General features: G+C 44.8%; 1 protein-coding gene across 1 annotated transcript; it reads left to right on the top strand.

Annotated features, from left to right (window-relative positions):
- The first annotated feature begins 43,069 nt into the window (after positions 1 to 43,069).
- Positions 43,070 to 105,897, top strand: LOC124775663 (transcription factor Sox-3-like). The gene is made up of 5 exons (XM_047250490.1): positions 43,070 to 43,282; positions 75,385 to 75,535; positions 75,760 to 75,955; positions 91,773 to 92,070; positions 105,646 to 105,897. Exons 1-5 carry the CDS (start codon positions 43,070 to 43,072, stop codon positions 105,895 to 105,897), a joined length of 1,110 nt encoding a protein of 369 aa, XP_047106446.1.
- The last annotated feature ends 38,282 nt before the right edge of the window (positions 105,898 to 144,179 follow it).

Raw genomic sequence — 144,179 nt, 5'->3', positions numbered from 1 at the left:
TGTGCTGATAAACCTCTTACATTATTTGATTTTCAAACAGCTGAGCGGAACTGAACGTACTCAGACATTTCTCTCTTTACTTATTCTGATCATCACTAAACTGGCACATAATATTTTTTTAGCGCAACGCAATCTGACTTTCAATAATCCCTACAAAAGAATGGCCCTGACTAACATTAACCCATACAGCGAGCGCCAATACTGCCAGCTAAATAATACTGAAGGCACTAATTACTGATGGGCATAGTTAGCAAATGAAAGATTTTGATGAAGAACAAACAATGTGTTTACCTTAATAGCGTTCAAAAGTCATTATATATATATATATATATATATATATATATATATATATATATATAATTTTGTAACGTCCAGTTAAACAAATTTCCTTTTCTGACGGACACACGTCCAGGTCATCCGCTCAAAATTCTGCCATCTCTCTCCACACATCCACCACTGCTGGCGGCTCACCTCCAACTGCCCAACGCTACTCGCTGTTCACATCCAACTGCCCAACACTACACAAGCGAATATCCCAACAATGAGTCCAACCAGTCACTGGTTGCATACAGCACAGTCAGTGATTTTCATACAGAACACTGCGTGGCGTTACCAACATAAAAACCTAAACAGCCTACTTACCAAGTTTATCACGCGAATAGCAAAATATTTTTAAAGTGTTACTCCGGGCGCTGCCATGCAATAGTAGCCGGCTTCACCTGATGTGCTACCCAAGTAGGCCTCTGCGCACTCTCGCTAACATTACATTGAGCACTACAGCCATATGGGTTTACGACATTCACGGGCAAAGTGGATAGAACAGCTAACGCCGCAACACTGTGTGACCGGGAATGAAGTAACACTTCGAAACTCTGAGCAGTTGCAAGCTTCCGAAAACTCACACGCTGCAAATAAGACCGCGCCTAACAACCCCTGCCATGTGCGGAGCCCGGAAGAGACGCAGGAAAAGCTAACGGGACAGGTAATGTGGAACACATCCAGTGGCCATCCTTCCCCCACCCCTCCCCGCTCCCCGCCCCCAAATGGGACTACATCAGGAGTGTAGCAACAACTGCATAAATAATCGAGCCTACGGATTCGCGGAATTCTGTCGTGCCACCATTCTGTCGGCATCTAGAACCGGAGAGAATGACAGTCTGCTGAGTTGCAGAGAAACGGCAACTAATTGTTTGGTGATGACAGTCTGCTGGCTGCCTTCCCGGTAATCAGCTTCTCTAGTTCCGGCATGAGACGCGCCACAGCCTCGACGTAGCAGCTGCCGGACTTGAAAACTTCACCTGTGCGAGAAGCTGGGGACATCGCCCAATGTACTGCAAGTGGTCTACAATCTGGTTGGGGAAGGCGCGCCCTCACGGCCTTCTAGACACCTAGATGTCATCGGTCTTCATCCTGGTCGACCCCCAGTACGTTCTGCATCGAACATCTCGTGTCGACTATCGCTCCCAAGCGCGTATTGTAGGGACCATGACTAAATGCACAGGTGCACACCCGGCCAAACTGCGGAGGGAGCCACGCCCGTTTCTTCACCTGCTCCCGGACCGTGTGGCGCCACGGTAGCAGCCGCCCACGACCCAGGCCAACGGACGCCATCGGGGCTACGGCGCTTTCTGCAACCGGCTACGCTTGCACCCGCGCTATGCGGGCTTGAGGACGGTCGTTAACCATTTGTTAACGCTGTTAAACGCCCCGCTCAAATCAGCCCTCTTCCCCGCCATTTCTCCCACGCATCCTGAAGCGAGAGGTCCTGAACAGCCTGGGTCGCTATAGTACTCTGTCGTCAGATCTTCCATAAATCGTCGCCTATCGCACCTTACATTGTGGGCAGACCTCCGACATTGACATTCTGTGAGGAGGCATCGACGTGCAACACCTACTAGTGGTTTAGTGGTCCTTGAACAACATTCCATGTACATTCACGACATTCCAGTATCGTGACTCCCTTTTCGTGTTCCATCCGCGAATGGCGTGTGTATAGAACGAGTGCCAGTAAGCCTCCGAATGGTCTCTGATTTTACCACAGGTGACCTTTTCTAAGATTTATGTAAGAGGAAGTATAAGTTGCCCCGCTCTCACAACCGTAAACTTCAGGATACCTATACTTGAGTATTGCTCATCAGTGTGGGAACCGTACCAGGTCGGGTGGACAGAGGAGATATAGAAGATCCAAAGAAGAGCGGCACGTTTCGTCACAGGGTTATATGGTAAGCGTGATAGCGTTACGGAGATGTTTAGCAAACTCAAGTGGCAGACTGTGCAAGAGAGGCGCTCTGCATCGAGTTGTAGCTTGCTGTCCAGGTTTCGAAAGGGTGCTTTTCTGGATGAGGTATCGAATATATTGCTTCCCCCTACTTATACATCCCGAGGAGATCGCGAATGTAAAATTAGATTCGAGCGCGCACGGAGGCTTTCCGGCAGAAGTTCTTCCCGAAAACCATACGCGACTGGAACTGGAAAGGGAGGTAATGACAGTGGCACGTAAGGTGCCCTCCGCCACACACCGTTGGGTGGCTTACGGAGAATAAATGTAGATGTAGACGTAGATGTCTCCCTCGTAGCTTCTGTCACTGAGGTTAATTTAATATATGTGTAATGCTGTCTAAGCGAACCAGTGACGAAATGTGCAGCCCTTCTTCGTATGTTCTCCACAGTTAGTTGCGTGTGACTATTCAACTTCAAATCGCTCTGTATCGCTACTCATAATTATTTTACGCCTGTTACTGATTCTAGTGATTTATCGTCAATAATATGATCATGGTAGAACATTAATGGATTTCTCCGCTTATTTATGCGCAATACGTTGCATTGATTAATGCTAAGGCTGAAGTACCAGTCCCGGGACAAATCGTCGTTCCTCTGCAGGTCTTATTGCACTTTGCTACAGTATTTTAGCACTTCCGGCGACAGGACGTCTCTATATACGAGGGTTATTCCAAAAGTAAGGTCCGATTGATTGCCAAATTGAAACCACAGTGAACATCAGAAATGTTTTACTTGTAACAATTAGCTACACCTTTCAGCTACTTCTCTACGTAGTCGCCGTTCTGACTTAGACTTTTGTCATAGCGTTGTACCAACTTTTCAATAGCCTCATCATAGAAGGCAGCCGCCAGTGCTTTCCGCCAATTCTCCACGCTGGCCTACACCACGTTGTCTGTGTCAAAATGTTGTCTTCAAAGACAGCGGTTCATGTGACCAGAGATGAAACTCAGGGGGAGACAATTGCGGACTGTATTGTGGGTAATCTAACATTTCCATTTGAAAACGATGCAGGAGCATCTTCATTGCCCCTGCAGAATGCGGCTGAGAATTGTCGTGAAGACGAAACAGCACGACAGTTATGTAATGTTGGCTGCATAGCTTCAGGCGAAATTTCTCACCAGGCCCTCGTACTTGGCGGCAGACACTATTTTCTAGACATCTTTACGCACTCACTGCGAGCTCAGAAATGAGAAGAGCGACGTGATGCTAACTGGGGTTATACTAGAGACACTACCCAACACATCTGTGCAAAGCTTTATCGGATTTTCATAGTTGTTTCCATTTCGCGACCGATCGGACCTTACTTTTGGAATAACCTTGTACAATGTCATGAGGCGCGAATAGCCTGACGTAACCTGCGACTCTTCCCTCTAGACCAGTGACAAACGTCTCGAGTCCTAGTTGCGGAAAATAAATTTAGCCAGGCTGGTGGAAAAAGCATCTAATGCACCTGATCGACAGAATGAGAAAAAAACGATATCTAAGCAGTGTGTCGTGGAAATTGATCATGTGACAGACTTGATGATAATTTGCTGTAACTTCCTGCACCTTCACTTCTTCTTTTAATCAATTCTTTCCTTATTGATACAGAGGACATTCAGTAAGTAACGCAAAACCTTTTTCTCGGCCAAATTCGGTTGACAAAATGCAGTATTTTTTTGGGACATTGTGGAATATTCCCTCTTCGTTCATATACTTTGACGAAGTTCCGACAGGTGGCAGCACTGTATGTAACTTTCTTCGGAACTGCGTCTGTAGCGAAGGCGCATTCCGAGCAGAGAGCTGTCATTGGGTTTCTTGGGGCGGAAACTCAGAGTTTCGCAGATATTCATAGGCGCTTGCAGGCTGTTTACGGAGATCTGGCAGTGAACAAAAGCACGGTGAATCGGTGGTCGAGGCGTCTGTCGTCATCGCACCAGATCGCGCAAACCTGCTCGATCTCCCGCGTTCTGACCGGCCCCAAACAGCAGTGGCTCCTGCATTGTTGGAAAGTGTTGGCACTCTCATTGGAGGTAATCGACAGATTACAATCAAACACCTCGCTGCTCAACTGGACGTCTCTGTTGGTAATGGTAATACACTCGTCCCACATTTGGGGTACTCAAAGGTGTGTGCCCCTTGGATTCCTCGCCGCCTAACAGAAGACCATAAAGAGAAACGAAGGACCATCTGCGCGCAATTGCTTGCGCGTTACGAGCCTGATCGTGACAAGCTTTTTGCCGAACATAGTCACAGGCGTTGATGAAGTATGGACTCGTCACTTTGAACCGGAAACACAACGGCTTCCGAAGAAAAATTTATAAACCGTATACTCAGACGGTGGAGTCATGGCGGCGGTCTTCTTGCACTCTGTATGATGTCCTTCCTCATGGTGCAACAATCAATCTTATGTTTATAGTGCTACCCTCAGGAAATTCAAGAAACGGTTCAAATGGTTCAAGTGGTTCTGAGTACTATGGGACTTAACATCTGCGATCATCAGTCCCCTAGAACTTAGAACTACTTAAACCTAACTAACCTAAGGACATCACACACATCCATGCCCCAGGCAGGATTCGAACCTGCGACCGTAGTGGTCGCACGGTTCCAGACTGAAGCGCCTAGAACCGCTCGGTTACACCGGCCGGCTTAAGAAACGGCTTCAGCACGTTCGTCACCATGAAAATGTAAACGAACTTCTCCTTCTCCATGACAAGGCAAAGCCCCGCACAAGTCTGCGCACCCGAGGGGGCTCACAAAACTTCATTGGACTGTTCTTCCTCATCCATCCTATAAGCCCAAATCTCGCATCTTCCGACATCCATCTGTTTGGCCCAACGAAGGATGCACTCCGGAGGAAGCAGTACATGGATGATGTGTAGGTTACTGATACAGCAAGACGTTGCCTCCGACGTCGCCCAGTATAGTGGTACCATGCGGGGATACAAGCCTTCCTAGTAAGGTTCCGTCCGGCCGTCGCATTGAACGGAGATTTCATTGAAAACTAGGAGCTCGTAGCCAAAAGAATGGGGAATAGTATGGTGTATTGGAATCCTGAATAAAACCAACCTTCTTTCAAAAACATAATGTGTTGCATTACTTATTGAACCCCCACCTACTTCTGATTGTGATGCCGAAGTCAAGCCTTGGTCTCCCTCTACGAGTTTTACTCCCTCTCCCTCATACTTCCCTCCGTTAACCACTCCTTGATACCTTAGGATGTAACAAATCGACCTATCTCTTATTTTTACCGAGCGAGGTGGCGCAGTGGCTAGCACTCTGGACTCGCATTCAGAATGACGACGGTTCAATCCCGCGCCCGGCCATCCTGATTTAGGTTTTCCGTGATTTCTCTAAATCGCTCCAGGCAAATGCCGGGACGGTTTCTTTGAAAGGGTACGACCGACTTTCTTCCCCATCCTTCCTTAGTCTGATGAGACCGATGACCTCGCTGTTTGGTCTCGTCCCCCAATCAACCTAAACCCCTCTCCCCACTCCCCCCCTTTATTTTAGCCAATTGTCTCATAAAGCTCATTTCTCTCCAATTAAGCTCAGTACTTTTCCTTTAATTGTTCAATCCAGCCATCTAATCTCCAGAGTTTTGTCTGTAATAGAGAATTATAGGGTATTGCGTCTAATAACTGTACAAAAATATGTATGTTTCTGCAATGTGGTTCAGCTGTCTCCTACCTATGGGCTTCTTACAACCCTCAACGCCTTCAAAAACCACGTACAAGATTTTCATAGTCACTCGCTCGCCATGTGCAAACTGTTAGTCCTACAGAAACAATGTACAGAACCTTTTTGTAGGAAATTTATTGTAGTTAAATTTTGTACAGAGGTACGATTTCGCTAGAAGCCGTTTTCGAGTTATTAAAAAAACTATTTTGAAGGTCACTTTCGTACGTTTTAAGAATAATATCGAAAACAGTTACCTCTAGTGGGAACGGATCCAGTACAAAATTCAATTACATTGGATGCCCTGAAAAAAAGATCCTGCCCATTTTTTTCTGAAGAACTAATAATTTGCGCGAAGCGAGCTAGAAAATATGAGAACCTTGCATGTGGCATTTGAAGAATTTGTGAGTTGCATAAAACCCATAGGTTGGGGCAGCAACATTGTTCTGTATAGTAAAACATGAAGTGTGTTGGCCAGGATAAGAGAGCGTCCGAAGACAGTAATCTGGAAAACGTTAATGACATAGATGCAATGTTGTAAGTGTTGGATCTTGTCCACTCGTCGCTTATAGGGTGCCTCAGGGATGCTGCGTTCTCGGAATGCTATATAAAAATTCAAGCAAATAACATTAGTCGTTATATTTCTATAAAACAGATTTGACAATACTTAACTTTGGAGTTACATCGGGGTCGCGAGTAACATGCAAACATTAATGTTCGTCGCTATAGACAAAGTTCCTGCAAGTAGACACATATCACTGATAACTGATCTGCGATACTGGGTCCGGTCTGAGCGGCCGAGGCTGGCACGAGGGGCGCTTTTTCTCACTTCTTTCAGGGGGCGCTCCTGGCGAAGTGCAATCCAACTCCGCGCGCCATTGGCCGATGTTTCCTCACCACCTTCTCTGGTCTTGCGTGCGCATCTTCGTTCCAGTGCTTGTGGTTACGCCAGAACAGGAAGAACTGATCACAGTCACTCATTCGATGCAGATACAATAGACTCATCATTCTGAAGGTGGTTACAGGTAGTCTGCTTCCTTGTTTTTGTGGCCGAGCGGTTTTAGGCGCTTCAGTCCGGAACCGCGCTGCTGCTACGGCCGCAGGTTCGAATCCTGCCTCGGGCATGGATGTGTGTGATGTCCTTAGGTTAGTTAGATTTAAGTAGTTCTACGTTCTAGGGGACTTTCGACCTCAGAAGTTAAGTCCCATAGTTCCCAGAGAAATTTGAACCAACCTTCCTTATTTTGGCCGTCTCCTCACCTACGAGAATCAGTCACACGCGCTTCTTGTTATATACGACGTTAAAATTTACCGCTAACGTAGAACTCAATCGGTGTTAGGTAATTTAATATTCATAAAAAAAATCGCATACTGTTGCTGATGAAGAGGTCAGATGCCACGGGTTCGCATTTCTGAAGATCTCAGTTTTCGGTGACACATCTTGAGTTCAAAGTTTTTGCAGTACTGACGCTATGTCCATATATGTCATTCGTTCAAAATTTGGTCCAGATACAGAATTCTGACTGTGACGAAATTAACTGTGTTCCGGTTAAAAGAATGCGTAAGTTGAAAATCTCTTTGTTTCACCTAACCATTATCTGTCGCTACCAACATCATATCCACATCTACTTCCATACTGTGGAAACCACTGTGAAGTGCACGGCAGAGGGAAGTTCTCATTATATCTGATGGTTTTTCCCTTTCCATTTCTGTATGAAGAGTGGGCTTCAAAATGGCTCTGAGCATTATGGGACTTAACATCTGAGGTCATCAGTCCCCTAGAACTTAGAACTACTTAAACCTAACTAACCTAAGGACATCACACACATCCATGCCCGAGGCAGGATTCGAATCTGCGACCGTAGCAGTCGCGCGTTTCCGGCCTGAAGCACCTAGAACCGCTCGGCCACCGCGGCCGGCTTGAAAGTTGGGAAAATGACTGATTTGAAAGGAGGCTGTCTTTTTTCTTTTTATTATTATTTACGTGTTCTCGTTCCTCTGTGATCGTCTGGAATCGAATATACGTTCATTTATGTCACGTTCATAGCTTTACATGCACATCACATAAAATAAGATCCTGTTACTGAACTGTCCCAGTAGTTGAAGGGCTCCTTGCTATTTTTCTTCGCAGCGGATAAACTAAGATGACACTTACTTTATTCTTTGATAGGAGTGTAGAGGAAACAAAAGGTAAAGCCGTGGACGATGCATCACATGTTAGGTACGTTAAACTGCTTCCTGAGATATTTTCTCTAGCTCAAGGCTCACACATAAGCATCATACATATCAACACTTCGGGGCGTCATATGAGGTGGATTAGCAAATGAAGCTGTGCAATATTGGGTGTTTTGTGGCGGAGGGTGGGGGTTGCACAGATGTGTATGGGGAAACTCGTCGTCGAAGAGGTTCAGATGTAACTGTCGAAACTGGGTAACGTCTTAACGAAATTTTATGCGAGAGATCAAGTGTGTGCGTGTGTGTGTGTGGTTTGAGGTTTTCGGGCGCTAAACAGCGTGGTCATCAGCGCCCAAACGCATAGAAACAGGAACACATGCGGTGAAGGGACGAAGACGGACAGCGAACAAGGAGAACGGCTAAAAGACACAGACCTGACGCACTTACAAATCCTCACATACAGAGGCAAAACAAGAGGAAAAGAAACGCACTAAAAAGGAAAGGAAACACAAGGAAAAGAGAACAGAAATCGAAGTGAAACAAGTAGGTAATTGTGACTGGCGGACCTCTTACCTAAAACCTGGGTGAGCCAGTCACCCAGCAGCACATTAAAATCCTCTCCCTAAAATCCGAGGCAACAAATTGGACAGGACACAAAACCGTAAGACCTTAACCACAGTCGTTGCATCGTCTTGCAAAATAGAGGGCAAATCCGGTAGCAAGGAAACCACCGCCCTCTGGTCAGAGAATAAAGGACAGTCAATCAGAATGTGGCGGACAGTAATCTGGACGCCACAAGCACTGCAGATTGGGGGGGGGGGGGGGGTCCTCCCGCCGGAGTAAAAAACCATGCGTTAAGGGACTGTGCCCGATGCGGAGGCGAGTGAGGAGAACCTCATCCCGCCTGCATGACCGGTAGGACGTACGCCATGGCCGCGTGATGGCCTTGACCAGTCGCAGCTTATTTTCACCAACTGCCAGCCACTCCTCTTCCCATTGACGCATAACACGAAAACGCAAAAGGGAGGTAACAGCATGGAGGGGGACGGCACATTCAACAACTTGAGCGAGGGAACATGCATCTTCGGCAGCCACATCCGCCAGTTCGTTTCCCCTAATACCCATGTGCCCCGGTACCCAGCAGAAAGAAACCTCCTTCCCCTGCCGTTGCAGGTGGAGTACGGCATCATGGATGTTCTGGACGACCGTATCCGCTGGGTACAAAATTTGCATGGTCTGAAGGGCACTCAGGGAGTGAGAACAGATGAGAAACTTAAGACTGGGAACACATCTCATCTGCTCCAATGTCCGCAAGATCGCAAACAATTCGGCATCAAAGATTGTAAACGCCGCAGGAAGCCGTAACTTGATGACTCGATCAGGGAAAACAACAGCACAACCAACAGATTCCCCCTGTTTAGAGCCATCCATAAATACTGGTACATGGTCGGGATGCTGGTTTAAAATATCGTAAAATAAGGAGGTAAAAACAAACGCAGGAGTGCAGCTCCTCCGTTACTCTGACGAGTCTAAAAGGACGGTGGGCCTTTGGAGCAACCAGGGAGGCAGGCGGGTAAAACCCTGGAGTTGGGGTGCCACACGCTCCACACCAAGGGACTCAAGCAAATGTTTGGCACGAATCCCAAATGGTCTCGTTGCCCTGGGACGACTGGAAAAGAGACGTTCCATAGGCGGTCGGGCAACAGTAGGGTACGCAGGGGAGGTAGGACAGTCAAGCAATTGACACACCCGTCGCACCATGAGGAGTTTCCGCCGGATGGCGAGCGGCGGTTCCCCTGCCTCAGCACACAGGCTGGGGATGGTAGTGGTACGGAAGGCACCAGTGGCGAGCCTGATACCCTCATGGTGTATTGCGTCAACAATCTTTAGATACGAAGGCCTCGCTGACCCATACACGGTGCATCTATAGTCAAGACGCGACTGGACGAAAGCCCTATAAAACTGCAGCAGACGCGCCCGATCTGCTCCCCAGGACCGATGGCTCAGACACTTCAAAATATTCAGCGCCTTCAGGGCCCGTACCTTGAGGTCTTTAAGGTGCGGCAACCACGACAACTTGGAATCAAAAGTGAGGCCCAGGAACCTCACAGTGTCTCTAAAAGGAAGAATGGTGTCCCTCAGACGCAATTCAGGGGAGGAAAAGCACGTCGAGAACGATTAAAATGAACACACACACAGTTGTCTGCAGAAAAGGTAAAACCCGTCTTCGCAGTCCATGCCTCTAATCGCTTTATCGTAAGCTGCAGCTGCCGACTAGCAGTGACAAGAATGGAGGAAGAACAGAACACAGCAAAATCGTCCACAAACAAGGAGCACTGGGCAGGACTCCGGATAGTGGACGTGATACTGTTAATGGCGATGACAAAGAAGGTGACACTTAAAACGCTTCCCTGAGGAACACCATTCTCCTGCACGTACAAATCAGATAGCACATTACCAACCCGATATCGAAAGAGGCGGTGGGAAAGAAAGGACCGAATGAAGATGGGGAGATGGCCACGAAAGCCCCACTGATGGAGTTGATTGAGGATAAGGCGGCGCCAAGTAGTGTCATACGCCTTATTAATGTCAAAGAATACACCTAGACAATGCTGGTTACGTAGGAAGGCCTGCTGGATGGCCGCCTCAAGCAGGGTCAAGTTGTCTATAGTTGAACGACATCTCCGAAAGCCACACCGAGAGTGGCTAAGGAACTGCCTGGTCTCGAGCAGCCAAACCAGGCGACGGTTGACCATGCGTTCCAATGTCTTCCCGACACAGCTCGTCAAAGCAATACTCCGATAACTACTGGGATGCATTCGGTCCTTCCCCGGTTTGAGGAGGGGAATCAAAATCGCCTCCCTCCACGAGTCAGGGAATGTGCCTGATGACCATATCATATTAAAACAATTCAGGAGAACTTCCTTGGAGGGCGGCAACAAGTGCTGCAGCATGCTGTACAGGATTTTATCATCACCTGGCGCAGTATCATAAGCCACAGACAGCGCTGAATCCAGTTCCCACATTGTGAAGGGGCAGTTGTAGGGTTCAGAATTTGGAAACCGGAAGTCCAAGTGACCCCTCTCGATGGCAGTGCGGTTGCGGCAGAAATCTGGATCACAGTTAATAGTGGCAGTAGATTCCGCAAAATGCATGGCCAGAGTCTGGGCAATGTCTCTCTCGGTGCCGTGAGGAGACATCCCTGATGCAGCAATGCCGTGACAGGTAGTTGGCTGCTTTTCCCGGAAATCCTCCTGATGGCTTCCCATACTTTCGTAGAACTATTGGAGCGGGAGATGGAGTTCAATAACGATTGCCATGACCGTCGTTTGCTCTCTTTAATCACTCGCCGCGCCTTGGCCCTTGCCACCCGAAAGGCTGCAAGATTGTCAGCTGAGGGACGGCACTTGAAGCGGCGCAGAGTTGCACGGCGGGCTCGGATGGCTGAGCGGCACTCAGTGGTCCACCAAGGGACAGGATGCCTCTTGGGATGACTTGAGGACCGTGGGATCGACAATTCAGCAGCATGGGAGATCACGGCTGTAACATGGTCGACCCATTCGTGGACGCTGGCACGGTGTTCCAAAACAGCTAAATGGCTGACAAATGTCCAGTCAGCTCTGCAGCGGTGCCACCTGGGCAGCACTGGTAATGCCACAGCCTCACCCAGGAGGCGAATCCAAAGGGGGAAGTGGTCACTAGAATGGAGGTCAGCGGCAACCTCCCACAGAGCAGAATCCGCGAGTGCTGGAGAGCAAAAGGAAAGGTCAATAGCTGACGACGACCCAGAAGCAGTACAGAAATGAGTGGGAGCACCAGAGTTGAGGATGCACAGTTCTTCGGACGCCATGAGGCTTTGCAGAACGCGACCCCTGGGGCAGGTAGTCGTAGAGCCCCATAAGACATTATGAGCATTGAAGTCCCCCAGAAGGAGAAATGGGCGGGGGAGTTGGCTAATAAGGTCTGTGAGAGCCTCAGAGTCTATTGCATCCCGACGCCTCAGGATGCAATAGACTCTGAGGCTCTCACAGACCTTATTAGCCAACTCCCCCGCCCATTTCTCCTTCTGGGGGACTTCAATGCTCATAATGTCTTATGGGGCTCTACGACTGCTTGCCCCAGGGGTCGCGTTCTGCAAAGCCTCATGGCGTCCGAAGAACTGTGCATCCTCAACTCTGGTGCTCCCACTCATTTCTGTACTGCTTCTGGGTCGTCGTCAGCTAAACGGAACAGATTTTGAGCCTCCGCCCCACAAGAAGGTCAACTGCAACTGCTTGCAAGTCCGTAACGAGAGGGAGCTCAGATGAGTGGTGCATGTCACGGACAAAAACCGCAACACCACCCTTTGCCCTTTCCCCCATCAGCTCATCTTTTCGATACACGGTATAGCCCCGTAAAGAAGGAGCATCAGTGGCCCGAAAATATGTCTCTTGGGGACATAAGCACAAGGGGCGCTCTCGTACAAGGAGTTGTAATTCGGTCACATGCTTCCTGTACCCATTCAGGTTCCACTGTAATATGGGAGCCAGTGATCAGGGTGGCTGAATTTTCACCCTGCCTCTGTGCTTTGGAGGAGAGCCCGTACTGGCCGAAGATTTATTCCTGGGGCGAGAATATCGCCCCCGGTCGACATCAATGTCCATCAGCTCCGATGGCGACCCAAGGGAGATGTCAGACAGTACGATGGCATCGTCATAGGACTGACCCTGACTAGTCTCCTCAGGTGGCAAAACCTTCACTTTCGGCGTCTTCGTCTTGGTGGGCTTAGAATGCAGAACCTTGTCAACAGTTGGAGCTTTACTCGCCTGGGCAGAAGGTGCCATATGGGGAGGGGCAGGAAGTACCCCAATGTCAGCAACCACGACGTTGTGGGGAGAGCTGCAGGTTGCAAAACAACCGCAGCAGCACAAGTGCACTGGCAAACGCAGGTATTAGTGCTGACACTAGCAACATCCGTTTGTGTAGCAACAGTGGCCAACTGTACCGGTTTCTGCAGAGTGGAAGCGAAAGATGTTGTAAACACAGGAGGCTGCATGGCCTTAAAGAGCTTCTTGGCCTTACCATAGGGGATGTGCTTAGATGTTTTGATCTCCTGTATCTTCCGTTCCTCGAGATAGATGGGGGCAGACCCGGCTCCAGACAGGGTGACTCCCAGAGCAATTCACGCACTTCACAGGCGATGAACAATCGGCTCCTTCATGGGCAGGCTGACCACATTTACCACAAGTGGCTATCCCATTGCACCCCAACGTAGTATGCCCAAAGCGTTGACATTTAAAACAGCGCATTGGGTTAGGGAAATATGGCCGTACCGGCAAACGTAAGAAACCCGCTTTAACATGCTCTGGGAGTCTCTGGCAATTGAACGTGAGAATAAACGAGTCGGATTTGACTAGGTCCCCATCGACTCGTTTCATAATATGCTGCACGTCGACAATACCTTCGTCAGCCCACTCAGATTTCAACTCGTCCTTGGGGATATCCACCAAGTCCCTACATGTCACAACACCCTTACTATAGTTCAAAGTGGAGTGGAGCTCGGTCTCGATAGCGTACTCTCCGAGACAGGTTGCTTTCCGAAGAGAAGTGACTTGACGGGAACTAGAAGTTTCAACTAACAGAGTCCCATTGCGCAGTCGCTTCACAGATTTCAGTGTTCCTGCAATTCCCTCAAGACCCTTGTGGATGTAAAAGGGAGAAACTCTCTCGAAGCTACCTTCCTTCCGTTTGACAATCAAAAACACATTCTGGTTATCAGCATGTGCTCTGTTACGACAGTCTGATAAATCTCTAGTAACACCAGGCGCTGGAGGACTCGCAGCACGAAGTCGCTTTTTCGATGGGGTGTGTTTTCCTACCAGTGGCCCACCCAATCCACTGGTAGGGGGAAACGTAGAGGTCGAAGGGTCCATTTGGTCCCACGAGCAGCTAGGGAACTAAAGGTCCGCTCAGACAGAGCCCCGCGTGCCTGAGTAAGCCTTATACAACTGGGGTGCGGCAGGTGCCCCAGAGGTTGCCCGCTTTCGACTGCTCCACCCCAACAGCCATGCATCTTATAGGCGCGCAGCACACCGTAAGATTGAGGGTTTTTTTATAGAGGTTTACCTTCCTCGCAATCCAGGCGGTCAAGCCAAGATTACCATTCCCCGCAGCACACAACATTCCACCGCCGCGCCATGCGGTGGTCGCTGAAGCATGTCCGGGGTTTACGGTGACAGGAGACTGGCGGCGCTGACCAGTCCCCAGCTCAGAACCCCGGGGTCGCCAAGCCCGTACTCAGCAAATGAATGCTGAGCCCCTGAGGGGAGGGATCAATTGTCAATTTCCGAACTCTCTGAATCCATGCTTCAGATTTCAAGGACAACCATCTTCAATACTGTCACAACGTAATTAGTTATCAAAAATTTTGAGCACGATGGACACCAAAATGTCTGACCGATGTTCACAAAATTGAATGAATGGGTTAGACCTCGACGTTCCCTAAGTGTTACTATGAAGAAAGGGATAAATTTCTGAACAGAATCCTATCTGAAGACGAGATATGGTTACAGTATGTGAACTCTGAAACTAAGGAACACTGCAGTCAGTGGATGCTCACTCATTCGCCCAAAAAATGCAAGCAGACGCTGTCAAAATGCAGAATGGCGGTTAGAGTATTTTGGAATCTCAAAGAAGTTTCGGCAACAGATTTCATGAGAATAACGCGTGACATCACAACTTTATTGTGATATTCTTATGAAACTCCGGAGGTCAACCCAAATAAAACGGCACGATATGATAACCGAAGGTATCATTCTTCTTCAAGACAATGGGTGACCCCGTAATGCGAGTTGAACGAAGGAAAAACTTGTATTTTTTGGATGGGAAATTTTCCACATCCTCCCTAGGGTCGGGACATGACACCAAGCGACTTTCATACTTTCTCTAAGATGAAGGCCTGGCCACCTACCCAGTACTTCACGACCGAAGATGAACTGAGGAGTGCTATCAACAACCGGCTGGAGCACCAGGCAAATACATTCTTTGATGAAGTAATAAACAAGCTGGTGTAACGGTACGACAAATGTGTGATTTTGGGTGGCGCTAGTGGAGAGTTTCAGTAATCATACAGCATATTATTGACTGGCACACTTCGGCTGCAGTTGTTCGTCCACCTGGAGGAACTCTTTCAATTTGACGCCATTTCATCGACTTGTGCGTTGATGTAGGTGAGATGAAATGTTTAGAACCACACAGACACCCAGTTCCCGAGCGAGGAAAATGTGTGACCCGACCAGGAATCGCACCTGAGACTACGCGATCTAGAAGCTGTGACAACTACTAGCTACTGCTGAATCTTTGATTATGGTTGACCTCCATGAAAATATTCCGTTCCTGACGGTTCTTTCAGAGCTGCGCGAGGCATATACGGAAGTTCTACCACTGAGTAACAATAAATGAGAAGTGCAAGTCTCTTGTTAAGAAAATACGGACCACAGCAGCTCCCCAAGTGATATGGAGATGAACTAAAAAATAAAGATTGCGAATTACAGCCCCACTAGCATCTACAGGGTGCTCAGAAGCAGTCTGAGAAGCTTGTAAGGGTGTTGCAGGGTAGGTTGTGCTGAAAAATTGTTGTAAAAAAAATGTTCGGTAAGTTACGCCGTTTCCGAGTTAATTAACAATGCAATTAGCCAAGCAGATCGTTACGCGTGCAAATTCAAGCAGCCAGACAAAGACGGTGTCGGCGAACGGATCTTCGTTTGGTTTCCTAAAGCAGAACAAGAGTACGATACAAAAATTGTACATGAGACGGTAGTAAGGATAGAACCCGAGCCAAATGTTGAGCAGTTTCGTTCACTGTCATCTACGCCATGAGAACAACAGATACTAACTGTACCTTCCGGGCAGCTTAAATATGCGCGCCTAATTGGCTACCTTCATTGCCAATCAAATCGGAAACGATGCAACGTATCGAATGTTTTTCTTAACAACTATTTCTCAGCACAGCCTACCTTGCGACACCCTTATAAATTTTTCAGACTGTTTCTGACCAAACTGTATGGTACGTTTCCTTATGCTTTTAATTTTCCTAACACCAGTATTCTCAACTTCCAAAGTAATGTTATGGCTAGCATCAGAATACAACAGTTTGAACGTAGCTATAACATACTTCAATACGACGTTGACTTTAGCTCACCTTCCCTACAATGCTAAAGGTATTTTTATGTATATTTCAGGAAACTTGAATAATTAACCAATGACGGCTTTTAAAATGTTGCTACATCTTAAAAGGTGTGTAAACGTTTCAAGCTAAAGCAGACATAATATCGATTAAGGGAAAACTATCACAAACAGAAAATTGGGACAAAGCCAATAAAATGAAAACAAAAAAATTACTACTTTTCTATTTACTAAGCGCACAGTGAAATCAATCTCAGAAGTGTCAAAGAACTTTAAACCTTTTACTCGGTTTCTCAAAAAAATGTGTGTGAAATCCTATGGGACTTAACTGCTAGGGTCATCAATCCCTAAGCGTACACACTACTTAAGCTAAATTATCCTAAGGATAAACACACACACCCATGCCCGAGGGAGGACTCGAACTTCCGCCGGGACCAGCCGCACAGTCTATGACTGCAGCCCCCTAAACCGCCCGGCTAATCCCGCGTGGCTCTCGGTTTCTCCTTAATCACATTAATTAATTTATTACTCATGGTACGTCTTCTAGTAACCAAAATCAGACTTTTCCTCATTGCACGATGTCTCACATAGACTGCGCACACACAATCTGCACGGAATTTATTGCAGAGTTTCAACGTCGAATTCTCTAGTGAATATTTTGAACAGTCACAAAATTCTTGACCGCATTCACTAAAACAACTTTTATTGACTCAGCAATCTTATTTGAATAAAGAAATGGGAATAGCCTAGCTTAATTTGCGATGGGTGATAATACATTTCATTTACACGTAATTAAAATACTGTAAGTTAAATATCTTACCCTAGTACTGACTTGAAATTTTTTCTGTAGTAATTCTCTCTATTTCGAAGGTGAAGATAATAAAATTTAAAGTAAAAAGTCTTATTATAACTAAGATGTGACCAAACATACTCGTACTTAGTATTGTGCAAATATGAAATGTGGAAGACCAAATCGCAGACTGCAGTACACAATTGACACGATAGAATCAGCCACCATAGAAAGATCTCGTCATCCAGTTAGATTGCTTCGTTAACCCTCCCAGCGCCCCAAGTGGCATGAAGATGAACTATACCGTATACTCATATAGCCTTCACCCCGGTGGGTGTTCCGTCTTCCGCTGAGTCTTGCCGACTGGCGGTCGGACGTCGGAGAGCTACATACACTCAAGAGACATACACTCAAGAGACATACACTCAAGAGAAATACACTCAAGAGACCTGAATGGGACGGAAATCGGTAGATGTGATGTACATGTGCAGACAAACAAGTAATCACAATTTCAGAAAAGCTGACTGATTTATTCATGAAAAAGACCTTCAAAAATTGAAGAGGTCAATAATGCACTGGTACACTTCTGGTCCTTACGCAAGCAGCTGCTTGGCACTGACTGAGAGAGTTGTTGGATGTCCTCCTAATGGACATTGTTGTGACTTGGCAAGACAGCCAAGCCACTACGAGGTGAAGCCGAAAGGCACGCGTTTAAACTCACGCAGGCTGGCGTGAGGTCTGGAACAGGTAAAGTAATTGAGACTAGCAAGTAAAGTACGTAGCTTCTTGAATACTTAACTTTAATCCATAATTGGTGAACATCGGTCGGACGGTACATGCATCACAAGATAAATAGCAATTGATAATGGCGCCTTGCTAGGTCGTAGCAAATGACGTAGCTGAAGGGTCTGCTAACTATCGTCTCGGCAAATGGAAGCGTAATTTGTCAGTGAACCATCGCTAGCAAAGTCGACTGTACCACTGGGGCGAGTGCTAGGACGTCTCTCTAGACCTGCCGTGTGGCGGCGCTCGGTCTGCAATCACTGATAGTGGCGACACGCGGGTCCGACGTATACTACCGGACCGCGGCCGATTTAAAGGCTACCACCTAGCAAGTGTGGTGTCTGGCGGTGACACCACAGACATCGCGCTAAATTCTGTCCAATTGGTGCGTTAGATCGACAGAGTCAATTTTGTTGCCCTTCAAGGCATGCCATCCTGGGCTTACATTTCAGCAAGATAATCCCCGCCCACACACGGAAAGTGTTTCCAGTACTTGTCTTCGTGTTTGCCGAACCCCATCTTGGCCAACAAGGTAGCCGTATCTCTCCCCATTTGAAAGACTTTGAATATTACGAGCTGACACCTCCCACCAGCTCGGAATTTTGACGCTCTAACGCGCCAATTGGACAGAATTTGGCTTGAAATCCCTCAGTAGAGCATCCAACAACTTTATCAATAAATGCTAAGCCGAATAACTGTCTGCATAAGGGCCGGAGTTGGACTAATGCATTACTGACTTGCTCTATTTGTGAAGCTCTTTCTCTTGAATAACTCATCCAGCTTTTCTGAAATTATAATGATTTGTTTGTCTGTGCATGTACGTCACATCTACCGATTACCGTCCTATTCATGTCATTCCTTCGTCTTGCACTGTTCTTCTTGTTTTAGAGTGTAAATACTGTAGAAATTGCTGTTTGATCGAAGTTTGCACTTGATCGGCAGAGATAATCTTTGTCAGAGATGAAAGTTAACTATCGATTGTCGTTTGTCAAACAACCTGAAAGATGCACCAGCGGCCAAAACATCCGGTCAACCACTAGACCGCGAGCTATCAAATGTGGTGCAATAAATAATTTCATGTAAGCACAGATTGCATCTTTTTTTTCCTCTTTTTGCTTTTTTTTAGTAGCCGATCGGAGGTTAATTTATGAATAGCTCGTATGTCCGTCGCTGAAAGCGAAACCCGCGTAACGCCAGCCGAACAGCGGTCCGAGCTGTTCACATAACACAGATAGCGGCTGTGGCATTCCGCCCTGCGGAAGCTGCGTAAGTGACCTGACGTAAGCAGGTAGGCAGCGGCAGGCCTGTAACAGAGGCCGGCGGGAGAGAATGACGGGCGCGTCCACCCATCCTGCTGCCCACTGTCCGCCGGAGAGCAGAAAGGGACACCTGGCTGCCTGAAAATGGCGGCCCAATAAAACCGCGTCCGCGTGCTTTGTGGTCGCGGCTGCCACACCGCGGGGGCAGCGGCAGCGCTGCCGGGGTTTACACAGCGGCCAGAAAGAATCGCGGCCGTCCGTGGCCAGGCCGCGCTGTCAATGGACAATTACTTGTCTGTGTGAGGGCGTTCGACGACAAAAGCGCCGGCGCCCCTACACAATGGCGCCCCGACGTCCCCATTGCCAGCGCGTAATTAGAATGCGCGCATAATGAGCAGCGTGGCTCACTCTGCGGTGTTGTGGCAGCATTGGCGGCGGGGAGTCCCTCTCAATAAGGGAATGCGGGGAGAGATCTGCTGCTGAAGCAGATCTACCGACAAATGCAGGAACATGCATCCGCTATACTTCCCGACTGATGCTAATCCACTCTTCTCGTATCGATATTAATAACCATTGTTGTCACTAAGTGATGTGAACTGTGATCTATGATCACAGCATTGAAATAAGCAGATTTTAACATGTATGTTGAAACGTTCATTTTTCCCGAGTTTCAGAGTTTGCATTACGTCACTCGATCATTTCGGTTTCGCGAGCTCCTAGCCGCTGCGCCAAGTTATTTAACATTCAAACCTTTCGGCCAGTCAGACTCAGTATACGCATTTCTCGCTGACGCTAATCACTCCACTGTAAAATACTGCTACTTGCCAGAGCTATCTAAACTCCAGTTTTGACACCACTGGTTTGTGATACAGTAAAACTGCGTATGTTAAACGACCTACAATAAACACTCAATGGGTTAGGTTTTCATGAAATAGCAATAAATAATTAAGTCCGAGAAGTTTTGACTTTTGCCGCTGCATTCCACTGACCTCCTTCCGCTTCTTCGTCTGGCCATCCTTATGCTTCGTCTCTAATTACTTCGTCGTCGATGGGATATTAAACCCTATCCTTTAGTCTCTTCTCTATTGCACTGAACTCGCGACACTACCGTGGACGTTATCGTGTTTCAACAAGATTCATGAATACGGGTACATAGATTTGCTTCCTGTGAGCGACCGTTTGTTATTCGTGGATACACACGTGACAGCATGGTGGTTTTCAGTTGGCTGACAATCATCGTCCTATTCATCAGCGCAACCAAAGTGATCAGTTTGTTCAGAAACACATCAGAGCGTTGAGAATATCGACGGAACACATTTGCTATGATATCCCTCTGACTCCAAAGATCTCTATCACCAATTGATCAGCGATGCGACCCGGAATTCTGAGGAGCAGTCATCTGGGTTCTAAAAAACCCACACTGTGTCCGCATTCGAAGTCAACAATCGAGCTTGGCACCTGTTCGCTATGCTATGGTATCATGTCGACGAGACGTTAAACCCAACCTTGCTTCCTTTTATAATTAGTTTTGCATATTCTAATTTTGTCTGCCTGTACTATTTTCTCGCCTACTTCTTCTTCCAGTGCCAAGTGCCATAGACCTCTTTTCTCAACTCTCCTTGTAACGCTTCTTCATTTCGTACTTAAGCTGTCCATTTTTAACGTTCTTCGACAACACCACATTTCGAATAACTCCTACTTCTCCAGATTTACAATATGACACGTTTTACTTTCAGGCACATATTTTTCATTTCCATATCGGAATATGGTACCAGTTTAGCTCTTTATTTGAATAAAGCTTTCTTCGCCTGTTTCATTCTACTTCTAGTACCATCCTTGCTTCGACTGTTCTGTGCAATCTTACTTCCCAGATAGAATTCTTTCACTTTTTCCATACCTGTGTCGTTCGCATTTGTGAAGTCACTTAACTGCACGTGTTTTTTTTTTTCAGTGAGATTAGAAGCATCTGCCGGATTGATACTTGAATCTGGACACACTCCGTTATTGGAATGAAGCTTCGGGAACGGTAGTGAGTCGCATCTAAATACTGTGGTTGGTGTACATTGCCCACAGGCGTTCGAATACCAGGGACACAATTAGTTCTAATCTGTCACGAATGTTCCCAACCGGGTGTAGTATGCTGCATAATGAAAAGTCTATTGTGCAAACGCAGTTTTGTCGTCAACTGACATTTTCGGACAGTGACTGTGTAAAAAAAAATATAGGCCGATTCTTGCAGAGAAGAAAACAGCAATCAGCCACTTTTAATAATTCTCTTTATTCTCATAAATAGCGACAGATTCATCATGTGAAGATACACTTATTTTTGTGTACATTAGTTTTCACTTTTTATTCCGCTAGTTGTGGTAATTCTTCGTGGTGTCCTACAACCAAAATACAATCTGAGAAAGTGCCTATTGAACTGTAATTTTAGCTAATAGCGATTGGAAACTATATAAACAAATTAGCAAAGAGAAACTGTTTTAGTTTTAGGTTGGTTATTTCACTTTTGCTCATGATTTGCTTACATTGTTTTTAATAGTTGTTATTTGTAATTACAGATAAATAAGCCGTTTTTCACATATTTATTTGGTTCTAGGACTCCATCACCCCAAGGAATTTTCACTACAGGGAGGAATAAAAAGTGATACAAATGTTTGTATTATCGTGAACAGCCGTCAGGTGAACCTGTCAATTCGAAATCGGTAACGTCCCTATTTATGTGATTAAACAGCGTTATTAAAAATAGCTAATTGCTGTTTCTTCTCTGCAAGAATCAATTTGTACCATCACGTACAATTTTGGTTACTAGTGTCTTTACATTTCAGACACTGGTTGTTATCGATGCACAGTGGAAGTCAAGACTAACTATCGTCTTCGTGTAAACAGACAACTGTAATATTATCGTCAATATATAGTCACAGTGTTCAATATGGTAGCAGATTCTGTGTCAAGTAGTTGAGATCCGACTACTCGATGCGCACTCCCATTGTTCAGTGTATTTCCACCGGTGTCTGGACTATCGCTATACCGCTGGGAACCGACGAAGAGCCCAAAGCTGACAGAAGCTATTGTAGGCAAGGTGGCCTGCAGTGAACGCTGCGTCGGTCAAGGGCGTGTGCCGCGCCGCGCCGCGCCGCGCCGCACACACAGCCGCCGTAGTCCTCTTTATTCTCCATCCTGTCGCAGCGCCGCTTCCGGTCGTCGCCAGTAATGCCAACGTCAATATGTCGCCGCTCCCCTCCAACCCTTGGTATCGGAATTATAAAACCACACGACACGACACAAAGGAGGCTTCTATATTGAACAGACATTCCCGTGATAAGATACAAGGAAAGGCTCTGCGCTCCCGCCAGACAGGACTGTCAGCGTTCTGTCTCTCTGTCTCACCTCGCCTCACAGATTCCCTCCCTTTCTGGATATTTCTCTCTCTCTCTGTCTCCCTGTGTGTGTGTGTGTGTGTGTGTGTGTGTGTGTGTGTGTGTGTGTGTGTGTGTGTGTGTGTGAGTGTGTGGCTAAGAGATAGATATTTTTTTCCCTCTTGTTTGTCTGCTGGAGGTGCCCCTGTTAGACATGGGGCGGGCCTCTACGCTGGGCATTTGTTCTTTTTGTTCTCGTGCAGTATCCAGGTCTGTGTACGGTGAAGAAAAGATTCGATGACGACGTAGAAATCATGCAGTCTCTTTACGTTGACTCTTCGGCAACAGCATAGCAATAATTTGTTTGTCTGCTCATTAGCTAAATATATGAAGAAAATAGTACTTCATTTGTCATTACTTTCTCTACCATGACATCGGGCTTCGCAGTACTTGTGTATAGACAAAAATATGTAAAAAAACCACCATGTGCAATGAAATCATTTCTGTTGATGTTGTTGTAGTCTTCAGTACTGAGACTGGTTTGATGCAGCTCTCCATGCTACTCTATCCCGTGCAAGCTTCTTCATCTCGCAGTACCTACTGCAACGTACATCCTTCTGAATCTGCTTAGTGTATTCATCTCTTGGTCTCCCTCTACGATTTTTACCCTCCACGCTGCCCTTCAACACTAAATTGGTGATCCCTTGATGTCTCAGAACATGTCCTACCAACCTATCCCTTCTTCTAGTCAAGTTGTGTCACAAACTCCTCTTCTCCCCAATTCTATTCAATACCTCTTCATTAGTTATGTGATCTACCCATCATTTATACTGTTCCGAATGAGTGAATTTGTACAACAAACGCTGCTACGTCTTTATCTACACTTATTTTATGGAATAGGACTCTTATAAAGTCCCATAAAAGAGAAGGATATACAATGTGTATATTAATAAAATGACAAACTGCAGGGACGAATTCCTGACTGTAAGTAGAGAACAAAAGACCTATGAACCTGCATCCCGTAAAGCATCTTTGCCACGTTAGATGGCGCCGACGAATGAAAGTTCCTCTGACTATGGGTCGAGGGTTCCTTGTGTGTTGCAGGCTGTGTGATTGACGCAGAGTACTGTAAGCAGCAGAATCGTCCGGTATTCATTTCGGGAACAAGCCGAGATGAAGTTTGTCTACAGCCACAGAGATGGAAACGGTCGAGAGGCAGCACGGCTATACCATAACAAGTATGCTCAAAGACACCTACCTCATCACACAACATTTCCAGCCCTTCTTGCGGGTATGTGTGAACAAGGGTCCTTTCAGACAGACGAACGTGCCGGGATGAGGTGGAATGTGCGTACACCAGATTCGGACGACCGGGTTTTACGGGATATTGACACGAATCCTGGCATAAACTCCACGCGAGTGGCCCGCCTACATAATGTGAGCCAAAGTACGATTATGCGTATCCTGCACAACAACCGCTACTATCCCTACCGAAGACACGCTGACAGCTGCGAACCGTCTGCGCCCCTTCTTGCTTGATGTCTTCCCCGACGGCGACGTCATTTTTCAGCAGGATAATTGTCTGTGTCTCGGAGTGAGAACCGCGCTACAGTTGTTTTGAGGAGCATCATAGTTAACTCACGTTGATGTCTCCGTGACCAGATTCGCCTGACGTAAATTCTATGGAATCCATCTGGGTTACTACCGGGCGCCATCACCGCATACGCAAATCAGCGACCCGTTATTTATGGGAATAACATTACCTGTGCGTAACCATGTAATGCCACATTCCCCCACAAATGTAGCAACGACCCCTTATACGAAGAATCAGTGATGCATTTCGTTCCAAACAAGGGCAAACAACCTATTAAGAGGGTAGTCATAATGTTTTGGCCCATCAGTTTATATTAGCTGCATCTTCACGCCCCTCTTCGTGAAACTACACTACTGGCCATTAAAATTGCTACACCAAGAAGAAATGCAGATGATAAACGGGTATTCATTGGACAAATATATTATATTAGAACTTACATGTGATTACATTTTCACGCAATTTGGGTGCATAGATGCTGAGAAATCAGTCCCCAGAACAACCACCTCTGGCCCTAATAACGGCCTTGATACGCCTGGGCATTGAGTCAAACAGAGCTTGAATGGCATGTACAGGTACAGCTGCCCATGCAGCTTCAACACGACACCACACTTCATCAAGAGTAGTGACTGGCGTATTGTGACGAGCCAGTTGCTCGGCCACCATTGACCAGACGTTTTCAGTTGGTGAGAGATCTGGAGAATGTGCTGGCCAGGGCCGTAGTCGAACATTTTCTGTATCCAGAAAGGCCCGTACAGGACCTGCAACGTGCGGTCGTGCATTATCCTGTTGAAATGTAGGGTTTCGCAGGGATCGAATGAAGGGCAGAGCCACGGGTCGTAACACATCTGAAATGTAACGTCCACTGTTCAAAGTGCCGTCAATGCGAACAAGAGGTGACCGAGACGTGTAACTAATGGCAGCCCATACCATCATGCCGGGTGATACGCCAGTATGACGATGACGAATACACGCTTCCAATGTGCGTTCACCGCGATGTCGCCAAACACGGATGCGACCATCATGATGCTGTACACAGAACCTGGATTCATCAGAAAAAATGACGTTTTGCCATTCGTGCATCCAGGTTCGTCGTTGAGTATACCATCGCAGGCGCTCCTGCCTGTGATGCAGCGTCAAGGATAACAGCAACCATGGTCTCCGAGCTGATAGTCCATGCTGCTGCAAACGTCGTCGAACTGTTCGTGTAGATGGTTGTTGTCTTGCAAACGTCCCCATCTGTTGACTCAGGGATCGAGACGTGGATGCACGATGCGTTACAGCCATGCGCATAAGATGCCTGTCATCTCGACTGCTAATGATACGAGGCCGTTGGGATCCAGCACGGCGTTCCGTATTATCCTCCTGAACACACCGATTCCATATTCTGCTAACAGTCATTGGATCTCCACCAACGCGAGCAGCAATGTCGCGATTCGATAAACCACAATCGCGATAGGCTACAATTCGACCTTTATCGAAGTTGGAAACGTGATGGGACGCATTTCTCCTCCTTAGACGAGTCATCACAACAACGTTTCACCAGGCAACGCCGGTCAGCTGCTGTTTGTGTATGAGAAATTGGTTGGAAACTTTCCTCATTTCAGCACGTTGTAGGTGTCACCAACCTTGTGTGAATGCTCTGAAAAGCTGATCATTTGCATATCACAGCATCTTCTTCCTGTCGGTTAAATTTCGCGTCTGTAGCACGTCATTTCGTGGCGTAGCAAATTTGATGGCCAGTAGTGTAGGTATCGTTTGTCCTACTGCAGGGAGCACTATATCCAAATACTTTCGGTAGACTTCTATGATGTGTGAAGAGTCCACATCGACCAATAAGTTTTTAGAACTATACGGAAACTGGTTAGATGTAGTGGTCCCAATAATAGCCAAACCACTTGATGAGTTAGCTACTTTAGTGTATAATGGCTTGCAGATGGGGCCACTGAGACACCGAAGCTGGTAGCTAAGTAAAAGTATTGAATAAAATTACGGTTGTTGGTATTTTCTTCAAGTCTCTGACCAGCAGCAACCGCATTCCATTTACACAAGATTACAGAAACAGTCTGGTCGTGTTAGACCACCTGGTCCAATTCTTTCTATTTGTTGCCACTTCGGCCACATGCGCGTCTCCGCAGTGAATGTGAGGTGAAAATGATGAGAAATACCCAAGCACGCAGTCCCAGAGCGAAGAAAAAGCTTCCACTCTGCCGGGACCCCAGTGCAAGCTCCAGACAAGTAGCTCGCCATCATAGTGTGAGCCAAAATACGATTATGTGTATCCTGCATGACGACCGCTACAATTCTGTGGAGGCCATTTTGAACATCTGTTATGACGTGGATACGATGCAGCTCTGTACTAAGTTCCGGGACGCTTTGTTGTCGTTGCACGCATACCCTTCCATTTCCGGATAGATGTTCATGGGACCTTATTTCCTTAATTTCCAGTCAGGAATCCGTCAATACAGTTTATCAGTTTTATTACTGTTCAGCGTGCATATATTTCTGTTTCCTGCCTTCTGTCGCTAATCATTTTCTATGCCCATCCGCAGTAAGTCCTCATCAAGGATTCCCTCTCCACATTTTCTTTATGTTTTCCTGGAGTTCTTCTTCGGCAGAGAGTTAATCCATGGATTTCAAAGGCCAGCGACATGCCCTGCCCATACAGACCTATAACATTTAGTCTGTTGTAGATTGCATCCGGCTCACAATTATGCCGGTTCCTCCATTGTCCAGTGATCTCATCTTGTAACCGACCATAGCTTTCCTTAAGACTTTTCGCTCGAGAATATTATTTCCTTCCTCTGAACACTCCAAGTTTCACAACCATATAGCCCAACACATCGGATCCAGTTTTATGTACAGCTAAAGTTTGAAACTCCTTGAGAGACTGCGCTATTAAAAAGTTGACTCTTCTGAAGTATGATGGGTGTGCGTCGTGGATCCTCGCTTTGATTTCTGCCTCACATGACTCGTATTCGATAAAAATTACCCAAGTATTAAAAATTATGAACCCTTTTGTGTCATCTTGTTCCGATTACCAGCATCTGGAGTGGGTCTTCAATAGCCACGAGTCCTGCTCATCACCACATACTCGGTCTTCGATTGATTCATAGGGAGAGCCATTCTATTCGTTCCTGCCTCCACGCTGCCGTTCATCCGCATCAGTTCTTCTTTGGATTTGGACAACAGGGCCGTGACGTCGGCAAATACGAGGTGTGATTTTCTTACCCTTTACCTCGATTCCCTCGAAGTTCTTATGGAAAGTTTCCCTCATTATATTTTCGAGTAGCAGGTTGAAAAACATTGGTGGCAAACCGTCTCCTTGTCTCAACCCTGTGTTTATGTAAAAGTTCTCGGTGACTTTGTTTCTGAGCTTCAAATTTGCCTTTTGAATCAGTGAGACAAACTCGAATTAGACTGATGAGTTTCTTGGGTATTACAAACTTGGTTAGGCAACTCGTCAGGCATTCTGGTTGGATGCAGTCATATGCCTTGTTAAAATCTATGAAGAGCACATGGAGGTTTTCGTCACATTCCCAAATCTTTTCGGCGAGCTGTCGCAATACGTAGATGTTGCCCACAGTTGACAATCCTCTTTCAACCCGCTGATATTCACTAATCACTTCTTCTGCAAACGGCTGGATTCTATCCAGTATCAGCTGCAGAAGATCTTACAGCAGACATTGAGAAAATGATTCCTCAGTCACCTTCCTTGTGTATAGGGCAAACGGCAGCTGTCTTCAAGTCTACTGGGGTCTCCTCAAAATTCCAGATCGTCTTGACTAGTTGATGAATTTTATTGTGGAGTCTCTGCCCTCCAGTTTGAAAGGCTGCTGCTTGGATTCCATCTTCTCCTGGAGTTTTGTTTTTCTTCGGCTTCATTATCTGATTCCTTATTTGCCCCAAGGTTTTAGATTGGAATTTGTACTGACTTTTAGGTTCACCAAAGTTAAGGAGATCCCTGAAGTATTATCTTCATCTCTCACCAATGTCGAACGTTGTTGAGTATGGTCCCACAATTGTCATTGACGAACTTTTGTCGACTCCCGTTTCCCTTGTTAAAGAAGTTAACTTTATTGTACATTTTCTGTGCCTCTTTTCCCAAGAAATCTTTTTGAGCCCCTTGTATTATTCCTTTGGCGTATATTCTCTTTGGTCCCCTAAGGGTAGCTTCGGTAATTCTTCTTGAAACTGTGTTTTGCCTTGTGCAAAGTCTGCGCAATCAGCTCTCCTTGGCTTCTCTTCTCTAATGCCTTAATACTTTCGTCCCAAAACCAATTTTTTTACCGCTGGTCCGTTTCTTGATGACTGCATTTTCCACCACATTTACGGCATCCCTGACTTTTTTCCACACTTCTTCTGGGTTCTTTTATAAATCCCTTTCCTGGAGAATTTCAAAGCGGTTGCTGAGCGGCGATTGAAGACTCCAGGAGGCACCACCTTAAAGTGTCGCTGTGCGTGCGGGCAGAGAGGTTCGCGTTCTCACATGACACGTGGGGCTATGTTGGTGGTAGGGTAGCTACTAGCACGATCTCCCAAGCCGTCCGCAGCTCATGGTGTAGCGGCAAGAGTTGCTGCCTCTGGATCACGGGGTCCCGGGTTCGATTCCCGGCCGGGTTGGGGATATTCTCTGCCCAGGGACTGGGTGTTTGTGTTGTCCTCATCATTTCATCATCATCATTCGTTACAGTGGCTAGATTGGATTGTGTAAAAATTAGACTGTGTAAAAATTGGGACTTCGTACAGGAGCTGATGACCACGCAGTTGAGTCCCACAAACCAAATATCATCGTCATCTCCCAAGCCCAACCAAACGAATGGGGTCTCTCAGCACCCTATCTTTCCGCTCTCTGTCCTTCATCATTACACGATTTTAAGAAAAGGGAAAACAAGCCTCAACATCCGTAGAGAAAGAGATTCATCTAGAGGAAGGATACCCCAAAATCAAACAACCTGGTCCTCCACGTTGGGACGGGTTACCACCCCATCGCAGTAATCTTGTTAATGGTAAACAGACTACAAGAAAGCCTCGCAATTCGATAACACAAAATAAATGAAAACTACGGAAACAATGTATACGATTTGGGACATGGAATATTCGTGGTTTTATATAAAACTGAAGGAGGTCGAAAGATACTGGGTGGATTTAGCCGCTTTACAGGAAGTTCTTTTATAGGATTCTAGTACCCTTGATGTCGAAAAGTGTACAATATTTTATGGAAGCTGTAAGGCAGGACCCAAACTGGGTATAGAATTTTGTGTGCGTAAGACTCTAGTTGGTAGTGTATCTGTGTTAAAACATCTCATTAAATAGTTCACATTGCAGTTGACAAAGAAGCAAAGAACCGAGCGATGGACTTAAAAACAGCACTAGGTGTACAGTGAGGGAGTGATCACTTCCTATATGTACTATGAGGGTTGTCCAGAAAGTAAGTTCCGATCGGTCACAAAATGGAAACCACTGGGAAAATCCGGTAAAGCTTTGCACAGGTGTGTTGGGCAGTGTCACTATTATACCTATCGATCGTGTCGCGTCGCTCTTTTAAGTTTTGAGTGAACAGTGAGCACTTAAAGATGCGTAGGGAATAGCGTCCACGGCCAAGTATGAGGGCCTGGTTAGAGATTTCGCCTGTGTCATGCAGGCCACATAAGACAACTGTCGAGCTGTTCCTTCTTTATGCCAATTCTCCGCCTCCCACTGCAGGGGCAATGAAGACGCTCCTGTTTGATCAGTCACAATACAGTCCGTAATTGGGTCCTCTTGAGTCTCATCTCTGCTCACAAGAACCGCTGGCTATGAAGACAAAATTTTTCCACAGACAACGAGCTGCAGACCAGCGCAGATAACTGGCCGAAAGCACAGGCGGCTGCTTTCTGTGACGAGGATATTGGAGAGTTGATACAACACTACGACAACACTCGAAGTTGGAGCGGCGACTATGTAGAGAAGTAGGTGGAAGGTGTGCCTAACCGTTGCAAATAAAACGTTTCTGGTTTTCACTGTGGTTTCCATTTCGCGACCGATCGGAACTTATTTTCTGGAGAACCCTGTATGGACGAGTACTGTCCTGTTCAAAAATATCACCACGACACTGTTTCATGATGGGTAGCACATGAAAATAAAGGGTATCCATGGTACACTGTTACGCTCTCAGAATTCTCCACTTACTACATACTGTGACCTGAAGTAATACCCGATGGCTGCCCACACCTTGAAGCCATGAATAACACCTCTGTTCCTTTCCGAAACATTGGAAGAGTGGAACGGCTCCACAAGTTACCTCGAGGGTCGCCGCCGATGGTCATCTGGAGCAGTGATGAACTGTGGTTTATCGCTGAACACAGTACGAATCCATTTACCTGCAGTCTCTGCTTCCAGTCACAGAACCACTCCAAGCGCGTCCTTTTGTATTGTACTGTTAACGACAGCCTACGCTTGGAAGAGAATTTCCCTAGTCCACCTAATCCTAGTCACCAACCAATAGGGCGAGATGACACAGAATGTCGCAGGAAGTTTATTACTTGCTTTTGGATAACAGGTGCAGGCGTGAGGAGGTTATGATATACTTGGTGCGTGATACGACGATCCGCCTTTGTGATGGTCACACGTTCTCGACTGGGATCTTGACCACGTGTGTGCCTGTCCTTACACTGTCATGCAGTCCTACATCGGGGCACTGTTACATCGGAAGCCCTACAAAACATAATGTTGCACAACTCGACCAACCGGCCAAACGGAGACTCACAATAAGCCCACTTTCCAATTCTGTAAAGTGCTGATAACGCTGTCTCAAAGGAGTACGCGACATTTCCGTGTCCTTCACAGTGATTACTCAACATGTGACACTATTCAGGCCCCTTATGCAGGGCGCGGTTGTCTCTCCTAAGAATCATCAGTCGCATTTTCTACGGTGTTTCGGCAGATGTTTGCAACTTCGTTTGTCAGCCTAAACAAAATCATCACTTCCATGCGACGTCTAGTGTGAACGGATAACGTCGGTTTCTTTCTCGTTACTAACAAAATGATTTTTAAAATTGAATTTAACGAGTCCATTCGATTCCTAATTAATCTACTGTGATATTCGGCTTATCGATACGTATTAACGGGGACAGTAAAAAATGAAGAATTACCAGTACTCCAGCAACAGCTGAGTAGCGCTGCTGCATGGCGGTAGCAGACAGCTCGTGCCATGGCGGCACACGAGGCGAGGCAAGTCAGGCAACGAAGACGGGGCCAACAAGTATGACCAGCGTTATAAGACGTTGGCGCTGACAATGGACACATCTCAGTTTTCCTTCTGCCACGTCGTACTGCAGAATACGACATGTACATGTCTTCTGAAGTAAAGAACATGACCTCGTTACTATGTAAGTGCTGTTAAAATTTTCTTCTACAACCATCCTGTGTAGTTGTTCTTACTGTATTAGACCTTCTAACAAGAATCCGTGCTACGACTTTTGTTTGCTTAGGCATATGTAATGAAGTTGCCAAGGGGGCTGGTCGAGTGAACGCTGAAAAATATCCGGAACGACAAGGGGGGCAATCCTTGTAGTTGGTTCAATGGCTCTGAGCACTATGGCACTTAACTTCTGAGGTCATCAGTCCCCTAGAACTTAGAACTACTTAAACCTAATTAACCTAAGGACATCACACACATCCATGCCCGAGGTAGGATTCGAACCTGTGACCGCAGCGGTCGCGCGGTTCCAGACTGTAGCGCCTAGAACCGCTCGGCCACCCCGGCCGGCAACCCTTGTAGTAAAACGAGCTTTAGACACAGGGAATTTGCCACCGGAAAATGCTAGCGAAGCACGCCTGTGCGAAACAATGCCATTTCGTTGGATATGGTATACAGAAACCCACACAGAAGTGCAAGGGCGATCGCTAGGGAGTTACAAATCTCACGCTGCATGGCGAATAGCATTTTGAAAAAATCAAACATGCACTCATACCGCCGGTACGTGCACCAAGAATTTTCACTGGATGGCATGACCAATACTCTAATCTTTTGTGAATGGGCACGGAGCCAAGCTGCTGAGTTTTTTTAAAATCATCTATTCACAGGTGAGTCTATGTTTTGCAGGACAGGAGTGCCAAATCGTACCGCCAAACTCTATTGGGTCTCCGTAAACCCCTATTGGTGGCGTGAGGAAGATCATCAACAACCACGAATCGTCAGTTGCTGAGATGGTCTTGACGGTAAGCGTGTCTTTGGTCCCCATCTTTTTTGAATTGGAGAAGGTACACCAACCTCCTTCGGAACTAACTTTCTACTCTGCTCGACGGTACTGATTTAAGAATCAGGCAAGTGATGTGGGTACGATAGGATGGTGCACCCAGCCACTCACTTCACTAAACCTGCGCTCCAAGGTGGTTCGGATCCTTCTCCCAGTAGAACATTAGGCGAACATATGGATACTGAATGGCCAGACAGATCATCCGATGTGTCAGTTCTTGAATTCTATTTCGGTGTGCGATAAAGGATATAGTGAACGCAGGACAATGCGAAAACAGTAACGAGATGAAAAATCGCGTAAGACAGCGCTTCTCTGCGTTTGGTGGGTCATATGATATGCTACTCACATCCGATCTAGACTGGAACTGTGTCGAGAGCAAAAAGGCGGTTTGTTTCAACACCTGCAGCAAGGCGCTACGCTCATTATATAATGATTAATTTTGGTTTCCTCTTTTTATGGTTCCCTTTTTCTCTGCTTTTTTTTTTACTCTAAGCATTATTGATTGCTTTTCTCTGATAAGACGTTAGGTTTTTTTTTTTATGTGGACTGTAGTCCGCAGCTCATGGTCTTGCGGTAGCGTTCTCGCTTCCTGCGCACGGGGTCCCGGCTTCGATTCCCGGCGGGGTCAGGGATTTTTCCTGCCTCGAGATGACTGGGTGTTGTTGTGTCGTCTTCAGCATCATCATTCATCCCCATTACGGTCGGAGGAGAGCAAGGGCAATCCAGCTCCACTAGGACGTTGCCTAGTACAGCGGTGCGGGTCTCCCTCATCGTCCCCTACGCTCCTCGGAGCATGGGACCTCATCATCATCATCATCATGTGGACTGTTAATATATCACGTGACCACAAATGAAAATCAATCATAAAGTAGCAAAATAAGCTCATAGTTGGTTATGGAATGTAAGTCAGTGCTTTGGTAGCAACTAAGTAATTTATTGACTGTTTAGCAAATTATGAATTGGTTTCTAAATTTAGTCTTGCCACCCATTAAGTGCCGTAACTAAGCTAAATTAAAGGTGTTTCGTCTACTTTGCGCTGTGTTTTATTAATCTCAAACCTTCGCAGAATTCAAGTAGATAGGGACTCCGAGACTAAAATTGTCTCGAAAGGGCCGATGTATAGGGCTGTATTACTTCTGTAGCTACATGGATTCCTCTCAACAGGACTCCAATGCAGTTCATATCCACAACAGACACCGAAATATCAGTAAACATTCGTTCGACAGGTCTTCCACCCGCAGCTGGAGTACCGGTTATTTGTCGTGTTTTACTGTCCCAGTTAATTCGTGTCACGTCAAACTAATTTCGTACTAAAATAACGAAATATCTTCTGAAGCACCAGAGCAGAAGCGCCTGAAGACCTTAGGAGAGACACACAAAAGTTCTTGACTGATTAACTGCCACGCGCATTTAGCCGAGCGGTCTAGGGCGCTGCAGTCATAGACTGTGCGGCTGGTCCCGGCGGAGGTTCGAGTCCTCCCTCGGGCATGGGTGTGTGTCTTTGTCCTTAGGATAATTTAGGTTCAGTATTGTGTAAGCTTAGGGACTGATGACCTTAGCAGTTGAGTCCTATAAGATTTCACGCACGTTTGAACTTTTTTTGAACTGATTAACTTCAAATTCGGATGGACATAGGCTATATATTTTTTAGCATACGCAACATATAAATATATAATATATAAAGAAAAATGATGTTACCGAAAATCTCGAGAAGTTCTTGAGCAAGCTGCTGTAAGAAACACTCGAATGGACATTGAAGGGAAACGTTGTTACCAGAACTCTTGACGAATTTACCTCAGATTTTTATACGATACTCTATTAAACGTTCGGACAGACAGACAGACACACACACACACACACATACACACACATAATTATATATATCACTTCTGAACGGTTTGCGTTAGGACGTTCAAACCTCACGGTAGGCCGCGGGGCATGATGGGAATTAGTATGCGCATGCATGGTTTCATTTTGCGACGAAGCCCACTTTCATTTGTTTAGGTTCAACAATAAGCAAAATTGGCGCTTTTAAAGGACCGAGAATCCACATTTCGCGATCAAGAAATCTCTCCATCCCCAACAGGTGACTGTGTGGTGTGCAATGCCAAGTCACAGAATAACCGGTGCTATATTCCTTGATGGCACAGTGACTATCGAATGTTACGTGAAGGTTTCGGAAGATGATTTTATCCCATTATCCAAAGTGACCCTGATTTCGACAAGATGTGGTTCATGCAAGACAGAGCTCGACCCCATCGAAGCAGGAGAGTGTTTGAGGTCCTGGAGAAGCACTTTGTGGGCCGTATTTTAGCTCTGGGATATCCAGAGGCCACTGGCGTTGGCCTCGATTGCCCGCCATACTCTCCTGATCTGAGCATATGCGACTCCTTTTTGGGAGCTGTATTAAAGACAAGGTGTACAGCAATAACCCCAAAACCATTTCTGAGCTGAAAACAGCCATTCAGGAGGTCACCGACAGCATCGATGTTCCGACACTTCAGCGGGTCATGATGTGGCGCGTAGTGTTGTTACGCCCGCTCTCTAGGAAGAGTTTTTCTCTGTATTTCATCGCGATGATATACTTGATGTTGTGCCTCGTTCTCCCTCCCACAAATCGCATGGCTTCGATGGCCTTCCCAAGGAATTTATATTCGATTTTGGCCCCAGATAGGAGATACGATAGCTTCTATAGTGAATGAAGTGTTCCACGGACGCCTTCTCTCGCCCAGCTTTAAGGTTGCTAAAATTGTCCTGATCGCCAAAAAGCCGGGACGTTTGCGTGTGGATCAGGTCCACCCGATAACCCTGATGATTATAAAATAGTGGCCCAAGTGATAAATAGCCGACTATCGGTGTTGTTGGCTACCATCATCGTGAGCCATCAAAGTTGTCTTCCGGGACGTACTTTCCTGACTCCCGTTGCCTAACGTCGTGGTTTAATATCGATTGCTTCCACCATTCCCGTGCCAAGGGCTTTGCTTTTCATTCATTTAGACCAACCGTTCGACCGCGTTAACCATGGATTCCTTACACGAGTATTAACGACTGTTGATTTTAACGATGCTGCACGATGGCTGTTTAGCTCTGTAATTACTGGTATTCTGGCGTCCATTGACATAAATGGCCGTCTTATTTCTCCCATCGCGGTGTGACAGGGCGTCCTTCAAGGCAGTCCATTATCTATGTCGCTCTACGTGCTGTTTCTGGACCCTTATTGCGATCTATAGCTTCTCGTTTGGGTGGCTGGTCATGTTGGGAGAAAAGTTTAACGTTCAGGCATATGATGATGACGTAATGGTTCTTCTCCGTACCCTTGATGATATACCACTGCTGACGGAAGTTTTGGATGCCTTTTGTCGTCTTACGGGAGCGCGGGTTAATGACCAGAAATGTCGATTACTCAATTTGCGAGGATTTGACGGTGTTGATATTCCATGGGCTTTGAAGGTCTCCCGATATCGATCGTTAGGTGTTACAATTGACAGTTATCCGTTAAAGATGGCTACGATAAACTGGAAGTCTGTCAGGGATAATATTCCTCTCACTTATTCATAAGGTCTGGGCCATGGAAACGTATGTGTTTAGTAAGGCTTATTTTATTGCACAAATCTTGCCACTTCCTGCCATGATTTACCACAAGTTGCAAGCTTTAACTGGCAGATTTATCTGGCGCAACTCTATATTTCGCGTGCGTTATGGGGTCATGGCGGGCCCCTGTCTGCTGGGAGGTTTGGGCCTCCCTGACATTCGGGTTAAGGCTTCTGCCTTATTCATCCGGCGCACCATTTTAACATGTCTACGCGCCCCCCACTCATTTACAGCTCGCCTTCATAACTACATCCGACCGGCAAGTTTAACACCTACAGCAGATATCAGTAGGATTAATTATAAACTACGTCAAGTTACGGAATTTTTTCTTGAAGTCAGTTATTTAGGAGTAAATACCCTTTCCCAAGCGAATCTCTCCCTAAAAATTCTGTTAAGCCGCTGGCCAATTCCTCATAGTATTCCCTCTGTGGAAGCCCTGTCGCCAGAAACGAATTGGAAGATTATTTGGCCGGCCGGTGTGGCCGTGCGGTTCAAGGCGCTTCAGTCTGCAACCGCGTGATCGCTACAGTCGCAGGTTTGAATCCTGCCTCGGGCATGGATGTGTGTATGATGTCCTTAGGTTACTTAGGTTTAAGTAGTTCTAAGTTCTAGGGGACTGATGACCATAGATGTTATGTCCCATAGTGCTCAGAGCCATTTTCGAAGATTGTTTGGTCTAACGTAAGCCTTCCGATTTTCCCGTTGGAAGTGGCGACTTCGTGGTACCGAGTTGTTCGTGATATTGTGCCTACCAACGTGCGACTTTATCGTATTGGCCTCAATGGGACGGATCGTTGCAATCGTTGCCATGAAACTGATACATTATCTCATCGGTTGATCTCCTGTCGTCATGGCCATTGGAGATGGCTTCGCCGACAACTGGCTTTTCTCCTCAGGAAGTCGGAGGCGGCTACCTCGGGGGGAGATTCTCGTGCGTCCCGAATCGACCTTCTTTCCCCGATCGAAGAACAATGCCATCATGTGGCTTGTTGGACATTATGTCCCAATACATGGCCACAGCCCATTGGCTCAGGATGCCACGTTATCGTGAGATTTTTGTTCTAATATGCTGTATCTTGTTTTTCATCGACAAGGAGTTGGATGAGTTGAAATCCCCTTTTTTTGTGGACACTCTTGTTTGGATTTAAATGTTACACGATGCAGAAATGACGGAGGAAAGAAGGTGTGGGCACGTTAAAACTAAAGCCATATTCCTTCCATACGTTTTTCTGACTTAACCCTTTTGTTTTTGTCGAAATGACTTTTTTGTTTCATTTTAATTGATTGCCTTAAATAAGGGCTTCGGAGGAGAAGAAAAAAAAACAATAAAAAAACTCAGTGAGCCCAGGTTAGATTCCCGGCAGGGGACTGAGTGTTGCGTGTTCTTCATCATCATTTTAATCATCATTGACCCGCAAGTTGCCGAAGTGGCGTCAACTAAAAAGGACTTGCAGTACGGCGGCCGAACTCCCCCGCATGGGGCCTCCCGGCCAACAATACCATACGATTATATCCATTTTGTTCGAGAGCTATCTCTTCTCAAAAAGTGCGGGATACCACCGCTCAGATTAATATGCGGGAAGCCTCTTAATAACTATTACTCATTTCTAAAGCCATTACTGTTTATAATATACAGTACATAATTTTACAGTTGTTCGACCACTCTAAGCTTTTTTAACAAAATAAATAGAAGTAATGTATTTGATTATTTCTTGTATACTTTGGAAAATGTGTAAATTAGGTTGTTTGCCATTTCCACCACGAGGTAGCAGCACGTTACCATGATTCGTAATCTACCCGTTTTTACAACTATAGCGCGTCATTGGAGCCGTTAGATGGTATGAGCCTCTTTTGGCATGTCACACACGACGCCACTTTCAGTCCCACCGCTGCCAATGATGTATTCATCTCTTGGTCTCCCTCTACAATTTTTACCCTCCACGCTGCCCTCCAATGCTAAATTTGTGATCGTTTGATGCCTCAGAATATGTCCTACCAACCGGTCCCTTCTTCTTGTCACGTTGTGACACAAACTCCTCTTCTCCCCAATTCTGTTCAATACCTCCTCATTAGTTATGTGATCTACCCATCTAATTTTCAACATTCTTCTGTAGCACCACATTTCGAAAGCTTCTATTCTCTTCTTGTCCAAACTATTTATCGTCCATGTTTCACTTCCATACATGGCTACACTCCATACAAATACTTTCAGAAACGACTTCCTGACACTTAAATCTATACTCGATGTTAACAAATTTCTCTTCTTCAGAAACGCTTTCCTTGCCATTGCCAGTCTACATTTTATACTCTCTCTACTTCGACCATCATCAGTTACTTTGCTCCCCAAATAGCAACACTCCTTTACTACTTTAAGTGTCTCATTTCCTAATCTAATTCCCTCAGCATCACCCGACTTAAGTCGACTACAATCCATTATCCTCGTTTTGCTTTTGTTGATGTTCATCTTATATCCTCCTTTCAACACTGTCCATTCCGTTCAACTGCTCTTCCAAGTCCTTTGCTGTCTCTGACAGAATTACAATGTCATCGGCGAACCTCAAAGTTTTTATTTCTTCTCCATGAATTTTAATACCTACTCCGAATTTTTCTTTTGTTTCCTTTACTGCTTGCTCAATGTACAGATTGAATAACATCGAGGACAGGCTACAACCCTGTCTCACTCCCTTTCCAACCACTGATTCCCTTTCATGCCCCTCGACTCTTATAACTACCATCTGGTTTCTGTACAAATAGTAAATAGCCTTTCGCTCCCTGTGTTTTACCCCTGCCACCTTTAGAATTTGAAAGAGAGTATTCCAGTCAACATCGTCAAAAGCCTTCTCCAAGTCAACAAATGCTAGAAACGTAGGTTTGCCTTTCCTTAATCTTTCTTCTAAGATAAGTCGTAAGGTCAGTATTGCCTCACGTGTCCAACATTTCTACGGAGTTAGTTTTCATAGTTACGACGTATAAAGATGAACAACTTATCTGATCAAAATATACTAATTCTGATTATAAAGATATTGTTACAGCATCCTAAATGAGTGAGTGCAAGTTAATGACAGGCTATTTTGTAATATTCTTACCTGTGATTTCCTTAAACAGCACACCTTCATTTCTTCACATACTTAAGCCTTTCGGCTCTTTATTCGTCTGCAGTCAGAACTAACACGTAATTTACACTGCAACACCAAAAATAAATATAAAAACCAGAAAACGGGAAAGTTCTATTTGTGGCATGTAATTCGAATACTACTAAGGAATCTGAATCATCCTAAACTTTCGAACCCCACCAATTCGCAGATTAAAACTATGCGAAATATTGCTATCAAAGCTACTATGCTCATAGAGCCAGCAGCAGGAGAGGTCTCTCTCATACCCCGTATGCAAATGATCCCAACCGATTTACCCACTCATTTTAAGCGAATTCAGTTCCCAATCAAAGTTTTGTTAGCCATAACAATAAACTCGGCGCAACGTCAGAGAGAGAGGTGGAAGAGGAAATGGATACTGAGGGACGGGGGAATGGACGTAGAGGGGGTAGCAGGATGTACAGAGGGGGGGGGGGGGAGGAGAAGATTGAGTGAGAGGGGGAGGGAAAGAGAGAGAGGGGGGAGTTGATGGTCAGTGAGGGACAGAGAGGAGAGGAAGAGAGGGAGATGTGCAAAGAGAGGGGACAGGAGGAGACAGAGAGAGAGAAGGGGAAGAAGGAGCTTAGGACACATACCTAGTTCCAAAACCTATTTAGCAACTGTGAAGCCTATGGTGGCTTGCCACAAAGGGCAACGAAACGGGGCGTAGAATATCGTAGCGGTAACGCTGTAAGGTTGTCATGGATGACAACCAAAGGAGTCCTGCTATGAAAAGAGATGGCGACGGACAAGCTGGCATCCCAACGGTGTTTGGGGCGTCTGCAAGTACATCTTTGCTGATTATCGAGGCTCTCATTGTCCTGAAATTGCAATCATTTGTCTGCCAGTAGATGTACATGAATCACGTCTAAGGATTTCCGTTCCATTCAGATGATTCCCTCGTGGTGCTTCGGAGAATCGCGAATCAAGTGACCGAGGGTACGGAGACGTCGAGTTCAGGGATGACGTCACAGGACGCGCTGGCGAATTTGTTGTGGGTACATGGACGTCAGGAGAAGTATGCGTGCAATGTAATCAGAGTGGTAAGAATGGTTCGACATTTTTTCCATTCATAAAAATATTATGCTAACTCCATTGCAACGTATCGTAGTCATTACTGAGGCTGACGAAGGTGTTACACGCTATTAGAACGACGCAGTCGTCTCCAGTAACACCGATGGTGTCAGTTTCCACGATGACTGGAGTTATAGTTTCATTATTTTTTCCTCCTCTTCATTTCTACATAACTTAGTAATAATAAAGAAAAACGTTCCTTCTTCAGGCCACGAGTGGCCTGCCGGGACCATCCGACCACAGTGTCATCCGCCGTGGAGGATGCGGATAGGAGGGGCGTGGGGTCAGCACACCGCTCTCCCGGACGTTATGATGGTATTCTTGACCGAAGCCGATACTATTCGGTCGAGTAGCTTCTCAATTGGCATAACGAGGCTGAGTGCACCCCGAAAAATGCCAACAGCGCATGGCGGCCTGGATGGTCACCCATCCAAGTGCCGACCAAGTTCGACAGCACTTAACTTCGGTGATCTCACGGGAACCGGTGTAACCACTGCGGCAAGGCCGTTGCCAACTTAGTAATAACAACAGATCTTTTTGTGATGTCTTTTCGAATGTGAGTCGCTATAGCCCACTTATTGGCATTTTCCACCTTACCATGTGAGGAGGCGCAGTCGTTAGGGCACTGTACTCGAAATCAGGACGACGACGGCTCGAATTTCAGTACAGCCATCCAGAATAAGCTTTCCGAAGCTTTCCGCATGACTTACCGCAGTTGCTGAGGTACTTCCACGGAATAGCACATCGGCGGTTTTCTTTCAGATCCTTTCCCAACGCTAGCTTATGCTTCGTGTCTAATGATCTCGTCACAGATGGGGCCTTAAACACTAATCTTATTTCTTTCCAGTTAAGGATACACTGCCACGCGGGGTAGCTGCGCGGTCTGGGGCGCATTGTCACGGTCCGTGCGGCTTCCCCCGACGGAGGTTCGAGTCCTCCCTCGGGCATGGGTGTGTGTGTTGTCCATAGTTTAAGTTAGATTACGTAGTGTGTAGGCTTAGGGACCGATGACCTCTGCAATTTGGTCCCATAAGACCTTACCACAAATTTCCAAATTTTTCCTAACTTGTAGATGTTTTGCCGTGTGTTTCGTAACAAGCTGAAGTCGTCAAAAATTAAGACACGCATTAGCAGGAAATGAAACTTGGAACTTTTGAGGCGCCAGTTGTAAGCAGTTCCAAAGAAACAGAAACTACCAGCAGAAACGAAAATGACGATGCGGTGGATACATTGTCGCACAAAGATAGGGCTTTATATTGCTGGTCGTAAAAGTCGGCTCAGCGCAAGAAACCATTATTTACGAGCATTATACGCGAGTGCTGCGCTGAGCAGGCTGGCTGCAGCGAATGTGCGTCACGTTGGCGCCCCTCCTATCAGCGGCCGCTCTTCAGATAGTTGGAACAGTTTTCAACTTGCGTGTTCACGTCGGCACATATCTGTGCTTATGCATCATTCTGCTTCGCGTAAGGTTACGGTTACACTGAAAGAAAAAAAGGTTTGTGTTATTTGCCTTTGTCCATATTAGACGTCAAAACTCGAATCCCTACACTTCTATGCTCGAAACGTCCAAACGCAGCTGTTTCACAATATCCGACTTGTAACAATTGCATGATGTCTAATATATTACGTCTGCAAATGGCAGAGATAAAACGTGGTTCCACGTTTGTCGTGTTATGAACAGCTATAGACTGAAACAAAGAGAAAGGTTGAAATTCGATCCTGCCACATAAGGCACACGGCTGTCCATCAAAATAATAACACGAGGAAGGATAGCAAATAAGGGCTGTGAGCATCGAGTCGAACTGAGTTTGGATGGTTCGTCTTTCCATAGTGTCTGCCCCCGGTATCTGAGTGGACGCAGTCTGCTTTCCGCTGCGCTGCGGCGAGGACCTCTTGTTTACGTCCCGTCCGCGCGGTCGCAAGTGCCCGTAGTTGTTTACTACTTCGTCGCCGCTAGTTTAGAGTCCATCACTAGCGACGCACATGGCAAATTCATACAGACAAACCGCCATCAAGATCAGTTTTCAACCCCATCGATCATGCACGACCGCGAGCTTTTGAAGTGGAACGTTTTATAGGTGACGACGTTAAAATTGAACCGCAGGACATAATTGGTATCCATCTCTCTATCACAAGCAGTGTTGTCTACGTCAAGTTAGTAAGTGACGAGGTGTGCAACAGAATCGTGCCCGCACATGCGAACGATCTTAAATTCAAACATTCTGATGGCCATACTGGGGCGGTCTCTATCGATCACGCGGGACTTGGTCTCCGTACGATACCCGACTTCTAACTCCGTTTCGTAGTACCAACTGACGTAGTCACCGCGGCTTTCCAGCCTTAGGACAGAGTGGTCAGCCACGTGGCCGAAAACTGGGCCACCTTTACAACGTACCCGGTTCTTCAACGTGTACGACAGATCAAAATTGAACTGACCAAACGTGTACCATCCTATCTTGTCATCGGCGGATGTAGGGTGATCATTATGTATGACGGTCAGCCACACTCTTGCTCCGGTTGTGGGCAAGAAGGGCACGTCAGGTCGGATTGTCTCCGACGACGGTTTACTCAAATCCCGACAGGTGAATCTATGCCTCCTTCTACGGTGACGACCCTTCCTCTCAATTATGCTGAGGTTGCACGGGCGGCAACTCTTTCCGATGCTGACCACATTCGTCCGATAGCCGCCACCGACAGCGAGGCCATGATGCATTGTGCAGTACTGGATCCGGCCTCTACAACGGCGCCCCCTCCTGAGGATAATCACCGACCGACCTTGCAAGAAGGCGTGGATGCCAGGATGGACATCGGCCCACGGGTTGTGCCGACAGCGGCTTTCTTCCTGACAACGGAGCAGCTGAAGAAATCCACCCACATTCGAATACTGAAACGCACATCCGTAAACAGCGTTCCCCGCTGAAACACAAGAGACGGCGGCTTGCTCCATCGGACGAGTGCTTGTAGCGATCGTCTGACATGGACTGTGGACACTCCGGCGACAGTACCGGCGGTACAGGGGCTGCAGTAACATCCCACCCAACAGATCGCCATGGTGACGGCTTCAGTCCCCCCGACCCCACAGAACAGCAGGATCACAACCAGACAGCCGCTGCCGATTCCCAGCCAGTAGCGCCGAAGGAGTTTGCGCCGAGTGCCGCAGCAGCCACAAACAGTCACCAACAGCCGATGGTATTTCGTGGCGATTGGGCGGACAACTGTGAGGAAGACTCCTTGCCCATCGTGTCGGACGGCACGCGGAAGAATCCACGCCACCAGTGTTGATAATCTTCGTTGATCCATTATGGATCGTGGGACGACGGCTGCTTCTTTTACACATAGAAGTTCATAAAATAAAATAAATTTCTGCAATACATACGGCTGTTGGTAAATTATTGCATCAAGAAGTGTTGATACTTTTCCACCATCACATACAGCGCCGGGACAGTTTTACAAGGATGTTGATGGCCAACACGATTGCTATGGATATACCTCAAACTTTATCGCGTTGTGACTACAAACATCAACACTATACGGACGCGCGCTAAGTTATCCTTGCTTCAGGATATCTTGAATTCTGCTTCCATCGATGTAGCCCTTCTCCAGGAAGCGTACGTCCACGAATTCCCACGCATGTACGGTTATTGCTTGAAAGACATCATGTTTACGCCAGTGATTGTTAAACTTTTTATTTCCACTGTTTCTCTGGCGTAAACATGATGTCTTTCCAGAAATTTCACACGACTGTGAATCCCAACTATGAAAAGTTAATGTACAATTCTGATGCATGCGTCTCGCCCGCTTCCCTCAGAGGCAGCGGTGTCGCTTTACTTGTTCGGGAAGGGATAGTGGCGGACGATATCCTCTGCCTATGGCATGAGGAATGGCACTCACAGTACTAGGTGTCCGCCTTATCATCTTCCGGGACGGACAAACGTCGCGAACATTCACGATTCTTTGCGGAAGACGTCGCCCCGCTCTTCCTAGGACGCCACGACCATCTGGTGTTTGGATATGACTACAAGTGCTTACTGGCGCCCAGGGACCAATTCCCACGACATAATCCGTGCCCGGAACTCGAGACGCTAGTCCGAGACCTGCAGATGGTGGACACTTGGGAACATCTTCACAGCCATCGACCGGAATTCACACACTTCACGAGTCACTCTTCCAGTCGCATCGACCGGATTTATGTTTCACGCTCTCTTGCCGCTGTGACGATGCGGAACTGTGGCCTGCAGCTTTCTAGGGCCACTCAGCTTACATTTGTGCCGTCACCCTGCGGCGGCAACAAGTGTGCAGAAGCCGCAGCCCGTGGAAATTAAACATCGCTCAGCCGTCGTACCCGGATTGCTGCCAAGCCGTTGATGATACGTGGCATTCGTGTGAAAATCGCCTCCGTGCATATCCCACAACGATCCGTCGATTTTTACTTCAGGGTACTGCGTGTCTGCGATGCTATGGTGCCGTCTCCGGAACGACAAACGCGGTCCACCGTGCTAAGGCTCAGATCATCGCTAATATGCGACGCCACCTAGAGGGGGTGGTCATCCACTCGAGGCCGCAGGATCGGATACCGAGCGAACGCACGTCGATGTTCCACGTACTTCGTGAACGTAAACGACTCCTAAGAACGCTGGTACGCTTCATCGACACGAATGACGGTCGTCGCCTCACCATGCAACAAGAAATAAACACAGCGTTCAACTATCATTATTCCTAGCTCTATTCAGCTCAGACTCCTGATCTGACAGCACTGGAAGACGTCTCTCAGACGATTTACGGCACCGTCACTATCCGGCAATGAAAGCGGTCTTGATGGAAGAAATTACGGAAGAAGAAGTGATCGACGCCATTAGAAAAAGGAGCTGTCAACAAGTCTCCGGGTCCTGATGGCCTCCCCTTGGAACTTTACCGGACTTTTCAATATTTATTAGCCACCCGATGGACGGACATCTGTCGCGAACTACTATCCCCGGAAGTGCCGCTCCCTGCGGCCCTTGTGAAGGGCTGATTATTCCTATTCACAAACCGTACGGTGGCACACGGCTGCAGGACTACCGCCCGTTGACGCTACTGAACTGCGACTTTAAAAACTTTTCTAGACTGTTGGCGGCGCGGATACACCAGACCTTACGACACGGCATCTCACCCGATCAAACGTCATTAGGAGGCGACAATAATACTCAAACAGCACTCAGTGAATGTCACTGGCGAGGGTATGTCGTCTGAAGAGTGCGCTGGCGGCAATCGATTTCAGTCAAGCTATAGATCGCGTGGACCACGACTATTTGGAAGCGGTCCTTCAACATTTGCGGTACCCACAGCCATTCGTCACTGTCGTCATGCGACTACTCCGTGGGGTGACATCCAAGGTGATCGTTAACGGTCGATCTACGCAGCGCCTCACCACTTATCAATAGATACGCCAAGGCTGCCCTCTGTCCACTTGATTTTACGCTGTGGCCATGGAACCACTCCTATGCTGCCTGTACCAACGACAAACCGGTATGACTTTCCGATGTAAATCACACGCTGAAGACCTGGTGATTGTCATCCGCAAAGGCGATGACACGGTCATCACACTTAATTGGATAGTCACATATAGCATGGCGACTAGTAGTCGTATAAACGTCGCAAAATCGGTGGCGATGAACATTGGGGTCGGACTGTCTGAGGACAGCGTCACCCCCTTACAGCTCAGAGATACTTTGAAATGTCTCGGCATTGATTTCACAGAGATATACAACGAACCGCTGCTCACAATTCTCGACGGCTTTTACGAAATGTTCGGACTGGGCTAGCTAACAACCGCCTACGAGCCCTGGACATCGTCCAACGGACTCAGTATGTCAACACCCATTTAGCGTTACGCATTCCGCACATCGCCCAGATATTACCTCGCCCTATACTGGCGGCTTTTGTGTCCTTCGTGAGTTCAGGAATACTTTTCAGGATCAAATATGAGACTCTCACCCTTCCCCCGGATCGAGGAGGGCTTGGCCTTAATCACGTTCATGACAGAGCGGTCGCCCTATTTGTAAGCATGTTAGTCAAACCATGGCAACGCCGTCCGGACTGTCTGAAGAGTTTGTTAATAGAAGAACTAGCACCGCCCTCCCTGTTGTCACCTGTGCCGATACACCACGTCCCCTTGTCCCTCTTCTACATCGGTGTATTTTACCTCGCACTCAGTTACGTTCGACTTGCCTTACCAGCGATTCACCTGGCGACGACAAAGACGGTTTACCGGGTCCTGCAAGGTGGACGACCCGATAACGTTGTGGAGAGGAAGCACCCGAACGTCAACTGGCGAGTAGTGTGGAGGGCAATTCACCACGTAACACTGGACACTGCCATCACGTCGATGTGGTATATCACTGTCAACGGTAAGCAGGTGACCAGATCAAGACTATATGCGATTCATATGGTAGACTCACCCACGTGCACGAGCTGTGGCGTACAAGACAACGAAGAGCACCGTCTTAGCTGTGGCGAGTCCACGGCAGTGTGGCACTTAGTGAAGCAAATGTCAGCATACTTCCTTCGAGTGACGCCGAATCATATCGACCCCAAGACTATCTTATTCCCGGATGAGACGTATTACCCACGCACCAAAACTAATGCCATCACGTGGCTTCGTGGACAAGCAGTGCATTATTTGTTTCAAGAAGGCACTAAGGACACTTTAGACTTTTGGAACTATTTGCAGGAACGACATGTATCGACAATATTTTTCCAGTTATTTGTGGAGTGCGTTCCACGACCCTCCACGTAGCTGGAACATGACGGGTAAGAGAAGCTAAAATTACAAGACGATGATAGAACACTACACGGTACAAAGTGGGATCTACCTTGGTCACTGCGAGAAGTTTACCTGCATGATACAGCAGATGGATAGTTTCGTCGTGACCCCCCGCACTCTGTAGCAGTATTTGCCCCATTTCCTCCTTTCGTCCCTGGTGCGAAAAGTTCTTCGCAGTTTTTGTTTCCCATCCTGTGCAAGATGTAGTACCGGTTAATGGTGGTTTGCTTCGTGACTTCCTTAGCCTCACACTTTGCTTTCTTCCTTTATGCCCTTTACTGCAACTATAAGCATGTTTTCAGTTATGTGCATCCCCAACTCGACGCAACGAGTGTACCTACTAGTTTAAGTTACTTACTGTTAAAAAAAGAAAAAATACACAAATAAATAAAATAACAAAAAACATTCAAAACAATACACCCATTGCATCCTTTGTGCCGCATCCCCAGGATGGGAGGGAGGAGACATCGTGGCCAGGCCTCGGGTTGCGACCCCTGCCCACCTTGCCTCCGCCACCCCACGACCTGATCCATTCCCCATAAAAAAAGTGGTTAAGGAGTTGAAAAAAAAAGGTGGTCAGCGCGACAGACTGTCAATCCTACGGGCCCGGGTTCGATTCCCGGCTGGGTCGGAGATTTTCTCCACTCAGAGACGGGTGTTGTGCTGTCCTAATCATCATAATTTCATCCCCTTCGACGCGCAAGACGGGGAAGTGGCATCAAATCGAAAGACTTGCACCCGGCGAACGGTCTACCCGACGGCAGACCCTAGTCACACGACATTTATTTATTTATTTATCTTTCCATATTGCCTCATCTTTATGTCTGAGATTGTCAGTCATAGCAGCTGTGGATTGATGGCTTCCCACTCTATTGGCGAACTATAACCAGATATTTTCCAAGCTGAGACACAGTCGCGAATAAAAACAATGATTCAGAAAATATAGTACATGTTTCTTTAATTCTAGTCTGTAGTCAGTAAAATTATCGTCAGGCTATCGACTGAGGTGTTTAGCGACCATCTTCTGGTCTATCTGAAACGTATCCCTAAAATAATAGAGCCACAAAGTGAAAGCTTCGCGACAAGTTTATGAACACAGACTGGAATTTAAGAATAGGGACGCCGTCACATGCTTGCCCCATCTGCAGATAACAATAGCTTAACCTTCGCGAGAAGAACGTTTGCTGGTGCTGTAACCATCTTTGCCGAATAGCGTTGAGCTGTCAGTCGCTGGCAAAATGAATGCGGCAACAGTTCACAGTCGCTGGTATGAAAACGAGTGAGTGCAGCCAAGAACAGATAAGATGTGTGACACATTCCGACGATCGGCATTTGCTGTTATTTGCTCGTAAGATTATTACTATGACCCTGACCCAAATACGGTCTGAAAGTAGTGTGGTAAGGGTGATATGTCGGTTACTGAGCGTAGCGGTTGTCATATATATGCCACGAATATATCAAAATTAGACTAGCGCAAGCGAAGAAAGCTGTCTTCTATGAAATAGTTATACTGACGTTAGGTAAAGAGCTAGAAAAGAAAGGGATTTCCAGTCAGCGCCCGTGTGGAGCACCGTATTTATATGATAGTAAAACGTGGATCATCGGAATGAAGAAAAGCAGAAAAAAAGGAAGCAACAATTTCCATCAAATAACGTTAAAAATTAAATGATGAAATTAAATACAAAATTAGGAAGTACTGACAAGAACAGATAAGGAAAGAACTCTATAGGAACAATTAACCAGGGGAAGGCACAGGTCAGTGGTACACATCCTGTGGCAACGAGGGATGTTAGCAATAGACGGCAAGATTAGTAGAAGTGGAGCAACACTAGATTAGCTTACAGAGGATCTTGGATGTGGAAGTGAATTAAAGATGAAATCTTTAGCAGAAGACAGGGAAGATATGGCGCCACATTAAACCAGTCAAAAGGCTGATGACTTTAAAAAGTGAAGTGACCAGCAGTATGTCAATGCTTCATAACCCGTTACAGAAGGAAATGTTTGCAGCCAATACGTCATCGTAAAAGCAGACTGTAGATGGAGTGTGTCTTCTCGGAAGAGTTCTGCTTCAGCTGCAGATTGTCAGTCGTGGTGTTTTGAATTGGCGAGTAGCCGGAACCTGTTATCGTCCTTCAAACATCCGTGAAAGATATACCTTCCGGTAAAACTAACTCTCTCTCTCTCTCTCTCTCTCTCTCTCTCTCTCTCTCTCTCTCTGTGTGTGTGTGTGTGTGTGTGTGTGTGTGTGTGTGTGTGAGAGAGAGAGAGAGAGAGAGAGTAGTGGGCACGGGAGGAAGGAGATGTCCTTAGATTGACTCAGGGCCTTCTTTAAGCAGGTCTACAGAAATCACTCCTTTATGCGTACGTACACTGACAAAAATGGGAAGCGTATCATCATTAACACCTTGACCGAACGCTATCAAATTGATATTCCAAGCCGGCCGTGGTGGCCGAGCGGTTTTAGGCGCTACAGTCTGGAACCGCGTGACCTCTACGGTCGCAGGTTCGAATCCTGCCTCGTGCATGGATGTGTGTGACGTCCTTAGGTTAGTTAGGTTTAAGTAGTTCTAAGTTATAGGGGACTGATGACCTCAGATGTTAAGTCCCATAGTGCTCAGAGCCATTTGAACCAACCTTATGCAAGCTTGTTTTCAGTACAGAAAAGGATCATTGCTAGAGTTAATAAATCGTGTACTTAGTGACTACGGAGCGTATCTAAAGTTCCTGAAATTTTTAGGTGGAACCACAACAGAAAATACGAAGAAGACGGGGACTTGTAACTTACTAGTAACTTCCGGAATTTGATTGGCATGAGAGACATAGGATCTTCGTGGAGACAGATCTCACAGACAGCGACAGCAGAACGAATAATGATGAGATGGAGACAGAAAAACAGTGTCAAGAGGGATACGCACGGGCCCATGGTGAGAGACTACACCATAAAACAATAGTAGGATTGTCCAAATTTCTATGAGGAATAGACGAATGACAAAATCTGAAATCCAAGCACAAGTTACGGCAAGAGTGCCTCCACAAACAGCCGAGAACTACTGGAAGCTGGGTCAAGATCTCGGGAGGAGGAGGAGGAGGAGGAGGAGGAGGAGGAGGAGGTGGAAGGAGAGGATGAAGAGGAGATCAGTGTTTAAAGTCCCGTCGACAACGAGGTCGTTATAGGAGCACAAGCTTGGATTGGGGAAGGATGGGGAAGGAAATCGGCAGTACCCTTTCAAATTAATCATCCCTGCATTTACCTGAGGCGATTTAGGGAAATCACGGAAAACGTAAATCAGGATGGCCAGGCGCGGGTTTGAACTCGGTGATTAAGATCTCCAGCTGACACTCGTCGTTTATTGCTGGAATCAGAGGAAAGAGATTTGCATAGTGTAGAACCAGAGTCAAATTGAGACATTGATTGGTATCTTGAAGTGCTCAGCAATGAGTCTATCCTCTGTTCCTGGCGATTAGGTCGACGCCAACGTGTCCGTAAACGAGTCAGTGAAAAGACACAAAAAGCAATGAGTTTCAAGACTCGTACATCTCCAGCTTCTGGATACTGGTTACAACAACATGACTTGTTTGGTAACTGTTGAAGGGAAGCAGAATGCTAGCCAGTATGTGGCAAGAATGTTGTCATATCGTTAACGTGGAGCGTATCTGTGGGATGTTCCAGCAAGATAATGCAAGACTCCACACTGTAGATGATACCACAAACACCTTGTGGAATGCACGGACCCTTCATTTGCCTGCGCATTCCCATCAGCTGTCAATTAAAGAGCACGTCTTGGAAGCGATGGGAAGAAGTATACTTTTATACTATGTGCCAGCTAGCAGTTTTCAGGAACTGACACAGCATTTGATTCACTCCTTTTATTCCGTTTTACAAGCCTGCAAGCAAACAATCTGGTCACTGGCACCCCCCAAAACGATCGTCCGCTTCTACCATTGTCTATGATAAGGCGCTGATTCCATACAATCGACTGGCAACTAAACACCGCTTAACAGTATATATGATGCCAGGATGGTTCCTTTGAAAGGGCGCGACAGACTTACTTCGCCATCCTTCCCTAGTCCGATGGTACTGATGACCTCGATGACCTCGCCGTTTGGTCCCCTCCCCCAAATTAACCAACCGTATTCATGTTACCTTTCTTTCTCTTTTTTGAGTTTATCACTTAGCCTAAGTTCAACCATATTCCAATTATGGCTATTTCCGCGAATTTTAGTTGAAGTATGTATTGTTTGTTGTGAGTATACAGCGTGAAAAGGAACAGTCTGTAAAGTTTGTAAGAGTGTTCCAGGGGAGATTGTGCTGGGAAATAATTGTTGAGTGAAAACTTAAATACGTTGCGCCGTATCCGAGCTATTTAGCATTGAAGTTACCCAATCACCTCAAGGTGCGCAAGTTCAGACATCCTGCCAGAGACGATGTCGCCAAACGGGCTCTTCGTTTGGTTTCCTGAAACCGAAAAATGTAGCTTTTGTTCACCTAGCTTAAGTTTACCGCTTCCGAAAACGGCGCATTTTAACTGGTAATAGCATTTTAATAAGTGATAACTCACGGACTCACAGATGTCTGTGCATTAGCCCATTTTAGTGAGTGCAAGTGTTTGAATTTACGTGGACAACGATCTGATTGGCTAATTTCAATACTGAATAACGCGGAAACGGCACGATGTATCGAATTTTTTTAACAATTATTTCCCAGACGAACATCTTCTTCAAAGCCGTTACAATCTTTTCATACTACTTCTGACTAACCTGTATATACTTCGAATTAAAAGTGAAAGAAGCATTGCCTTTAAAAGTCCCCTCGAATTATATCGACTAAGAGGAGAGAACATAAGGGTGAGAGGACAATGCAGACTGCGGACACAGCGGCGGACCAACTGTGAGCCGCCGCCCTGCGACACTTGAGCCGGCGTGACTCACTTGACCAGGAGGGTGGTGGGCGGGAGGGGGGTGGGGGTGGGGGTGGGGGTTACAACAGAGGTTGCGTACGGAAACGGGGACAAACCCTTCGCAGATGAATAGGCTTGCACCAGAGAGGCTAGCATCGAGAGCTGCATCAAATCACTCTTCGGGCTGAACGCAACAACAACAACTGCAACATTAATAATCAATACAAAGGAGAAACAGCCAAAGTCGCAAATTTCACTTTTATTTACTTGATGACTAGTTCCCAGTTTGCACCAATTTTCAAATCATCCAGAGAGTCAAAATAGTATTTTCCAAAGTATAATAACCATGTCAAGACAACAAACATACATATATAACAAACTGCAAATAAACAGTTACAGAGCTTATATGCTGGAAGTTCGTAAACAATAATAATAATTGCTTCTTCGATGTACAGGTTGAATACAACACTTCTCTCTTGGTCTTGGCATTTCATCTTGTTCCTTGTACACATGTCTTACCAGCTTTATGAGAATTTCAAACAATTCACACGGTTTTCAAATGATAGCACACAGGAATCAGTCGTCCTTTTCTTGCAGATTTTATTCGGCAAATCTAGATTTTGGCTAGTGCTAGCCACTGTCAGTGCATGTTCTAGTACGCCAGTCCCCTGTTGTTAGGGCTTCTGTCACAGTTCGTTCGAAAAAGTGTGTAGTTAGTGGAATAACACGTTAGACAATGAAGTATTCCTTAATACCCAATGGCAAAATACTTCCCTCTTTGTGTGCTATCACTTGCCAAAACGTCGTTTCGATATACCAAACTTTTATGAAATATGAGGAATGTTATGGATATTTCACTCTGGCTTTAAAGCTGGCATGGCGCAACAGCAAGTGAGTGTGATATGTCACATCAATTTACTCGAAATCGGTGACAGACAGAAACCTCCACCCACGACTAAAGAAAAATTCAACATGTTAGTTAAATTTAATATGCAACAACATGATATGTAATATGGACCAAACGCAAAATCATAGCGGCCGCTATGTTTCAATGATAACTTTTTCGAAATTCGCGCAGTGTCTTATTTCCACGTAAATACCACAATAATTATGACCATTAAGGAAATGATAAGCACACCATCACAAGCTTGACACACGAAGTTACAAGAAAAGCAGAAATGAAACATTTTTACCCAATAGATTCTATAAGATCGTTTGAGAGGTCTGCAGGGCGTGCACCTCGATTCTGTCATCGCCGACCAGCTGAATGGTCGCAGACGCTGTCAGCCTCCCGTTCCAAACAAACGAATGAATTCGCCTGGCGCTCTGGGAGAAAACTGGACACTGTGCATTAGCCACCGTACCCTGCGCAGACTCTACTGACGTACAGGAACCGAGCGTTGCCGTGGATGGTTATAATCGCATGAAATCAGCGGAAGGAATCGTTTGTAAGTTCCAAAGAGCTACCGTCAGACCAGCTGTCACAAAGGCTGTACGCAGGGAGTTAAAAAGAATGGGGTGCAACGGCTGAGTTGCTCCTCATAAGCCACACATTTCTGTACTCGGACCTAAGCGATACTTGAGTTGGCGTAAAGGAAGACGCCACTAGATAGTGGGTGACTGGAAACGAGTGATTTCGAGTGATGAATCATGTTATAACCTCTAGCAATCCTATTGAAAGGTGTGGGTTTGGCGAATTCCCGAGAAACGTTATCTGACATGATTTGTATTGCCAGCAGTGAACTAAAGAGTTGATGTCACGCCCCCCCCCCCCCCCCTCCCAAAAAAAAAAACTACTTGTGCAATGAACTGTCAGTCGTACGGCACCTTTCGTCAGCAAACAGTTTCCATTGTCATTGGCTACTGGTAGGTTGGCTGTAGTAGCGAGATGACTGTTGCACCTGGTCAGGCGACGACCAATTACACTCATGCTCATAAATTAAGGACAATGCTGATACATGGTGAAACAACTTTCTGGTTTGCGGATTTAAATCACCTCGGGGTATGACCATGCGATGCATTTGGCCTGTTCTCACCGCACGGTGGCGCTGGCAGCAGTCAACATACGCAGAGGTGTGTTGGTGCATGTCAGAGTACGGTGCAGCGAGTAAGTGTGTAAATGTTTTCAGACGTGCTAATGGTGAATGTGTGTTGAGAATGGCTCAAAGAAAACATATTGATGACGTTGTAAGGGGTAGAATACCAGGGCGACTGGAGGCTGGTCAAATACAGCTGGTCGTAGCACGGACCCTCCGTGTGCCACAAAGTATGATCTCAAGATTATGGCAACGATTCCAGCAGACAGGAAACGTGTCCCGGCGCTACAGCACTGGACGTCCACAGTGCATAACACCACAAAAAGACCGATATCTCACCATCAGTGCCTGCAGAAGGCCACGGAGTATTGCAGGTTCCCTTGCTCAAGACCTTACCACAGCTACTGGAATAGTTCAAATGGTTCAAATGGCTCTGAGCATTATGGGACTCAACTGCTGAGGTCATTAGTGTGGTGTCACCGCCAGACACCACACTTGCTAGGTGGTAGTTTTAAATCGGCCGCGGTCCATTAGTACATGTCGGACCCGCGTGTCGCCACTGTGTGATCGCAGACCGAGCGCCACCACAAGGCAGGTCTCGAGATACGGACTAGCACTCGCCCCAGTTGTACGGACGACTTTGCTAGCGACTACACGGACGAAGCATTGCTCATTAGCCGAGCCAATAGTTAGAATAGCCTTCAGCTAAGTCAATGGCTACGACCTAGCAAGGCGCCATTAGTAACATTGCATGTATCTAAAGAGTCTCACTTGTATCGCCACAATCTCCAGATGTACCAAAAGGATGGATTAAAGTTAAGTAGTCCAGAAGCTACGTACTTTTCTTTATGGCATTCATTACGTATCCTGTTACAGACCTCTCTCTTGCCTGCTAAACGCGTGCCTTTCGGCTACTTCCGTGGCGTGGCTGTCTTGCTACGCCACAACAATTAGTCCCCTAGAACTTAGAACTAGTTAAACCTAACTAACCTAAGGACATCACAAACATCCATGCCCGAGGCAGGATTCGAACCTGCGACCGTAGCGGTCTTGCGGTTCCAGACTGCAGCGCCTTTAACCGCACGGCCACTTCGGCCGGCACTGGAACAGTTGTCTCCAGACACACAGTCTACAGACGACTGAACAGACATGGCTCGTTCGCCGGGAGACCAGCAAGGTGCATTCCACTGACCCCTGGTCACAGGAGAGCCCGTAAAGTCTGATGTCAAGAACACACTATATGGTCCAGGTATAGTCTGAACAGTGATACTCGCCGGGTTTTCATCTGGCGTGAACCAGGAACCAGATACCAACCCCTTAATGTCCTTGAAAGGGAGTTGTATGGAGGTCGTGGTTTGATGGTGTGGGGTGGGATACTGATTGGTGCACGTACACCTCTGCAAGTCTTTGACAGAGGAACTGTAACAGATCAGATGTATCGGGACGTCATTTTTCCCCAGTTTGTCCGCCTTTTCAGGGGTGCACTGGGTCCCAACTTCCTCCTGATGGGTGATAACTCACGGCTCCGCCGAGCTGCTATCGTAGAGGAGTACCTTGAAACAGAAGATATCAGGCGAATGGAGTAGCCTACCTGTTCTCCAGATCTAAACCCCATGAGCACGTCTGGGATGCTCTCGGTCGACGTATCGCTGCAGGTCTTCAAACCCCTATGACACTTCAGGAGCTCCGACAGGCACTGGTGAAACAGTGGGATACTATACCCCAGCAGCTGCTAGACCACCTGATCCAGAATATGCCAACCCGTTGTGTACGTGTGCATGGTTATCATATGTCAGACTGATGTCGGGATGCATGCGCAGAAAACAGTGGCGTTTTGTAGCACATGTGTTTCCGGACGGTTTTCTCAACTTATCATCAATTTCGTGGACTTACAGATCTGTGTTGTATGTGTTCCCTATGTGCCTATGCTATTAGCACCAGTTTTGTGTAGTGCCACGTTGTGTGGCACCGCATCCTACAATTATCCTTAATTTATGAGCATTAGTTTACAAGTGGGCGACACTGCTCTACATGATGTTACAGAGCCGGTGCCTGCGTCCGATGATGACCTGCAGTTTGGTGGTGTGTTCTGTACGTAGGGTGCCTTAAACCGATCGATGGACACTACTGTATCTACCCCTTTAATATGGAGAATGAGCACCCTATCGTTTGGTGTGTGTGTGTGTGTGTGTGTGTGTGTGTGGCTCTTGGTTGGTTCAAATGGCTCTGAGCACTATGGGACTTAACTACTGAGGTCATCAGTCTCCTAGAACTTAGAACTACTTAAACCTAACTAACCTAAGGACATCACACACATCCATGCCCGAGGCAGGATTCGAACCTGCGACCGTAGCGGTCACGCGGTTCCAAACTGACGCGCTTAGAACCGCACGGCCACACCGGGCGGCGTGGCTCTTGGTAGTGCGGGCCCAGTTATCTATGCAGTGGGTCACTTAGGAGAGAAACATGCTTAGTGCCTGCGACCTCTTTGGAAACAAAAGTAATCTGTTTTCGTGCTGTGTACTTCCACTCGGTTCCATATCCTCTACTTGTCCCCAGGCTTCCCAGTGGATATCTTGAGTAGAGCGTTGGAGGAAGGAATGTCGCTTGAAAACCTCCCCCAGTAGGCACAAGTATTCGCCGTACGTCAGTTCCGCTGCTGGCCCATTTTTAATGCGCTGCACAATCCCAGCAACAGTAATGGGAGGGCGTCAGTAGGAGGCCTGCTGGCCCCCCTTTTAATACACTGCACAGCAATAGTACTGGGACGGCGTCAGTCCACAAATCCGTCATATGCCACATTATAACGGCCTTCAAGTAACGACGTAGGCGCTGCACTATGCTTTTTGTGACTGCTTGATAAAGTGAAGTCCTTGCATGTGTTTTCCATACTGCTGGGACATTACACGAAGTATTTCTGCTTCCCACTGTTCCCTGTGATCAGAAGCCACTTGCTATGGATAGTCAAAATATGAATCCATCCACAGGTGAACAGACATACCCCATTTTCAGCAGTTAGTGTTTCTAGTGGGAATATCTCCGGTCGCCTAGTATTCCCATCGCTGTGATATGCCACCAACTGATAGTCTTTCTGCCAAATCTAAATGGGCGTTTAGAATCGCCCTTCTGGTATGTCAAAATATCCGAATGGAGCCGGTACATGCCTGCTAGATTGCGCCGGCAGAGAATGTGGGTCTGAGTTTACGTGCAGCAGTCGATCTGCGTACCAAGCCACGCCAAACGCTGCATTACTATGCTTTTATAGCACCCTCGTAGCGGAGATTTCCAAATGTCTGAGTCTGCTCAGAGTAGAAAACCCATTGTCATAGATGGGCAGTACATATGGCGACTGTCGGCCTGCTTACTCGTCTCAAAACATCAGTGCCTCAGTAGCTGCAGTGCCAGCGACACAAGTGCACAGCCGTCTTGCCTAGCAGCTGGTGCTTAAACTCTTAGTCATCATTTTGCGCTGCCGCCAGATCTGCGAAATCCACATGTGTTGAAGTGCTTTACACTCTAGATAAAGGAGCGGGGTTGACGTATTTCCAACCGCTTTCATGCCAAATGTCTGCCTTTAGCCAGATTTGTGAGAGATCCATAGTCATCACACCTTCAGGAAACTATACGTAGCCGTCTTTCATGTTCTACAGAGGATGACTATGCCAGTGTATACAAAGCGATACCCAGTCCCTACAAACTTATACCAATAAAGGGCTGAAAATCCTTGATGGCCTTGCACCGGCCATATGACACGAATAGGATTTCAAATAGTCCAAACGGCGTACTTGTTGCAGTTTTATAGGTGGCATCTGTTACCACAAGCCCTTTTATAAGGTTCAGCTTCAAGAAAATAGTGAACCCCACCGACTGGTATGCAGAATCTCCATTGCTTCACTGAGGGTGCCGAGTGGCAATTATCGGACTGTTGAGTCCTTTATAGTCAGCGCAGGGGCGCAAGCTGTCCGATTTTCTTGGTATTTCGTTGGTACCAGATGAAAGGGACAAACCCAGTTGCTTTCTGACGGTTGTGCCATGCCTGCTTCCATCACTGTGTTGTATTCTGATTTTGCGTTGCGGAGCTTGTTTCGTGCCAAGCCATTTGGGCCACAAAAAACTGGAGGACCTGACAGTAAAAGGGCACTACCTGTTCTGGGCAGAAAAAGGCTGACATCAGCAACAGCGTTTTCTTTTTTGTGGTGTTGTATTACGGCTGAGACAATTGAGCATGTCATAATTCGCAAACAGCAGCATCAGCACTGCCTTGTCTTTAAGGCCATATTGGGAACCGCACGTGCCAAAGTAAAGCAAAAGGGGGAAGGGAGGGGAGGGGAGGGAAGGAGGGGAGAGGAGAGGAGAGGGGACCACCCACCACGTAACAACAAATTTTGAATGAAGCACCCTCTGCCCCAACTGCACCTCCTCTGTGGCCAAATATGACAAAGCATACGAACTGCCAAAAAAATTAATCAACTGTATTTGCAATACTGTCATCCAAAACTTCGTTTAAGGTCTGTCTCACCAGTCATGTTGGTAAACTTCATTTAAAGCTGTAAATAAGTCATCATGGAATAATGGAACAGTAGATAGCATATTTTGCTACAAAAAATTAAAAAGCAACATTTGCTTCTAAAATATAAATAATTTTCTATTGATATTTCGGTACAGCACTTTTCAGGAGAAGTCAGACAACATATTACTTGCCCCCACATACATCTCGCATAATGACCACAAGGAGAAAATTCGAGAAATTAGAGCCAGTTCAGAGGCTTACCGACAATCATTCTTCCCACGCACTATTCGTGAGTGGAACTGGGTTGGAGGGATCAGATAGTGGTACCGAAAGTACCCTCCGCTACATACTATTAGGTGGCTTGCGGAGTATTATGTAGAATTAGGAAAAAATGTTCAAATGTGTGTGAAATCGTATGGGACTTAACTGCTAAGGTCATCAGTCCCTAACCTTACACACTACTTAACCTAAATTATCCTAAGGACAAACACACACACCCATGCCCGAGGGAGGACTCGAACAACCGCTGGGACCAGCGGCACACCCCATGACTGCAGCTCCCCTAGACCGCTCGGGTAATCCCGCGCATGAATAGGAATTCGTAAGATTTTTATCATAAATATTATCATACTAACCCTGAAAACGAAACAAAAGCGAGTCCACTTTCACATCTTGCTCGCTCCTGTCACTATCGGATAGCTGCACTGTATAAAACGATTGCTTAATTACACTGGCAGATGGCAGCACTGTAAAATCAAAGAAGTTGGATACCACAGTTTCGTACTGCCACCAATAGATTGCTTCACAGTTAAAAGCGATCGAAAATTGATTGTTTTGAATATCTAACACGTTGAAAAAAATCTAAAATATCCGAAAAATACATCATCAGTGCAAAATGGGCGATGTTGATCTATTTGAGATTAATACATTAAGAGGCTGTAGGTCTCAAATCAATTAGTGTGTTGTCACAATTGTGCAAGAAGACATATGAGGGAGTATGTAGTCAAGTGACCTTGAAAAGTAGCTGAAACTAGGTAGTCAAAAGTGTAGCGATACCTTTTCTTATCTCTATGAAACATATCGACTTAATAATGATATATATTAGAAATGAATTGACACAGTACATAGTGACAGTCTTCTTCTCCATCCTCACAGATTACTGCTGCTGGGGGCGCCCCATTCTGGACAGCAAATGATGATGTGTATGCAACCACATTATTATAAAAAATGCCCAAGGGCTGAGGAGCAGAACTTGCATGTCATTGGCTGCAGCGGAGCAGGGGTGGGCACTTTGGGCAGGGGTGCTTCATGCAAAATTTTCAGAAGTGCAGAAGGGGATTCAGGGGTCTTCCCCCCTCCCCTTGAACTTGGAAAGTGCAGTTGCTCCTGGTATGGCCTAGGAAATAAGGAACTGCTGATGCTGCTGTGAGTGAAATATGACACGTGCAATTGTCTCAGCTGTAATATGCTACAACAGATGCGAAAGTGCTGATACTGTTACCAGCATTTTTTCGCCCAGACAGTGCCCTCCTACTACTGGTATGTTTCTGAAGCGACGGGAACTAGTTATTAGCAGGTGTGTCAGTGGCGGCTGGGCGATGAGATAGTTTACTGATGGACAGCTTCACTGTGTGTACTGGAACGGAAGCTTCAGCGATGTGACCTTGTTCAGAATGACAGCGTTCCTTACACTCAGGATGTCATAGAAAGGCAAGAAATCTAGCACGATGATAGTGGGGGTCACGTCTGTGACGATAAGTCAGCACTCGAGTGATATTCAGAAATGGATGTTCAAATTTAAAGTGTTGATCCCATTTGTAGCTGCTATGTAGTAATCTCTGCACGGCTGCGGCTGCGACAGCAGGCTCCTGGGAAAGAAGTTTTGCATGAGACAGACTGTAAAACTACAGAAAGGAAACTATTCCTATGTTGCTCTCATTCCTTGAGATCTGATAAAACTGATCCCGTTCCATAGGAAGGTGGAATGCTTTTATTTTCCGTGGCCGAAGTCAGCGTTGTCCACCCAATATTTTTCGTGGGTGAGCAGTTTTATCATTTCCACTCTGAAGATCTTTTTTCGTGTGGGATTGTACAAATCATTATCTGTGGTTCTCTGCGGAGGAGTGTCGTCTTTCCTCTTTCATGTGGCCTTTGCTATAGGTCTGAATGATCTTCAATTTCGAGACGCAAATACGAAGGCAGTTCAAAGAATCACGTCTTGTGAAAAGATAGCTGTGACCCAGCAGTACCTTCTCCATCAGTAACCACAGGCCGTCACTACAAACTTTATGTCCTTCCAACAGTAAAATGCCAGTTCTTTGACGGTCTCCCTATAAAGCAGAAAAACGTTTCACTGAAGATGCACGTCAGCTCTTCACGTAAGATCATCTCAGAACAACCCTGCAGCTGTTTTTGAAATATCAGAAGGTGGTGGTAGTGGCAGCGTTACCGCCTGAAACATTTTTTCCCTGCCGATCTCAGCACCTTACGTTTGTACGGAACACATTCTTGGTTATTTTGATTAGGAAACCAGCCTCGCAGATTTCTTTCACCAGTACACGACTACTGTCTTACAATACGAATAGATGTGTCTGTAAATAGTGAAATTCAGTCAGGTAGGAAAACCGGAAAGGGCTGGAACAGTGGGGATTTTACGCACTTCATTCATTTGGAGGATGCAAATTTATTTTACGCAATTTCAGTCGCGCGGCGGCCAATTTAGCTTTTTTAATTAATTAAAAGTCTGAGCAATGGGACTCTCATTGAAAGTTTAATGCCAATTTAAATATACACAGCAAAAGACGTTTTGCGTGACCTCGGTTCTTAGAGTTCCAGAACCTCTACAGAAAATTGGAATAGAGATCAACATAAACATCATTTCCAACCTTTTTATTGTTCATGAAAAACACACAGTGCATGTTGTACCACAATACAGAGAGACCTTCAGAGCTGGTGATCCAGGTTGCTGTACTCACTGGTACCTCTAATACCTTTTGTATTAATGCATGCCTGTATTCGTTCTAGCATACTACCCACAAGTTCATCAAGGCACCGTATGTCCTGATTGTCCCACTGCTCAACGGCGATTCGGTGTAGATCCCTCAGAGTGGTTGGTGGGTCACGTCGTCCATAAATAGCCCTTTTCAATATATCCCAGGCATGTTAGATAGGGTTCATCTCTGGAGAACATGCTGGCCACTCTAGTCCAATATGCTGGCGATATGTTTGCACTATCGGTCAGAGGATGGCATCCACGTATCGTACAGCCGTTAACGCGCCTTCCATGAGCACCAGCACCGTACTTCCACCCCAAAACAGCAGGGAACCTCCACATTCCTGCACTCGCTGGACAGTGTGTCTAAGGCGTTCAGCCTGACCGGGTTGCCTCCAAACACGATTCCGACGATTGTCTGGTTGAAGGCATATGCTACACTCATCGGTGAAAAGAACCTGATGACAAATCTGAGCGGTCCATTCGGCATGTTGTTGGGCCCATCTGTACGGCACTGCATGGTGTCGTGGTGCAAAGGTGGACCTCGCCATGAACATCGGGAGTGAAGTTGCGCATCATGCAGCCTATCGCGCACAGTTTGAGTCGTAACACGACGTCCTGTGGCTGCGCGAAAAGCATTATTCAACATGGTGGCGTTGCTGTCAGGGTTCCCCCAATCCATAATCCGTAAGTAGCGGTCATCCACTACCGTAGTAGTCCTTGGGCGGCCTGGGCGAGGCATGTCATCGACAGTTCCTGTCTCTCTGAATCTCCTCCATGTTCGAACAACACTCCTAGATGCCTGGACATTTCCCTTGTCGAGAGCCCTTCGTGGCACAAAGTAACAATGTGGACTGTGGTATTGACCGTCTACGCATGGTTGAACTACAGACAATGGAACTGATCGGCTGTCGGACCCCCCCCCCCCCCCCCCGTCTAATAGGCGCTGCTAATTCATCGTTGTTTACATCTTTGGGCGGGTTTAGCGACATATCTGAACAGTCAAATGCTCAAATGTGTGAATTCCTAAGGGACCAAACAGCTGAGGTCATCGGTCCCTAGACTTACACACAACTTAAAGTTACTTAAACTAACTTATACTAAGAACAACACACACACCCATGCCCGAGGGAGGATTCGAACTTTCGGCGGGAGGGGCCGCGCAGTCCGTGACATGGTGCCTCAAACCGCGCGGCCACTGAACAGTCAAAGGACCGTGTCTGTGACACAATATCCATAGTCAACGTCTGCCTCCAGGAGTTCTGGGAACCGGGATGATGCAAAACTTTGTTTTGATGTGTATGATTGACAGAGGATTTCAAGTTAACTTTAATCCAAGATGACTTAATATTCTTTAAGGCAAGGCCCGCCCTATATAAGACACCTAATGAAATAAGGGTAAAGTCGTAATAAAGGCAAACGTAAATCTAAACAGCAATACCAGAACAGATCAGAAGGGCCTTAATTACCAAATGGTTTAAACTTGACTGTTTAGGAAAAAAAAAAAACATAAAACCGTACATAAAACAAGCAAAAACAGGTTATACCAATATCTAGGCAAGATAATTTTAAAACAAGGAACAAACATCAATTGATGATTTAACACAATTTCCAATAACAGAAGAATAATTAATTAAGTTACAACAGATTAAGATATATGCTGGAATCCCAATGCACATCAAAATTTGCTTAAGGGGCTCCGGAAAGGCTCAAAATCATGAAACGTTCAATTTTTACTTTTTTGCGTTTTCTGAATTTGCAGACTATTACCTTTTAATAGATATATAATTTATTCAATTCTGAAGACTACAACTATTTTTAAATTTTTTTTGAAATGTGTTCTACATGGGCGTGACCCACTGTGGCGCTGTTAAACTGCTGTCAAATGGTGTTATTATTAACGTCCGTGTTCATCAGGTACATTTTAGTGATGTGAGATAAAGTATGTGTTGTGGCTAACCTGTGATGGTTCAATATATATCGCTGGTGTGATTGTCGATTGTTTCATGTTTATTTACTCTGTCGTTATCTCGAAAATATTCGTAATTAATTCTGTTTCTTGTGTCTCTGTTTTGTTGAAGTATAATAATGAGTTAAAGTAAAGTTATTAGAAATCCTCTGAAGGCTTTTAAGAAAAGGAGAAATGTTGGAAAGCCAAAGGTATGTGTTATTACTGTAAACAATAAAGACGATAACCAAGTGAGTGAACCTAACCTCTCAAGTACACCTGCCCATAGCAGTCAAAGTGGGAAAGAAAATACTTCACAGAAGAAGCTTGGTTCAATGAGTGAAAACTATGAATGTTTTATGGGCGAATCGGATGTGAGTGAAATATTTGATATGTCGGTTATCAAAGGAATTTTTTCAAACTGTGTAAGATGTATTCATTGTAGTGAAGTTGGTCTGGAACTCTCCATAATAAAGCACGTAGGACTTGCTAGTGAAATACAACTGAAATGTGATAAGTGTTCATACATGACCACCTTTTGGAATAGTGTTGCAGTAACTGCAACTGAAGAAAATGGTAGCAAAATCTACGAACACAACAACGAGCGATGCTTGCTTTAGACAAGGAACGCCTTCGGGCTGCAGACAGGGCTGTAAAGAGTCTAGAAATACAAGCAAGAGTAAACAGGAGGAGGAACAAGAGGAAGCTGGAGGAGGAGTTTGCAGAGGATGAAGATAATCCATCCTATGGACCTGGAATGCACTAAAAAGTTAATCCAATCTTTGTCGCTCGATTCTCAAAACTTTTATTTTCTCATACTAATTACATGTTTTCTAAGGATCTTCCAAACATATTTGTTTCAAACTTTCAGCAAATGTTACACAGTACCTTCTGCATAATTTAACACAGCCTTTTTCCAAAAAACTGTATATTTTTGAATATATAAAAAAATTGCAAGAAAATGTTGTGAATTTTCATTACAATTGAAAAAAAATCATCTTTAATAACTGAACTAAAATTTTGTAAAATCCCTGTGTTAAGTTGTAGCCCATATTCCAATAAATAATCTGTAAAAAGTTCAACTTCCTACCTCAAATACTTTGTGAGGAAAGATGTAATTTAAAGCGTTATTTTAACATTGCAAGTATAGGGCGTTCCGGAGCCCCTTAAGATGAAGGCCACAAGCTAACGGATACGAATTCAGAATTATTCTAAATATAAACGTAACTTGAACAGGAACATTAAGCAGTGCGGCTGCGGTAGGAGGAAACTACACGAAAGACAGACAGCGGAGAGATCTGCCGAGTGTACGCACTCCAAATGACGTAAACAGCCTGCGAAGTAAGCCGACGGGGCGTAAGTGGGGGCCGATCCTGGACAACTCGTACCAGCAATGGAGCACAAAAGATTATTGAAGACAGTTTACTGCAGCACAAATAATTTTAATTAGATAACATTCCAGCACACAGCGATGGAGCAAATAAATAACTCTTAGGGTAGAAATAATTGATCTGAGCTGTTACTCAAAACCATGACAACTTAATTGCCCTTTTAATAAGTTAACCAAAAGGTTTAAGAAACCAGCTACAAACATTAAAAAAAACAATTTCATAGGAAAAATAGGAATATCAGGATTTTTTTTCTTTTTAGGAAACCATTTAAACAGCCACAAGGACACTCGCATGACATTCAAAGCGTCCGTACACGCATTAATCCATAACAGTTCGGAGAGAATAAATGCGTCCTGAAATAGACTAAAATTTATCTGAGCTATTAAATGGGACAGACGCACTATATAATTTCTTAGACAGCATAGACCTTTAGCATTAGCTTCAAGGAAATCAGAACAACAAAAGCAAATTACAAATAGGCCAATAAAATATCAAAACCAACACACATTATGACGTGAACAATTAAACATCCGTGGTAACTCGTAATGTTAAACATTTCACTGCGCCTCCAATTGAAAGTTGCATGATCAATCATTCACTTTAGAAATCAGAAGAATTAATGGGAAGCAGACAAGGTCAGGTAACACATACACTAATGCACACCGCCAACCTTACAAGTAAGCTTTCTTCTGGTTACGGCACTTTACACCCTGCTAAAGGTTCACAAGCACCATGGATATGCATAAGTTTAACACATAGAACAAATCATAATAAGGCATCAGCCAATGAATCAGCCTGAAATGTCTACCAGATCTTGGAATCACATTGCCCTTCCAATACCATGGACACACAGACGTACGTACCCAACAATCAGAAGGAAGAGAGACCAAAATGACAGTGAACACTGCCCTGACAGCTCGGCACCCTTCTGATAAATCACAGCACCAGCCACGTCGGTGCTCAATAACCTACACTGGGTATCATGACCCCAGTACTGGTCGCCGGCCAACAGCTAACACGACGGCGTAGAGGCCCCACGGAAAGCCCGTTACAGCTTCGTTCCTCAGCTCACACTGCCCACTAAACAGACCACCACTGCCTCAGCAGCCACAGCATAGGGCCCTGCGATCCAACAGCAACGTGTTAGTCAAAGATCATAAAAACAGTGATATCGATAGATAGCGAGAAAGCCGCCACAGCTCAACCTCCCCTCCTATGTCACACCCTATTGTGCTTTAGAGCTAAAACTCACTACTTTCCTTAACCTGGCTAACATTTACCGTAAATAAAGTTATGCACTAGCAAATTGACTGGGCTCAGCAACTGAAGAACCTAACCAGGGCCCACGAAGAGGGGACACAACTTACGAGAAGGTTCTAGGTGTCGTCCTCGGCCCATGGCGAAGTTACGTATAAACACATTATCACCAACTTTAATCTTACAGGAATGACTGCCACGGTTATACATAAGACGCTGTCTGCGATGGGCTAAGCCAATGCCTTGCTCCAGTTAGTTTCTATAACGCCCGATTCGATCTTGTCGGGCAAAATTTCATCAAGAGACCATAACTTGGCCAAGAGCAAATTAACAAGATAAAACTACATCAACGAAGTTGGGCGGCTTTAATAGCTACATGCTGAGCGGTATTAAACGTAAAATTAAGCCACGGAATGGAACTGTCCCACTTCTTCTGGGTCTCAGTCCACTTCTACTGGGCATGAAAGATGATAAGCGCCGATTTAAGGTTCCTATTAACCCTCTCGGCAAAAGATCCCTGGGGATAATAAGGGCTAGTTTTAACATGCTGAATGCCATTTTGGAAACAAAATCTTCTGAACACCTTAGAGACAAACGCGGGAGCACTATCGCTAACCAAGCTCGTAGGTGGATCGAAGACAGAAAATATCTTAGATAGATATTCAAAAAGATTTCGGGCTTGCAGCCGGTCGTCGTTAGCTTCCATCCACGATATTTTGACTGGATAACTGCCAGCCATACTCAGGTGAGCCATCGAAGACTGACGAAGACGCCCTCCGTTCCGTAATATATAGCGTGCAGCGAGTATTCCGCGCATGCGTCAAAATCATATGGAGAGACGGACCACACCGCCCGCCAGCAGCGCCCTCGCTGGGGAACTGCAGAACTCAGCTGTCTTCGGCGTTGTCAATTGCCGCGGCCATCGGAGTACTCTGACGTCTTCGTCTGGAGCAGATCTTAGAGATGACGGGGTTCCACGCATTATCTAGCTGGTAGCCATTGTCACGGTTGATAAGATTGTCTGTCATGCGAATTTCTTTGTGTGGCCAAAATTGTTGTCTTGTCATACTCCATTGAGTGTCCAGTGGAAATGCAGTGCTCAGCAACTGCAGACTTTCTAGGTTGCAAAAGGCGAGTACGGCGCCGATGTTCAGTGCAACGTTCTTCTACTGTTCGCAATGTTTGTCCTATATATGACATGCCACACTGACAAGGTATTTTATAAATTCCCGCCTTCCGCAATACCCGATCGTCTTTCACTGATCCCAGCAGGTCGGAAATCTTCGATGGTGGACGGAAAATTACTTTCACTTGTCAGTGTGGCATGTCATATATAGGACAAACATTGCGAACAGTAGAAGAACGTTGCATCAATATCGCGGCCCGGGTGGAAAGCCCGAATGGAAAACGATTAATCTCGTAAAGATTCCAATTGGGACATACGGTGGTTACATGTTTGCAGTCGTTAGTTAAGGATGCCTGATAATAAGCTTGGTTCCGATCTAAAAGAGTACAATAATGCGCCCTCGAAACCAAGTAAAGCAAGTGTGTAGATCCGTAAAGGAACAGACTCTAAGATGAACTTTTCATCGAGAAGCCTATAACCGACAACAACACTATAATCGCCACCAGACTGTTGGGAACCCAAAAGACAGGGAAGACATAAGGGGAGGTGGACGCCCTAGTAATTCCTTCACGAAACATACCATTGATTATCCCCCTAAGGGCTTTCACCTTGGGAGGAGATAATCTATAAGGAGCTTGCCTAAGAGGTACATCATATTTCAAACGGATCTTATACTCAGTTCTACTAGTAACGCCAAACCCTTCAGTTAGAACGTTGGGGAAAACCTGAAGGACCTACAACAACTTCCTACATTGGTCGACGTCTAAATAAACAAGATGGAAACCATGACCTTTCTCGTGCCCCATATAACAAGGAAACGCTTCTGACAAGGGTAAAGAGCAATACGTACACTATGAAAAAACTTTAAATAAAACATGTTGCCCCCGTAACCAAGAACAAGTCCAGTATGGCGTATAAAATCGCACCCAAGAGTAAATTAATAGTGAGACCATCATTTTATCCCCGTGATCAAGAAGAAATCCAGTAAGGCGTATAAAATCACAACCCAAAAGTAAACTATCAATTACTAACAGATTAAAGGGCCATGAAAACTTCAGGATATCTAGTTTTCCCCACACTTCACCCATCAGAGACAACATTTGCCAACTGACGCACGACATTCCTGATCAGAAGCACGCAAGAAAGGCAGCTTGCAAACGGCACGAAACTCAAGAAAGCATTGATAATCGAGCAAGAAAAATGTCCTACCAGAGTCAAGAAGAACACAAACAGGCTCCTGATTAAACTGCACACAAACATAAGGAAGCACTGTTCAGGTGTTTTGGGGGCGTTGCCCAAGTCCATTTTCTTTTGGCGTCAGTTTCTTGGACGTGGACGCCGCTTGACCGTGCAGTCTCGCACCAAATTCCCTGAATTACCACATCGATAACAGTTCCTCATTTCAGGTTGGACATACGGAACTCTTTCCGAACTCTCAAGATTCTTCCGGCAAACACTAGGACAGGCGTTTCCGGTTTTGTGGCGGCATTCATCGTCCAACCGCATTTCTTCAATAGAGACAAGCAAATGATGAAGTTCACCCAGGGAAATGGGTTTAGTGGAAAAGGTAAACCGCGAACGGTCTTCCGGTTTCATCCCCAAGAACATTACGAACAACGTCTAACTCTGTGACCGAAAGCTCTAAATCACGGCGGTGCGAACCCTCTCAATATAATCAGCTAAATTCTCATCAACAGATTGCGTACGGCAAAAATATTTATTCTCAAATTCTCTTTTAATTCGAGGGGCTATTTCAAGCTGTATTATTCTTTTCCTGAGTGCACTTAATGAAGCGCGATTTGCAAGTACTTCGGAAAAAATCCTAGTTAACAACCTCCGAGTTAATGGATATAACTCCATAATATTTTGTTTTGAAACGCCTAATGCGTTCGCATGATGTTCAAATCGGACTGTAAACCACAAAAAACTCTGTGGCTAAGTTGCACTACCGAAGATCAATGACCCGTCTCAATAGCTGAGCCAGAGGATTCGGTAATTTAGCATACTCTTTACCAACAGACCCACTTGTTGGTAATTCCGCGACATGAAAGGTATTCCGCAAAACCTGTCTAGCAATTCCACCCTGTTCCTCAATAGCATTTGTTGTAACTGCGACCAGGACGGTCGCGGGGTAGCAATGACGGAAAGCGCGGCGGGGCCCGCGGAGAGGCCCGCGAACAACAACACAAAGGGAGAGGACGGACACGACCAACGAAGGACAGAACGAATACAACACGATCGAACAACGGAGTCACCAGGAAACAAACACGTCCACTCGTACACAGAACAAGGAAGAAAGCTGTCTTGCGCGAAGCGAGGTGTGAACCGACGTACGCGACATTGGACTCGCTGGCTGAGCGGGAGCCAGACGCTCAATTACGCTATCGGTGGCGCCGCTGTTGGCCGCTGGAACCACGTGTTCCACTGTGGCGCCTTCACACTGAAAGCAGGCCAGGAGGCGCGCGCCGCCACAGCTTACGGCGCGATGGTGCAGAGACCTCTATCGGTCTTCGACGTCCATGACGTCTGGCGCGGATTAAAATTCCGCGGCGCGCGGTACCAGAGTACTTCTTCCCTCCTCTAATCCAAGAAGACGACCCTTAACTTGCGAATCTCTAATTTGGCTAAGCATTTGTTCCACGGAACTACAGTGTCGGCTGTTGGAATTGCTCCAAATCAAGACACTCGGTTTCTCCAATGTGCAGATTGCGCTTGCAGCCAACACCACTGTCTACAGGTAGGTTAACTGTCATTAAGAAAGGCAATATTTTGAGACAATTCTAAAAGGGCTGAAGAGTAAAATATAATAGCCTGCCCACTTCACCAATTATGTATGGAGCGATGTTCACCGGGTGTTCAATAGCAAGACGTAAGCGAGCTGCTAATTCATTTACATACATTCCCATCGTTTACCGGGCTACATATTTTTAACTCATATTCGAGTTGCTCGCTTAGGCAACACTATCAAGAAACACGGCCAGCTAGGTTTTCGACAGGTAGAGTGATGCCGCAGCGATGTTACTACTGTAGCTGTTACTTCCTTATGTACGGTGATTCAAAGGTTGCGAACAGATTGAAGAGGCCGATTTGGAATAGAAACTTAGGGTCTTGGAAGTAGCTCTTAGACAGTGAAAGCTTTAAAAATTTAGTAACAACAAGAACAATCAATGCACACATGCCCTAAGTTCCCCAAAGACAGTGTACTGTTTACTTTGTTGTACGGTACAATAAGTATTAAATACGGCGACCACCACATTGAGTACAGGCATAAAATCTTCTTAGTAAGTTTTGGCTCACTAGACATTGCACGGACCTCATCAGATGCTGCGGCTATCATGGCGAGATATAAGTACATGTGAGACGTTGTGTCACGTACACGAGGTTTTTATATGACCCCACAAAGAAAAAGAAAACCAAGACGCGTCAGATCAGGGGAGCGAGGTGGATGTTCTATTGGCCCTCCCCTTCCGATACCACATCTGTGATATGTGGTACTGAATAAGACAGGAGCCGGCCGGGGTGGCCGAGTGGTTCTACTCGCTTCAGTCTGGAACCGCGCGACCGCTACGGTCGCAGGTTCGAATCCTGCCTCGGCCATGGATGTGTGTGATGTCCTTAGGTTAGTTATGTTTAAGTAGTTCTAAGTTCTAGGCGACTGATGACCTCAGATGTTAAGTCCCATAGTGCTCAGAGCCATCTCAACCATTTGAATAAGACACGAACATCCACAGCAAGGTGTGTAGGTGCTCCGCCCAGTTGCATTCGCATCTGACAACGCATGTTAAGTGGTACATCCTCTAACAGTTCTGGAAGAACTTGTTAGATGAAGGCCATGTATCTCAGTTTCGCTGACTCGATTTCTCTGGCTCAGGATTACTGTTCCAAAATTGTGGTATTTCGACTCTTTTACCACCTCCTGCAGTTTGTCCGCAACCTTTTGAATCTACCTGGTATTTAGGATTTTGAAGCCTATTACAGTGCAAATAGCAGGTGACTTTGCTAAGCAGCGAATAACTGGGGTCCCAATGTTTTAGAGGTTGAGATTTCAATTTTTCTCATTTTTTGTGAATAAAGTTTTCGGGTGAAACACATGAATGACAGTAGGAGTTGCTGGTTCATATGCTAGTTTTGGAAGTATAGGAGCATTGGAAGACAGGAATGTTAGACAGCATGGAAAATATTTGGAGAATACTGCTGTGATCTGTAAGTTACTCAGACTGTACCTCAACTGAGCCTTTGTAGAACACCGCAATCGACCTATTCACTGTGCGAAGTTTCTGCTGCGCAGTCTTCAACAGCTGTTGGAAGTACTCCAGATACAATGGCCCCAGCGAGTTGTAGATGCCTCTTGAAACCTGACAATCAGAGTCATACGTCATTCGTGTGGATGTTGTTTGCGTTGTAATTGTGGCCACTGTGAGAAGAAAGATATGTTTTCACTAAGCTGTTTACATCTCCCTAAACTGTCCCTATCTGTTTCCCGCGTTTATTCCCTGTCTCTCTGTAACTCTCCTTCTTTGTACGTCATCCGCCATTCTGTCTCTTCATCTCATTCTCGCATTTCCCTCTTACTCTATTTGCCACCTCTACCCCTTGGCCTCTCTCTCTCTCTCCCTCTCTTTCTCTCTCTCTCTCTCTCTCTCTCTCTCTCTCTCTCTCTCTGGACGAGCGAGTTAAGCCATCCTCACGCGTTACGAGGCAGCTGACATAGATGTGGACACAGACGGGACATCCGACGTCACGACAGACAGCGCCATCAGCACACGGAACATGCCGGTTAACGTGATTTGCGCTCTCAATGCTCTCCAGCGGCCGTTGTCGGCTTCATTTCGCTCGCAAAATGGACTCACGTAAAACAACTGCGTTAACACTGCTGGTGATTGTTGAAGAAGAGCAGAGAAAATCTCGGAGAAGATTCTGAACTCGTCGACTGCTTGAGCAGCGAACTGCTGATATAAGAGCACTGCGTAATGCTGCTCAACGATCTGAGATACACACTAATAAAAGTCATTCGCCAACTTTCATCCTATATTCGGCTTTAAAATGAATATAGTTAAGGTATAGTGTCTAAAGTCAGTCTGCGCATGCATAATATCTATATTCCCGAAGCTGAATTGAGTATCAACTCTGAAATAATGTACTTCATCACATAGATTTCAAGATCAACACTCTTTTCGTAATTTCATTCGCATGTAAGAGGAGAGTTTTTCGAACCTGCTCACCATCATTAAAAAACCGGCAAGATACAAATATGAGCCAGTCGTACCAGAGGTAGGTATATACGAGGTAGGTATATACGAGGTCTGTTCGGAAAGTAAGATCCGATCGGTAGCTAAATGAAAACCACAGTGAAATTCTAAATTTTTTTACTCACAACAGTTAGCCACACCTTCCAGCTACCTCTCTAAATAGTCGCCTCCCCGACTTAAGACACTTGTTGTAGCGTTGTACAAACTTTCCAGTACCCTCGACACAGAAAGCAGTCGCCTGCGCTTTCCGCCTATTCTCTACGTTGGTCTGCCTTTCGTTGCCGCGCGGGATTAGCCGAGTAGTCTGGATTGTGAGTGATGAAACACCTCCCATCGAAAACATTGTGGGAGCGTCCTCATTTCCCCTGCAGAATGCGACTGAAAATTCTCTTGAAAAGAGAAACGCATGACATTTATGTTATGTGGGCTGCATAGCTTCAGGCTAAATCTCTCACCAGATCCACTCACTTGGCGGAAGACATTGTTGTTTTAGGCACTTCTATGTGATCACTTTCCGCTCTGAACTGAAAAGAGCGATAGGCACACTAAAGACTCAGAGCTAAGTTCCATCGGATTTTGACAGTAGTTTCCATTCCGCGCCTAATCCGATCTTACTATCCGAATACGCCTCGTATATACTTTACAGAAAGGCTCATAACAGCAAAAACTTCCAGTGCATAACATGTGTTTACTTTCGGAAATGAATGCCAGTCAAGTTAAGATTTCTGTCTACTGGAGAAACATTCTAGTCGTTGGTCTTTGCACCAAGAAGTTCAGTGGATACATTGTTTATAACAAATAATATCGACTTTCGACATATCGTAATACTTGTATTAAATGAATACGAAAGACAGGATCTTTCAGAAATCAAAAGGTGAAAATGAAAAAGTAGTTGGGAGAAGGTGGACCCTAACGTGCTAGTCACCTTATAGCACCAGAACTCACGAAGCTATCAACTGCGCTACGGCTTCGACACTGTAACCACGACTCAGCAAATGGCATACATACTACGTAAATGCTGTATCTGCGATTGTCATTATTTGATATTTAATATGTAGACTGTACCTAGCAAGACTCCTTTTTGATAGATCATCATTTTGCCACAGAATTGAAGTGGTATCCTTTCGTAGCACACAAGGTATAACACTAAAAACATCAACTACAGGAAGCCCTTACCTTTCCAGTAGTGCTAATGCTTTGAAACAGCTTATGTTCGTACCGCTCACTCTGTGAGACAGAAAACACGCCGAATACTATGTTTAAAGCCAGACAATAAGGCTTGTAACCTAAAACGATGAAGCATCTCGCGGCCGCGTTCCTCCCCAATAGACGAAAACCTGACTTGGCAGATTCTTCATTTCACGCTCCGCGGTGTAGTAGAACATGTAAGTCCATCGAGGCTCACGAGAAAGACAGACCGTGGCGCGAACGTCACAGCACGTGACACTACAGGTCTTACGAGTGCCAGCAATTGTCTCTGGCGGGGAACAAGGAATCGTTCCAGACGAGTTTAATAACTGTTGACTGCTCGTTTAAAAGCGTGTAGGTTCTTGACAGCACATGATAAATTTAAGATTTTTAATGGGTATCTTTTCAAACCTTCCAGGGCAGCCGAGAGCGCTAATGCGCTGCTGGACTAGGGTATGCGTGCCGGCCCCCGATCGAATCTGCCCAGTGGATTAACGACGAGGACCGGTCTGCCGGCCAGCCTGCGTGTGATTTTTAGGGGGTTTTACACGTACCCCTAGGCCAGTACCGGGCTGTTCCCCACGTTCCGCCTCAGTTACACGACTCACACACCTCTGCAGTCGTTCGCACAATTTCTTGGCTTCCACTGGATTCAAACAGCTGGGGTACACTACTTACGTCCCAGGGGGTTCGGGGTGGCGGTAGGAAGGGCATCCGGCCACCCTCTGTATCTAATATTGCCAAATCCATAACAACAAGGCCGACCCCACGTGACGCGGGTCAAGGCCCAAGGAAAGGGAAGGAAAGAAAGTTACAAAGTGATTTCCCGTGGGCCCTCCATGGAGCCGAGCGTTCCGAATGTGGCGGACAAGCCCACTAGTACGACGTCGCAAGTTCGTTGCACGGCCCGTATATCTCGCTGCCCCCAATTGCACGCTTTGACGTCACCAGCTCCTCGTCCAAGTGCAGTTTCACGTCCCGTGCGAGGGCGGCTTTAGACTTGTGATTAAGTCGTAGAACACATACCGGGGGGAGTGAAGTTTTTTCCTCCCTGCGATCATTTTCTGTAGGTCTCTCACCGATCCCCATAAACAGTATTGAAATTACTGTGAGGGTATCTTCTTCAAGGTACTCGTCACAATCCAATTGACACAGCGTTTTATCTCTAAAGCCCCCTAAGCATCTTCCGTCTTCTTCCAACTGACATCCAGCACTATGACTCTAATTTGGAATATACAATATCGAGACACTGCTGAAGAAGAAAGGAAGACTGAGTTAACGTCCCGTCGACATCGATGTCAATAGAGACGGAGCACAAGCTCGGATTATGTCAAGGATGGGGAAGGAAATCAGCGTGCATTTTCAGAGAAGCCATCCCGGCATTTGCCTTGAGCGATCCAGGGAAATCGCGGGAAATCTAAATCCGGATGGTCGGACGCGAGTTTGAACCGCCGCCCTTCCGACTGCGAGTACAGAGTGCTAACCACTGTGACATCTCGCTCCATGAGATACTGCAGACTAACCTTATTTTGTTTTCATCTTACAGCTTCACTTTCTTTCGCAATAATAATAATTATCGTTACTGTTTAGGGCAAACTGATTTGGGATAAAGGTGACAAGTCCTGTTGGACAGGACAACGGAAACGTAATGCAGCGACAATGGCGGCGGAAGGCGAGCAGGGTCGAGGGCGGGATGCGGGGGCGGGGGTCCGGCGCCGGTGGCGCCGCTCGCGGTAATAACGTGAATGATGGCCGCGTGCGGGCAAGATAATGCGCTAATTGTATAAAACACGCTGCCGGCTGCGGCGACATTCATTTGTTGGCGCCCCTGGGCGCGCCGCGCCGGTCGGGCAGATAACAATTCCATAAGCCCGCCGCCACGGGCGCTCCAAAGCGGATTAGCCCTGCCCCCAGCAGGAGGGAAAAGGGCGGGGGCAGCCGCGCAGATTTAAACGCTCATGCTAATTGGATAGCGCGCCTGGCGCCGGGCCGCCCGCGCTCGCCCGGGACTCCTCCGGAGACGGCGCTGCGTGCGGCCTTTCTTTGTACGCCTCTGGAACTACGTGGCGCAGATAGCGGGATTACAGCGCCAGCGGCCACCCGTAAACCTGGCCGCCTCCTCGTGAGGCGGGCGGCAGGAGTTGACGCCTAGTTCGACTGCAGGCTGTAAGTCGCCCAGGAGGTCCGCCGCGTCTTCACTCACAGTTAACGCTTCTGTAATCGCGCCGTCTCAACCTCACACAACTCTCGCTGTTTTCGCTTCCCTTAGCCGACTTCGAGAACGATGGTGAAACCTTACTTAAGCCTGAGCTGTGCATCAAGATAATAAGTTTCCACAACATCGAGCAAGAGCTTCTCGTTGGCTTAGCAAAATCAACGACCAACATAAACAAGCGCAAGTTGTGGTGGAAGATGAAGCAGCTGGCTCGAATCCCAGTGGTCGAAGAGTTGTTATTACTGAAATGGTACGATATTTTAGCGAAGATTTTCCTTGGTAATATGTTCTCTGTTCTCTTCACGGATTACATTAAGATAAAACTGTTTCGCTGTACAGATACGTAGGCCTACCTGCAACCGAATATAAATTTATAAATTTATTTACGGAGCTTCATTTTATTCAAGTAATAACTAAAAGCTTGTGACTACTGCTCATGATGCTGGTAAAAAAATCCAGATGTTCTCTTTTTGGCCAGCACATTAATGACAGCAATGAACAGCAGAAATTTGTGTGAAATGGTTAAAATGGCTCTGAGCAGTATGGAACATCTGAGGTCATCAGTCCCCTAGAACTTAGAACTACTTATGGTAAACCTAACTAACCTGAGGACATCACACACATCCATGCCCGAGGCAGGACTCGAACGCCAGCCGGTGTGGCCGTGCGGTTCTAGGCGCTTCAGTCTGGAACCGCGTGACCGCTACGGTCGCAGGTTCGAATCATGCCTCGGGCATGGATGTGTGTGATTTCCTTAGGTTAGTTAGGTTTAAGTAGTTCTAAGTCCTAGGGGACTGATGACCACAGATGTTATGTCCCATAGCGCTCAGAGCCATTTGAACCATTTAGCCAGGATTCGAACCTGCGACAGTAACGGTCGCGCGGTTCCAGACTGAAGCACCTACAACCGCTCGGCCACACCAAATTTGTATATGATATGGTGATGAATCAGATCGCATCGAAAAATCATAGTCCGAAGCCGGGGACTCTGGTACAGATAGCGGTGCCCATCACAGTTTCAGTTAGTGGGTTAAGTAAAGTGTACTTCGACGATTTGGCGAAGCGTTATTGAACGATTACCTTGTTAGTAATAAATCCTTGTAATAGTTACTATCCGTTATTTCGAGGAGTAGCAGTTCTTAACAGACACGACTGTGTCCTAAGCACCATATCAGTTCTGGTGAGAGCTGGAATGTTCCCGTTAACAACGCAGCAGCTGCTTGTTCTACAGTGTTTCTAGTGGTCGCCTCCACTAACCCCGACGTCGACGGGGCAGTGACATTAAATTCTTATCGTTCTTCCGTCTTTTAGTGAGAGCATTTCTATGCAGTCGATAGCGATCAGTAAGTAGGATGGAGACTCCCTGGCCCTCTTCGGCACGGTGTTTAAACCTCGCTGTTCTCTCATGTGTTATTGATATTTGTTCTTAAGCTTGTAGGACACCCACAAGCGGCAGTCAATATTTTTTATTGAACGATTTCGCTAAATTTGACAAGAATATCGTCAGAAACTGTGGAATGTACAGCTCAAAGTAATTAGCTCATTGTGTAGTTAGCTCATTATACTACCAACGTCAGAGAATAATCTCTGATGTCGGCAATATAGTCAGAAAACTACTTTCAACTGTAATTTACATTTTCTGACCATACTCTTGTTAAATTGAACGAAACCGTTCAATAAAAAATATTTATTGCAACTTTTGGCTGTACTACAAACTTAAATTCAACAGCCGTTGTCCCACTGCAGGTAATATCTGCTATAACTAGATATTTATTATACTGGGTAGTTATAATTAAAACGCACCTACTCACAGAGGTCCAGTATAGGATTTAACTGTCATATGGCAGCGAATCTTGTTAGATATTATAATGCGTTAATGTGAAGCCAAACTGTGCTGGGAAAAAAATAGTTCCAATTGTGGCCATCAGGTGGAAATCTGGTGGCGCTGTGAATGAAAGAAAGACGTATGGAAATGTTTCCATGTAATGGGTTAGGTACAGGACGAGGGCAGAAAAGACCAAACAAGTGCGGAAGGCATAATGTTGATTTCATTATTAACCGTCGCTTACACTTATTCAGTATGAGGACCGGAGATGTCTACCGGATGCTGCATCCGTGAAACGAAGTGATAGGCAGTTTCTCGCAGCAGTTCCGGTGGAATCTGAGTAATGAGTTCCTGTGTACCGGCTTTCAGATCAAGTGGACACCGAACCTGTCTCTGGTAAACGCGTTCTTTTAGATATCCCCAGAGCCAAAAGTCACATGGATTCAGGTCAGGTGATCTTGCAGGCCATGTATCCCGAGAACCTCTGAATATAAAATGTTCGTGGAATATTGCATTAAGCAGGTATTCCTCTTAGACAGTAACATGAGGTGGTGCCCCATCTTGCAGGGAAACAGCGGTTTCCAAAGTAGCAATCACATGCTGCACAAGGGCGTCTCGATAACATGCAGACATCATGGTACACCTGACAGGCCTCTGAGTATATTCTATTTAAAGAAAAACGGATCGAGTGTAAAGGTGTTTGTGAATCCACACCATACAGTCACATACACTAAATGCAATGGCTTTTCTTGTACAAGACGAGGTTTAGCAGAACCCCACATTCGGAAATTTTGTTTATTCACTGCACCCGTGATGTAAAATATTCCTCGTCACTCCATCACGTAACCAACTCTGATCCGTTCCAGAAACCGAAGAGCAAATTCAGAACGTTGTGGGGATTATGTGGTTTCAATTGCTGCACCGCCTGGATCTTGTACGGGTGCCAGCGTAACAGATCGCAAAACTTTCCGTACTGTTGACCATGGGATGGACAGTTCTCGTAACACTGAACGGGCACTAGCACTACCAGGGGCACGTGCTGCATGGTCAGTTACAGCAACAGCGACCTCGTCGATAGCTTCCACCGAGATAGGATGCCTTTCTCTTCCAAGTGCCACAGCAAGCTCATCCGTGTCTTGAATTCGTTATTATCTTCTTTAAACCATTTAATAACATCAGGCGTCTCCTCAGATCTTTCAGTTGCCTTTACTCCCTCAATGCAGCGCTGTAATTACTGCCGTTCACAAGAAAGTGTTTCAGTAAGAGCGCACGGCCTCTTTTCCCGATAGCCATACTGTTCACTCACATTTGGACTTTCAAATGACAGCGTGGACTTCATAGCGTCATGCAAACAGTGTATAACGCCAGATTTGCATCTGATGGCCAAAACTGGGACTATTTTTTTCCAGCGTAAATCAGTTCCGTATTAACGTTTTTAGCATATCTACAAGTTTCTTTTCCACGACAATTACAGCTCACAATGGACTTCCGTGCGTAGTTGCTCTTTAATTACAAGCACCTAGTATTATTTATGTCACATTACATTTTCGAAGTAATAATTAGAGCTTTGTGATTATCGACGTAGCCGAGTGGTTCTAGGTGCGTCAGTCTGGAACCGCGCCGCTGCTACGGCCGCAGGTTCGAATCCTGCCTTGGGCATGGATGTGTGTGATGTCCTTAGGTTAGTTAAGTTTAAGTAGTTCTAAGTCTAGAGGACTGATGACCTCAGATGTTAAGTCCCATAGTGCTCAGAGCCATTGGAACCATTTAAAGTATCGTTGTAATGTTGGTAAGAAAATCTAAATGTTCTCTTTTTGGTCGACACACGACTGGAAACAATGCGATATCTTGACGTGACATTAATAGCGGAAATTACATACGATGTGGGAATCAAGAGAATCCGACCCTGAACAATGTGCCATCTCTCATGCCAAATTCCTGATGTGTTCCTCCGCCATTTCTTTGAAACAAGAGTTTGTATCGAAAATCGTTAAGCCCGAAGACGCAGTTTCTGGTACAAATAACGATGCACAACACAATTTCGATGATGATGAGGCAAGCTTTATTGTACGATGCGTTCGTTAGTAACAAATTCCATCTACGAATCTATCCGAAGCACCAGATCGGTTCAGGTTAACGCTGTTCTAGAACAGATCTAGTGCTCACCTCCAATGAACTCGACCTGGATGGGAAATTAAACATTCCTTCTTGCCTCCTCCAGTACGAGCGTTCCTACGGAATTGACAGTAATCTGTAAGTAGGATGGGGATTCGATGCCTGCATAGCGTTTAACCCTTGCCGTTCTCTCAGGCGTTATTGATATTTGTTATCATAAGGAGCAATCCAAAAAAAATCACCGTTTTAAGGCTTTGGTGTAGCGTGTTTGCAACGTAGCGAGACCCGGGTGCAAATCTATAACCAATGACTTGTAGGGAAGGGACTGGTGTGACATTCCTGTATTTCCGACTGCGGAAAATGGAACTATGGCGACGTTATTACGAAATGCGTCCAAACAGGACCAAAGCGCCGTTATTTTTTTCTTGGTTTCCCAAGGACAAACAGCGGTAGACATCCATCGAAGAGTGAAGAATGTGTATGGGGCAGCATGTCTACCGTTAACCACCGCTTTAGAATGGTGCACCAAGTTCCTTGTAGGTCGCTATTCGACACACGTCGCCGGTCGGTCTGGGAGCCAGACTCAACTAGTAGACTCAAGTGGGAGACATGTGAGCATCCCCCCCCTATAGCTCTGCCCTGATCTCTCCTCACGTGAAAATCACGCCTTCGGTCCCTCAAAAAATGCCTTGAATGTTCGACGATTCTTGTCGGACGGGGATGTGTGGCAGGCAGTTACTGACTTCTTTATTCAGCAGGATACTGTTTTTAACAGACGGGTATCATAACTCCGGTGCCCCGGTGAGATGATTGCCTCAATGCTCACGGAGATTTTGCCTGCTTGCCAGACTGATTCTGGACTGTACGGCCTTCGAACGGAAACTTTCTGATTGCTGCAGGAAAGCCACAGGTCCCATTCCATATTTCTTTTTCTTTTATTGACTTGTTTCTCTCAATTTAGGAAGAACATCGCCAGAATGTGTTGAATTTACAGTTCAGAGTAGTTGGTTGATTCATCTTCTTGTTAAGGTGAGCGAAAGAGGTCAATAAAATGTATTAATTGTGACTTGTGACTATTCTATAAACCTAATTTCGACAGTCGCTGTTTCCCCCGCAGGCAATGTCTTCTCTTGCTAAATATTGGTTGTACCGCAACCAGCGAGTTTGTGACGCTGAGTCGCTCGCAGCTTCGAGGGCAGTGGACTACTGTTGTGCCACGGAAACTATGAGATGCTGCCTCAGTCAGCAGTCCAGCACGCTCCAAGCGCCGCTCTTGTGGACGCATTTATGACAACTTGGCTTCTCTCTACGACTCTGGCGAGGGAAATTCATGGATTCACTGTGTATTTCGCCTGTCGACTCTTCTATTGCATGTCCGATCAGTATTTGTTAACTGACTGTCACAGTCGGCCATGTGTATGTAAGAATTTCTCCATTAAGTTTTAATTATTGAAATGAAAAAACACTCATTCATAACGCAACTGACACATTCACGATAGCATGAACAGTGCTGGCGTACCTCGCTTACCAGGACTTCGACATAATAACACAATGGACGACCTTAGATTGACAATATATCCTAAATTTCGCATAAACAGGCTCAGTTCCTCTGCCAGAGAAATGCGCTAGTGGACAAATAGAAGCTGCATGTCGCTTCGCATCTAATGTTTCTCTTTCGTTCTGGTTATACGCTACCTTCTGTAATATTAAATATTATTACGGAAAAACTATGTCAGGTACTCTGCTGTGTGTAGGAAACAAAGACGTTACTCCTCTCCTAAGGAAAACGAATATTATCGTTGCATTATCTCCGATTTTTAGTATCTCTTTTGTTTATTGTAATGTTAATGACTTCGATTTTTTTTTCTTGCGAAGGGAACTTATAATTGTGAATATTACGTATTCAAACGCGATAGTAAGAGTGAAAGTTCTATTCCAGGAAGAAATAAACGAGTGCACATCTCTGATAAATAATTAGGTGTGACTCGAATGTCAACATTACTCTTTCTAGTCATTCTGATTACTACAGACAGTTTCAGCTACACTACGTCGACGTGGAGTTGGCGAGACGCTGGGGAGATTGGCAAACGAACCTGAAAATAAACGCGGCGACTTTCAAAGGACTCAAAAGCACGCAACAAGAAATCTGCCATAACTCTTTACCAACATATTACCGCACGACCAAACACTCACAAGACGAGTTCAGTTTCAACGGACATTTCAATACACCATTTGAAAACCAAGATTAATCTTGTCTGTAAAACCATAAAATACAATAAAAATAACAGTATACTTCGTTTCAACACAAACTTTTCCGTTTGTGACTTGTCTCTGGAAGTTACCAATTTCAGTAATTCAAATTTCACCTTTGGAAGATCGTGGCAGAAAATTTTCGTCCCCTCTCCAACTGGTTATCTCAATGTATGCACCTATACTCATCCTTATGGAACGGATGTACTAACTGTACAGTTCATCTTCATATACAGGTATATTAAAAATAAGCCTTACGATGTAAATATAATCTTCTGAAATGTACTCTTCTCAGGTGCATCCTAATGACTCTGTACGACTGCAATAACTTCGCAAATCATATACAGACAATCACGAAAGTTGATCCAATTGTTATGGAATAACTCAACAATGACCGTCAAGGTCTCACGTATGGAAAATGTGGAACAGGCTGGTCGTGGTGTCGGCCGGACGCCGAACTTGACATTCGTTCTGTTGCGTCAGAGTTTAAATAGTTATACCTTCTTCTTTTGCGATATTTTTTTTTCTTTTTTTCGCCTATAGTGTGCCTACCACAATATTAACGTGCGCTACTGGGCAAGATCGTTATTGCCGTATGGTCTCGTATTTCTACACCTACTCTGAATCGGATACCTTCGAACTGACTCCTTGCGAATGCAGACTTTTAATGTTTATGGTGCTGATGAGAAGTTCTCAGAATACGAGTTGTTATGAGCATTGATGAGTCTCAGTGTTTCCATGAATGCCGGTATCATACGACCACTGTCTATAACGTATACGTACACAATGCGCATGTTATCCCGAGGGTATAACCAGATGGCACTCGTATAAATCTGATCCCTAATTAACGATGTTTTCGTTCTGGATACTGAGTACTATTCATCAATGAGAGGTTATGGTTCTAAACTTGCAACAAGACATACGAAAGAATAAGCTATGTCAAACAAAACGAGATATTGCAGTAGTTAACATACTGCTGTGTAGGACCAAGATAACGTTGAAACTCACGGTGCACCTTCCTCAAGTACTAAATTAATTAATTTGTGCACATGGCGCTGTCAAATGACGCATCCGGATAGGCACATGCTTTAGCTCGCTGCTTCCGCTATTCAGGGAGGCGCACCGGCCGCGGATCGAATCAACCCAGCGGATTAATTACGAGTGTCGGTGTGCCGGCCAGCCTGAACGTGATAGGTGAATATGGAGCTGATACCCACGTTCCGTCTCAATTGCACGGATCGCAAACATATGGAGAACTTTAATTTAGTTTTACACTTTGTACCACCTGACGCAGACAGTTGAAGTACGTAAATTCCGTTCCGGTGGGAGGAAAGGGGTGACCACAAGAATAGCATCCGACCATCCTCTACCATTAACATTGGCAGAGCCGGCCGGGGTGGCCGAGCGGTTCTGGGCGCTAGTCTGGAGCCGTGCGACCGCTACGGACGCAGGTTCGAATCTGCCTCAGGCATGGCTGTGTCTGATGTCCTTAGGTTAGTTAGGTTTAAGTAGTTCTAAGTTCTAGGGGACTGATGACCTCAGCAGTTAAGTCCCATAGTGCTCAGAGCCATTTGAACCATTTTCGAACATTGGCAAATATAATAATTAACATGGCGATCCCTTGATCATACGGGACAAAAGCCAGGAAAAATAAGAAAAATGCTGTCGAGTACGAAAGTGTGTTTGTGTGCGTCAGTTGCAAGGAATGGAAAGGAATCTCTTCAGAAGAATGGTTGCCCAAACCATAATGCCTAGTGGAGACCTGGTGTCTTCAGGTCCATAACGGAAGCCTTCCACTCTCTTTTCCTACAATCTCTAGCACGCTTTCTAGTGAGGTATACCTCTTTGAGATTTTTCAACTTGTCTTTTCAATCCTCCAATCCAAACCTTTGTGATGTATTTGGTGAGAGACTTCTATTTCCTTGTACAGTCCTCTAAATGTTGTCCTCAGCTGCCAACTGCTTATGTCAACATGTACTGATCCTTAAATAAAGAGCTCTCGGAAATCTTTTATAGACGAACGTACGTTTTATCTGCTTGATGAGATATTTTCTTACAAGCTTTCAAAACACAAATTTCATGATACACAGATAGGCACTGTCAATTAAGATCTTAGAATTTCTTGCACGAAAATGTCTTACGAGCTTCCAAAAAGGCAAATGCTATAACACACTGATACACAAGCGCCATCCACAGGCTAAAATCTTTTAATTAAATCATTGAAAGAAATAGAATCAGTGTCCTGTGCCCAGATAGACTCTCTCATACACGTGAAGGACCGGTTAGACTGCAATCCAACACAACTACCAACTACCCATTTCCCTGCGTGGCAACAGTCTCCACATACCGCCCACTCAATAACAAATCACAAAACCACAGTAAGGCCTTCTGCTACACGTTAACTCCATACATTACAATATTAAAAGAACTGAGGAATTAAAACTGACTCTCCTCAGTTTTAAAATATTTATCCAAAACAGGATAAATTCATCTTCTAACAAATACGGAAGGATCCCCCAGATTAACTATTATTACTTAGGATGGCCGTAACGGCACAAGAGTTTAAAATACAAGTGCGATGTAATATCATTTCCGACAACGCAACTGTCAACAACAAAACAATCCAGATTTGCGTGATCACCATTCTACACCTTTCAATGGTAAACTTGCAATGTCAGCCATACTGGAGAATATGAGTCATATTAGAAAATCTGCTATGTACGAGTACTAGTTTACTTCTCGGAACCCAGCCCCAGTGGGACCAACAAGCAAAAACTATTATATTTTAAGCAAACACAGCTGCAGTTTGTACACTGCTTTAAATGACATTAGTGTGTGACTTGAATTACGCCACACCATGCACAGTTTCAGCATAACTCATACAATTATCAGGTACAAATTAGCCACTGGAAACCAGGATGGTGGAGAATAACCGTCTTACACTTGTAGACCAAATTCACCACTACTCACCTGACCAGTAAAAGGTAAGTGTTCACAAGGTGAAATAAATCCCTCTGCGTTCAAAACTTTTACGGTGGATTTACAAGATTTCGTAACCTTCAGCAGCATCAGAGCGGAATTCAACACACAGCCGTTGGTTCGCGTCCAAGGAACAGCAATCACTTCTCCGAAATGTCCACATCCGAATCAATACATTCGCCTACTTGCAGAAGCGAACCCATCGCGATGCCTTCCTGCCTTCTTCACGGACCCGAAATCAATTGCCTTCAAGCAGCCAACAAACACAGCACTCCTCACTGGGCCGCAAGCAACTTCTCTCTCTCTCTCTCTGCAGTCGCAACAAAACTCGCTTATACTCACTTTTCGCCACCGAGACAGTTGCCACTTATGCGTACGCACGTGGCCATGCAAGTACTGACCTCTGCAGCTCATTCCCTTGTCTGCACTGCCTGAAACCATGTGTGAGCACCGGTTGAACTAGTGAGACTCACTGTCTGTCTCGAATGCGGCGCAACCATCATGTCACACGCCGATCAAAGATTATCTTAACAATAGAGGACTCGATATGAACCACTACCCCACGGCTCAATTAGCACGCCGCTTCTGGGATGCAGAGAGGCCCACCGGCCACAGACTTAACCCTCCTGGCAGATTAACAACGAGCTCCGATTGGCAAAAGTAAATCCATTTGGTATGTAATGGAGCAGAAATCGGTGGATGCGATGTACACAGATGTTGTTGTGTAATACCTGCAGTTCAGAAAAATTAGATGATTTATTCGAGAACAAGAGTTTCGCAAATGGAGCAAGTCAGTAGCAAGTTGGTCCGATTCTGACACTTAATGCAAGCAGTTATTCGACTTGACACTGACTGAGCGAATTGTTGGATGTCTTTCTGAGGAATATCGTGCCAAATTACTGTATGTTCAATTGGCGCGTCAGATCGCCCATGTCACGAGCTGGTTGCAGGGCCCTGCCCGTAATTCTCTAAGTGCTCTCAATTGGGGACGTATCCGGCACTTTGCTGGCCAAGGTAGGGTTTGATAATCACGAAGACAAGAGGTAGAAACTCTAGCCCTGCGGGAGAGCATTATCTTGCTGAAATGTAAGTTCTGAAGGCCTACAAAAAGGGGGGTAGAATATCGTCGACGTACCTCTGTGCTGTAACTGTGCCGCGGATGACAACCAAAGAGGTTCTGGCATGAAAAGAAATTGCTCCCCATACCATCGCTCCGGGTTGTTGGGGGGTATCATGGCAGGCGACAGTAAGGTTGGTATCCCACTGCTGCCCCGTGCGTCTCCAGACACGTCTTCGCTGATCATTGAGGCTCAATGGAGACAATTCTACACCAGTCAATGAGATTCTGGGCCGAAGACGTGTCTGGTGTGCCATTTATCTTCATAGCAGGACTCTTTTTGTTGTCATTAGCGGCTTCCTTACAGCAAGTGGTGCGTCGACGATATTCTACGCCCCGTTTTGTTGCCTTTGATGGCAAGCAATCCTGGACTTTCAATTCAGCATGATAATTTCCGACCGCAGACGGAAAGAGTTTCTACTGCTTGTCTTCATACTTGCCAAACCCTGCGTTGGCCACCGAGGTCGCTGGGTCTCTCCCAGCTGAGAACATTTGGAGCATTATGGGCAGGGCCCTACAACAGTCGGGATTATGACGATCCAAAGCGCCAGTTGGACAAAATTGGGCACGATATCTCTCAGGAGGATATCCAACAACTCTGTCACTTAATTGCAAGACGAATAACTGCTTGCGTAAGAGCCAAAAGTAGACCAATGCGTTACTGACTTGCTCAATTTGTGAAGCTCTTTCTCTTGAACAGATTATCCAGTTTCTCTGAAACTTTCTTTATTCGTTTGTGTGGTCATGTACATCACATCTACCGAACTTCGTTTCGTCCCATTCGGATAAATCCTTCAAGGCGCATCCTTCTCCTCCCCCCCCCCCCCCCCCTCTTGAGTGTACTACGAGGAACACTGCAGACCAAAAATCGTAGCAGTTGTTTATGTTTTTCTGTTGGTATCTAAGAGGAGCAACGATACTGTTCGTTCCACCTCCGAATAACAAAATAAAAGAGACAAAAGTGGAAAGAATAATTCTTGGCAGATTTTTCTCTTTGTTCACTCACTTGATAGCGATGTAGCTCTCACTAAAATAAAGAAATTCTTCTGTTCTGCACTTCAGTGACGTCGTTGTGCAGATTTAGTCTACCATAAATTTTCTAAACTCAGCGTGCGGGTGCGACAGAATACAAAACTACCCTTACGCGCCAGAGAGTCTCAGTTTCCAAACAAGGATGCGAGCGCGATTACCGGGCACGGTCTATGGGTTCAGAAAACGAAGAGGCGACACGCAGCACATGACCAAGGCAGCGTCCCCATTGTGAGGCTGGTCTTCCGGCGCATAATCTGTGACGCGCGGAGGCGCCACATCACAGCGGCCGAGCGCCCAGGGCGTGAGGGAGGGGCGGGGGTGGCGAGCCTTTGTCACAATTAGCGCGGCCACGGCACGGACAATACCGAACAGCTTCCCCGCTAAGGATTACCGCTCCGTCCCGCTACAGCCTGTTTACTCGCGCCGTTCCGCTAAGCCCACCCGGAAACCGCTGCATCAGACGAGGAGGAGCGCAGCACGAGACAAAAAAGAAAACAATCTGGAAATATCCGTGCATTGCTCCTCGTATTTCTATTCAGGACCGATACTGATCAGAAGCTCAAAGAAGAATGTCTGTACATTCGACATACACTCTGCTTAACCGTACCCAGAAGACATGGTCGACTGTCAATATAACTTCGAGTATGTACAGACCAGCAGAAGGTTTCTGAATGATCGGAGTTGCAGTTCTTTGGGACTGATGGAACCAGGAGGCATTAGTGTTGTTCGTGTGCGATACAGTTACCGGACCTGGTTCGGTACATAAGTGGCGAGTACAGCGCTTGATGTTTAGTGGTCGCAATGAAAGACATGAAGCTGCAGTGACTTGCGTGAGATACTGTTATCGTCACCTGACGGAGTTTAAAGCTGTCTCATTGTGGGTCTGTTAAGCGAGAGTTCATTGGAGGGCAGGATGGATGTCTGTTTTGTTGTCTGATGAAAGCTGGTTCTGCCTCTGTTGGGAATGCAAGAGCACGGCGTAGGTTTTCTTCAGTCAGAAAGATTCCCACAATTAGTAATAAAATGATATTTGTTAAGTATGAAGATGCAGGCAACTTAAATATTGCTTCTTATTGTGAAATGTCGAGCACAATTATTACAAGTCCTTCAAAATACTTAAGTCCTGTAACTGCGCCTCTGAGTGATACCCGCTTAGAGTGCAGACCTGGACTACGAAGCTTACGGATCCTAAGTCTCAGAGGCGATGGACGAACACTGCAGCTTGTAGATACGGCGGTAACTGGAGACTGTACATGACTCGGCGCAACTAAGATAAGTGACTGCCGTAGCTCAGTGCTCTGGTATATAACGAGGCATCGACCAATCGCTGTCCACACACGTGATGCCCATGGGTTGGTAGCTGTGACCCCGGGCGGACCTCGATATAGTTCGTGTGCCAGCTCATACAGCTTATTTATTGTGGTGCGGTACTTTCTGGAGTACCACAGTGATGGCCGTGTGATGGTCAGAAGGAGACCAGCTGAGGGCCTTCAACCAACATGTTCAAATGATTCAAATGGCTCTAACCGCTAAGGGACTTAACATGTGAGGTCATCAGTCCCCTAGACTTAGAACTACTTAAACTTTACTAACCTAAGGACATTACACTCATCCGTGCCCGAGGCAGGATTCGAACCTGCGACCAAAGCAGCTGCGTGGTTCCGGACTCAAGCGCCTAGAACCGCTCGGCCACAGCGACCGGCAACCAATCTGTCTGCGAGCTAGACACACTGGACCTACACCTGGAGTTACAGTCCGGGGTGCGATTTCATAAGACAGCAGGAGCACTCTCGTGGTTATCCCAAGCACCCTGACTGCAAAATCTGTACGTCAGTCTCCAGCCACTGTGGCCGAGCGGTTCTAGGCGCTTCTGTCTAGAACCGCCCGACCACGACGGTCGCAGGTTCGAATCCTGCCTCCTCATGGATGTTTGTGATGTCATCAGGTTAGTTAGGTTAAGGAGTTCTAAGTTCTAGGGGACTGATGACCTCAGGTGTTAAGTCCCATAGTGCTCAGAGCCATTTTTGTACGTCAATCTGGTGATTCGACCTGTTGTGCTTCCATTTATGAACAGCATTATAAGGGGTGTTTTCCAACAGCGTAACGCTCGCCCAAATACTGCTGTTGTATCCCAACACGCTCAAGAGAGTGCCGACATGTTGCCTTGGCCTTCTCCATCACAAGATCTGTCTCAGCTGCGGCGTCTTCGACAACTAGCGTTAACCGTTCCTGTATTGACCGACCAAGTGCAACGGGCATGAAACTCCAGCCTAAAAACTGACATCCGTGACTCGTACAACACCATGCATGCTTGCATTCAACACACTGGCGGTTACACTGGTTATTAGTGGACCACCATTTCGCATTTGCAATAGTTTTAACTTGCGCTAACATTAACATGTGACCTTGCAATGTTAATCACTTAAATACCAGGTGTAGAAGTATGAAACCTGCATTTTCCAATAGGTAGTGCAAGCCGCCAGTGCAGGGCCCGTAGAACTGCGTCTGCAGCGCCATCTGCTTCCGGTAACAACTGACGACGAGTGTCAACATACTATGTTCCATATATCGGTATCTGTTTCAAACCAGTAAACATGTCGAGTTTTGTGCCTAAGAACAACAGCATTGGTTTTCTGTTACCACTTAAAGAAAACTAGTGCAGAATCGCATCGAATGCTTGTCGAAGCTTTCGGCGAAAATGCTCTTTGGAACACACAGTGTTTCGAGTGGGCCGGCCGGAGTGGCCGAGCGGTTCTAGGCGCTACCGTTCGGAACCGCGCGACCGCTACGGTCGCAGGTTCGAATCCTGCTTCGGGCATGGATGTGAGTGGTGTCCTTAGGTTAGTTAGGTTTAAGTAGTTCTAACTTCTAGGGGACTGATGACCTCAGAGTTAAGTCCCATAGTGCTCAGAGCCATTTGAACCATTTGTTTCGAGTGACTGAAATTCAAAAGTGGTCATTTTGACGTGAAGAACGACGAGCGCGGAAACAACCGAAACAGTTTGAAGACAACGAATTGTAGGCCTTATTGGATGAAGATGATATTTAAACTCAACAGGAACTCGCGGAACTATTGAATGTGACGCAGAAAGCCGTTTCTCTTCGGTTGAAAGCCGTGGGAAAGGTGCAGAAAGTGGAAAAATCGGTTCCACATAAACTGAATGAAAGACAGCAAGCAAATCGAAAAACCAATTGAAAAATGCTGCTTTGCAGATACAAAAGAAAGTCGTTTCTGCATCGAATAATTGCAGGTGATAAAAAATAGGTATATATTGTGAGAATCCTAAACGTCGTAAAACGTGGGTGAACCCAGGCAAACCATCGACGTCCACTGCAAGACCAAACCGCTTTGGAAAGGAGACAATGCTCTGTTTGGTGGGATCAGAAGCGTATCATTTATTAGGAGCTGCTATCATCTGGTGATACTGTTAACAATGGTCGCTACCAACAGCAAATGATCGAATTAAATAGATTGTTACGTGAAAAACGACCGGAATATGGAAAAAGGCAACACAAAGTTATATTGCTCCGTGACAACGACCCAGCACACACAGCAAGACGGGTCACGGAAACGATCGGGGCATTCAGTTGGGAAATACTTGGGCGTGTAGCTTATTCTCCAAACATGGCTCAGTTCGATTGTCATGCATTTGCATGACTGGGACACGGTCTCACTGAACAACGCTTCAGTTCGTAAGAAAATGTACGAAAATATCTCACTGACTGGTTCGCTTCAATAGAAGAACCGGTTTTTAGCGTGGCATTCATAGCCTGCCGGAAACGTGAGAGAAATGCATAAATAGCAGTGGAGATTATTTCGAATAAAATATTGTCTATCAGTTTCAAATAACAGACGTGTATTTGTTGTTGTTGTGGTCTCCAGTCCTGAGACTGGTTTGATGCAGCTCTCCATGCTACTCTATCCTGTGGAAGCTTCTTCATCTCCCAGTACTTACTGCAACCTACATCCTTCTGAATCTGCTTAGTGTACTCATTCATTTCTTGGTCTCCCTCTACGATTTTTATCCTCCACGCTGCCCTCCAATGCTAAATTTGTGATCCCTTGATGCCTCAGAACATGTCCCACCAACCGATCCCTTCTTCTCGTCAAGTTGTGCCACAAACTCCTCTTCTCCCCAATTCTATTCAATACCTCCTCATTATTTATGTGATCTACCCATCTAATCTTCAGCATTCTTCTGTAGCACCACATTTCGAAAGCTTCTATTCTCTTCTTGTCCAAACTATTTATCGTCCCTGTTTCACTTCCATACATGGCTACACTCCATACAAATACTTTCAGAAACGACTCCTGACACTTAAATCTATACTCGATGTTAACAAATTTCTCTTCTTCAGAAACGCTTTCCTTGTCATTGCCAGTCTACATTTTATATCCTCCCTACTTCGACCATCATGAGTTATTTTGCTCCCCAGATAGGAAAACTCCCTTACTACTTTAAGCGTCTCTTTTCCTAATCTAATTCCCTCAGCATCACCCGACTTAATTCGACTACATTCCATTATCCTCGTTTTGCAACCAAATTCCGGTTTCATACTTCTGCACGTGGTATGTTACCTAGAGAAATGCATTCCCGATATTTCATTACTCTGATTTAATTATTTTTTGGTGTTTGGATAGTTTCCCGTCAGTGTATATGCTTCCTGGTTACGCAGTTTCAATGGCCATCGATGCATGTGAACGATGATTTCGCCGCTGTGTGAGACGAAACCGGTGCGGTGTTGCAGGGCGCTGCACATGAAGGAACACCCGGACTACAAGTACCGGCCGCGGCGCAAGCCCAAGTCGCTGCTGAAGAAGGAGCCCAAGTTCGGCTTCTCGCTGCTGGCGGGGCCCCCGCTGGCGTCGCAGGCTGGGCAGCACGCGTCGCTGCCGCTGCCGCTGCCGCTGTCGCCCGGCTCTGCGGCCGCCGACCACCTGGCGCGCTCGCTGCTGCCCGCCTTCCCCTACCCGCTCTACCCGCTGCCCGCGCCAGCGCACAAGATCATCGACGACGGCAAGAGCGCCTTCGACCTCGCCATGCAGGTGACTCTTGCAGTCCGCCTATCTTGTACCACACACTGAAAGTCATTGGATAGCGATATGCACGTACACGGATGACAGTAGTATCGCGAACACAAGGTATAAAAGGACACTGCATTGCTGGAGCAGTCAATTTTACTTTGGTGAGACATGTGAACACGTTTCCAAAGTGTTATGGCCGCACGACGGGAATTAATAGACTTCGAACGCGGAATTATAGTCGGGGCCACATTCCATTTCGGAAATCATTAAATTCAAAATACCTGGATCTACACTTTTTTTTTTTTTTTTTTTGGTCATCAGTCTACTGACTGGTCTGATGCGGCCCGCCACGAATTCCTTTCCTGTGCTAACCTCTCCATCTCAGAGTAGCACTTGCAGCCTACGTCCTCAATTATTTGGTTGACGTATTTCTTTTCCATTCTTCTGTATATTGTTCTTGTAAGCAGCTTAACAGCTCATGCATCGAAGCTGCTTACAAGAATAATATACAGAAGAATGGAAAAGAAAATTGAGAATGCGCTAGGTGACGATCAGTTTGGCTTTAGGAAAAGTAAAGGGACGAGAGAGGCAATTCTGACGTTACGGCTAGTAATGGAAGCACGGCTAAAGAAAAATCAAGACACTTTCATAGGATTTGTCGACCTGGAAAAAGCGTTCGACAATACAAAATGGTGCAAGCTGTTCGAGATTCTGAAAAAAGTTGGGGTAAGCTATAGGGAGAGACGGGTCATATACAATATGTACAACAACCAAGAGGGAATAATAAGAGTGGACGATCAAGAACGAAGAGCTCGTATTAAGAATCTTCAATCTGTACATCGAGGAAGCAATGATGGAAATAAAAGAAAGGTTCAGGAGTGGAATTAAAATACAAGGTGAAAGGATATCAATGATACGATTCGCTGATGACATTGCTATCCTGAGTGAAAGTGAAGAAGAATTAAATGATCTGCTGAACGGAATGAACAGTCTAATGAGTACACAGTATGCTTTGAGAGTAAATCGGGGAAAGACGAAGGTAATGAGAAGTAGTAGAAATGAGAACAGCGAGAAAGTCTACTAATATCAAATGCCGGCCTTAATTTGAGGAAGAAATTTCTGAGGATGTACGTCTGGAGTACTGCATTGTATGGTAGTGAAACATGGACTGTGGAAAAACCGGAACAGAAGAGAATCGAAGCATTTGAGATGTGGTGCTATAGACGAATGTTGAAAATTAGGTGGACTGATAAGGTAGGGAATGAGGAGGTTCTATGCAGAATCGGAGAGGAAAGGAATATGTGGAAAACACTGATAAGGAGAAGGGACAGGATGATAGGACATCTTCTAAGACATGAGGGAATGACTTCCATGGTACTAAAGGGAGCTGTAGAGGGCAAAAACTGTAGAGGAAGACAGAGATTGGAATATGTCAAGCAAATAATTGAGGACGTAGGTTGCAAGTGCTACTCTGTGATGAAGAGGTTAGCACAGGAAAGGAATTCGTGGCGGGCCGCATCAAACCAGTCAGTAGACTGACGAGCATAAAAAAAAAAAAAAAGCCGCTTCGATGTATCTGTTAAGCTGATTGTGCGATAATTCTCGCACTTGTCAGCTCTTGCCGTCTTCGGAATTGTGTGGATGATGCTTTTCCGAAAGTCAGATGGTATGTCGCCACACTCATATATTCTACACACTAACGTGAATAGTCGTTTTGTTGCCACTTCCCCCAATGATTTTAGTAATTCTGATGGAATGTTGTGTATCCCTTCTGCCTTATTTGACCGTAAGTCCTCCAAAGCTCTTTTAAATTCCGATTCTAATACTGGATCCCCTATCTCTTCTAAATCGACTCGTGTCACTCACATCAGACAAATCTTCACCCTCATTGAGGCTTTCAATGTATTCTTTCCACCTATCTGCTCTCTCCTCTGCATTTAACAGTGGAATTCCCGTTGCACTCTTAATGTTACCACCGTTGCTTTTAATGTTACCAAAGGTTGTTTTGACTTTCCTGTATGCTGAGTCTGGCTTTATGACAATCATATCTTTTTCGATGTCTTCACATTTTTCCTGCAGCCATTTCGTCTTAGCTTCCCTGCACTTTCTATTTATTTTATTCCTCAGCGACTTGTATTTCTGTATTCCTGATTTTCCCGGAACATGTTTGTACTTCCTCCTTTCATCAATCAACTGAAGTATTTCTTCTGTTACCCATGGTTTCTTCGCAGCAACCTTCTACCTATGTTTTCCTTCCCAACTTCTGTGATGGCCCTTTTTAGAGATGTCCATTCCTCTTCAACTGTACTGCCTACTGCGCTATTCCTTATTGCTGTATCTATAGCGTTAGAGAACTTCAAACGTATCTCGTCATTCCTTAGTACTGCCGTATCCCACTTCTTTGCGTGTTGATTCTTCCTGACTAATGCCTTGAACTTCAGCCTACTCTTTATCACTACTATATTGTGATCTGAGTCTATATCTGCTCCTGGGTACGCCTTACAATCCAGTATCTCATTTTGGAATCTCTGTCTGACCATGATGTAATCTAATTGAAATCTTCCCGTACCTCCCGGCCTTTTCCAAGTATACCTCCTCCTCTTGTGATTCTTGAACAGGTTATTCGCCATTACTAGCTGAAACTTGTTACAGAACTCAATTAGTCTTTCTCCTCTTTCATTCCTTGTCCCAAGTCCATATTCTCCTGTAACCTTTTCTTCTACTCCTTCCCCTACAACCGCATTCCAGTCGCCCATGCCTATTAGATTTTCGTCCCCCTTTACATACTGCATTACCCTTTCAATATCCTCATACACTTTCTCTATCTGTTCATCTTCAGCTTGCGACGTCGACATGTATACCTGAACTATCGTTGTCGGTGTTGGTCTGCTGTCGATTCTCATTAGAGCAACCCGGTCACTGAACTGTTCACAGTAACACACCCTCTGCCCTACCTTCCTATTCATAACGAATCCTACACCTGTTATACCATTTTCTGCTGCTGTTGATATTACCCGATACTCATCTGACCAGAAATCCTTATCTTCCTTCCACTTCACTTCACTGACCCCTACTATATCTAGATTGAACCTTTGCATTTCCCTTTTCAGATTTTCTAGTTTCCCTACCACGTTCAAGCTTCTGACATTCCACGCCCCGACTCGTAGAACGTTATCCTTTCGTTGATTATTCAATCTTTTCCGCATGGTAACCTCACCCTTGGCAGTCCCCTCCCGGAGATCCGAATGGTGGACTATTCCGGAATCTTTTGCCAATGGGGAGATCATCATGACACTTCTTCAAATACAGGCCACATGTCCTGTGGATACACGTTACGTGTCATTAATGCAGTGGTTTCCATTGCCTTCTGCATCCTCATGTCGTTGATCATTGCTGATTCTTCCGCCTTTAGGGGCAATTTCCCACCCCTAGGACAAGAGAGTGCCCTGAAACTCTATCCGCTCCTCCGCCCTCTTTGACAAGGCCGTTGGCAGAATGAGGCTGACTTCTTATGCCGGAAGTCTTCGGCCGCCAATGCTGATTATTTACCAAGATTTAGGCAGTGGCGGGGATCGAACCCGGGACCGAAGACGTTTTGATTATGAATCAAAGACGCTACCCCTAGACCACGGGTACAGACTAGATTTACACTATTGGCCATTAAAATTGCTACACCACGAAGATGACGTGCTACAGACGCGAAATTAAACCGACAGGAAGAAAATGCTGTGATATGCAAATGATTAGCATTTCAGAGCATTCATACAAGGTTGGCACCAGTGGCGACACCTACAACGTGCTGACATGAGGAAAGTTTCCAACCGATTTCTCATACACAAACAGCAGTTGACCGGCGTTGCCTGGTGAAAACGTTGTTGTGATGTCTCGTGTAAGGAGGAGAAATGCGTACCGTCACGTTTCAGACTTCCATAAAGGTCGGATTGTAGCCTATCGTGATTGCGGTTTATCGTATCGCGACATTGCTGCTAGCGTTGGTCGAGATCCAATGACTGTTAGCGGAATATGGAATCGGTGGGTTCAGGAGGGTAATACGGAACGCCGTGCTGGATTCCAACGGCTTCGTATAACTAGCAGTCGAGTTGACAGTCATCTTATCCGCATGGCTGTAACGGATCGTGCAGTCACGAGATGGGGACGTTTGCAAGACAACAACCATCTGCACGAACAGCTCAACGACGTTTGCAGCAGCATGGACTATCAATTCGGAGACCATGGCTGCGGTTACCCTTGACGCTGAATCACGGACCGGAGCGCCTGCGATGGTGTACCCAACGACGAACCTGAGTGCACGACTGGAAAACGTCATTTTTCGGATGAATCCAGGTTCTGTTTACAACATCATGATGGCCGCATCCATATTTGGTGACATCGCGGGGAACGCACATTGGAAGCGTGTATTCGTCATCGCCATACTGGCGTATCACCCGGCCTGATGGTATGGGGTGCCATGACGGCGCTTTGAACAGTGGACGTTACATTTCAGATGTGTTACGAGCCGTGGCTCTACCCTTCATTCGATCCCTCCGATACCCTACATTTCAGCAGGATAATGCACTACCGCATGTTGCAGGTCTTGTACGGGCCTTTCTGGATACAGAAAATGTTCGTCTGCTGCCCTGACCAGCACATTCTCCAGATCTCTCACCAATTAAAAACGTCTGGTCAATGGTAGCCGAGTAACTGGCTCGTCACAATACGCCAGTTACTACTCGTAATGAACTGTGGTATCGTGTTGAAGCTGTATGGGCAGCTGTACCTGTACACGCCATCCAAGCTCTGTTTGACTCAATGCCAAGGCGTATGTAGGCCCTTATTACGGCCTGAGGTGGTTGTTCTGGTTACTGATTTCTCAGGATCTATGCACCCAAATTGCGTGAAAATGTAATCACATGTCGGTTCTAGTATAATATATTTGTCCAATGAATACCCGTTTATCATCTGCATTTCTTCTTGGTGTATCAATTTTAATGGCCAGTAGTGAACAATATCAAGAGTGTGCCGACAATACCACGTGTCGGGCGTTACCTTCCACCACAAATAACGCAGTGGCCGAAGGTCTTCACTTAACGACTGAGAGCAATGGCGTTTACGTAGAGCTGTCAGTGCTAACAGAAAAGCAGCACTGGGTCAACTAACCGCAGAAACAAATGTGGGACGTACGACGAACGTATCCGTTAGGACATTGCGCGAAATTTGGCGATAATGGGCTATGGCAGCAGACGACCGACGCGAGTGCCTATGCTAGTAGCACGACATTGCCTTCAGTGCCTCTCCTCGGCCAGTGTCCGCATCGGTTGGACTCTAGACAACTTAAAAACCGTGACCTGGTCTGATGAGTCCAGATTTCAGTTGGTAAGAGCTGATAGTAGGGTTCGAGGGTGGCTACTTGAAGACTGTTTGTAGCCATTCATGCACTCTGTCTTCCCAAACAACGATGGAATTTCTGTAGGTGACAATAGGTCATGTCACCGAGTCACAACCGTTCGCGAAAGGTTTGAAGAACATTCTGGACAGTTCGAGCGAAAGATTTGGCACACAGATCGTCCGACCTGAGACAGAACCAAGAGGTCAGTTCGTGCACAGAATTCTGCACTGGCAACACTCTCGCAATTATGGACGGCTATAGGGGCAGCATGGCTCAATATTTCTGCAGGGGACTTCACATCTAAAAATTGATTAAGTAACTTTATTATTTCTAAATCATAATCAAAATAGTCCTCATATGTCTGAATACTGTCTGAAAAACCATTTGCTTTCAGTACTACCCTAGTATTTCGAAGCTGAGTGAGTGGCCTTCGTCCAGCCTACATTCCTTGATTACTAATCTGTCCTGCCCAAGAAGCAGGCCTCTCTCCTTCTCTCTCTCTCTCTCTCTCTCTCCTTCTCTGTCACACACACACACACACACACACACACACACACACACACACACACACAGAGAGAGAGAGAGAGAGAGAGAGAGAGAGAGAGAGAGAGAGAAAGAGAGAGAGAGAGAGAGAGAGAGAGAGAGAGAATCCTTTTACTACCCCGAAAATAGCAATTTTAAGTCATCGTTATCAGTCAGAAATACATCCAAAATACGTAAGAAAGACCGTATCAGAAACAGATAAAATGAGACCCCTTCTTGCAGTCACATTATTGTCGTCCACGCTTATGTTTTCCAGTTCTAAAGTAGGTGGCAGCATGTATAAAGGTTTCGGCCAGTTCCATTCACGGACGCAGCGTACTAAGAATGACATAATGACGCATGTACTGAATGATGGAGCCATGGCTCTGTTCGGGAGTAATAGATTATGCTCTGGAATCGGATTTCACCCTTGTCGTTTTCTCTTATCGTCACCAACAGCATGAGATTGACATTAGGCTTTATACGCGGTCAGCATACACACACTAAACAGTTATGCAGTATGTAGTGAAACGTCCCCTTAGAAAAATTAATGAATTACTGTGCTGATAAACCTCTTACATTATTTGATTTTCAAACAGCTGAGCAGAACTGAACGTACTCAGACATTGCGCTCTTTACCTATTCTGATCAACACTAAACTGACAGCCAATATCTTTAGCGCAACGCAATCTGACTTTCAATAATCCCTACAAGAGAATGGCTTTGACTAACATTAACCTATACGTTTCACAAATCACTTACCTCACAAAAATCTTCGTTACTCGAACTACTGCAATACAGCGAGCGCCACTACTGCCAGCTAAATAAAAGATTCAAACTACTGAAGGCACTAACTACTGAAAAGCATAGTTAGCAAATGAAAGATTTTGATGGAGAACAAACAATGTATTTACCTTAATAGTGTTCAAAAGTCATAATATATATATCAATCCATGATATCCAATATTACAAATTTACTCTTTCTGATGGACACACGTCCAGATCGTCCGCTCTCAAAATTCCGCCATCTCTCTCCCCACATCCACCACTGCTGGCGGATCACCTCCAAATACGCAACGCTACGCGCTGTTAACAGCCAACTGCCCAACACTACAATAGCATATACTACAACAATGCAAACCAACCACAGCCTTCACACAACACAGTCAGTGATTTTCATATAGAGCGCTACGTGGCGCTACCAACATAAAAACCTAAACAGCCTACTTACAATAGCAAAATTCTCTTTACGGACTTTAAGGACAGGTTCCTCACAGCAAAATAAGAAAAAAAATGTCTTGTAAACACGGGTTCCAAAATGCATACCTTAAGAGCTACGAGCGCGTCTCCATCTTCACTTCCGTGAAACACATCTCTTCTATTGAGTAACTGCTCATAAGCTCTTAAAGTATGCACTTAAGAGCCCGCATTTGCGGGGCATTTATTCTATTTTTGGTCTGTACTACTTCCTCACAGAATATGGAAAGCAAAGAACTTGCAGTGGAAGAGACGTTTCACAGTATGGAAGATGAACAAGTACTCATAGCTCTTAAGGTATACATTTTACAGCTCATGATTCCTGCACTTTTTTTTTATTATTTTTGTGTAAGGAACCTGCCCTCAAAGTCCGTAAAGGGAATTTAGTTACAGCCTTCATAGAAGCCATGCTTCACGTATCGCGAAGAGAAAGTGTCAACGTGTGTCAAAATGAAAACCGTTCCAGTGGAGTTGTTAAGCCATTCCTCGACAACTTTTCAACCAACAATGCTATCTGACTCTGGTTTACTAGTAGTGTGCATATCACACGTCCTCAAGGTAAATCCGTTGCTACTTCTACTTCCGTTATGACTGTTTCACCATTTTGAAGCGCTTAGTTCTTGTTACCAAGAAGGTTTTAGTCCCAAAGAGTGTGTCGTTCCGTTTCAGATGCTTTCCTACTTGGCAATCGGATAGCTAGGTCGGAAGATCATTGCCAACATATTACAAAGACCGAGGCTAGAATCTCAGTCGCGCATATTATCACCGACTCATGGAGGTTAGTTAAAGTTCACATTACTCTCCTCAATGAACGTTTTACTCTGAAATGTGTTGACTGTCCAGCCTTCCGCGAAGAGAAATATTTCATCTGATGGTTGACGTATCATCCGCTTCATCCATTTTTCATTCTGGAAGCTCAAAGTGTAGTTAGTTAACAACAGAAAAATGTCGATATAATCATTCCTGGGCAGGAAGAACCCTTTGCAGGCTTACATATTTCTTTTCTGTAGAACTCCCCAGATAATTGATTTCATGTGAGTCAGCATTTCCGTGCTGAATTCCTTTGCTCAATACAGAACGACTACTGAAACCTTAGACTTTTATATCACAATAAGTAAATAACTGTCACTCGTGTACATACGAGGTATGAGGCTGGTACTGAATGGTTCGTTTCTCACACACACGGTCCTCTCTAATGACATCTAGATGACAAGTGTAGCACTGGAACTGATTAAACGGCGTAATAATAAAGCAACAAAACATTAATTGAACGTTTGCAAGTTTTCCACTTCCACCACTATGTTCGTTAACTAATTTAGCCCAAGAATCGACGTTCTAAACGAGAGGTCTCATGTCTCATAGGTCCGACCATTGGACTAGAAACCACACGTCACCTACAGTCTCCACTTAGCACGTACTTACATTGGTCGAAATACCTTCGAATCTTTTAGGACAAAACTCCGTGAATAACGATGAAGAGTTCAAGACTCTGTCTCTGAACTGTAGGCAGTTAACGCTCTATATAAACAACACACTGTGATCAGTTTACTAAAATCCGCAAACATCCGTTCTTCACAGCCCGTAGCAGCTACAGTGTAGCTCTTCAGCTATCTACGAGGGTGTGCTGAAAAGTAATGCCTATGATATTTTTATGTGAAAACTTTTAAATCCTTTTGAACACAAAAACATTATTAACCTGGTTTGATTCATTAGAAATTATTTACGATAGTCTGCGATTGTGCCTTTTTCTGTGTATACTATTCCATTTTTTAGTAATTTTTTCATGTGCCTTTTCAGAACTTCACACATAAAAAATATTACGAGAGAAAAGGAACAGTACATAGAGAAAACCGCACTTGAAAATGGGGATCGTTTCTCGAAACGCGTCGTGTAAAATATATATTAAAGGAATATTGTGATTGGTAGCAGAAAAACTATTTATAAATAAAATCAGATATTATTAAAAATCTACATCTTTATCCTTCATGTACACTTATTTATTTCTTACCATAGCCGCCGGCCGGGGTGGCCGAGCGGTTCTAGGCGCTACAGTCTGGAACCGCGCGACCGCTACGGTCGCAAGTTCGAATCCTGTTTTGGGCATGGATGTGTGTGATGTCCTTAGCTTAGTTAGGTTTAAGTAGTTCTAAGTTCTAGGGAACTGATGACCTCAGAAATTAAGTGCCATAGTGCTCAGAGCCATTTGCATCTTCCTCTAGTCACCCAGCCAACGAACACATTTCGCCCACGAGAGACCAGCTTGTTGATACCGTCGCTGTAGAATGTCTAACATTGTTGACGGAGCCAGAACCTCACTTCTGCTTCCACCGCTTCATCACTTTCAAAGTGAAGTTCTCGACAATGTACTTTAAGGTCTGGAAACAGATGAAAATCGAGTGGGGCCAAGTCGAGACTGTATGGAGGACCAACAATAGTGAACCCACGGCGTCGGGTTGTTGCAGAAGACACAGCGCTCGTGTGGTCTAGTATTGTCATGCTGAAGGAAGGGTGCACCACATGTGGACGAACTCGACTAAAGCACGGTGTTTCTCACGCACAGACATGCAGTAGTTACGGCACACACCGCCATGTTGCGCGCTGTAATTCGGAGCGCTCTAGCGGCAGAGGGTTGCAAATATGTAAACAAGAAGATCAAAGACGTTAACAACCTTTGCTTTATTTAAAAAGCTTTGAGCGTTTTTACATAAATAATTAGGATTCATTACTTTTCAGCACTCCCTCTTATTATCTTAACAACCTTTACCTTAACAACCTCACACAGGTCTATTGGGTCGAAGTCTTGTGTACTTAAGTCAAAACACGACCAAGAGTATACCCCTCGTCTACAGTTCCTTTCCACATAAACCATCCGGAAAAATAATCATACCAACTACTTCGCACTCAGTCTGTGCACTGCAGTCGTAACTCTCGACGACATGATCATTTAATTATAAAATTATAAAGAATGTAGCAAGCAGTGGCGGGAACATAATTTATTTATCTTGTTGCATATCGATTTCGGCTGATATCAGTCAACATCGATGCATTTTTCTAACCGATACATGCCATAAGTAGAAGTACTGTCCTTCGCAGATTTCTATCTTTACAGGCGGAGCAAATGGCGAATGGTGGGGAAGGGAATTGGCCGCACCCTTTCGAAGGGACCATCCCGCCATACAAATAAACTGATTAAAAGAAATCACTGAAAATAAAAATGTGGATGGTTCTATGGGGTTTTGGACAGCTTTCCTTCTGAATATGAGTCCCACGTCTCACGACTAAGCTGCCTCACTTGCTTTCATTTGGAAATTGATAGACAGGGAAGAAGACATTGTGATAACTGTGCAGAAAGTTATCTGAAGTACTGAGAACTGAATAACAGCTCCAGATTAAAAGAAGGTTAATGACAAAACTATTAAAGCAACAATAATGTCTCTTGTGTTTCTGTACGCACTAGTCACCCCACTACAACTAAATATCTTTTTTCCATCCAGCTCTTTCTCATTTCCCCGTCTCACAAAGCTCTTCGATGATGTAGTACACCTAAATTTCTCTTCCCCAGAATCCGCTTTCTCAGGAAATATTAGTTTTGTCCACATATAAACTCATTTCGTAAGTAGCAGGGTAGGTAGCAGGTAGCAAGAGTAAAATACGGGGAGGGTTGTTTACAACTTCTACAGAAATCAGGCGGCAGTTATATGAGTTAAGAGTATGAAAGGCGAGCAGTGGTTGAGAAAAAAGTGTGAGTGTTGTAGCCTATAACCGACGTTTTTCAGTCTGCACATCGAGCAAGCAGTAGAGGGAACCAAAAAAAAAAAAATTGGGGAAGGAATTAAAGTTTAGGGAGAAGAACTAAAAACTTTGAGGTACGCTGATGACATTGTGATTCTGTCAGAGACAGCAAAGGATTTGGGAGAGCAGCTAAATGGACAGTGTCTTGAAAGGAGGACATAAGATGAACATCAACAAATGCGAAACCAGGGTAATGGAATGTTGTCGAATTAAATCAAGCGATGCTGAGGGAACTATAAATTTCCGTTTGAGGGGGTTGCTGCAGCGAATATGCAACTTAGCGCCACACCCTAGTGGGTGATGCCAAATATCTGAAAAGGATTGGGTAAGTAACTTAACTTGCGGCCCGAAACTGCCGGATGATATGGCGTGGCTTAGTCCCAGGTGCCGGCCAGTGTGGCCGAGCGGTTCTAGGCGCTTCAGTCTGGAACCGCGCGACGGCTACGGTCGCAGGTTCGAATCCTGCCTCGGGCACGGATGTATGTGATGTCCTTAGGTTAGTTAGGTTTAAGTAGTTCTAAGTTCTAGGGGCTTATGACCTCAGCAGTTAAATCCCATAGTGCTCAGAGCCATTTGAACCATTTAGTCCCAGGTTCAGCGACCGAACACAGGACCACGGAACCTTTAGCGCGGGCACAGCTCGTTCGCGTCGTAATCTAATTCCGTTCGGCCGGTCGCGAGAAACCAAACAGGAAAGGAAATACACAGAGAAAGCTGGTCACGCGGTACGCAACCACCAGCCCGGACTAGGACTAGTGTAATCGGGAGGCGGCTACCTGGCATACATACCACAGATCAGTACACTGAAGTAACAAGGTTAAAGATAGCATACGAAGATCAGATGTAACAAACAAGAACCCACTAGACAATTTATCACAGCATTCAACACTTTGTGCCATCCTGACACACTGACTTATAGCTGATCACAAATTCAAAGCGAAATCTGAGAAGCAATAAGTGCTTACACATGAACACAAATTAACCATATCGTAATTAATAACAGGGCCTGCTTCCGTGCTAATGCAAACGGAATAAAACATTAAGTATAATCCAAGGTGAGAGTACTTGACCTAGCACAGTATAAATTAGCAATCATTTATAAATACAAATAAAAATTTAAAAGCAAACTTTAAAAACACTTAAATAATCAGATCTGATTGTCACCCTAGCTGAATGCAGAGCCATACGAATGCCAAGATTTCTGACCTTTGGATAGTTGAATGCATACAGCGCTTAAAATGTTGTATTAAATGTTACATACAATAAGTGTCCACAAGGAGAGAGACTATAGTCAACAATTTTAAGCTTCTGAGCAGGAGAAACAGATTAACAAATATATCGCCTGCTTCAAATGGTTCAAATGGCTCTGAGCACTATGGGACTTAACATCTGAGGTCATCAGTCCCCTAGAACTTACAACTACTTAAACCTAACTAACCTAAGGACATCACACACATCCATGCCCCAGGCAGGATTCGAACCTGCGACCCTAGCAGCAGCGCGGTTCCGGACTGAAGTGCCTAGAACCGCTCGTCCACAGCGGCCGGCACTATTATTAATATTGTTATTTGCGGCCGCAGTAGTAGTACTGTAACTATTAATGTTATTTGTTCTTAGTAAATACTGTAACCACACTGTCTTGATACACATTCAAATAATTTATAATTCTATTAATTTTTATTATTACTTGTCATATTGAAAATACTACCATTACTTCAGCAACGTACAAATATAACGTAGGTGTGAAACATAAGAGAAGACCAGAACATACCAGGTGATCAAAAAGTCAGTATAAACTTGAAAACTGAATAAATCACTGAATAATGTAGATACAGAGGTACAAATTGACACACACGCTTGGGATGACATGGGGCTTTATTAGAACCAAAAAAATACAAAAGTTCAAAAAATGTCCGACAGATGGCGCTTCATCTGATCAGAATAGCAATAATTAGCATAACAAAGTAAGACAAAGCAAAGATGATGTTCTTTACAGGAAATGCTCAATATGTCCACCAGTCAACCATCATTCCTCAACAATAGCTGTAGTCGAGGAATAATGTTGTGAACACCACTGTAAAGCATGTACGGAGTTTTGGTGAGGCATTGGCGTCGGATGTTGTCTTTCAGCATTCCTAGAGATGTCGGTCGATCACGATACACTTGCGACTCCAGGTAATCCCAAAGCCAATAATCGCACGGACTGAGGTCTGGGGACCTGGGAGGCCAAGGATGACGAAAGTCGCAGCTGAGCACACGATCATCACCAAACGACACGCGCAAGAGATCTTTCACACGTCTAGCAATATGGGGTAGAGCGTCATCCTGCATTAACATCGTACGTTCCAGCAGGTGTTTATCAGCCAGGCTGGGGATGATTCGATTCTGTAACATATCGGCGTACCTCTCACCCGTCACGGTAGCAGTTTTGCTGTCCAGCGCCATCTGTCGGACATTTTGTGATTTTTTTTTCTAATAAAACCCCATGCCATTCCAAGTATGTGTGTCAATTTTTACCTCTCTATCTACATTATTCCGTGGTTTATTAAGTTTTCAAATTCATACTGACTATTTGATCACCCGGTACATAAATGAATACACCACTAACGACGGGTGTGGTGCGGCTCACGTGTGTGCAGGCGCTGTACTCCAGCCAGATGTATTCGCACGCGTCGGCCGTTGCGGCAGCGGCGGCCGCCTCCTGGGTGCCGTGCGGCTGCCCCCCTCCCCCGACGGCCGCGCCCAGCCCACCGCCGCCGCCGCCTCCCGCCTCCACGCTGGAAGGCGCGAACGCCATCAAGCGGCCGGTGGCGTGTCTGCTGGTGAAGCCGCCGCCCGAGGACCTGTACGGGCCGCCGCAGCTCACCCCCGCTCCGCAGCACGTCATATGAAGACCGCTCCCGGTTCTCCCGGACCTGGCCCGGGGGAGCCTGGGAGCCTCGTGGTGCTGGGGCGCCGCCGCCGCCGCTGCTGCCGCCGCCGCGGCCTCTTCCGCCTCCGGGGGACCGCCCGCCGCCGCCACCGCCGCCTCCGTTGCGGAAGACGACCGCGACAGGCCGTCGTCTGCCGCCAGCAGCGGGCACTGAGCGGCTGCGACGACATCGAGAAGGGAATTCGCAGCGCGTGACGATGATGGGTACACTTAGGCTCGGTAGCTCGAAGGTGTACCTTCGCTACAGACAGCCGTTACCGCCGCAAGTAGCCTGGAGGTGTATTCTACCAGCTTTTCGGAGGTTACTGAGGGATAGTGCCCGATTATTTCCACATATGCAGTCTATGGTTCTCAGAACATCGTTACAAAGTATTTTCATGTTCATCTGATCTATAATCTATGGCCTCAGATCCTTAGTACAGGATATTCTGGTTCTGCATATACATATACAATGTGTACCCGAGCTTCAGCGATGAAATTTCGCAAGCTCTTCAGGGAAATTTTCTGAGTGTTTTGCTATATAGAACCCGAGGTCTCGGGCGTCTCATTACAGAGCGATAACATAATTATGATTTAATTAATTTCTTACCCCAATTGCCTTTGTTTCTGTTCAAATTCTTACAGAACAGCGCAAAAAAACTATAATGTGTGCAACCAAAACGTACAGCACGAAACACAGATCAGCTCTCAAAACATGCACAAGTCTTATGATGTGACTGAATTTTCTCATGAGGAGAAGTCAGAAGCAGCGATGTATTTTACTTGGTAAAAAAAATTTCTGTAGCCAAGATAACATAAATACTGCTTTATTTTCGACAATCGGTTTCAGCACACTTTGCTGTTCTCTACAGGTCAACAAAAATTTTTGAAGACCTGAAGATTCCAGCGAAGGCTGTCGAAACTAGCTGTCGAAAATAAAGAAGTATTTAAGTGATCTTGCCTACAGAAAGATTTTTTATGATATGGTTGCTGTTGCTGCGGGAACAGCTCAGCACAGCGTCGTTGTGATGTTCCTCCGTTTCAGCCAGTGAACTCGCACACGTGCTGCATATGAACCACTTCGTCTTCCTATAGATCCATATTTCTGTTTATCGCTATTAACGCACATCTAAAACTGGCGGAAAAACAAGTGTGAGACAGAACCGAACAGCACTGAATCCAAGATTGTGGGTGAAGAGTATAAAATTGGCATTCCTGTTGCCAACATCATGTACCATGAGTGACTGGGAAAAGTTTGTTACCAAACCAGACACGAAGTGCTTTCCATCGAATTTTGCACTGTTGTGCAGGCATTTCAAGTGCAATATAGATATAAAAGTAAATCAGGGAAGAAATCAGGCGAGATGCAATTACTCTGAACGAACCGCCGGAGATGACGGGTATCTGACAACAAAATACTCTGAAAATTTTCCTGAAGAACCTCCGAAATTGCCAGTGGAGTTCTGACTCACCCTGCGTAATCTATGGCTTCCAGAACCTCACTATAGAATATTTTTAGGTTCTACAACCGAATATACAATCTGCAGCCAACTTCAAAGTGAATAGCAGTGCGTAGCTTTTATAGTTTCTTGATTTAAGTTTCCTCCCCGCTCCATTCACAGAAAGAGTAGGCGGGGAGAATGGTTGCAGGTTTCCTCTGTGCGAATGTAAGTGTTACAAACGTATTACATCTCTTGCACAGAATACTTTCACAGCTAACACGCAAAATAACCACCAGATCAGTGCCAGCAGTCGTACTGTAAAATAATAAATAACCGTCAGTTTAGCGATCCGATACCCAGCATGTGTACTAGCATCGTCTCGATTATCACGAACTGAACTCCTTGCGTACTGCTGCAACAAGTAGTGCGCCGGTGCCATATCTGGCCATTGAGTAGGCCATGGAACGGGACCTCCAAGGCTACACAGCCTTCCTGTACATCAAGCATCAATATCTTCCGCAGCACTGACTGAGCACTGTATCGGACTCTTAGTTTGAAACCGATTACCAAGCGTGGTTCAGTTCACAAAACTGAAGCATATCGATTGGAGGTTGAGATGTAAATTTAACATAGAAAGAAAGAAGAACGACGTGATGTATCAGTGGAAATAAATGGAAATGGTAGGCTGCTGTGAGTTCCTTAGACTGAAGGTGGTCTCCATACCACACGCCCGAAAGTTTGCTGGTAGAGTACGCCTCGCCTTACTTAGGATCAGGCGTTGCCTCCTCCGTGATGGCAGTGCAGTTCGAGCACTGTTCCGTTAGCGAGGAGAGTGGTCGTGATGGGGGAGCATGATCAGCTGCGCTTTTCATTGCGAAGCGAATTCTCGACACAGACATTACGCTACAGATGTGTTTTGCGGCTGATTATTTGAATTAACCATGTATCTGTTCAGCATAGAGTCACAGATCATTGTCCACGTTGTCTCGTGGTCTCTGGAAGCCAAACTTTGTTAGGAAAGACGTGCTATGTTTTAGAATCTCAGACGTCATTACTCAAATGTGGACACTATGAAATCATGTATATTGTTGTCAGATTACAGCAGTAAATAATTTTCTTAAAGATTTTTAAGAACTACCGAAACACCGCCAGTCTTTGTGTTGAAGAAACAATTACTTTCCTTACAGTTACATAGTCGGCAAGGTTGTATATGAGGCAACCTGGCGCCCCACCTTAAATTATTTCCACTGTCTCGCGTGTGCAGTCCTGCAGACGAATACTTCCTATTTTGTATGTCTTTATGTTTTACATAGTCTTTTTCTTACGAATCTTTATTGTATTTTTCATAGTATATGTTGTTCTGTTTTGAAAAGTATGTGTTGAAGATCTGTTTCTTTTGTAAATAAAGTTGTTGTCTTGCCATACACAAAACTGTTTCCTTTACATTTAACGCGCTGTTCACTTACATTTTTTCCACGTTGATTTACCGACAATGATGTGTCTGTCGTCTAAACTAACACAAACAAGTTTTATAGTCTTCTAAGACACTTTACTCGCGCTAAAAATCCTGTATTACACTGTTTAGACTAAATTCGAGAATAAACTTTTGGAGTGGCAACTACTGGAAGGGAAATTTAGTGTTAATACACGACGGAGAATAGTGATCAACTGCGCTTTTCGCTCCGAAGATTGTATTGTCTACACACAGTAGAACAGAAGAGAAATACTTTTAGTACAATGAAATACGTATTAAATATGTCGACACTATTAGTGGGAGAAAAATTATCTAAAGTAAATACAAGGACATATTAAACGCAGAAGAATGGAGAATTAGAGTTAACATTATACTGGTAGTCGGATAAAATTTGATCCACTGTTACAATTAAAGAAATTATATATGACAAGTATATTCAGTTGCTACATAAGGGTAACTTCTATTGATCTGCCTTCAGCTTTTTAACTACAAAGCTCTCTATGATAACAATATTTAAAATATATAAAATTTTCTACTCTTCACAAAAACTTAATATGCCCGGACGTTAGACAAATACGTAGCATAAGAACATTGACAAACCCGATGGATTCAGTATGTAACGTCCCTCTTCAGTGCTGCCTATTCAATGACTTGTCCTCAGACTAGATGTCAGTCGTTATTCTGAAGTGAGTTAGATCGAAGGTCATTTCCACAGATGAAAATGAGGTTTACTTAGGTGAGTATCTTGACGTCATCTTCAGTGTCTTCTTTGGAGGTATGATAACTGCCCCGGGTTTTCTTCTAGTACAGAGAAAACTAACTGAACAAAGGATTTGAAAATCTGGTAATTCTCGGAATACTAAATGAAGTAATATATGTCAAATTTTAAACGTTTATATTCTGAAACATTTCACATATTACTAAGGTACATTTTTTAAAAAAAAATACATCTGCTCTCTACAGCCTCACAAAAATTACTCGACTTACATTTACCACCACTTCCACCAAGTCCCTACACTACAATGAAGAACACAGAACCCATACAAAGCAAGAATTCGATTCCTGGTGCATATTTAGCGGAATTATTAGAACTGAATTTCCAAACTTTTATGTTAAAACTTCTACATTACGTTTAATTCATGCAATTGATTTTTATGGAGACTGACAGCTACAACAACAACGTCTGCTATCGTACGTGCACCTGGTGTGTGTGTGTTTTTTTTTCACAAAACTGAGTTCCAGCGCTGTGTCCCCTCTTATCCGTGCACCGGAACAGGCCAAGAAATTCTTCTGACAGCTTTGTTGTTAATGTACAAAATAGGTTTGACCTGTTTCCTCAGTCAGAAACTGATGAGCCTCTCACAGAAGTAGATGTAGACAGATCTCAACAAGCTTTCAGAAGCAAATTGTATAAGAATGTAGGAAAGTCTGCAAAGAGAAAGAAAGTCTTGTTGCTAGGTAGTTCGCATGCTAAGGGTGTGGGCCAACTTCTGCAGGATGAATTAGGGTCAGAATACCAGGTCACAAGTTTTTTCAAACCTAGTGCTGGACTGGGGCAGGTTTCAGAGGATTTAGGTTCACTATGTAGAGGCTTTACTAAGGAAGATACCATGGTTATTGTGGGTGGGCCGGGCAACATTATTGACAGAGATCCAGGGTACAGCATAGAGTGTGACCCGGCAAAGATTGCATCAACATCGAGTCATACCAGTATTGGGTTTGTGTCGGTTCTGGAGCGCCACGACCGACCTCTTTTGAGCTCTTCTGTCAGGAGAGTTAATTTGGAGTTGGAACGGCTACTTGGATCTGGTGCAGGGTCACACATTGGTGTGGTTCCTGTTGATTCACTCTGTAGGTGGGACTATACTAGACATGGCCTACACCTCAACAGGAAAGGGAAGGGTAAACTGGCTGGGCTGATAGCAGGAAATTTAAAGGGGGGGAGGAACTACATCTCATGGTGGAAACTCTTTTTTAGTGTAAGATCAGTGTCCAGTGGGAAACTCAGCCAGGCAAATACTAAAGATGTTAAAAAAGTTCAAGATACTCACAAAAGTAAAGTGAAAAATAATGTTAGTGTATTGCATCAAAATATTGGGGGATTGAAGTATAAAATTGATGAGCTTCTGCTTTGTTTAGAAGATATAGAAACTGAGAATGTAATAGGTTTACTATGCCTGTCTGAGCATCACATTGTCACTGATATGCAAAAGGTTAGCATCAATGGGTACAAATTAGCTGCACATGTAAGTAGAGATAATATGATGAGAGGAGGAGTTGCCATATATGTCAAAAGCTTCCACAGTGTAAAAAATTTAGAAACTAAAAAATTTTGTGTAGAGCAACATATGGAAGCATGTACCACTGAACTAAAACTAAATGATGGCACTTTCATAATTGTAACAGTGTATAGGTCCCCCTCAGGGAATTTCTAGCTATTTCTAGAAAACTTGGATACTTTGTCGTGCTATGTGTCAGACAGGGGGAAGCAAATTATCGTTTGTGGGGATTTCAGTGTTGATTCCCTGAAAGAGTGTAATAGGAAGAATGACCTTGTAGTATTACTCAGTTCTTTCAATTTGAGCTCCGTCATTGATATTCCTACTCAGATAACAAAGAACAGCAGGACATTGATAGATAACTTTTTTATAGACCAAGATAAGTTTTAAGGACATAAATGCTTATCCTGTTGAGAATGGTCTTTCAGATCATGGTGCACAGCTAGTTACAGTACATGACATAGCTCCATGCAGTATATCAAATCAGAATTTCAAAGCAGTGCATTCAATTAACAATATAAATATTGCAAACTTTAGGGAAAGCCTACAGCAGCTAGACTGGGATGAAGTGTATAAGGAACCCGATGCAAACTTGAAATATAACTTATTTCACAATACATTTTTAAGGGTATTTCAAAATTGTTTTCCCAAGAAAATAGTAAAACATAATTCCAAGAAAACATATAAAAAACCTTGGCTAACTAAAGGAATAAGAATATCTTGCAACTGTAAAAGACAACTGTATCTAACGGCAAGAGGGAGTACTGACCCCGAAATTGTTCAATATTATAAAAACTATTGTGCGGTACTAAGAAAAGTTATTAAAAAGTCCAGAAGCATGTGTATCATGTCCGAGATCAGTAACTCTGATAATAAAATTAAGGCAATTTGGAATATTATTGAAAGGAAAACGGGGCAACCAAGAGCACAGGAAGACTTTAGTGCCACAAAACTGAATGACAAGTGTACTAACAAACAATCAGAAATTGAAAATATTTTCAATAATCATTTTTTAAATGTTGTGGAGAAAATAGGATCTAAATCTTCACTAGAAGAGGCAAGGCTACTAATAGAAGAGGCCATACATGTTCAGTTTGAAACAACTGTATGTCCACCAAACTTCTCCCTCTGAAATCAGTAAAATAATAAACTCACTGAAAAGTAAAAGCTCTTACGGAATTGATGGCATTTCCAGCAAGGTACTTAAAGCTTGTTCCCCACAGATAAGTAGGATTCTCAGCCACGTATGTAATAGGTCTTTGGAGCAGGGTGTTTTCCCCGATACACTGAAATATGCCATTGTAAAATCATTGCATAAAAAGGCGGATACGTCGGATGTCAACAACTACCGCCCAATCTCTCTTCTGACAGCTCTATCAAAAATTTTTGAGAAAGTAATGCATTCAAGAGTAGCCTCCCATATTTGTAAAAATAAAGTGCTAAGAAAATGTCAGTTTGGTTTTCAGAAAGGCTTTTCAACAGAAAATGCTATATACGCTTTCACTGATCAAATATTAAATGCTCTGAATAACCGGACATCACCCATTGGTATTTTTTGTGATCTCTCAAAGGCCTTTGATTGTGTAAATCATGGAATTCTTTTAGATAAGCTAAATCATTATGGTTTGAGGGGGGCAGAGAACAAATGGTTTAATTCATACTTAACTGGAAGAATGCAGAAAGTTGAAATAAGTGTTTCATGTAATGTTAAAACAACAGCTGATTCCTCAAACTGGGGGGTTCATCAAGTACGGGGTCCCACAGGGTTCGGTCTTAGGTCCTTTACTGTTCTTGATATACATTAATGACTTACCATTCCACATTGATGAAGATGCAAAGTTAGTTCTTTTTGCTGATGATACAAGTATAGTAATAACATCCAAAAACCAAGAACTAGGTGATGTAATTGTAAATGACGTTTTTCACAAAATTATTAAGTGGTTCTCAGCAAACAGGCTCTCTTTAAATTTTGATAAAACACAGTATATACAGTTCCATACAGTAAATGGAACAACTCCAGTAATAAATATAGTCTTTGAACAGAAGTCTGTAGCTAAGGTAGAATTTTCAAAATTTTTAGGTGTGTCCACTGATGAGAGGTTAAACTGCAAGCAACACATTGATGGTTTGCTGAAACGTCTGAGTTCAGCTATGTATGCTATTAGGGTTATTGCAAATTTTGGTGATAAGAATCTCAGTAAATTAGCTTACTATGCCTACTTTCATTCACTGCTTTCGTATGGCATCATATTCTGGGGTAATTCATCGTTGAGCAGAAAAGTATTCATTGCTCAAAAACGTGTAATCAGAATTATTGCTGGAGCCCACCCATGGTCATCCTGCAGACATCTACACTCCTGGAAATGGAAAAAAGAACACATTGACACCGGTGTGTCAGACCCACCATACTTGCTCCGGACACTGCGAGAGGGCTGTACAAGCAATGATCACACGCACGGCACAGCGGACACACCAGGAACCGCGGTGTTGGCCGTCGAATGGCGCTAGCTGCGCAGCATTTGTGCACCGCCGCCGTCAGTGTCAGCCAGTTTGCCGTGGCATACGGAGCTCCATCGCAGTCTTTAACACTGGTAGCATGCCGCGACAGCGTGGACGTGAACCGTATGTGCAGTTGACGGACTTTGAGCGAGGGCGTATAGTGGGCATGCGGGAGGCCGGGTGGACGTACCGCCGAATCGCTCAACACGTGGGGCGTGAGGTCTCCACAGTACATCGATGTTGTCGCCAATGGTCGGCGGAAGGTGCACGTGCCCGTCGACCTGGGACCGGACCGCAGCGACGCACGGATGCACGCCAAGACCGTAGGATCCTACGCAGTGCCGTAGGGGACCGCACCGCCACTTCCCAGCAAATTAGGGACACTGTTGCTCCTGGAGTATCGGCGAGGACCATTTGCAACCGTCTCCATGAAGCTGGGCTACGGTCCCGCACACCGTTAGGCCGTCTTCCGCTCACGCCCCAACATCGTGCAGCCCGCCTCCAGTGGTGTCGCGACAGGCGTGAATGGAGGGACGAATGGAGACGTGTCGTCTTCAGCGATGAGAGTCGCATCTGCCTTGGTGCCAATGATGGTCGTATGCGTGTTTGGCGCCGTGCAGGTGAGCGCCACAATCAGGACTGCATACGACCAAGGCACACAGGGCCAACACCCGGCATCATGGTGTGGGGAGCGATCTCCTACACTGGCCGTACACCACTGGTGATCGTCGAGGGGACACTGAATAGTGCACGGTACATCCAAACCGTCATCGAACCCATCGTTCTACCATTCCTAGACCGGCAAGGGAACTTGCTGTTCCAACAGGACAATGCACGTCCGCATGTATCTCGTGCCACCCAACGTGCTCTAGAAGGTGTAAGTCAACTACCCTGGCCAGCAAGATCTCCGGATCTGTCCCCCATTGAGCATGTTTGGGACTGGATGAAGCGTCGTCTCACGCGGTCTGCACGTCCAGCACGAACGCTGGTCCAATTGAGGCGCCAGGTGGAAATGGCATGGCAAGCCGTTCCACAGGACTACATCCAGCATCTCTACGATCGTCTCCATGGGAGAATAGCAGCCTGCATTGCTGCGAAAGGTGGATATACACTGTACTAGTGCCGACATTGTGCATGCTCTGTTGCCTGTGTCTATGTGCCTGTGGTTCTGTCAGTGTGATCATGTGATGTATCTGACCCCAGGAATGTGTCAATAAAGTTTCCCCTTCCTGGGACAATGAATTCACGGTGTTCTTATTTCAATTTCCAGGAGTGTATTTAAGGATCTAGGGATCCTCACAGTAACCTCACAGTATATATATTCACTTATGAAATTTGTTGTTAATAATCCAACCCAGTTCAAAAGTAATAGCAGTGTGCATAGCTATAACACCAGGAGGAAGGATGATCTTAATTACGCAGGGTTAAATCTGACTTTGGCACAGAAATGGGTAAATTATGCTGCCACAAAAGTCTTTGGTCACCTACCAAACAGCATCAAAAGCCTGACAGATAGCCAACCAACATTTAAAAATAAATTAAAAGAATTTCTAGATGACAACTCCTTCTACTCATTGGCTGAATTTTTAGATATAAATTAAGGGAGGGAAGAAAACAACTTAAACATTAGTGTCATGCAATATTTTGTCTAATGTAATATCTTGTACAGACATCTTTTATTAACCTGACATGTTCCACATCATTACGAAGTTTCATATTCATGATCTATGGAACAAGTATTAATCTAATCTAATCTAATCTAATCACAAGTCACTGCATCAGAAACCGCGACCAATACCCCTGCATTATGTGCGTGATGACATGAATCTGACCTGTTGTGTAATGATACAGAGCGAGACATGCTACACGTTGCACTGTGTGGAGAGAAATTTGGAACAGGGTGAACATTTGTCTGAAGTTCAATCCCACTCTTCTATTCTTTTTCTTTATCCTTGAAAATATTGTCTAATTACAATGAAATTCATTCAATGACAATTACATACTAATCGATATGCTGACACAAAAGGAAGCTATAATATGTAAAAAGGCGTATCCGATGTCCCTACATCAGTATAAATTGAGCTATTCCCCACACTGAATCTGCTTTATATGTCCTGTGAGCGTGGGGTTGATCTGCTGTTCTGTTATTCTGCGCAACAAATTAATCTGAGATGTACCCTTTACCCTGTGGCTCCTCCAAGATGCAATTTCCACCCTCACACTACTACAGAAGTCAGACAGACGCTCCTAACGTTCTAAACAGATATGCCTGAAAAACTTTCAGCAATAAATATCTTCTGGAGTCGTCTGCTGTAAGGAAATGACACAAAAATTCACAAAATATCTTACATAACTAGTGGGATACTTGGGTACTGGAGTAGTGCTAGTTAGTGTAAGAAAAACATGAAACTAACGAAAATTATTATTTATTTTGGTAAAATTCTGAGAAATCGCAATGGCACTTTTAGTTATGAATTGAACAAGTTATATCCTGGTTCTTTTCGGAATGTGAAGTTACCTCTCAAGGATAGGATTCGCTAATGAAATTTCTATACAAAGTTTAAGATTGTTATTGACTTGGCAGAATGGCTGAGAGGCGCGCTTACTCAACTTGAATAATTATCCTTTAGAATTTTGCTAGGTACGGTCAAGGCTGTCACGTGTGAAATGCAGTGAAGTGTACTGTTGTGGAGGAAATATGGGGCTCGCAATAGCTGTAGCGCACAATACCGTAAGCTGCGATGACTACTGTCGGCGCTGCTCACTGATGAGAAATAAGATAACTCTCGTTCTATCTGGACTGACCTTCGCCAATCAAACTCTCCCTATGCCTTGATGAAGTCAAGGATTCCTATTCGCCCCTCGTCTACCTATTGGCATGGTACACCGGTCAGATAACCAGTCCACTGTGATGCTACTCAAAAATTCGCTCGCAGGCATTAACTGTAACTCTGTCCGTTCACACCGCACAATAAGTGTTGCGGCCAACACAGTGAACAACGCTTAATCGCAAGGACTCAATATAGAGTCGCACTTCGATTCGCTCTCGACAGAGGTGCTCTCCCAGTGAAGTACTGAGGAGAGACTTGTTCCTCGCTCCAAGAGCGACAACGGAACAGCGCCTTTCCATGCCAGATGTGAAGGGGTATATCTTTTGGTCTCTTCCATTACTCCTTCAGCTCAAGGCGTCAGAAATATGGTCTGCCAATTAGCATTGCTCTTCTAAAACGGGAGAATGACGTTTCGTTTAAGGCGACCAATTCGGAAATCTGTAGTATCGGCGTTTGGCGTTCTCTCTGAAACTGCGTGCTATGTGTAAGGAATGCGTAGGTTGGACGCTCCCACACAATGTAGCGGAATTTGCTTTTAAGCCGAACACGGGGTCGTTTCCCCTTTCACTCGGGCACACGCTGTCTGGTCCACGGGCGGCGGAGGTTAGGGACTGGCCTCCCGGTGTGTGGTCTGCCTCCGCTCCTGTGACCATCCTGTCTGGAATGTATGTGTGTACGCCAGTCTCGAGTATTTCAACCCCGGTGCGCACTTGTTATTTGCATATCGTTTACATGAATTCATACAACATTGACTTTATCTTATCGAGTTCGGGTTCGAATGAAGCGTCTTGATGTGTGGAATATGATTGTGAGGGCGGAATATGTAAGCAATGAAGGTCAGGAGACCACGACGTCTTACAATCCTCTTATATTAAACAATCAAAATTTAAGAACTTCTTTTTCCCGAAACAAGAGTTTGTCTCTCCTGACTTGGAATTGAAACGATTCTAATGTAAGTCGCTGATGAGTTTCCTGTAAGACTGTGGTGAAATAATTGAATCTTCAGTTTTGTATTTTAATATGATCCTGTATATCTGATATAAACAGATCATTACCCACTAAAACAATGATAAATGAGTTCAACTGACTGCGAAATTAGACAAGGATCTCAGTTAATTCAGTTTGTTAAAAGAACATTGAAAGGAAAAGGTTTAACAATAATTGAAAGTAATAAGTTAATGTCTTGTCAAACGTGGACAAGGGCTCTGGAAAGCGATTCAAATGAAGGCGTTTCTGGATAAAACAATTACATTCGCGTAAGTCATACAGTGATTGCCAAGGGTTAGTGCATAGAGATAGAAAATACTACTGAAAGATATACGTGTGCATGTTGTCAGAGATGAAACTACGTTGAAACAACTCTTCAGAATGAAGACTGAAATTTAATGAGCATCGTTTTAAAATGATTGGACTGTCCCTACAGTTCGTCTCGCTGTTGGGGTTAGACGCCAACAAATCCATAAACTGCTGATGGTGGCTAAATTGAATGCAAAATTAGTTGTTGATTCTGCTCCAACAACTCGAGCTTCTCATTGCAGACGACGGAGAAATCGTCTAGAAGTTAAGTTCTCATCCGTGAAGAATCCCGCCACAGAATTAACTTTCTGCAGTTCGCTTCCGACAAGAAAGTTTTTCGCCGGCGTCTAATTTTAATTGCTGAGTGACAAATACTGTGAGTGCCAACTTCTCTCTGTCCACGTTCGTGCGATGGCCAATAAAGGTAACTTCTGTAAGCACAGCCGTATTTCTTGCTTCCACTTACAAATTATATGCGTAAAAAATGGTAGATATTTTTACAGTTCCTTACACATTTTGTCTTGGAAGGATCTGAGTGCAGAGTTAGTGTCTCACGATCTTCAAAAGGAGCACTAAACTTTGTGCCCACTCCACTTTGTAAGATGTTACCTTAATAGCCCGTGTTTTACGGTGAATTTTGCTTGTTTGCATTTATTTCCACAATAGCAGTTCTTCCGAGACTCTGCCAAAAATTGCACGTGTGTCCTGACAACAAACGGCTCGCTAACAACAGGCTGTTGTCCCCGCACATCCTGGAGACAGAAGCTGCTTGGTGCGTCTTTAGTCTTCCGGTGCCAAGGCGTCTTTCTTGCAAAGCACGATCTAACCTGACTGATTGCCGTGGTACGTCGCACGTTTGCCAACGGCCCTTCTGCGAATACTGTCGGTAGCTGATTCCCTGCTGATTTTATTGCCCTACAGCGTGTCCTTTCATCCAGGCCAAGTGTAGCCTGCTTTCACAGTGGCTTCTTATATGGGTGTACACGTAATTTGACACGGAAAATTCTAATGTAAGTAATTAAGTATTAGCAGTCTGTGGTACTGATTCATAATTCACTGATTTCTTCCGATTTCATTTGACTCTTCCTTTAAGGTTTCACGTACGTTACGGGACAGTTTTGAAAAAAAAAAAACAGTTGCGAAACATAACCCCTTCCAGGTCCTTTTTGAATTCATGCAGATGCAGTCGCGCTCAAAACTTGTTACAGCATAAGTATATCAAAGAAATTTATGTTAACGTGGCGTCGGGATTATGTGCTCACCTTTAGCACTGTTCGTCAAGAGAAGAACAGCATTTTTCCAAGGGAACATATCATAATTTTTTATGTTCATTACCAACCTAATAAATCATCACTCACTCACTCTTCTCTTGCTAGCGTACAAGGTTAAGTTCATTTATTAAACACATCCAATTTATCTAGTGTACCAGCTCACAATTCATTCATTCTTGTTTTAAAATTAATATTACATTTTCTACTCCTGTTTTGACTGGCATTCACACCCATTGGTTTCATAAAAACATTGTATTATTGATTTCTTACTCATTCATTCACAAATGGCATAGTGTCATTCATACTTTTTCATTCTTTAAAAATCAATTAATGACTGACTCCCACTTAGAACAATTTTTCAATATTTAACTCATTCATCTTTTCTAATATGTATGTACCTTATGATATGGCAAACATAGTAAAATAAAGTTGGAAGCACATTGTCATACAGCAGTGTATGTAACACAAGATGTACATGATACTCAAGACATATATATGCAACGACATACTTAGCGCAAAATATATGCAAAACCCAAGGCAAAGGCAACACCCAAATTCAGTTTTTCATATAGATTTCACACATTGTTACTGTGCATCAAAACGGTGTACACATTGTTAAACAGTGATAAAAGGGTGTGGTCTAACATTAAGAAAACAGTAACACAAAATGGTGAAGTCAAACATTACATCGTATGTGTGTTCTGCATACAAAATCATAGTTACAACAAGTTAAAACAACAAAAAATTTATATTCATCACCATAGTACTCATATTCTTTATAATGAAGACCTATATGTCAGTCTCTGTCATACAAAAAATGTAATACACGCAATAATACGTTGAACTGCCCCTTTAAGAAAAAGAGAAAAAACTCCCACGAAATATCATCGTCGGTTTGAGGTCTAAAACTAGTTCGTCACGCGTGATTGGCATATACACTGATTTGGTAGTTTCCGTGTTCAAGGTTCACAGTAACGAGTGTAGTTCCACCAACTGCGACATGGTCGCGTATACAAACAGTGATCCGATACTGTCAAATGTTTCTTATTCCAGTCTTTGATCACAATATGAATTCTTTAGACGATGATCGGTTTCAGTCAGTAATGACCATCCTCAGATCTCTTTTACACCATGTCCTAAGGCGATAAGGCCACAATGGCATCGTCAAAACATATAAGTCTAATCAGCATAGCATCGACCTATTCTACGCCGTATTTTAGATCTATATGACGATGCTATGCTGATTATATTTATACGTTTTGATGATGCCATTATTGCCTTATCACTTTAGGAAATTGCGTAAAAAAGATCTGAGGATGGTCATTACGGACTGAAACCGGTCATCGTGTAAAGAATTCATATTGTGATCAAAGACTGGAATAAAAAACATTTGACGAGTATAGTTTGACATGACACATCAACTTGGCTTGACAACAAAGTGGACTGTTTGAAATGCAAGACTTCTGAACATAAACTTCCTCCCTATTGTATCCGTTGCACTCACATACGAAGTCATTAATTCAGGTTTCTAGAGTACTGGTGATCGCAATCCATCTTAACGTAATTCAAGTTCTTGATAAGATCACAGCTGTTCACATTTGGCTTTGGGTGCATATTGACAGTGTACCAAGATATATCAGAATTGCATGGTTTAGCGTCGTTTCACTCGTCCAAAATTCAGAATCGTGATTAGTGCTCATTTGAGAAGTGGTCAGCGATCGCCTCTCACTTGACAAAACAATCCACTCCACCCACAACGTTCTACATTAAAGTCAAAAATATTTTAACATCAACTTGGGAATTGTGGGTATTTTTGTGATTGTCTCAATGTTCATTAGGTACAAAACAAGTATATTTATCATATCGATAACACATGGTGGTTCTTTGGCAATCTAGACCCTATATGACTTCATCATTTTACATAGGTAAACAAAGCTGCTGGAGCACGCCTGTCTTGTGGCGGTTAATCCCTGGAACGTCCATCTGTGTGTTCATTCAAGGTGGTGACGACTCCCCTGAAATTCATTCGAGAGCGTAGTTTGTGCGACAGGCTTATTCAGCGGCAAGCTGGTAGGTGGCGAGTGTATTATCATCACGGAAGCTTGTCTGGTTGGCAGACAATGACTGTGCCACGGCAATTCCTCAACTGGGTAACCTGGCGTACTGTTTTCTTGTGCAACCGGGACTATAACAGACCACCTAATGGGCCATAACATCTCGGCTACTCACTCCAACTCTGTCACGCCTTCCACCACTTGCCACTCTCTAATTCCTTCCTCCAACGTGTGACTGATGGGACCTCAAACAGTTTACTTTACGTATACTAATACGAAGGTCTTCGAAAAAATACAAATGTATTTTTGCACCTAAGCCACTTCTTTCAACAACAAAACATTCTCAATTCCTCTCCAGTTTAAAAACACTACAAATGAACTTTCTCAAATATTTTACAAATTTTTATCACTCGTTGCTGTTAATTCTTAAATAATTTCTATTCTTTGAAAGATTCATCTTTATAAATTTAATTTACATCCTGACAGTTAAGTCTTAATCACAATTTCCTTGTGTAGAATTTTATGACTCATTCTGTTACACATACAGTGACAGTTTTCTCAATGGATATTTCAATTGTGATCTCAGAGGATGTTTAGGGTATTGGTTAATTGTTTTCATGTTGATGTTTATGTTCACATGCACAAATGGTTTACTTAGAGAGGTCTACCAATATCTAGTAAATGATTCACAATTACCTGCATTGCATTGCATTGCATTTTTCTGCAGTTCAGCTGTCACCCTTATCTACTGTGGCCATCCTACATATTCCGCTGTCTCACCATATTATCCATCTTCTATTTCCTTCGCTACTTACCTTTCATCAGATAAGTTAAATTCTCCACACATCCATCACTTTCCATCTTATACTGTGGGTTCACTAAATTGTGGCGATCACTGATCTGAAACATAAACACAACCATAATATAGTTCTTAGCCTACATCAGAAAATTTGCAATATGAGGGTTATCTTATTTTTCACGTTTCTTACTTCAGTGCTTCCTTACCTTATCTTTTATTTTACTTTTACTTTGGTTATCTTGTTTCACATTCGCAGTGGCTCGAGGTCTGTCTATCTTTTATTGTAGATCCCTGATTGTCTTGCTCATAAATTCAACGTGGGTTGTGTCAGTTTCACTCTTGCATCATCGCTCACTCCTTTCTTTCACCATGGTCTTCCTTCAAAAGGTCAACTGTCTGTCCTATGAACATTAAATGAAGATACACAAAAATTATCACATTATATTCTCATCAAACTAACAAATACTCATGAAAATCATCTTGTTATACTCATCAACTATCCTCATATTGCAGCATACCTTGAGGTCCATTAAACCCTAGCAATGCAGTGTTCCTTCACATCTGATATCCCCAAGCTCTCGTCATCTCATTGTTAACTAACATCATTCACATAAACTCAAACCATCGAGATCCATGGATTCCTGTTTAGTGCTCCTTTGCATCTGGCGAACATAAAAAAGTAAAACTCAACAGATATGTATATCTTGAACAACAGGCAGCTGCAGCCAACGATCCGCGTATTGCTTCTCTTCTCAGTACGTCCTACATCATCTTCCTGACTTCTCCTGATGACACTTGGACTTCTCCATGCAAAAACTCTTTTTTACCGCCACTTTAACATTGCATCATTTCATCTTATTAATACATCTTCTTACAACAGACTGGAGACTGCATATCGTGTCTGTTCATTTCCACAAAACTTTTCATTCTCACATCTTCACATGTGATTTGTGGTGTTTTTCAATTGATTTGCAGCTTTGTAGATTTTCTAATTCTACGACGTTGTGATGAACAATTGTCTGCATGCAGTAAGATCCACAAAACACACAATAGAATTTGCTGCTTAGATATCGGCTCTTATTTGATCGTTCACATGATCGTAACAAAACTTCGTCGCCCATAGTAATCTTCATCTCTCTTATCGGCCCTCTCTGATTTTCCTTCGTCGGCTCAGCCTTTGCGCTTATCCTGTACAGTGTTAATTTTACAGTTTCCTGGTGGCGTTTGCCATCTTGGTGCCATTCAAGGAGCTGTATTAGTCAATTACACTCTTTAAATCTGACAGATACATGTTCCATTAATAATGTTCATTGTGGCAGTAATGACATATTTTAGCAGTCTCTCTCTTATACCTTTTGCAGGGCTAGAGGATGAGTGGTATCATGAAATAAAGACTGCTTTTATCTGCTTTGGCTTCACGAAGTCCTTCAAATATTTTGATCTATATTGTGGCCCATTGTTTGACAGAGCCCTCCTCACTTTCCCAGCCATGCATAGAAAATGACTGTTAAAAGCTCTTGTTATTGATCTGCTAGCGGCATTCTCCAATGTGCACGAGAGATTGGTATTGGCCACTGTATCTCTTAATTCTGAAAACCACATTGGGCTTCTGTGCTGGGAACACGGGAGCCCAATGTGGTTTTGCCTTTTGACATTTACTTAGTACCTTCCTTATTTTCCCGTCCATGTTATTAAAGTGCACCGACTATCTCAGCTTGCTGTAACATTTGCAGCGGCAAAAATTTGCATGACTGAGGTGCTTATACCAAATCAACTCGTTGAAAAATGCCTCCAGGACACACAGCAACCAACAGTTCCCAATCGGGTTGGTACATCTAAACAAAATGCCATTCCTTAATAAATATTGCCTAATGTTCCCTGCAGTCCTGTCTTGCCATTTCTCCTTGACTGAATTTTTGTCCTGCTCTCTTCCTGTATTTGGAAGCATTGTTCTAATAAAATTTTCAAATGTTACTCACTCCAAGTAAAGCACGTCAAAATCTTGGTCTCAAAATTCTTGGTCTCAATATCACTCTTTCAGTTCAATCCTGTAGGTGCTCATGATATTGCATCTGCAATGACGTTACCTTTTCCCAATATACACAGTCATTACACGTTCTGCCAGGAAGTACCTACATTTGTTGAATCCCAATACAACAACTAACGCTTTTAATTATGTCACTAAATAATTTGTTTCTGTTTTACGTAAACACGGCTACCAAAGGCGATGGTTTTCTTCACTATTTCTCCATCCTATTCAACTTCTTGAAACAAGTGAACCCCAGTACTGTTCCTTGTTGCATTTGCTATTCAGATGTACTATTTCTTGCTTAGGTACAGATGAAACAAAACATAGGAACAAAGAAGGTAACTGCAAATAACCCATGGATATCAGAAGATATACTTCAGCTGATCGATGATAGAAGGAAGTACAACAAAGGTCAGGGAAATTCAGTAACACAGAAATACAAGCCACTCAGGATTGAAATGAATAGGAAGCGCTGGGAAGCTAAGGCGAAATGGCTGCAGGAAAAATGTGAAGAAATCGAAAAAGAAATGGTCGTCGAAAGAACTGACTCAGCATGTAGAAAAGTCAAAACGATCCTCTTGAAATTAAAAGCAAGGGTGGTAATATAAAGACTGCAATGTGAATTCCACTGTTAAATGTAAAAGAGAGCGGATAAATGGAAAGAGTACATTGGACGCCTCTACGAAGGGGGAAGATTTGATAGATCTGCTAGAGGAAGAAGCAGGGTCGATATAGAAGAGACAGAGGATCCGGTATTAGAATCAGAATCTAAAAGAGCTTTGTAAAACTTGTGATCAAATAAGGCAGAAGGGATAGATAAAATTCCATCAGAATTTCCAAAATCATAGGGGGAAGAGGCAACGAAACGACTATTTATGGCTCTGAGCACTATGGGACTTAACATTTCAGGACATCAGTCCCCTAGAACTTAGAACTACTTAAACCTAACTAACCTAAGGACATCACACACATCCATGCCCGAGGCAGGATTCGAAGCTGCGACCGCAGCGGTCACGGGGTTCCAGACTGAAGCGCCCAGAACCGCTCGGCCACCAGCGGCCGGCAACGACTATTTATTTTGGCGTGTAGAGTGTATAGATCTGGCGATATACCATCGGACTGTCGGAAAAACATCATCCACCCAATTCCGAAGATTGCAAGAGCAGACAAACGCGAGAAAATATCGCACAATCAGCTTAACAGTTCATGCATACAAATTACTGACAAGAGTAATATACAGGAGAACGGAAAAGAAAATAGAAGATGTGTTAGATGATTAGTTGGGCTTTAGGAAAGGTAAAGGCACCAGAGCGTCAATTCTGACGTTGCGATGGATAACGATAGCAAGAATAAAGAAAAATCAAGACACGTTCATGGGCTTTGTCGGCCTGGAAAAAGCGTTCGAAAATGTAAAGTGGGTCAATATGTTCTAAATTCTGAGAAAAATAAAGGTAGCCTACAGGGATAGACGCATAATATATAATATGTACAAGAGCCAAGAGGGAACAAGAGTAGAAGAACAAGAACGAAATGCTTGGATTAAAAATGATGTTATTTTTGGTCCCTACTGTTCAGTCTATACATCGAAGAAGCAATGAGTAAATTCAAGGCGAATTAATATCAATGATAAGTTTGGCTGACGTCGTTGCTATCCTTAGTGAAAATGATGAAAAATTTCAAGATTTGTTGAATTGAATGAAAAGTGTAATGAGAACAGGGTATCGACTGAGACCAAATCGAAGAAAGATGAAAGTAATGAGAAGCAGCAGAAAGGTGAACAGCGAGAAACTTAACATCATGATTGGTGATCACGAAGTAGATGAAGTTAAGAAATCCTGCTACCTAGGCAGCAAAATAACTCATGACGGATAGGCCAGGGAGGACATAAAAAGCAGCCTAGCACTGGCAAAAAGGGCATTCCTGCCAAGAGAAATCTACTTCTAACAAACATAGCACTTGATCTGAGGAAACAATTTCTGGGAATGTATATTTGGAACATAGCATTGTATGAAAGTGCAGCACGCAGTGTGGGAAAACCGGAATAGAAGAGAATCGAAGCATTTGAGATGTGGTGCTACGGAAGAATGTTGAAAATTTGGTTGTACGATATGGTAAGGAGTGAGCAGGTTCTCCGGAGAATCGACGAGGAAGAAATACATGGAAAACACTTACAAGAAGAAGGACGAGGATGGTATGACATCTGTTAAGACATCAGAGCATAACTACCATGGTACTAGAGGGACCTGTAGAGGGTTAAAATAGTAGAGGGAAACAGGGATTGGAATACATCCAGCAAATAATCGAGGACTTAGTTTGCAAGTCCTACACTGGATGAAGAGACTGGCACAGGAGAGGAATCCGCGGCGCTCCAAATGATTCAAAAAAAGAAAAAAAAACGGAAGAATCAGTTTAGAAGGAAGTGGGATACTGAAGTACTGAGGAACGATACACACAATTTTGAAATTCCCTAAAGATTTCGGTTCTGTGACAAGGAATATCACACTGGGCATTTCAGTCGTAGAGTTGTGGACATCTCTAAAAAGGACAGTTGCAGATGTTGGACAGTCAGACATAGAGGGTAAACCCAAAGAAACCTTGGCTAGGAAAGAAATACTTCAATTGGTCGACAAATTGAGGAAGTACAAAAATTTTAATGGAAAGACAGGAATGTAAATCACTTGGGATTGAAATACGTAGGAAGTGTTGGGCAGCTAAGGTGGAATGGTTGCAGAAAATATGGAAAAAATCGAAAAAGATATGACCGTCGGGAGGACTGACACTGCATATACACTGACAGAAAAAAATCGCAACACCCAGAAAGAATTAATGTAGAGAAACGAAATTTTGGGAATACGTTGGTCTATGTAATATTTAAGTGGCTAACATTGCCACATCACAGGCTAATGGAATAGTGAGATAAGCTGGTGCATTAATAACCAGTGTAATCGCCAGACTGTTGAATGCAAGTATGCAAACGTGCACGCATTGTGTTGTACAGGTGCCGGATGTCAGTTTGTGGGACGGATTTCCATGCCTTGGTCGGTCAATACAAAGACGGTTAGGGCTTGTAGTGGATGACGCTGTGGTTGTCCTCCGATGATGTCCCATATGTGCTTGATTCGAGACAGATTGGAGACAAGGCGACGTGTCGACACTCTGTAGAGCTTGTTGGGTTTCAATAGAGATATGTGGGCGATCGTTATCGTGTTGGAAAGCACACTTGTAATGCTGTTCATGAATGCAGCACAGCAGGTCGAATCACCAAATTGACCTACAAATTTGCAGTCAGGGTGCGTGGTGTAATCACGAGAGTGGTCCTGCTGCTATACGAAATCGCACCCGAGGCCATAACTCCAGGTGCAGTTCCAGTAGGTCTTACACGCAGACAGGTTGGTTGGAGGGCCTCAGCTGGTCTCCTTTTAATCAACATACAGCCATTACTGGCACCTAGGTAGAACTAGCTTTCGTCAGAAAACACAATAGCCTCCAATGATCTCTCACCTGGCACCAATGAAATAGCAATAGGTGGTGGTTTACGGTCGGTGGAATGTACGCCGCAGGGCGTCCAGCACTGAGCTGTCTTTGAAGAACTAATTTGTACCAGTTTGTTGTGCAATGTGGTGCCAAATGTTGCTCAAACTGCTGATGCAACAAAGTTACGATGCGCTAGAGCTACACACCAAAAACGATCGTCTTCCCTCTCGGTAGTGCCATGTGACCGACCGGAGCCCGGTCTTCTTGCGAATTAACATTTTCTTGATCACTGCTTTTCGTAGCTATAATACACAACCTCGTTCAATCTCTGTGAGGTGTTGACAATGGCGTCTTTGTCACCTTAAAGACATTTTTGACTAACATCAACTCATCACGTCCAATCTCAAAGGTAACTAACGCTCCGACGGTTACAGCTTGCATTTGAAGCAAACATGATTTGCATACTCATGGTGGCGCCACTGCCGCTATTCTTATGCGACTGGTGCAAAACCTGAATAGACATCACCTTCCATATGTAGAAACACGTCTACCAACTTTCGTTTATGTGGCACTTCTGCTTCTTGGTGTTGCGATTCCTTTTCCGACAGTGTAGAAAAATCAAAACAACTTTTGGCGAAATTAAAAGCAAACTTGGTAACTTTAAGAGTGCAGCGGGAATTTCACTGTTGAACACAGAGAAAATAGCGGGTAGGTGAAAAGAGGGGGAGGACTTGCCTGATGACTAGATAGAGGAAGAAGCTGGGAGTCGATAATTAACACATAGGGCATCCATTATTAGTCAAAACTTGAAAGATCTCTGCAAGACTTGAGGTTAAATAAAGCCCAAGGGATAGGTACCATTTTATCGGAATTTCTGAAATCATTGGGGTAAATGGCCTCAAAACGACTGTTCAAGTAAGTATGTAGAATCTATGAGACTGGTGACATACCATCATACTTTCGGAAAAATATTGTCCACGTGGACGGCTAGGTGCTTAGCCCTCGTGGATCCAAGATCCAGATATGAATAACATATACACGAATGTAAAAGAAAGTTGAGGATCTGTTAAATGACGATCAATTTGGCTTTGGGAAAGGTAAAGGCACAAGAGAGCAACTGCTGACTTTGCGCTTGATAATGGAAGAAAGACTGAAGAAAACTCACTGCAGTTTCATACGATCTGTCGCTGCAGAAAAAGCGTTCGACAATTTGAAATTGTGTAAATGCTCGAAATTCCGAGAAAAATGGGAGTGAGCCGCTGGGAAAGGCGGAATCAGTCACAAGAAGCAAGTAGTAACAATAAGACTAGAAGACAAAGAACGAAGTGCTCGGATAAAAAACGGTGTAAGACAGGTATGCAGTCTTTCGCCTCAAGTGTTTAATCTACTCGTCGAAGAAGCAAGGAGGGAAATAAAAGCATGTTCAAGAGTGGGATTAATAAAATTCAGGTTGAGATGAAACTGTTGTCCTCAGAGAAAGTGAAGAAGAATTATGGGTTCTGTAGAACGGAATGAACAGTCTGATGAGTGCCGCGCGGGATTAGCTGAGCGGTCTGACGCGCTGCAGTCACGGACTGTGCGGCTGGTCCCGGCGGAGGTACAAGTCCTCCCTCGGACTTCGGTGTATGTGTTTGTCCTTAGGATAATTTAGGTTAAGTAGTGTGTAAGCTTAGGGACTGATGACCTTAGCAGTTAAGTCCCATAAGATTTCACATACATTTGAACATTTGAATCATATCGGCCCACGGTTTCATGGTCAACATCGATATCGCAGCGCGACACCACCCACCAGTGAAATGCGCCTGCGGCTCTCGTTGTCACTATAAACCGAATGTAATGATCAGTGTGACTTGATCAGACGTGCAAGGTAACTGGCAGACGTATGCACGTATCGTACCGTCAAATCAGTGACTTTGAAAGGGGGCGTATTATTGACATGACAGAATGTGTTACATCCATCCAGGAAATTGCTTCTCGTGTAAGACCAAGTGTTTCAGCAGTGCAACGGTTGTGTGCAGAATGGTTCATGGAACGCCGTAGAACACGACGAAATGAGTCAGGTCGCACCACCCAGATCACCTCCCCTCCGCCACACACCCCCGACCACCCACCCCGAGAAGATTGACACCTCATCCTAATGGCATTGCAGAACAGATCCGCATCGTTGTCGGCTTTGTCGCAACAGTGGAACAGTGGAACACATCGCACGTTATAAGGGGTGACAGTCCGTTGCCGTTTATTATGGCTCGGGTTACGTGCGAGTCGTCCACTTCTCCACCTACCTATGACGAATGTGCTTAAACTTGCTAGACGGGATTGGTGTACGGAAAGACGTCACTGCGGACAGGAATGACATTACATAGCGTTTTCGGACGAATCCAGGTTCTGTTTGTTTGAAAATGATTGTCGTATTTTGGTTCGCTGGAGACCTGGGCAGCAGCATCACAGTGAGTGCATTTTCACAAGACATACAGCGCTAATTCGAAGCCTTATGTTGTCGTGAGCTATTGGGTACAATTACACATCACAGATGCTGTGGGTCCAGAGCACTGTAACCAGTGTGACCTATGTGAATGACATCCTGCGACCCTTAGCCGTACTCTTTCTGCACAACACCCCAGAGGCCATTTCTCACCAAGACAATGCACGAACACATGTTGCTTCACGAATACATGCCTTGTTGATGTCACAGAATGTCAGCATTCTCCCTTAACAGAGAGATCACCAGTATTTTCGCCAGTCGAAAATGTGTGGAATGTGGTTAAACGACGGGTGCAGCGCTGTGACCCAATGCCGACCACCACAGATGAGCTTTGGAACCAGGTGAATGGAGCATGGATGGCTATATCACACACATTCGTTAGGATGTCGATGGTGTTCACGAGCCAATTGATGACAAGCAAGTAAGGCCAACCGCTGACTTTTATGATTTTGTCTTATAGCATGCAGTACCAACACACCTGATTTTCAGCCTTCTCCATTGCATGTAAATTTTGTCCAATGGCGGAATCACCACAGTTCATCACATCTGCCCATTCTCGAGTACGCTGACGTGTATCTTCATTAGACCCCGAATGTCTTCCTGAACTAATGTCAAAACGACCCTACTTAAAAGAAAATAAAAATAAAAATAACAATAAAAATAAAAAACATTTTCTTTCCGTGCTCTGTCGAGTGGCATTATCCTCATACACGGCGCAAATGTTTCTGCCTGCCTCAGCAGCTGTAACCCCTCTACTGAACTCAAACACAAGAATATATCGGAAAAGATGTAAGTTCTTCATTTGGTACTCAATTTTCTAGCATCCACAGCTCCCTTCACTATCTCAAAACGACAAAATGACAATATGTAAACTCAAATAGCAACACTGAACTACAAATAAAAATTGACAATCGATAAATAAACCCATAGCAACCGGAATGCCAACAGGCAAAACAAAAACGCAACGAACTTATGCACCAACTTAACATGCTTGCGCGTGTTGTACCACTTAGTCGCATGTACGTATAATGTATTGCGTAGATTCTTAAATAAAGGCATTTCGTATTTAAATGCCAGAGTTCTGGCACCCTTTCTATTTTCCCTAGGTTCTCGACTGACCGTTTAGAGATCGACGGCGACACGTTAACATAGGTGGTAAGTGCATTTAAAAAATAAACACTTCAGTGGAGTAGGGTTTCTGCACGGAAAGTAGGCACTTTCCTCTGTACATGGCAAGTAGTGGAAAATTGTTGTTCGTGTTTAGAGTTGTTATCAGACCTGATAGGGTATATAAGAGTCGTGGACAACGTTAGGTGTTATGTGATGACTGTGAAGGACACAGAGCTGCCTCGTACTTGTGTGCGTTATCACCTCCTAAGACTTTGAAAGGGGCTTTGCTGCGGGCCCCCCCTTAGTTTGGCTGCTCGAATCGTATAATATCCTGATTTATGCGGCATTGGGCTGATGCTGGAGTGCGTGGGAACATGAAGGCAAGCATGCCGCGGTCAAGGTTCCAATCGATCACATCTGATCATCAGTAGAGAGGATCGACGTATTATGAACCGAGCACACTGTAATCCCTCTACATCTACGGCTGTCTTCCGAGAACAAATAATGGAATCCCTGCCATATTCTGTGTCATCACGCACCATTGGCCGGAGACGGTCAGCAGCTGGACTGGGGGACTACCGTCCCATGCGCAGACTGTCGTTAATATCACAATACAAACGCCAGCGTTGGGAGTGGTCTTGGTGATGGATGGTGTCACATTGTGCTCAGCGTGGATCGCGGTTCTGCACTACCCTGGATGACCACCACCGGCGGATATAGAGGCGACCTGGGGAGAAGTCTCATTCTATCGATAGTTTGGAGAGGCACAGTATGTGTTGGTCTTGGCGTCGTGGTGTGATGGGTTATCGAGTATGATTTCAGGCCACGACTGGTAGTGACGTCAGAACGTTACGTCAAGGACATTCTATGTCCTCATGAGTTACCTCTCCTGCGACATTATCGAGTTGCCATTTTTCAACAGAACGGAACTCGTGCACACATGCCACGTGACACGTGTCTCTATCACCTGTCTGCGAGATGTTGATGAAGTCCCGTGGCCAGCAAGATTCTCAGATCTGCCCCCGACAGAAAATACTTGGGACAATCTCTGACCTCAACTCTGTGCGAGTTCTATTATCCAGGATATTGAGGAACAGTTTCAACAATCCACAGCCGAGACTACAACGACAACAGGCGACACATCGACCTCATCAGCGTCTGGATCTAGGACGGGGTGGTGCAACGCCACGCTGATAAGTGGGCTCCTACTACCATATTCTCTGTAAATTTAACCCGACTTTGTGATCGCGGAAACAACATTACTTACCCTTTGGACCAGCAAATTTTCATTTCGTTCCCTCGTCCCCTTCTGGAAGCTTCATTTTTTGTTTCGGGCAGGCTGTGTGACAGGATATGGTTTTCATATTTCGTGACGCACGCAATTTAACGTTTTTGAACAACTATAGCCGACATACTCCTCTTGAGAGATTCAGTAACTGTATTTATATTTGAGATAATTCTCATTTATTTTTCTGTCTCAGCTGCACGTTTTTAATTATATTACACGTTTCGATGAGTCTGATTCATCTTCAGATCTAAATAATTGCGTTAGCAAACCGACTCATCTGCTCAGAACCACGTATCAGAGTATTCTGACATACCGTTCTGAGTAAGCAAGGCGGGCTACTGATGCAACTGCAGATGATCCAAAATGATCGAAACATACAGTCTAATTACAAATGTATCTGCCCCTGGTAGCTTAGTGGTTAGCGTGACGGAATGTCATACCTAACGGCCCGGGTTCGATTCCCGGCTGGATCGGAGATTTTCTCCGCATCCCCATCGACACGCAAGTCGCCGAAGTGGCGTCAAATCGAAAGACTTGCACCAGGCGAACGGTCTACCCGACGGGAGGCCCTGGCCACGCGGCATTTCATTTCATTACAAATGTGCAACTGAGACGGAACAACAAACGTTTATCTTAAATTTCTGAACAACTAAAACGAGTTGCCGATCTTTGCACCACTTTGAAATTCTAGTTGTATGTGTCTGAACATTTCTGCATCTCTTCTTCAGATATTGGGTTGTGTGCTTATCGGGAAATTTGAGCGGGGAATTCGAGAGGGAGAGGTTCGTAACTATCTTCGAGGGAAACCAGTGATGTTGGTCCACGGTGTGTAAGTGGGTGAGGGCAGTAGGTTTGGGGGTGGGGGTGGGGAGGAGTTCGGAACGAAGTGCCAATCCTGCAGCTTGGCTCGGACCGTCCGCCTTGAGTCGTCGCACTCGCGGAGCGGCAGTCCCTTCTGGTCTCCTTTCCGGGCGGCGGCCTTGTATAAATCTGGCGCGACCCCATTTTATTATTCTATATCGGAGTAGCCGTAAACTGGCCGCCACATTTCTTGGCAGATAGTGCGAACAGCGGCCGGGGTCCAGCCAATATGGAGAGGAGTGGCCGCCCTGAAATATGAGGCGATACGCATCGTTACATTTCCTGTCGCCGCCGCCCCGTGTCTCTGCCGGCGCACTAACTCAGCCCGCCGTCACCGCCTCGCTTTCGGACGCTGCTGATACAATAACGCGGGCCCATCTGCACGCTCTGCGTGACAGCGAGAACTACGCACCGAGCTGCACCTCGGTGAGACCACATAGTGGGTTTCGTGCAAGCGGTACGGTTATAATGCAAATTATACGGGACTTGCTTAGCGTCCGCTGTTTCACTCGCGTCCACTGTATCGTCCACACAGAATTTTTTTGTTTGTGTTTCACAGAATTTTTATGTTCGCAAATTGCAACATCTTCTAAACTTTTCACGCTAATGAAGGCCACAGAAGCATGACCATTTCCGAATGTATCTCGGACCAAAAAGTGACTCTGGTAGTTGTAGTCAGAGGTCTTTGTTAATCCTGCCTCTTGAGTTTTTGTGACGATATTTCCGCAGACACTTTGGTCCCCCAACACTCGTTTCCTTAGAAGCCCAATACCACATTTCATAGATTTAGCTTTGAACCTGTTTTAATTTACCGGTAATGGAAAATTCTCATCCCCTGTTTCACCTAAAAAAGAAAACACTACTGGAACAAGGTTTTTTTTTTACGTAAAACCGAGAAGCCAAATACAAATTAACAGAGACTCAGTTTTAAAAGTGCTATCGTGATGAAATATGTAATATTTGTATAGAAAGGTTCATCTTTTATTTTACCCCCTTAGGGGTTGAATTTCCAAAAGCTTTGAAACACTTTTTTTTTTAAATTTCTGAATAACCAAATCCAATTTCCTCACTTTTAGCTTCCATAAAAAAAATTACGTAAATACCTTCATGCCCAATTTAACTTCCTTAGCGATAAATAAATGGCGTGTGACTAGGGCCTCCCGTCGAGTAGACCGTTCGTCAGGTGCAAGTCTTTCGATTTGACGCCACTTCGGCGACTTGCGCGTCGATGGGGATGAAATGATGATGATTAGGACAACACAACACCCAGTCCCTGGGCGGAGAAAATCTCCGATCCAGCCGGAAATAGATCCCGGGCCCTTAGGATTGACATTCTGTCTCGCTGCCGGCCGCAGTGGCCGAGCTGTTCTAGGCGCTACAGTCTGGAACCGCGCGACCGCTACGGTCGCAGGTTCGAATACTGCCTCGGGCATGGATGTGTGTGATGTCCTTAGGTTGGTTAGGTTTAAGTAGTTGTAAGTTCTAGGGGACTGATGACCTCAGCAGTTAAGTCCCATAGTGCTCAGAGCCATTTCTGTCTCGCTGACCACTCAGCTACCGGGGGCGGACTTCCTTAGCGGTGGAATTTCGAAAAAAACTGCCTTCCTAAACGATACCTAAAGATCAAGACCCTCTCTCAATGTCAAGTTTCTGTCCTTTGTTGTTGGGGTTAGGCTACAATCATTCAGTCAGGCAGTCAGTCAGAACATTTCATTTTGTATACAGAGATATAATAATTCTTATCATCTGCAAATCCATGTTTATTTTCATATGAAAGTGGTTCAATCAAATGATATTTGGTTCCAAAAGCCCTATTGCTTCTTTTTGTTGTGATCTCCAATCCGAAGACTGGTTTCAAAGAGTTCTCCATGCTACTCTATCCTGTGAAGCCTCTTCAACTATGTAACTATTGCAGCCTAAAAGTACTTGAACCTGCTTACTGTAATGAAGCCTTGCCTCCCTTTACAATCCTGACTGTTACACTTACCCCCATTACCACGTCTATTCCTTCTTGAGTCAGAATGTCTCCTGTGAATCCGTCCCTTAGTTTAGTCTTGTTGTTTCGTTCCCCCTTTTCTCCACAGTGCAGTTGAGTACTTTTTCATCAATCCACCAGCAGCACGAGCCCAGACTATAGTCAACTTCGTCCCATACTTTGCAAGCATGACTGGGATTAATGCATTCATTAGTGTTGCTATGCGGTGGGCAGTTCACAATAATTGCTGGAAGTGAAGACACATAGACGGAGTCTTCCACAAACACACGTAAAAAAAGGAAAAAATTGCCTTCAGATGACGCTAGTTTACATCTACAATTGCGTCTGTATTCCACAACTCCGCTCGGGGTCTGTGGCGGAGAGTACGTGGGTTGCCCAGAAAGTAATGCAATGTATTTTTTTCTTCAACAATTCTTTATTGAACATAATGAGAATTACACACGCGAAAGAAAGGTGATTAACTTTTTTCCACGTAATCTGCATCCCGTTCTATGGTCTTCCTCCAGCGCGAAACAAGGGCGTGTATGCCCTGTCGGTACCAATCCTTGTCCTGGTGGCGGAGCCAGTGCTTCACTGTGTGAATCACCTCATCGTCTTCAAAATTTCTTCCTCGAATGGCATCCTTTAACGGCCCAAAGAAGTGGAAGTCCGATGGGGTTAGGTCAGGGCTGTAGGATGGGGCGGGGTAACAGTGTCCAACCATGTTTACCGATGTGTTCAGCAGTCCTCAGACTTGCGTGGGGCCGTTATCGTGTTGCAGCAAAACATATCCTGTGTTGCTGTGGTGCCGAAGTCGTTGTTTGAGTTTTGTTAATGTGGTGACATATGCTTTTGAATTAATGGTACCACCTCTGGGCATCACATCAATGAGGATCACACCTTCACAGCCCCAGAAAACGGTGATCGTGACCTTACCGGCGGAAGCAGTTGCTTCGAATTTTTTCTTCTGTGGGGAGTGGAAATGGAGCCATTCCATCGGCTGTCGTTTTGTTTCGGGCTCAAAATGGTGAATACAGGTTTCACCACATGTCATAATCTGGGACAAGAAGGCCTCCCCCTCAGCTTCAAAACGTTGCAACAAATCAATACAAGTGGTTTTCTTTTTTGCGATTTGTGATCCACCGTTAGACACCGCGGGACCCATCTTGCACACACTTTTGAATATCCAAGAGTGCGGATAACTGCATCCACACATCATTTTCTGATTGAGAGATGCAGTGTCAACTGCTGAATCGCAGTGCGTCCGTCCTCACGAATGACAATACCAGCTCGCTGCAACACGTCAGGTGCGACAGCCGTGGGCGTTCTCCCCGACCCCCGCAAATCGTGAAGCTCCGCCAAACCGTCTTCTGGTAACCTGAACCTCCACGCCCAGCAACTAACTGTGCTTCTGTCGACAGCAGATGCTCCACAGACTTTGCATAAGCGTTTGTCAATATTCCCAACAATTTCTTTCTCTGCAGTGAGAAATTCAATGAAGGCATGTTGCTTGTAACGTACTTCACCTACAAATTCCATTTTGAAACTATCCTACAGCTACACTGTCTGTCGGAAGTGACGGAAACTTGGCGCGCTCACTCAGGAGACTTCAAATATTACATAACGTTTAAAATTCGTGTCATTGTTTTCGGCTGAGAAAAAAAAATGCGGTGCATTACTTTCTGGGAAACTTTAGTATATTATGTGCCGCTGTCGCTTCACATCTTTCTTGCTCCAGTCGCGGATGGTTCACGGGAAGAATAATTGCCGGTAAACCTTCCTGTGGGCTCGAGTCTGTCTAACTTTATCTTCGCAGACTACCCAAGGATTCTCCCAATGAACCTCAGACTAGTATCTGCCCTACCTGCTATTATTTTTATGTGGTCTTTTCACTTTAAAATGCTCCGTACTCATACCGCGAAATATTTTATGGAAGTACTTATTTCCACTGATTGTTTTGCAATCGTGTAATCATGCAATAATGGCTCTTTCTGTCTATGTATATGAAAAACGCGTTTCATTTGTTTATGTTGAAAGTCAGTTGTCAGTCCGTGCACCAGACGTTCATCCTCTGCATGTCTTTCTGCATTTCACTACATTTTTCTATAGTTGCGAGTTCTCTGTACACAATAGCATCACCCGCGAAAAGTCTCATGGAAATTACGATGTTGTATGTTATGTCATTTATGAATGTATATTGTGATGAGTAATAAATCTAATCTGGGTTACAGCCAAGCTTACTTTTACGTATGAAGACTTCTCTCTATTAAGAAGGACATGCTGTGTTCTGTTAGCTAGAAGCTCTTCAATCCAATTTCAGAGTTGGTCTGATGTACCGTATGCTCCTATTTTGTTCATCAGGTGGCAGAGCGGCACTGTATCGATTGCCTTACGGATGTCGAGGAACACGGTATCTACCTGGGCTCCGATATTCACCGTCTTCTTCGTGCAATGCGAGATCTGTACGCCATTATCTGTCGATCAAACGTTGAGGCACTCCATTATGTAAGGTGTCTGTTCTTTTGTAGAAATTGCATTACTAGCGAAAAGTAAACATAAGTTACCCCGAAACGAACAAACCGTGCATTATAACAGTCCCAGACATGCCCAATCTAATTCATTAATAAATAAAATCTGACTGCAACGAATAACTGAAAGCTAACTGAGCAGAAAGCACTTAGGAGTAATCGTGCAACGTAGAAATAGTAGGCACGGTGTCAGTGATTGATTCTGACTGAACCTGAAAAATCGTTTATATGATCCTAGCACTGTTGAACATCCATGGTTCATCAAGGTGTGTTCATGATCAGATGTGAACCACTGAATGGATATATTTATGTAGAAACACGAACAGCTTTAAAAACTACCTTATTGATTGCGACACCCAAGCAAGTAACGGAAGTATGTAATATTTAGAACAGGGTTTTCTACCTGCGACGCGAGTTGTTACATTAAAGTTAGCAAATACATCATTTACCGGAGATACGGTTGCGCTTTGCAAAACGCTATCATATAATAATGATAGAATCAGACTTATGTTCATACAGTAAATATCCAATCATTGGATAAGTAAGTTTAAATGAAGGACAGTACGTAATTCCAAGTTGTGTAATTGGATCAAAGTAAGTGGACAGGATAATACACAGGCACTTAGCGACACGTAGACACGTGGCGCCTAAGCGAGAAATTCAAACAGCAAATCTACCAAAGTTCACACCGAATGGAAACCATTTAATAAATTACATGGAATCGAAGTGTGATTATGGTGACTGCACTACTTTTCGTACTGAATGAATTCGGATTCTGTACCACAGGCCACATTTAAAGTTCCTGTTAGACAGTGAAATACTAACGGCATGCCGGACATGCTTCGACTGGCAGCAAACGTAGCAATTTCGCGACTTAAATCGATGAAAATCTGACCATAAAATACAAATACTTGACGTACCTAACGAAATCGCTCTGCTACCAGGCAATGCCTACAGCGAACCCCAATAATCTGAACCGTGTCACTGAAACCGCCATCCTGTGACGTCGCAACCAATACGATGCAGAGAAGATTGAACATATTCACGCCGCGTAGAAACAGGAACAAGAATACTTAGATTCCACGTGTTCGCGTACCGGTTGCAATGGGCATTGGGCAAAGCGGCCGGAAACGTAGCAATCCTTCCACCATACCTCACAGGAAGGGCACTTCAAAGATACGGATTATCTGTAGTCGATACTGGTACAGAATCACCCCTGCAGACCTTCTGCAATGACTAGTTCGCAAAATAAAGTGATAATCTAATTTTAAATTGGAAACTGCTATTTAACAGGCAATTTTCAGTTGTTACGGAGTTATATTAGAAGTAGATGCCAATGCAATAGCGCTCTGTCCTGCTGGGAAACGAAATTCTCTGCATGAATTGTGAAAAAAAGCTGTATCTCCAACATATCTGTGTACAGCGGCAGACCACAGACACAACGTATTACCATGCCTAATACGATGTAGGAAAAACGGTTCGCACTCAAAACAACTTCCAGTCGCCTCAGAATAGATAAATACAAGTCTAGTACCGTTTTCAAGGGTGTCTTACACCACTCTTCCTGCAAAATAGTGTCACGTGATGGAGGTAGATAGCGAACGCGCACCCGTTTCTCCAAAGTGTACCACAAAGGCTCAGTAACACTGACACCTGCCGACTGTGGTGACCAGGACACATGCGACACTTCATAGTCGTGCCAGTGAAACCAGTCGTGGATGTTACGAGCTGTGTGAACAGGGGCTCTGTCGTCTTGCACACAGCATCAGCACTGGGGAACAAACGTTTTTCCATGGGTCGGACGTGATGGGCCAAACGGGTCACATAATTCTTGGCAGTTACGCTAACTTGCAAAATAACCGTGGTGTCCATGGAATACCACGATATGGCTGCCCAAACCATCACCGAATTTCCGTCGTGTTTCAATCCAGTTCACCCAGCAAATCCCTTCGAGTTGTTTTGTTGCCGACAGGTTTCGTGAGGGCGACATTCGGTCCTGGAGCGGCTTCCGCAGCTGCCGTCTAATTACTTTTCGGCCCAATCCTCTTCAGTTGTAAGCAGGCTGTTTATGTGTTTGCATGTTGGCAGCACTATGTAGCGCTCTGCATTAATAACTCTGACAGCGCTGTGTACACTCTGTAGGAGACTCTGTGGCTGGTCGGACTAGCAGTTGGAAGTGAATCGCCAGCAGTGATGGAAGTTGGAAGTTAACAGCCAGCAGTGATGGAACTTGGAGGTGAACAGCAAGCAGTGAAGGAAGTTAGATGTGAGTTGCTAGCATTGATGGAGGTTAGAGATTTGAAGTGTTGGCGCGAGCGGACGATCTGGACGTGTGTCCGTCGTGGAAATGTAATTTGTCGATGATTATATAATTTTTGGAACTGGATGTCATGCACGTTTATATAATTTTTGAACTGGTTGTCACATTATTAGGGTAAATACATTGTTTGCTCTGTGACAAAGTCTTTCCTTTGCTAACAACATGCCTGTTGGTACTTAGAGCCTTCAGTAGTTAGAAGCTTTCATTTAGCCGGCAGTATTGGTGTTTGCGGCATTGCTGTAGTTAGTGTACTGAAGATTTTTGTGAGGTAAGTAACGTATGAAATGTATAGGTTATTGTCAGGATTTCTTCTTATTCAAGGTCATTCTTTTCAGTTAATTTGAAAGCAGTCACATTGCTTTATCCTTTAATATTGTGAGTAACTAATGGGTCAGTTTTGAAATGATAAGAATAAGAAAAGAGAAAGTAGACTCAGTTAGGTTCAGTTTGAAATTGAACGTATTGTCACTTAGCTTGTCTTTATCGTTTCAACACTCATCTACAGAATTTGCCCTGAACGGAAACTTTTTCTATTCATTAATTACTCACAATATTCAAGGATAACGTGATCTGACTGCCTTCAAATTGATAAACTGAGTTCAAATAATTAATACAAAAGTACGGACCTGAATTAGAAGAAATCCTGACAATAACCTATACATTTCATACGTCACTTACCTCACAAAAATCTTCATTACACAAACTACTGAAATGCCGCAAGCATCAATACTGCCAGCTGAATAAAAGATTCTGAGTACTAAAGCCTCTAACTACTAATAGGCATGTGGTTAGCAAAGGAAAGACTTTGTCGCAGAGCAAACAATGTATTTACCTTAATAATATGACAACCAGTTCAAAAATTATATAATCGTGCATGACATCCAGTTCCAAAAATTATATAATCATCGACAAATTACATTTCCACGACGGACAAACACATAGACAGCCTACTTAGACAATGACCATCCGGAACAACGGCTCAGCACACATTTCTGGGTGCGTTGTGAGTTAATGGATGATGTTTTTGCGCTTTCCCTGTATGTGGTATTAATATTAGATTGTTGCCTCTTGAAACGACAAATACTTCGGCTACCTGCATTACGGAAGCATCCACCAAACGAGCACCAACAATATGCCCACTTACCGTTACACTCAGCTCCGATGTAATGCTATCAGAACTACGCAGAACATTGACCACGTCCGACACTTCCAACGGTTGAGGACACGGTTTCACTACACCAGCGTCAGGCTTTCTGAAACGCCGAAACCGGTCGCAAAAATAAAATGAAATTGGAATTATAAACAGCTGAAGGTGCTTTTCTTTTGGCGTTTGTTATTGAACAGCCGAAGTCCCAGAACCATCCTGTATAAAGGAGGACTTACAGAGAATTTCTTTCACCTACTGTGTTCAGTGATTAGTCATCGTTCTATGTAAAAAGAAACGCGAACCGCCACAAAATAAGAATGTGTGGAACACAAGACTCACGTACCACTGCCGAGTTCGAGAGAGGGTATCTAAGTCTTAATGTGTTTTGCGCCATTTCTTCACAAAAGATCTACGATTCATTTTTTTCTTTCTTTTTTTTTTTTTTTTTTTTTTGCTGGAGTTGGACATAAATGAGTACAATGTGGGAAATGCTTGCTTGAACGCTAATGCACAAATACAGATGCTAGCCAAGCCTGCAGGTTGCGATGTCGTATTTTAGTACGAACGGCACATCAGGAATTGCTAACTTCCTTGCAGGCACTACGAGTAGACGATGGGCTGGAATCCTCTATGGTTTAGAACACAAACGGTCACTGCAAAACACATCGGAAAGACCCAAATCGGAAATGGCAGATTCCCTTGCTGGCACTACGACTAGACTTTCGCGGACTTCGTGCAAAATCCCGTCTGATGCGTTCTTCGTCTTTCCCTTACATAAACAACGGTGTTTTGTTACTGCTGGTACCGTTGTCAAATGATCTCAACTGGTAGCACATACAGTACCGTACTCTCGACGAAAATCACGTTGCGGAGTTGCAACACGATCCAGTTACAACTGTGTGGCTTGTTGGAACGCGTTTTGTTGCTGTCTTATCGCCGTCTCGAGTAGACGAGCACTGGGTAATGGACAAGCTAGTGAGCGAAAGCGCTAGCTGCAGGAGGGAAACCCCTACGGCCAGTCACACAAACCACCAGCTTTCAGTTTCGATCTCTACGTTAAATTGTTTCTAGCTATTACGGAAGTGCCCTCTGCACGGAAAGGCAGGAAACAGGACTCTTCTTGTATCAGACGTCAATCAGCCAATGTGATGTTATCAGGTACCCTCCGTGATATGAACATGTCTCAGTCATGAAATAATGGATTAGTTATTGTCCTGTGAGTGAAAGTTAGATAAATGGCAATCTTGTCTCGGGACACGTCAGTTTGACCTTAAAAGAGCCGGGCGTAAAGACAGTGAAGCTCTGCTTAATACAGGATGATTCAAAAAGAATACCACAACTTTAGGAATTTAAAACTCTGCAAACGACAAAAGGCAGAGCTAAGCACTATCTGTCGGCGAATTAAGGGAGCTATAAAGTTTCATTTAGTTGTACATTTGTTCGCTTGAGGCGCTGTTGACTAGGCGTCAGCGTCAGTTGATGCTAAGATGGCGACCGCTCAACAGAAAGCTTTTTGTGTTATTGAGTACGGCAGAAGTGAATCGACGACAGTTGTTCAGCGTGCATTTCGAACGAAGTATGGTGTTAAACCTCCTGATAGGTGGTGTATTAAACGTTGGTATAAACAGTTTACAGAGAATGGGTGTTTGTGCAAAGGGAAAAGTTCTGGACGGCCGAGAACGAGTGATGAAAATGTAGCACGCATCCAGCAAGCATTTGTTCGCAGCCCAGGAAAATCGACTCGCAGAGCTAGCAGAGAGCTGCAAATTCCACAATCAACTGTATGGAGAGTCCTACGAAAAAGGTTAGTTATCAAACCTTATCGTCTGAAATTGGTTCAAGCACTGTTTGCAGCTGATAAGATTAAAAGAATCGATTTCTGTGATTTTATCCTTGCTCAAATGGAAACAGATGAATCTTTCGTTTCAAAGATTGTGTTTAGTGATGAAGCAACTTTCCACACTAACGGGAAAGTCAACCGTCACAATGTCTGTACATGGGGCACTGAGAATCCGCGGGAAACAACTCAGTATGAACGTGACTCGCCTAAGGTGAATGTTTTCGTTTTCTGTGCCATTTCAGCCAATAAAGTTTTTGGTCCCTTTTTCTCCGAAGGTGCTACTGTAACTGGACTACAGTATCTGGAGATGTTAGAGAGTTGGCTGTTCCCTCAGCTCGAACAAGAAGCACAACAATTCATATTACAGCAGGATGGAGCGCCACCACATTGGCACTTGTCTGTCCGTAACTACCTGAACGTCAACTACACGAGGCGATGGATCGGCCGCCAGGCAGCCCGTGACAGAGCACTTCATCTCTGGCCTCCAAGAAGCCCTGATCTTACCCCCTGAGATTTTTTCTTATGGGGGTATGTTAAGGATATGGTGTTTCGGCCACCTGTCTCAGCCACCATTGATGATTTGAAACGAGAAATAACAGCAGCTATCCAAACTGTTACGCCTGATATGCTACAGAGAGTGTGGAACGAGTTGGAGTATCGGGTTGATATTGCTCGAGTGTCTGGAGGGGGCCATATTGAACATCTCTGAACTTGTTTTTGAGTGAAAAAAAAACCTTTTTAAATACTCTTTGTAATGGTGTATAACAGAAGGTTATATTATGTTTCTTTCATTAAATACACATTTTTAAAATTGTGGTATTCTTTTTGAATCACCCTGTATTTTGAGGTGCCCGAGTTAGCTTGGGGCGACCTCGCGGTCATTTGCTTCGTGATAGCGCAGCTGGCTGCCATGCGAAGTACTAGGGTTCGATTCCCGGTGTTAGTAAAGATTTTTCCTTGGTGGGAGGTCTGGTACGTGGTGCATTCAGCGTGGTGATGCCAGCGGAGGCGTTACTTGAATGAGAAGTAGTGGCCCCACTGTCCGGAAAGTCGGCAAAAAGGCCGGGAAAGCGGCGCACTGATCACATGCATGACGGCATGACGGCGCAAGGCAGAGAACGACACACACACACACACACTCTCACACACACACACACACACACACACATATATATATATATATATATATATATATATAGACACATGGGCATATGTACACACATAAGGTGGCATCCTTAATGTAACAAAATATTTTCTAAATTC

This window comes from Schistocerca piceifrons, chromosome 2, assembly GCF_021461385.2.
Source record: "Schistocerca piceifrons isolate TAMUIC-IGC-003096 chromosome 2, iqSchPice1.1, whole genome shotgun sequence".
Classification (NCBI taxonomy): domain Eukaryota; kingdom Metazoa; phylum Arthropoda; class Insecta; order Orthoptera; family Acrididae; genus Schistocerca; species Schistocerca piceifrons.
Note: the sequence above shows the minus strand (reverse complement) of the source record. Positions and strands in the feature narration are given on the sequence as shown.

Coding starts and splice junctions, on each gene's coding strand:
- LOC124775663 (XM_047250490.1), top strand. CDS start 43,070: ATGGACTGTGGACACTCCGGCGACAGTACCGGCGGTACAGGGGCTGCA. Junction 75,536..75,759: donor GCTGCGTGCGGCCTTTCTTT/GTACGCCTCTGG, acceptor CGCTTCCCTTAG/CCGACTTCGAGAACGATGGT. Junction 75,956..91,772: donor GAGTTGTTATTACTGAAATG/GTACGATATTTT, acceptor GCGGTGTTGCAG/GGCGCTGCACATGAAGGAAC.